Genomic DNA, 144,179 nt, shown 5'->3' on the forward strand with positions numbered 1-144,179 from the left:
TATACAAATCAGTTGGCTATACATTTGTTTGTGTTTCATTATTCATGCCCAACACATATCTGTGGTGGACTGGTCAGTCTATTCTGTTTACTATCATTTAAAAAGTCTATTTTACTGCCATACTGCTTGCATGTCTGATATATTTCCTTGCACAAGCTATTTTGCAAAACATATTTCCTGCTCAGATGTCTGTATAATCCAGATATTCCGCTAGGCCGTAACCAAGAGGAACCTCTTCATAGAAACAGACTTGTGCTAAGAAGGCCACATACGTTTGTGGTTATGCCACTCTGCACCTGTTTCCTGAAGACGACTGCTGAATTAAACCGCATAAGAGACTTTATACCTTGTTGTTTTCCATTTGAAGATATATAACCTAGACTTTCGTAGTCTGTAATTTTCCATTTGAAGCTATATAGCTTAACCGCAAGCTTAGGGGGGTGTCACACCCCCCACTCTGCCTTTATAATTTTTTATACCTTGTAATAAACTCAGAGTGAGAAACATTTGCATACTGAACAGACGTGTCAGTGTCCTTTTCTTTCTGCCAGTCGGCTGGATTTACTTATCATATAATTCGGAAGGGTCAGATACTCTTAGGACATACTTCTGTCCTTCACAATTGGCGCCCAACGTGGGGCACCAGGTTCTGGCTGACCAGTAGCCGATGCCACGGACGACAGACGCCCAGTAGAGGAAAGGACGGAGACTGATCACCTCCGGGGCACAGGTAAGACCTATGTTATTAGTTTCTTGCCTGTGTCATACCTATACCTACTGCTGATGGTGTTTGTTGTCAATATCGACTTATGGTAGTCAGCAAAGACAGGTAACATCTTGCCTGGTGCCATTTACCCGACCTGTATAAGAGTATCTGTGCCCGGTTTATGTTTTGTTGTCCGTTGACTCCTTACTGGTGGATGGGGGCATAAGTAACCAAAAGGGATCTGAGTAATAGGGAACCATCGGACGCACATAGGTTAATTTGTTTCAGTAGCACAAGCCGTTAGAGTCGGTAGTGCTTATCTCAGTAGCACAAGCCGTTAGAGTCGGTAGTGCTTATCTCAGTGGTGCAAGCCGTTCAAGTCGGTAGTACCTATCTCGGTGACACAAGCCGTTCTAGTCGGTAGTGTCGACCGATTCTATATATTGTGTACGTACGGTATCTCCCAGACGTGGGAATAAGATTCCCTGTTGACTAGTTTTGAGGGCAGTCAAGAGATCCACCAGTACTGAGGTTATCAGTGTCTTGGTGTGTTGGGTGTATGTAATTGTAATATCAACAGGAGGACCCATGTCATGTCCTAATTGTGTTTGTGGTTTACTGTTCGCAATCACTCCTGTGGGGTGGAGATTAACAAAGGTCACCTCAGGGGGTTATCCAGCTAGTGGACTTGGTCTGGGACCGATCCTTCCCGGGTTTACAGACCTTTTAGTATATCGTCTCAACGTCCATTTCCCTGTGAGTCCTACCGATTTGGGGGACAGTCTGTTCAACATAAGGGCGAGAATACTCTCCACGGGACTACACCCAGGTGTCTGTGACAGTCATCCAGCAGCTGGATTGGACGAGTGTGAAGCTGAGGAAATAGCCAGGGTCGAAAATTTTTTGTTATACCAACCCTGAATCCTCATGTCCTGTCCAGATTGTCTGTGTGGTCTTGTGTTTATAATAAGTGAAAAGGGTTACCGATTGATTAGTGTAAAGACGACAGGCTATACACAGGCTGAGTTAGGCAGACACCCCAACGTTCCAGAGGCAGATTCGCCCCTTGGAGGTCAAGAATCTTATGTGTATCGTCTTAATGTTCATTTCCCCGTTGATTTGGATAACAGTTGGGGTCATAGTCTATTTGATATAAGGAAATCTGCTTTCGACCACGGACTCAGTCCCATTGTCTGTAGTCAACACCCAGATACCGATTATTTAGAGTCCGAGATTCTGGATTTCATATGTGTACGAAGTGATAAGGCCAAATTGCTTCTACACAGCGCTGACGAATTTTGGGAAAATTTACTGAAGAAGTAATGGGGAACGAGCAGTCAAAAAGAGGGGGGGGGGACCAGAAAGGGATTTCAGCCTTTGAAATAGTCAAAAGCCAAGAAGGGAAGAAGTCAGCAAAAGATTACAAAAAATTGGCTAAATTGTGCGACCTAAACTTGAACGGACCACGACTACAGCCGAATTCTTGGCAAAAAGTAGTAAAGGAAAAAAGGGGCATCCTCCAGGATGAGGGTCTGTTATCCAGCGCACAAGCGTGGTTTAGGGTTGCCAAGGGTCTACAGAGGGAAGGGTGGTCAGAGCAAAGAGTTATTCAATCAGATGGGAACATCAAATATTTGTATCATAGAGAGTCCCCTTTCCCCTGTATGATAAATACTCCTGACCCCCCACCCTATAAACCTGGGTCAAATACTCTAGCCACCGCCCCGACCGAGGGTCAGGTTGATAAGAAGGATGTCAAACCTACAGATAGTTCCACTGGTGTTACCGATTCGGGGGATCAGTCCCACGTACCCAGTAACGAATTGGTTAAGAATGGGGTAACGCCATTATATCCAGTTTTAACCCCTGAGGGCGCATACTATGTACCGGTGTCACATTTGACTCACATTATGTTGTCGGGGGATGAAGCCGATGGGGCTGTGGGGGGAATCTGTACCAGTACAGATGACGGGGGGTCTCGGGTTACTTCAACCACTCCTGGATTTCCGGGAGCCATCCCCAAAATCATTGGGGCCCCTCAGAAACATAAGAGAATTACCCAATTACAAAGGGATGGGTTACAGGACAACTTACGGCAATTGCAGGATATATCTGAGGCATTCACCCGCATAAGTACTCCCCAACAGTTAGGTCGCAAACAGTCTCCACCCGACAACAGTCAGGGTCCACTTTCACCTTATGCCATGCCAGCTTTCGATCCTGGTGATGATGACTCTTTTGCTTCACGGAATTACCGAAGTTCCGCGATGCAAACCATGAGTGGCCCCCCATTATATGTAATGTTTAGTCCTTCCCAAGCGTCCACCCTCCTGGCCCAATTACCTGACCCCGATCACCATCCGATGCAATTTTATCGGAGACTGTCCCAAATACAGAAAAACTATTCTGCTACCTGGAAAGATTTAGAGAGTCTGTGTGAAATCAAAGCAGGGGATGCCTATTGGCCTGTTATGTTAACTGCTTTTGACCCCCGTCGAGTCAGGGACACTGTTAGTTACGAGTCAGGGATGGAATTCTGTGACCAAGTTAAATCCTGGGCGCAGAATAGGCTGGCTGATCAGGCCATTAGCATTCACGATATGGTCCAAGACAAATCCGAATCTGTTGAGAAGTACCAAGTCAGAATGTTACAAGTATTCATAGACTTAGGATTTAGCCGTCACAACAAGACCCATACTCAAATGTTATCCTCTGCTTTTGTGACCGGATTACAGGAACCTTTAAAAAGGGGGTTGATGACAGCAAGACCAGAATATCGTACCTTACCCATTGAGACATTAGCACTCGTTGCTAAGGGTTTGGAAGCTTCACAGCATGTGCCCCATAAATCCACTCCTTTAATGATAGCAGATAGTACTCCTAATCGAGACAATCAGACAACAGTATGTAATTATTGTAAGAAGTCAGGACATACTATAAGAGATTGCAGGATTTTGGCAAAAAGGAAAAATCCGGACCCTGGCAGGCACCCAGGTTTACCGGTACCTCAGAACTTGTCTCAAAACTGCTATAACTGTAACCAACCCGGCCATTTCCGCAGGGACTGTCCAGTTCTCAGACAACAGTATCAGGCACCAAATAATGACATCAATTGGCCCCCACCACCACCACCCCCTACTACTACCCCGCCCGGCCGTCCATAGGACGAGGGCAACCCTGTGTCCTCCACCCCTGTATTGACCAGTATGACCACACTTGAACCAGCCGGACCTTTAGCTAAATTAACCTTGCCAATACAGGGTACTCCTACTACCTTCCTGATTGACACAGGGGCAGCCAGAAGCGTTATCAGGACTCAGGATCTACCCAAACAAGTAACGCTATCTAACACCACTGTTTCTTGTGTAGGGGTGGATGGCAAGCCACGGGACAACCCAGTGACCTGTCCATTACAGGTTGGACCCTACTCTGGACTATTGGCTCGTTTTGTTGTCTCATCTACTTGTCCTTTAAATCTTTTAGGAATGGATTTACTCTACTGGCTGCAGGCTAAACTTGCCTTCTTACCAGATGGCTCCATAACTGTTTCCACCCCATTGGACCAGGCTGAAGCAACCTCTCTTTGTTCTGTACCACTTCTTCTCTCCACAGATATAACTGAGTTATCCGATTCCAGCATCCCGGCTCATGTACTGATCCGCATTCCTCCAACACTCTGGTCACAGGGTCCGGACGACATTGAACGTTTACGCGTCCCTCCAGTTGCGGTTTGTCTTAAGGAAAGCGCTGTGCTACCTAGGAAGCCTCAATATCCGCTTAAACCTGCCCAGTCCAAATCCATCAATAAGCAACTACAGACACTCTTGGAAAATGGAGCTATCAAGAGACAATCATCCCCCTGCAATACTCCACTTTTTCCTGTCAAGAAAAAAGGCAAGGTGGGAGAACCTGATAAATACCGGTTAGTGCAAGATTTACGTGCTGTCAATGAAGCGACGGTCCTGGAAACCCCTTTGGTGTCGAACCCTCATACCATACTGTCCGGCATTCCCCCTTCGGCCACTCACTTTACAGCGATCGACTTGGCCAATGCTTTCTATTCTATCGCACTGCAGGAGGACTGCCAATACCTTTTTGCGTTCACCCATGAACGACAGCAGTATGTTTGGACTGTCCTACCCCAGGGAGCACAAAATTCTCCTACCCATTTTTCACTTGCTCTAACCTCCATCCTGGACTCATGGATATCTTCCCACCCCGAAATTACGCTATTACAGTATGTGGACGACTTACTACTTTGTGCCCCTGACCTACCCACATGTGAAGAATCGTCCGCTGATCTCCTATGCTTTCTGGCCGACCAAGGGTGTAAGGCATCTAAAGAAAAACTGCAATGGTGCAAAACCACCGTGATATTCCTAGGACAATGCATCTCCCAAGGTAAAAGACATATCACTGACGGCCGGATACAGACTCTTCGGGACATCCCACTACCAAGAGGCCACAAACCATTACATGCCTTTCTTGGTCTCATTTCTTATTGCCGGTCCTGGATTCCTGAAGCTTCCCTTCTGATGCAACCTCTCTATGATGTGCTGAAGTCTGACCCTTTCACGATGACATCTGCTGCAGAGGAAAATTTCCACAAACTCAAGTCCATTCTGTCCACAGCCCCTGCTTTGGGCCTACCAGACTATTCAAAACCTTTCAAATTGTTTGTCTCTGAACGGCAAGGACATGCCCTCGGAGTATTGGCCCAATCATACGGCCAACGGATCCGGCCTATTGGATACTTCTCCGGACAACTCGATAATGTTGCAAAGGGCAGTCCTTCCTGTATGCGTGCCGTATACGCAGCACAACTTCTGCTAGACAAGACTGCTGATCTAATTTTGGGACATGAGTGTACCCTTCTAGCACCTCATGATATCGCCGCCATATTGAATCAGACTCAACCAAAACACATGTCTGCGGCTCGACACCTACGGCTGCAATGTGCAGTACTCCTGCCCGACAATGTGACTCTACAGCGGTGCACCATTCTGAACCCTTCAACACTGTTACCTATACCCGACCAGGAGGGGATTGAGGAACATCACACAGATCCTCACAATTGTTTTGAACTCATGCAGCAAGAAACAGCTCACCTTCCTACCGTAAGTGACGCCGCCCTGGAAAACCCAGATTTAACATTATTCGTGGATGGATCCCGTTTCTCTGATGAGTCTGGGAAATTCCATACTGGCTATGCCGTCACGACCACTGACTCTGTCCTTGACGCGCAACCCCTACCAGCCTCGTGTTCGGCCCAGGAAGCGGAACTAAAAGCCCTTACGGCCGCGTGTAAACTCGCAACAGGAAAACGGGCAAATATTTTCACTGACTCCAGATACGCTCAGGGAGTGGCTTTAGACTTTGGGACTATTTGGAAGACGAGGGGCTACCTCACCGCCACTGGTTCCCCTATCAAGAATGGCCAGTCTGTGGCTGATCTAATGGAAGCACTGACACTCCCTAAACAAGTAGCCGTGTTAAAAGTGAAAGCTCACGGCAGACTCACTTCTTCGGAAGCTATTGGAAACCATTTAGCTGATACCACTGCTAAGGAAATTGCTGTTGCATCTCTACCCGATACACCACCGCTTACGACGCCCGCTCCTTTACTTCAAGTTACATTCTTGGACAGCATCGATAAACTCAAAAGCTGCCAATCTTCGACCAGCACCGAAGAAATCAACGGCTGGATCAGCAAAGGAGCGACTTGTAAAGACGGCTTATATTCATGCAACAAAAAACCATGTATACCAAGAAGCCTCTATCCATCTTTAGTTCAATGGGCTCATGGACCTACACACGTTTCAAAGAACTTGATGAACAACCTCATCTCTAAACTTTACTTTGCTCCTGGAATCACCACCCTCACAAGAAACTATACCGCAGCCTGCACCATCTGTGCTCAGTGTAACCCAGGTCGCATGGTAAAACCACCAGCCTTACATTTGGCTAAACCTCTGTATCCTTTTCAGCGTATACAAATCGACCATATACAGATGCCCAGATGTGGTAGGTTTGAATATGTGCTGGTCGTCGTTGACATGTTCTCGGGGTGGCCGGAAGCGTTCCCAGTGGCTAATATGACCGCTAAAACCACCGCTAAAAAGCTACTTTCCGAAATAGTTTGCCGATACGGAGTCCCCGAGGTGATAGAAAGTGATCAGGGCCCCGCTTTCACGGCAACTGTTACTAAAGACATTTGGACTGCTCTGGGAGTGACCCTTCACTTCCATACACCCTACCACCCCCAAAGTAGTGGTAAAGTCGAACGTATGAATGGTACTCTAAAAACAAAAATGTTAAAAATGTCCCAGGACTCGGGTATGTTGTGGCCTGACAGTCTGCCTATTGCTCTGTTCAGCGTTAGGTATACACCGAGGGGGGTTAACAATCTTTCTCCCTTTGAGATCTTGTTTGGGTGTGCCCCTAGACTAGGTTGTTATTTCCCACAGACCCTACAGTTACAATTTGATGTTTTAAATGACTATGTATGTCAATTGTCTAATGAATTATCTAAAGTGCATGGTCAGGTGTTCTCCTCTATTCCAGATCCTGCCTCTGTGGAAGGTTCCCATTCATTGGTGCCAGGTGACTGGGTTCTAGTCAAGAAATTCATTCGCAAATCCCCTCTCGATCCCCGGTTTGACGGGCCCTTTCAAGTCCTGCTCACAACTGCCACCTCTGTGAAATTGGACGGCAAGAACACCTGGATCCACGCATCCCACTGTAAAAAGTCCGCTCCTCCTGCAACTCCTGATAGTGACTCTGATTCCGCTCCAGACTCCATCTCACCTGCATCATCATGAAGTTCCTATATATCCTTTTCATCATCTGTGGAGGGGGGGGACAATTGGTCATTCACAACAGCTCACCTGGCCAAGTGGCCATAACTAAAGACATGTCTGGTGACAGCACTTTTTGGTTCAATTCCTCCAATACTAGAGTGGCCACTTTCACTTTCTCCCCACTTAGCCTCGGGAATCAATTTGGGAATTTTTACACACCTAGTCTGACCCCCAGCCTCATTCGTACCTCAATTGGCTACATTTGTGTTACCGACACCTACTATGGGCGGGACTGTTATTACTGGGGTTCTGTTGGTTGGAATTCTGGGGACTCCAATTGGGGCTATTACCCAGAAAGCGCAAAACGTAAATGTACAAATAAACGCTCCCTTCTCACCCGCATGACCTTACGTCCTGGTCCAGGTAGTTCCCAATTCACTCTCTCCATTACAGACCCCAGTCCGATAGACTCAGATCTTTATGTTTTTGGTCTATACTGGCACAACATTCCTAATTTTCTAATACGATTTAAATTGCAAGACATATCTATCTATAAAGGCTCTAATGCTCCAGTGTTTCCAAAACCATCTAGTCCTCGTAAATTCTCTTCCAGTGTGCCAGGCATGCTTGCAATCTCTAATCCTACCTTTACTGACTCCCTAGCTGTTGAAACTGGGTTCAGCGACTCTAATGGCTGGAATGGATTCACTATTCGGCAGCCCAACATAACAAAAGCAACTGTTTTGTTTGTGGGGCTGCCAGACCCCATCTCGGCTCTGTCCCCCTGCACGTCCCAGTCGATGAGCTCGATTGCTTCCTCAGCCTATTTTCTAACAAATCTACAAATCATTCGGCCTGTGAAACATGGAAGCTTAATTATCCCATCCTCCCTTCAACTTCCCCTCCACCACCTGGTATTACTATATATCCTGGGAATTATACCTTTTTCTCTTCTCCTTATTCTTCCTCTGCTAAGCCTCTAGGTAACTTCACAACGGGGTATTGTTCAGATTACCAGAATACCACATCTCCAAGCTCCCTGCAAGCCCAAACCCAAGCGTTGAGTGATATTTTTTGGATATGTGGCGATATGAAGATCCGTAATCTTCTGCCTACAAATTGGTATGGTGAGTGTGCCTTAAGCAAAGCCATAATTCCTCTACACATAATCCCATGGACTCCCCTTGCCCCCGCAACCGCCACCTCTCCCCACCATTCTATCACAAAACGTGATGTCACTCCATTTGGCAGCCTTGACCCACATGTATACATTGATGCGATTGGTGTCCCTCGAGGAGTCCCAAATGAATTTAAAGCCAGAGATCAAGTTGCTGCTGGATTTGAATCCCTTTTCCTCTTTGTTACAGTCAATAAGAATGTAGATTGGATTAACTATATCTACTATAATCAACAGCGTTTTGTTAATTTCACCAAAGATGCCCTTCGGGGTATAGCAGATCAACTTAATTCTACCTCTCATATGACTTTTCAAAACCGCCTAGCCCTGGATATGTTGTTAGCTGAGAAAGGTGGGGTTTGCAAAGTCCTTGATAAATCTTCGACTTGCTGCACCTATATCCCTGACAACACTGGCCCAGATGGCTCGGTCACGATAGCCATTAAAAAATTAGAGGAACTATCTGAGGAACTTAAGCGTAACTCAGGTGTAACTGATCCGTGGGATCAGTACTTCACCTGGCTCACTGGTTGGAAGAAAGTGCTTGCTGAGATAGGTATAGTTTCCCTTATCCTTTTATCTCTCTGTGCTCTCATTTTTTGCTGTTTTATTCCCTGCATTCGCAAACTTTGTCTTGCCTCTGACCTGACTCCTACCTTTGTACTCTCCGCACCCAATATTTACGTCAACACACACAACGTCAGTTGTGTCTTTAAGAAGTTTTGCTATTCTTGTAAAAACCTTTGAAACACAGATATAAAAATAAAAAAAAGAAAACAATAAAATACAAATAGTTTCCTAGAAATACAGGCCTCTGTCAGTTCTGAATTTTCTCTTTAGTTGACAAATATCCTTTGGTGCTGACTTAGAAATACTCTTAAGCTATAATTTTATTGCAAATGTATTTGTTCAGTACAAAAATCTGTTTCCACTCTGGAAAAGAAATCCCTGCAGGGAAGTTTACCAAGTGAAACGAAAATTGCTTTGTCAGTCACTTTAACACTTTCAAGTGTCCCTCATTTTTTTCCAGTGTTTTAATAAAATATGTCACTTTTGATGTTTTAAATCAAATTCTTATCCTTTGATTACCACTGTTTATTTGTCTTTATCACTTGGATGCTTAAAATGATTTATATAAAACTTTAAAAAATGGAGGAGGAAATTAACCAATACTACACTCCATTGACTTCTGTAAATCCTAATGTATCATCATTTATTTACTCTACAATTTTGACAACTGTGCTTGATTCCAAAGTGTAGCTTTATGTAAATCATGCAAAATCTTTTGATTCATTAGATATGTGTTTTAAAACAAGTAGGTAAATATTAAGTAAGACAAATGGAAAGCTAGTTATTCAGGTGTACATTATTTATAAATGAAGATCAAATATGGGGCCTGTTTTCCAGAATGCTTGGGACCTGAGTTTCTTTGGATAAGGGGGTCTTTAAGTAATTTGAATCTCCATAACTTAAGTCTACTAAAAATGTATTTAAACATCAATTGAATTAAATAGGTTTCTTTTATCTTCAGTAAATATAATTAATCCTTACTGGAGGCAAAACAGTCGTATTGGACATAAGCAACATATATTGTTAAATCTGAAATGAAAAGAACAAAAAAATCTGACTCAACGATCAAAGTTGTAAGACTTGGCTAGATGGTATACAGTATAATCCTGATTTGATTGCTGAATTCTATACTACACTTTATAGTGGAACCCCTTTTCAGTTAGACAATTTTTTACAAAGAGCTGCTCTCGCTAAATTTCAGGATGAAGACCCAAAGCAGTGACCTAGCACAATAGTGCTGCATTGTAAATAATGAATGAATACAGACATGGTGCCATAAGTTGACAGGTTGACTGCTTATCCAAATTTTTAATTTCAACTTAAATAGTCAAATGCGTACACATTTCTTTGCTGTATCAGCAAACACAATAAACAATTAAACATTATTCTGAAATATTCTGCAAAGCCTACTCATACAAATCAATGTTTCCTCTGTTGTATAAAAGACATGATTTTTTTTTTAAAATGAGTATCATTTTGCATCCATAAAGCTCCAAATTATGGGATGGCCATCTCTCATAAATTCCATTTTAAGCAAATAATTCAAATTTTTTAAAATAATTTCCTTTATCTCTGTGATAATGAAACAGTATCTTTAACTTGATTACGAGGAAGGAGCAGATACGAGCGGGGCATCCCTGCAAATGAGACAGCGGGCGTCCCTGACACCTAGGTACCCTTACAGAGCCCTTTGCTACTTGGATGTCGCCAGGTCTTAAAGTGAGAAAACCAAGGCAAGGATTCTGGGCAGGCAAGGGAACCAGAATGAGTGAGAAGAAGAACAGGGAACAAGTAAGCTTAGTTGTGGATGAGGTTGGGATCAATAACCAAATAGTCATAGCAGTACAGTATCGGAATCCAGAAGAGCAGTCAGTAATGGCAATGGTTGGTTCAGGCAGCAGACAGAAATGGTCAAGGACAGGCAAGGCTCAAACATCAGTTAATCAAGCAAGAGTTACACCCAGGAACTATCTAGAATAGACATTGGGCAACCAGAAAAAGGGCAAGGTGTTTTTAAGTGGGTGCCTTTAAATATTTGTATTTTGCGCCAAGTGAGATGCCTTCAGAAGCGGCACTCCAAACAAAATTGCTGTGCATATATGGACACACACCTCAAGACCAATGGGACGTGTGTATGCACTAACTTAAGTGAAGAAGCTACAGGCATTGCCGCTGCCCCACTAGACCACCAGGTACCATTACACTATACCTTTATAACATTTAAATTGCTTTATATTTTTCTGCTGTCCCCATCCATATCTGCAAAGTCACTGGAATTTGATGTAAAATGTAGTTTATCAATGTGTATTATAGCTGTGAAGGGGCTTCAGCAGTTCTTATCCCAGCACCCAATATACCTATGAATACATACAACTACAGAAGGTACTGTTCTGACTAACTTTACATTGAGTGATGGAGAACAAGCAACAAAAAAATATATTTCAGTAACAATTTAGGCCATTCTTTAAGCCAACACAATCTGATAAACAGTGCAGAATAAGTGTAGTTGTTAGGGTCAATTTGCTATCTCTTCTAACATCTGCTTAGTGCAGATTTTGAAATGAATGTAGTGAGACCAAGAAGTTGGATCAGTTTGACTCAGATTAAACCCAGTCATTTATATGCAAATATGGAATAAAGTGCAACACTTAAAGATTATGCCAAACCCCATCAGTTGAGAATTGTGCTTTATAATAAAATTGACAACATGTTTAGCACCAAGCAATAAAAATATCTATGCTTGAAAAGTTTTAAATGTTAAACTAAACGCACGGCAATCCATCAAAGAAAGTTTTTTTTTTTTAAATCAAAGATAATAAGAATAAAAACAATCACAAAGCCATACTGATTAAATGTTGCAAGGAGAAATCATTTTCTCCTGGCTGTGATGTCTTCTCAAAATACCAGTCATTTCTTTTCTCTGTTGGACATGTTTACAAACAACTAAAAACAATTCAGTTTATGGAATCTCAATATCAAGAAAGTAAAGCACTTACGTGAAAAGTTCATACACGTGCTAAAACCAGAAAAAGAAAGGTCCTCAATTCCCCCAGGGTTTCCAATTGCTCAGATGTATTTCCAACTGAAGATACAACTGCTGGTATTTTGTAATGCGAGTCTTAAATATTATGTACTGTTATTTTCAATGCAAGGACATTTAATCATATTTGCATTTTACATCTTCAATGATTATTTATACATAATGCAAATGCTGTAACAATTTTATAGCAGATCATTGTAGTAAAGGTAACTCTGTATTGATAACAGACACAGTTTTAACATTTAACAGTAAGTAGCAGTTAAGCAGGAAAAGGGGCTGATAATGAATAATGGGTATGTTACTTAGTCATATGATAATGATGATATAAGACAATAATTCATATATAAATAGAGATAGATTAAGTTATATTGACTGTTTTGATTACATTTATATTTTTAGAAATAATCTGTGAGAAAAGAACTAATAAAAAGCTTCCAAGCTAATATTAGGAGTTAGATGAAAATGTGACATAGTAATAGCAATATTAGCTGATGTTATATATATTTTTGGCACTGACTGCAAAGACTTAAATGAAACAAGTCCCTGTAGTGTGCGGTAAGTAAGTATTAATATTTAACAATTCATTGCAACTATCAGTACAATCACATAAATGTAGTCATCTGTACTGGGCAAGTGAAGACAATAGTACCAAATAATGCCTTCTTATGTCACAGAAATACTTTTCCCAGTGGTGTGGTTATAATGCTGGTATATAACAAAACAAAAAGAAAGTATATCATTTCTGCTGAGTTTTTCCCCATCTTCCCAAGGCCCACACTAGAAGAAAAGATTTAAATATGTAGGGTAGCGTGTTCACATTGGTTACTTATCAAAATAAATTGTGTGGATACAATTTTCATATATATTGCATTGCTTGTCCTCTGTGTAGATTCATCCTGCCAGCTCTATTAGCAGTGGGTTTTAAGTGTTTCTTTTAGGCATGAAACTGAGCCAAAATTTTGTTTAGAAGCAATAACCACCACAGTGATTTAAGCCTGAAACCTCAGAAGAACCACTTAAGAGCTTACTGTACTTACATGACTGCGCCAAAAACTTAAATAAATGCATTAAATTGAAGCATTACTCTTTAGCAGGTAAAATGAGTTTGATCTCTCTATCTTGTGCTAAAAATAAAAAAATGATGTAATCTGTCCACTGAGATTCCATTTGTATCCTTTGCTCATGAATGTAAGTAAATTGCTGAAAAGTTAAACAGCTGAGAATTTCTACAGCAGCTTTCTGTGTTCAAATTACACAGCCGGAGTTCTCTGAACAGCAAATCTTCAGAGGGCTCTTTAAAGACAACAAACATTTTCGAATATATATTTTAATAATATCAATATGCACTCCTGCTGCTTTGGGCAAATTGCCTGTTATAAGCAGTTGTTATTAAAATCTTGAAGCATTACCATTAATTAAAAAAAAAAAAGAAAAAAAACTGGAACAAGTTGCTGTTAGAACTTCAACTATGAATAAAGCTGCCTTGGATAACATCCAAAAAGACACATTTGTTCTACGCTTGAGATATTTTGAGAATAACTAAATGCAGCCATTACTATTTGTATAAAATGGTAATTTTTGCTTGCAACTCTCTATTTATCAAAAACAATTTTAACTATTGTAACTACTTTTCACTTATTAAGAACTTGATCACTTTGTGTTATAAAGATTAATATTTGTCCTGTTACAGCATAAGAAAACAGTGGAGAGAAAAGAAAACTCTTGGGCAAAAAAAATGAAAAAAATGGAAACATCTGATCCCATTGAATATAACACCTAGAAATGCTGTATTTTGTATACTAAACATAAACATGAACTTACTGCACCAGAAGCCTAATCAAACAAATGATTTATGCTTTCAAAGTTGGCCACAGGGGGTCACCATCTTGTAACTTTGTTAAACATCTTTGCAAGACCAAGACTGTGCACATGCTCAGTGTGGTCTTGGCTGCTTAGGGATCGTCATAAATTATCAAAACAGCACAAGTCAAATAATATCTGCCAGAAGCCGATACAGCAAGACTGATTAATAATCAGAATAGGCAGACTGCACTGGGTCCTGTGTTGTCATGTAATCTAATGTGGATTTTATAGTTTTTGTATTGTTTAATACAAACTTAATCCAACTCTCCAGAACCAGTGGCTGCAGAAAAATAATCCTCCAAATAGAATCCCAGTTTATCTGTTTAAATCTGGCTCCATGATCTTTGTCCCTGCAGCTGAAGTTGGAAACAGTAAAGGGGATGTAAAGGCAAAAATAAAATCCAATACAAATCACAGTCACCGACTGCTCCACAGGGAAAAAAACAAAGCTGCTTCGGTTCTGCAGGGCTGCGAAGTAAGACAGGGGCTCCCCCTGCTGTTCATAAGTAGGATTGTTTCTCTGCCAAGCAGCTAGGGATCATCTGACAATTCCTATCCACTGCAGTAAATGAAGGGAGAATTTCACTGCATACAGTCAGGTTTCTTATAAAAACGGTACACATGTTTTTAATTAATGTATATTGGAGATATATCTATTTTTCATTAAAGAAAGTAAAAACAGGATTTTATTGTTTTGCCTTTACATGCTCTTTAAAGAAAAATAAGAAAATCTCAAATTTTTAGAGATTTGTGGAAAAAAAGAAATTTGATACACTGGGGATACAATGAATCATGGTTCTGTTCAGGATTAATGGGGGAATGTAATAAAAGTCAGTAACAGAAAAAATATTAACAATGCTAAAAGTTATGCTTTTGCGCAAATTTAATATAGCTGTTGCAAAACTGTTTAATGAATTCTCCATAGTGGAAGAAGGTTTGCGAATTTTCTAGTTTGCACCAATGCACAGTGTATGTAATTTCTTACTGAAAAAGTTATGTTTGCTCTAAAAGATCACGATAACTTCAATTAAAATTTGTAATGCAATAGCAGTTTAAGGAAGAAAATTACATTGTTAAAAATGTTTTACAGCAAGTTTGAATTTGGCTAAATCCAAGAGCCTTGTCTAACAAACCCAGAATCCTTAAAATCATGCAACTTTTTATTGCACAAACAAAGAAAATGTGATTAATATTTTTGTGTGCATGCAAATTAAGGTTTGGAAAAAAAATAAGAAAAGAATGAAGGCCGAGTGGTTAATTATTTTTACAAAGAATAATAAATGTTGTCAAACATACCCAAATCCTTAAAATCATGTGAATTTTTATTGCACAAACTAAGAAATTGTGATTTATATTTGTGCATGCATGCAAATTATAGTTCAGAATTGGCTCAGGATTGGGACAAATTATTAATTAAAGATTTGGGATTGGTCCTAGTTCAGGATTACAGAATGTTCATACTGTGTCTAAAAAGAAAAAAAGAAAAAAAACCAGAATGGTTAATTATTTTTACAACGAATAATAAATGAGTATGAAAAAGGAAACAAATATGACAATTACAGGAAGAAAGGCTCATAATTACAGTAACAGTTTTCTATGCTTGCCAAAATCCACTGCTTGCTTCTTGTACTATCGATCTTTGGGTCAGGTTTATGGAATGCAACAGGAAGAAGACAAAGCAAAAATCATCACCTATAGTGAAAATGTCATTTTCCTACAGTTTCTTTGGAATGTGACTATATTTAAACAAATATATATAATTAATAATCCAAATTGGGGTTAGGGTTAGGTGGATAGCTGGCTTATAATGAATATTTTGCATCTTCTAAATGTCTAATTTAAAGTGATTATGTGTGTGGATTTTTTTCTTGAGGGTTATTTTTCTTCCATATTTGCCTCTATGTAATAAACTAATAAAATTTATCAATGTCTTAATCATGTGACAAAATATTAAGAATGACATCTTGCAGTCCATTTCCTGTAATATCCCAGACATTTTGGTAGCTAAGGGAATGTTGCTTGTCATTTGTTTATTTTATAAAATGTGCATATTTTATGTATATGTTGTGTATTTCAGAATCTTATGAAATATAAATAATTTTTTTTTTCTAATGCATTAAAATCACTGGGCATTTTCTCTTATGGAGACTTTTTTGTCCAGATGCATTAAAGGCAATGTGCGTTTTTTATTACAAATAGGATACAACCGATGTAAGCTTCAAACACATACTATTTAGTACATATTTACTAAGTCCCCTCCCCTTTGAGAGCAGCTGAAAATACAGTCCTTCCTGTCACCACACTGCTTTCTCCACCTTTCATTGTCTTGCCACCTCTTGAATGGACTACCTCAGAAATCCATACCCAACTCCCCAAGAGTAACTTATTGGTTGCTGACCAATCAGAACCTGACACATGTGCCTATGATCAGTCTTTAGGTTGATGCAAGTCAAAGAGTTGCTTGTTCCTGCAGCGTGGACACACATGAAATGTGTTTCAACAACTCCTGCAGAGACATGCACAATAGGTCCCTGGATTTGGCAGTGGGCAGAAGTGACATCACATGTCATACGGTTCTTGGATTATGTCGCTACTGCATATAGGATGCCTAAGGTATTAATACTGTTTTGTGATAATGATTCTTTCTGCCACTTTTTCTACATTTCCCCCTGATGAAGACCATTTTGAAAGAAAAATTTGAAAGTATTTAAAGCCACAAAGCATTTCTACACATTGCCCGTTATAGGATCTTGTTCCTGGTGCTTCTGTGTTTTAGAGCTTATGACTATTCTGTATTTGATTACTGTTGTGACCCCTGTCGGGCTTTTGAATATTCTGACCTCTGGATCCTGACCCTTGCCTGAATACCAACTACCTCTTCTGCTCCTCACCACTCTGCTACAACGCTTGGAAGACCACGAGCTGAAGTGATGTTTGTAATGACCATATTACAGGGTGATCCCCAAATGGGCCCTTAGATTACCTCCCACTGATTCTGTCTGCTTTTCCCTAGAAACCTTCTTTTCCCTAGAAACCTTCTTTCACACCATGACGATACTTTATGATGGCCCGGATCGCGCATCATCTGCCGATTCCATGATTCGTATATTACGCCAGGGAAAACGGGATGCGGAGGTGTATTGCACTGAATTCCGCGGATGGGCAGTAGAAACTGGGTGGAACAACATGGATCTTCATAGCCAGTTCCGGATAGGGCTCTCAGATTCTGTCAAAGACAGCCTAGTTAATTATCCATTATCTTCTAACTTGGATGACCTCATGTCTCTTGCCATCCAAGTAGATAGAAGACAGAGGGAGAGAAGGGTGAGAAGGGTACTTCCTTTCATTCTGGGGTTACCAATGTTAAGTCTTTCTTTCCAAATATGGTTACCAATGTCAAACCTCCTAATCCCTCTGTGCCTTTACCTCAGGAAGAACCCATGCAACTGGGCATATCCCATCTAACTCCTGAGGAAAAGGTTGCAGGGAAAAAGGTAATTTTTTAAATCAATGTCCTAAGAGGCCGGGAAACTTCCAAGCCTAAATGGAGAAGGGGAGCTCCATTTAGGGAAAGAGGTTTCCTCTCCCCATTTTTCCTCTAGGATAATGTTACCAGTTAAGTTAACCTGGCCTAAGGGCTCTGTTAAGGTTTCCGCTTTTGTGGATTCTGGGGCGGAGGGGAATTTTTGGATGCTGCCTTTGCAGTAAAGTTTAATATTCCTTTAACCTCTCTAAATCCTCCTATGAGAATCTTAGCGTTGACAAAAAAACCCTTGGGGTCAGGTTTGGTAACCAAGAAGACTGCAGTCTTATCTATGTGTTCGAACAATTTGCACTGTTAGGAATTAGCCTTTTTTATTATTGAGGGTGCTTCCTCTCCTCTGATATTGGGGTTAACTTGGCTACAAACACATAACCCACATATCGACTGGGTAACTGGGAAGGTTTTACAATGGGGTTTAAAACGTGAGGGTTCTTGCATTCCTCAGGTAATGGTGGTAGCATCCCTTGAAGGTTTACCTGCGGCATATGCCGAATTTACTGATGTTTTCTCCAAGAAAGCCGCAGATACCTTACCCCCACATAGGCAGTATGACTGCCCAATTGACCTCTTCCTTGGGTCTTCTCCCCCTTGAGGGAGAACTTATCCTCTCTCATTGCCTGAAGCCCAAGCAATGAGAGAATATATCAGTGAAAACCTTGAAAGGGGTTTTATCAGATCCTCTAGTTCCCCTGCCGGTGCTGGATTCTTTTTTGTCGGCAAGAAAGATGGTGGTCTTCTCCCTTGTATAGACTACAGGGGTCTTAACAAGATCACCATAAAATCGTTACCCCCTTCCTCTAATTTCTGAATTATTAAAAAGGTTAAAAATGCCAAAATGTATTGCAAGCTTGATCTTAGAGATGCTTACAACCTCATCTGTATCAGAGAATAGGATGAGTGGAAGATGGCCTTCAACATCAGGGACTGCCACTATGAATATTTAGTAATGCCGTTTGGTCTATGTAACGCCCCAGCAGTGTTTCAGGAATTTGTCAATGACATCTTCCGGGACCTGCTGGGGTTATTCGTAGTGGTCTATCTAGACAATATCCTGATCTTTTCTATTATCGCCAATTTATTTAAAAATGTTCCTTGATTGTGGCCCCTATCACTGATTTAACAAAAAAAGGTGCAGATCCGAGTATGTGGCCCCCAATGAAGAGTTTGTGTCTGCCCCCATTCTTCGTCACCCTGACACCACACTTCCATTCATTGTTGAGGTTGATGCCTCAGAGGTTGGGGTGGGGGCAGTCCTTTCTCAAAGGCATCCAACAACTAACAAGGTACACCCTTGTGCCTTTTTCTCTAAAAAATTTTCCCCTGCCGAGGCTAATTATGATATTGGGAATAGAGAATTGTTGGTTGTTAAGTGGGCCTTTGAGGAATGGCGACATCTGTTGGAGGGGGCTAAGCGTCTTCACTGACCATAAAAATTTGTTGTACATCAAGTCTCCCAAGCGGCTGAATCCTAGGCAGGCCAGATGGGCTTTATTTTTCACCCGGTTTAATGTTTCCCTTACTACAGGCCTGGCTCCAAAAACACCAAGGCAGATGCACTCTCTAGAAGTTTCGAATCCAACTCATCTGATTCTATTGAGTGCATTCCTATCATTCCTGGTGAGTTAATTGTGGCAGCTCTGGGATCAGATTTTGCCACCCTATTATCCTCAGTTTAGTCTTCTGCCCCTGTAGAAACTCCCCCTTGAAGATTATTTGTTCCCGAAAATTTGAGGGAACAGGTGTTGGGCGAAGCCCATAATTCCAAAATGGCAGGACATCCTGGCATCACTAAAACGGTGTCCCTCTTATCTTACCTATCTTTTTCTACTGCATGCCACCCTCAAACTAATGGGCAAAACGAAAGGGTTAATTAGTCCCTTGAACAATTTCTAAGGTGTTATGTGTCTGACAACCAGTCCTTATGGGCTGAACTATTACCTTGGGCAGAATTTGCTTACAATAATGCAACTCATTCTTCAACTGGTGAATCTCCATTTTTTATTGTTAAAGGTTTACATCCCAAAGCATTTTCTTTTTCTGGTTCTTTGTCCTCTGTACCCTCTGTCAATTCTTCTATCAAACAGCCGCACAGAAAAGAGTAGCCAATAGGTCTCGTAGAGAGGCACCCAAATATCAGGTGGGAGATTCTGTATGGTTGTCTACAAGAAATATTAAGTTAAAGGTCCCTTCCCTCAAGTTGGGGCCCAGGTTTATTGGTCCATATCTCATCATTGAAATAATTAACCCCTCATCTGTTCGTATCAAACTCCCTGATAATTTCAAAATGTCTAATTCTTTTCATGTTTCCCTCCTGAAACCTGCCACACAGGTGCGCCAACAATCCTTTCCTCCCCCAGTTTTGGTTGAGGGTCAGCCAGAATTCATTGTTCAAGAGCTCCTCGATTCTCACTTAGTGTGGGGTAAGTTACAATATCTGATCAAATGGAAGGGCTATGGTCCTGAGGAGAACTCTTGGGTGCCTGTTGGTGATATTAGGGCTGATCATCTCAGGAACCAATTTTATCGTAAATTTCCTGAGAGACCTGGGGGTCCGGTGGCCCCTCCTTGAGGGGGGGGTAATGTGATAACTCACCCTGGTGGTCTAGTTAGAGGAGGTCTGCAGGGACGCCTGCAGCCTCCTTGGTGGGGACGCCCGCCACGCTGCTGCTCCTCTGGGCTGCAAAAGGGTAATAGTTAGGGCTCGCACGGCGCTTCCTGGTTTGTTTACGCATGCGCGCTGGCGTGTGACGTTTCTACACATTGCCCTTTATAGGATCTTGTTCCTGGTGCTTCTGTGCTTTATAACTTCTGACTATTCTGTATTTGATTCCTGTTGTGACCCCTGCCTGGCTTTTGACTATTCTGACCTCTGGATCGTGACCCTTGCCTGAAAACCGACTACCTCTTCTGTTTAACCCCTCTGACTGACTTCCTAGTTGACCCTTGCTTGCCTGACTACATTAATTCTATGCCTGCCCGACCCAGCCTGATCTTACTATTCTATTGCCTAACTTCTTGTACCACGACCTTCTGCCTAAAGACTTTATCTACAGTTGTAACCCTTCGCTTGTTTAGAACCTTTCACCTTGCACCTCTCATTTTAAGACCTGGCGTCATCTGAGTAGCTGAGGACTCCTCCGGAGGCCAAAGGCAGCTGCTACAGGCAGAAGCATGAGCCGAGACCAGGGTGCTTGGCATTGGTTCTAGATTCAGGGTGCCAACCGTTACAACCACCTTTTGAGGTGAGTCCACAGTTATCTCTGTAAAACTGCCCTCCCTCACCCAAATGTGTCTGGAATAGTGTTATTTTCTCAAAAAGGGGTCTTTTCTGACAGTAGAAACTACTATGGATATATATATATATATATTTAAATGATTATTACTTTATAGAAAAACATTCTTGGAACATATGAAGAAGCCAGAATGGTCCAATAGCTACAGTTTGTTAACAACAACCTGTATTAATATTTCTGTCCAAAGTTATTAAATGAATCCAAGTGACATCATTTTCAAGTTTCAAGGGTGTTGAAATATGCATGTGTGATAATTTTTTATGCATGTTTGACTTTTTGCTGCTTGGATTTTCCTCCAGGCAAATATAGTGAATAGTGGTCCTTTATCTTCAAAGCATTAATTATTTATACTGCAATAACCTTTAAACAAAGCATGATTAAATTATTGAAATGGCTTTACAAAATATTTTATTCTGAGAAAAATAATGTTAGTAGGAGGCAACATTTTCCAATCAAAATGGATATGCAAATAAGACTAATAAGGTTAGATTCACTGACCAATGCAATCAAGCATTTTCTGAAAATGATGAATTTGAGAGCATCTAGGAAACCAAGCAAAATAAAGTAATTATAATGAAGTGAAACAAAATCAAAATATTGCTTCCATCAGCAGCAAACTAAAAAGTGAATTTAAAGGAGACCTTTTTCTTTAACCAACATGTACAACAATTCTACTGCTTTCAGAATAGGTTGAATTTAATTCCCTGTTTGGGTTATAAATACTTCAAAGATTGGAAAACAAAAATATCTGATGCCAGCCTTGCATTTTGTATTGATTTGGTTTGTTCTCTTTCTACATTTCAAATATTGTTTTTTCCAAGGCTCTCTTATGAAGTGTAAAAAACTCAAGGCCATGTTTCTCCTTTGACACATTTAATAATGTCTGTCCTACTGACATCTATACATTCTGTAGGATTTAAAATACATCATATTGATTCCAGGGCTGGCCAACCATGAACCTGTTAAATGAAAGCAAGCTGTAATTTCAAATCAGTGTTTTAGTCTTGTTTTATCGAGCAACAATTTTCAATGGATAAAGGTCATGGAACTTTCATGTAAATAGATAGGTTGAGGCTAATTGGCAAGGACACTGTCAGGACCTGCAGTCTTTAAAACAACATGTTTACATGTTACTGTATGTTAACATGAACATGTATGGAAACCTTGCCCTTGAAAGAAAAAGTCCTAGGGAATGGGATGTGTCTAAACAACCAGTTACTATTCAACTCTACATTTTATGAAAACAGCTATAAACATCACTCTGTGATTTTAAAAGAGTCTTTGAGCTACAATCATTTGCTTCAAAACCATACTCATCATCATCACAGCATTTTGTTGAAATTGTGAAATACTGCTGTATTTTTTGTCTTCTATTCCTGTGTTATCTCTATGTTATGTCTCCTTTGCTGGGCATTTATATGCTCTTAGACTGCACACTACTACGAAGCAACTACAGTTGAGGTCAAGCAGAAATGGATGGTCCTTTCACCACTGCATCTGTCCCTGTTCCTGTTGAGAATTGTTTACAAGTGCTCAAATTTATGCTCAGAAAACCACCACCATCTCAAAGGCAGTGGTAGCTCCTGGAAATCAATAAACACAAATATTGAACCTAGGAAAAAATACCTGCAACAATAGCACCTTTATTCATCAGTCTCTGCAATATTATACAGTTTAAGTCTCTTACAACAAACAAATGAGAAGGGAAAACAAACATTTTTGTATAGTTGATTTATAGCTAATTGTACAAAGATGTCTCTTATTTTTACCTTTTTCAGATGTTTGACATTTATTACTTGACGCATCAAAATACAAAACATTGTTGTTAAGCTTACAGCACGACAGTTTACAGACCAACAAATACATGATGCAGGATTTGCTTATAAATGAGGCAACAGAGACCTCACCAGATCACTTAGAAATACTTATGTTCAAAAATATCAGTCACAAATAGTCTTTATTGAATAAAGATATACTGCTTTACTTGTATGTATGTGTATTTTTATTAAGATAGCACAATTGCATATGTAGCACTGTACTCAGTACAATAATACAAACATTGGGACAAACATTGCAATGAATAAAGATTAATATGCACAGTCAGAAAAATGTATATTATATAAACAGTAGCAAATAGTTGCACTTCAAGAAAAAAGGAGGAAGGAGGTCCCTGCTTCACTCTTTCCATGACAGATTTCCACCAAATATGATCCCACACTGATAATAAAGGAACACTCAATGATATGTCCTGACACTCTGCATTCTATGTAGACTCTAAAATCAACAGCAAGTAAGCAGTTACAAAACTGGTAAAATAAAACCAATGCCTATGCAATATAGCTTATGATTTAATGCCACATCAGCACAAAATGCGTTAGGCTGCCTTTGCCTTTATTTTAAATACTTTTTTACGTTTATACTTTTGGCCTAAACAGTGGAGCTTTTCTTCAAGGCCTTATATTATTACAGTAAAATAAAGCACTGCAATAAAATGATTGACAAAGAGTTACCAATTTGATTATATAAAGGCTAGGAAGACAAATGGTATTTACATTTTGAAGAACTTTACTTAGAGAACTGATTGATTCAGACAGAGTATACATAGAAGACTCACTAGTATGCCAATAAATGCATTGAGTCCTTTAAACATATTGTGAATTCTCTGGGACCCACAATATTTAGTTGTTTTTTATAAAAACAAATAAGTTGCAAATACAATGACCAGTCGATCTGATTATTGGTCCCTGGAACAATGTTAGTATCAGCTCAATTTGGCCCAGTGTGTGATTGCAGGAATTCAGATAGTATAATAACCATGCCTGTGTAATTAAATTTAAAAGAGGTCATTATAGAGCCAGCAGGCTCAAATGTCTTAAAGTTTTATTAGACATTCAACTCCACAAATGTTTCTTAAATTGCAGTATTTCTGTTTGTTATGTTTTCTGTACCTGGTAAAACTTTTAAAGGTACTTTGATTTTTAAGCTCAACAATACATATTGACACCAAAAATGAGATCTTACTTAGATTACAAAAATAAAAAGGAGAAGTATACCTTTTTGCTGCCTATTGTTTTACATGTAAAAGTTTTTTAATGTTTATTACTTCCTGGTAATTAGTCAGATCACTAATTCACAGCTTGACCCCCTGTATAATGAATGTCTGCTTATCTGTAAGTCAGAAAAGTCACAGTGGATAAGGGGTACAGTCAGGAGAGTTGTTTACATCTCAGGCTGCAACTCATTATTTCTAGTAATATAATCTTAGCTAATTATAATAGTGCTGTTACTGCTTTATAATAAAAAAAAATAAGTAAAACAATGTACGGTCTTGATTCAAAGAATTTAAATTTATTCATTATATACGCTATATTTAATTTACTTATGTTGGAAAAAAGGTGTTTTATAGGTGCATACTTGCTTTTTATGCCCAGAAACTCAAAAAGAAAATGGCAGCTAGGGGCCATAAATATTGGCACAGAGTAGCACATGGGGTAGAGAATGGGGAAAGGGTTAATAATTTCCAGTTGTTAGTGAAAAGAAAAAAAACACATACAAAACTGTAGCAAGGTCATTGTGTGAAAAAGTACTTTAGTATGACTCATGCTTAAGGCAGGCTATAAATAGGACTGGTCAGATGAGCCCACCTGCAGGAGAAAGGCTGTGAGGCAGGAGCCCCATGGCACACTTGGAGAGAGAAACTGTCAAGAAAGAAGACCAAATGGAATGGATGCTGAAAAAGGCAAGACCTCAAACAATAAAGAAGGCATTTCAGCTTATGCGAGACACAGAAAAGTTCAGTGTGGATTCGTCAGAAGAAGCAGCCAGTTCTGAACCCGCCTAAAAAAATGGCAAAAAAAAGAAAGGCAGCAAACCACAACAGGAAGAGCAGCGGCAACTATTGTCAGAAAGGCTATTAAGAAGACACAAACAGGTTGGTGTGGAGTTGCAAAAGGAATGCCTTCTCAATATAGCGCATGGCCTGTGACATTGTTGCTTGAGAAGAGTTCACTCTGACAAAATACCTGCTTCCTCTACTACTAACCCCAACGGCACACAAATAAACATGGTGCCACCTAAGTTGAACGCAGCTCCTCTGTCACCAATTGTTCACCCCCATACTTCTATCCACAGGTTCCCCACAAACGCAGGCAATGTAGCAGCAACCTGTCACAACACAGCCTGCACACACAGCATAACAACCTGGACAGCCATGCCCTGCACTCCCAAGTAAAAGAGGCAACACTGCACTGCCCACTCCTGCCAGCACAGAGTAGACAGTCACAGAGACTAGGAACAGCCATCTACTTCTAACTGCAGCAGGGACTCAGGAGATAGAACCACAAATGCACAAAGATCTGGTTAAGTTACTACAGCTGATACCTAACTTAAATGATGTAGCTTCTATTAACTTACCTGAAACGCCTGTGACTGTAAGGCATGTAAGTACAGGTTTAATGAAACTGCTTATTCTGAGCCTTTAATATGTAATACCACTCCATTAGGTTTGCATTTAACAGCAGCTGTAAAAGAAAAAAAAATGATAGAGGTGAATATGTAGATTTATTGTCCCTATTACCAGCACATAAAGACTTCTTAAAAACTGACAAAAAAGGCGATAGTGAAGAGGACCCTGGAGAAGACCTGTGGCTCACACATTTACAAATTGGTTGCAAGCCTTTTGTATTTATAGTAATATTATGTGTGCTGAACATTCACATTTAGCTCCTGGCCCTTTCAAGCACTTAGAAATTGTATTTGAAGCTTATAAAAGCTATGGAGGAATAGCACAGTATACATATCATTGGACACAAAAACCAGGTCAAGCTGCAGTAGGTCATGGCAAACCAACTTGCTGTTGGGCATATAATGAAAATATTTGCAAATTTTCTGGACCTCTGCAAATTTAAACATGAGTTAAGCATCTGCTCAGATCAACACCCAGCTTTTAGATTCATTAAACGTTTTATGCTAACAACAAAGGAGCTAAGAAAGAAAATAGTGGGAAAAGTGAGAACGCAATCAGCAGATGGCAATGTTAATATCTGAAGGATTTAGGGATGGTTTTACCAGTCCATCTGTGAATAATGGTAATGAGTTTTAGATTGTCTGACAAATTGAAGTCAGTATACAAAAACGCAGAGATAGTTACAGAAAAAAAAGAGTAACAATTGGATAGGATCAATGTCTCCTATAACAGGCCACCTTTTGAGAATTTAAGAATCTCCCCTTTAGGCTTAATTCCAAAAAAGGAACACAATGCATTTAGATTAATACATCACCTCTCATACCCAAAAGGTTGTTCTGTTAATGTTGGAATCAAACCTGAACTATGCTCAGTCTCTTATATGCTATTTGATTCAGCAGTAAGCTTCGTGAGGCAATGGCCCAGTTAGCTAAATCAGATTATCAATCAGCATTGAGATTGTTACCCATACATCCAAAATTCTATCATTTGTTGGGTTTTCATTTTAATGGGCAATATTATTTTGACAAATGTTTGCCCAAGGGATGTTCAATTCCATGTCACTACTTTCAAGCATTTGAGAGTTTTATTAAATGGGCGGTTTCTTGTATTACTAGTTTTAATTTAATTTTGCATTACTTTGATCATTTCTTATTCATCAGCCCAGAAGGAACTGTTATGTGGAACATGTTATTGAATACATTCATTTTGATATCAGAAAAGTTTGGGATCCCACTGGCAAAGGAAAAAATCAATTCCTCTGAACAGAAATTGATACAGTCATGATGCAATGTAGGTTGTCCAGCAACAAAGTGATAGTGGGAGCACTTACCAGTACACAGCCAAGCTCCTGCATGCTGCAACGTCCAGACCACTATCCCAAACGGCAATCCAGGGCAAAATCAATGTAGAGGAACTGAGCACCGCAGAGCCAGAATAATATGTTAAAAAAGTCAAAATTTATTATAAATCCATTAAAAATTACAGCAGCATCTCTCCTGTGGGGCTGTCCGCTTAACGCGTTTGGTGACTCACTTAATCAGAAGCTGCCGGGCAGCCCAGCCCCCATCCTGCTTATAAGTGTGTGACCCCACTTTCACATGCTTTAATTACCTTTAAGTGAATACATCCTTACACAAATCCCATCCTATAAAATAGATATACATCACAGCACCACTAGATGGCATCACATGGGTGTTGAAAAAACATATGTAAATAAATTGGACTTAATACTCTTATAAATATATTCTAATGGATATTCCAGTGGATCAAGCTAGCATAAAGAAAAACATCTATTTAAAACTGACATACCCAACATTAATGCTACATTAGTCCTCCAGATAACATAGTAACATAATAGAGTATGCCATATCCCATAGCAACCCATTACATAAACCTTCACTATACTATGGTATTATGTATCAACATAAGCTAGCCATATCCATTATTAGAAATAGGTAACTAATATCTTAGACCTATATATACCCAATATATCAAGTGAGTCAGTAATTTGATAATGAATAAACAATAAATAACCAAATCCAACCCAAAGCAACCCAATGTATAGGACCCGAAGGAATAGTACAGTGTGGACCCCCTATTTATACCCCCATATACTTCTGTAGTTCGCAACTGATGAATCCAGAACGCTTCTTTTAATAACATTTTATTCCTATCAAAATCCACTATGTCCATTTTCGGGCTATCTATAATTTGAAATTGTATGTCTATTGCCCCATCATGTTTCTCATATATATGTTTCACCACTGCTGATTTGAAATCCTTCCTACTTTAACAGTTGGCACCCTGAATCTAGAACCAATGCCAAGCACCCTGGTCTCGGTTCTTGCTTCTGCCTATAGCAGCTGCCTTTGGCCTCGGGAGGAGCCCTCAGCTACTCAGATGACGCCAGGTCTTAAAACGAGACGTGCAAGGCGAAAGGTTCTAAACAAGCGAAGGGGCACAACTGTAGGTAAAGTCTTAAGGCAGAAGCTCGTGGTACAAGACGTTAGGCAAATAGAGTAGTCAGATCAGGCCGGGTCGGGCAGGCAGAGAATAAAAGTAGTCAGGCAGGCAAGGGTCAAACCAGGAAGTCAATCAGAGGGGTTAAACAGAAGAGGTAGTCGGTATTCAGGCAAGGGTCAGGATCCAGAGGTCAGAATAGTCAAAAGTCAGGCAGGGGTCACAACAGGAATCAAACACAGGTTCAAACAGATTAGCAAAGCTCAAATAGCACTAGGAACAAACTCCTATAATGGGTAAGGTCTGGAAGCCCTATTAGGCTATTTATACTTTTTCAATTTCGCGCCCTTGCGCGCTGACGTCATCACGTCAGTGCGCCTGCGCCTTTAAATGAGTCATCAGCGCGCTGCACGCTCCCTAGTGAGCAGGCGCCTGCGGCTTACTGGCAGAGGCCGCACGGAGCGGCGGGCGTCCCCGTCGAGGGGGCGGCATGCCACCCTGCCATCCCCCCACTAGACCACCAGGTATGATCACTACACCTACCCAGGGCTGAAATATGTTCCAGGATACGTGTGCCCACCTTCCTAATCGTCTTTCCCACATACTGGGCACCACAGCCACATGTCACAAGGTAGACCACTCCCTTAGATGTACAATTAAAATATCTCTTAATAGTATAGGTCTTCCCCGTGCTCATGGCTATAAACTCCTTAGAGCCCCTCAAAAGTTGGCATGATTTGCATCTGGACCTACCACATTTAAAATTCCCTTAATATCTCAACCAAGTCCTAAAGGTGTCTTGGTCTTTGGAGCTATATAGACTTTTCGATATCCAACTCGCAAAATTCCTATTCTTTTTGAAAACAAAGGATGTTCTCACATCCAACACCTTAGCCAACACCGAATCCTGTAGTAACACCCGCCAATGTATTTTAATACTCTGTTGTATGGGCCACGCCTGTTTCCCATATGTCATGCAAAATCTCATGGAGGATTTTTTGGGGGTCAGTCTCACATTTTCCACAGCCCTTCCACTATGTCTCTTGCCCGCCAGCAGGGCATTCCTATCCATAGCTACGGCCCTTTCATAGGCTGTCCTAACATCGTTAATCTCATAACCCCTTTCAATTTAGGTTACCAGAAAAAAAAATCTTAGGGGCAGATTTATCAAAGGTCGAAGGGTGAATTTTTGAATGAAAAAAGTCAAATTGTGAGCTATTTTTTGTGTACTTCAACTAGGGAATACTCCAAATTTGATTTGAATTTGAAAAAATGCAAAAATTCGAATATTGAAATGTATCATGTACTGTCTCTTAGAAAATTTAATTTTTACCATTCGCCATCTAAAACCTGCCGATTTGCTGTTTTAGCCTATGGGGGACCTCCTAGAACCTATTTGGTGTCAATTGGTGGACTTTGAAAAATTTAAGTTTTTTTGGGGAACACTTTGAAACGAATTTGATCGAATGCGCTATTCCTTCGATTCATATGATTCGAATTCAGCCAAATATGGACCTATTCGATTGAAAACGGACCTATTCAACCAAAAAAAAAAAACTTAGACTTAATTTCGGTTGGTCTTTTTGAATTCAAATTTCGAAGTCTTTTAAATTCAAATTTGACCCTTGATTAATATGCCCCTTAAAGTTAAGATACTTAATTAAAATAGCCAGGTCTGCAAAAACGTTAACTTTAAAACAATTCCAGTCATTAATGGGTCATTTAAATTTTGCTACCTTGGGGAGGGTATTTAATAGACAATGAAAAGTGCTTGAGAAGTCAAAGAAGATTTATTAACATGGGATCAATTTTTAGAAGGGTTCAATGGTAGAAGCTGTATACAAGAACAATTTCTGGATAGAGTAGCACTTCAAGTCTCAACTTAGTGGGTTTTGGAGCATACTATTCAGGCCAATGATGTATTGGCAGTTGGGCATAAAACTGGAGTGAAAAGGGCTTTATTAAGAACTTGGTATTATTAGAAATGTTCCCAGTATTAGTGGCATTAGAAAATTGGGATAGACAGTTGGCCGACAAAAGGATATGATAATATGGAATCAGTACAAGATAAACAACCAAGCAGCATCATCACCACCAGTTATAACAATTTTATACCACATTGTCCTGATCTTATTTGATATTCGGTTGAGGGCAAGGCATTTTCCTGATTTTGGATCATTTGTGATTTTGCCCAGTTAAAACATATAGGGAATGCTAGCAAGTCTGAGGCGACATAGATGGGTCTCTATGCAGACATAGAAACGGTGAAAATTTGTCAAAATATCAGTTCACGAAAATAGTCAAGGTAGTCATAGCTAAGATGGGCCTAGACCAGGGTGATTATGGCAGTCACTCATTTACAATTGGGGCTGCATGCACTTGGCCATATTCGGTTATAGAGAATCAAAGATAATGAATGCAGGAAGATGAGGTCAGACAGGTTTAGAACCTACATCCGTCCGTCATAAATAGATGATCTTTAATTTTCTGTTCTTTAAACTTAAGAATTTGTACAGTCTTCATTTTTGGCCATTCATTTATACATGGACATTGCAGAGAGCAAAGAGCAGACCATATACAGAAAGTTTTGACTTCGACCAGGATTAAATAATCATAAGATGGTTAGGCATAAAGGGAGTCGCGTGGGCAGACCTTCACTGACACAAAATTATATTTAAAATGCCTGTGTGTTCCTGGCTATGTTGGGCAAACAAAAAGGGAGATAAAAAACAGGATCCAAGAACAAAGGGGTAAAAAAGAATACCCAAACAGATACACAGTTTTCCAGGCACTTTGCAGAATATAAACATAACCCCATGCAACTTAAATGGTGTGTCTTAGAAGAGGCAACATTAAAGAGAGGTGGTAATAGGTAGAAAAAGTTACTTCAACTTAAAGGTAAATGGATTAAAAAATTGAATACTTTAACCCCTGATGGATTAAATAACTTATTGGAGCCTGAAACCATATTTTGGGGGTTATTTATCAAGGTCCCAATTTATCTCAGAATTTCTAATATCCAACTTTGAGCAACTCTGAATTCCTGAATGGACCTTGTTTATGAAGAAAAGAGCCCAAAAAAATAGTGTCAGGCAAAACTCAGAGAAATTATGAGCTTTCCCCGAAAGCTACGAATTGTTTGAGTTTTCCGCAAAAACAAAATTTTTTTCAGAGTTTTCAAAGTTTTTTGCTCCGAATCCCCAAAATCATCGGATATCGGTACGGACATCAGCACAGACAATGAGACCTTCCCCATTGACTTATACAGGACCATGAGAGCTTTTAGATGCTGTGGTTTCAGAATTTGAATTTTGAAGTTTTTTTCAATTCTAGATTTGACCCTTGATAAATCTGCCCTTAAATGTAAATGTTAAAGAAAAATTGGAAATCTGCACCTTGTAATTAAGATTGATCATATTTCCAGTACAACTAGATTTTATAATTTTTACTCACAGTTTCCCATATAATCTTTTCAATCTCTATAAAAACATGAGATACATATGCATATTTTAGTATAATTGTATTGGTTTGGAGTTAATTTAAAATCAGAAATAAAACTCTGATTATTTTAGCATTAGTTTTGTAGAATCTACTTGGGTAATGTATAATTTTGAAATTTAGCCTCTTTACAGTATATACTGAGTTTTTGAAAATCACTTGGGTACATCCATCGAGTTGTTTGAGTTTAAAGAACTTTCTGTGTATTTCAATCTCTTGATGGGAACAGTCAAGTTGGTGGTTTCTTTTGAGATCTGCCAGTATTTGAGAGATATATCAGAATGCTCAGGGATTCCACTGAAGTATAAATTCAAACAGATTGGACAATTCTATATTGAGGAGATCTTGTGAATACAAGGCTGGAAAAGAACACTCTAGTTGAAGCAATACCTCCCCTGTGTTAATGCTGCTGGCTACTAAGAGGAATAAAGCTATTAATTGTACATGGCTTCTGTAACAATTTTTTCGTTGCAAGGAGTGTTCTGAAGGCAGATGCACTCTTTAGTTCGAAACCTGCAAACTCTGCATCTGGAAAGTAATCCATATTGTGAATTATATCAATACCAACTATTTCTATTAAATAATAATATGGAATAAGTGAAGCACAGCTAAAACAAAAATAAGCAATATCTAAAACCTTACCAGAAGGCTTTTTCCTTTTTTCTAAATATTGAAGTTGCTATTTCTGTTCCAGTGAACAGTGCTAGTAGGGCCTTTTAAGTAAAACTACACCTTCAGAATAAATAATTTACCTATCAGTAAATTTATATTATACCAAGTGCCCTATTAAAATACCTTTACCAAATAGGCATATCTATTAAAATATTGATCTTTTACATATTTCCTCATGAGCCAATATTTTTTTATTGTTCTGTGTGCTTCATCAGAGATTACCTGGGAGTAAATACTGCAGATTCTCACTGTAACATAAAGACATTTTTGAGTAAAAGCAAAGTTGTGTTTAATTGTTGGCTGATGCAACTTAGCATGTATGTGTATATTTGGTATATGCTTGAGTACAATGCCTCAATGAGCCAAAAGGTAGAGCTTAAAACATGAAAAGGAAAACATGAAAGATTGTGTAGATTCAAAATCTCACAAATGGAGCCCACCCTTTTTCCATTTTCTGGATGCATAAGGTAGAATGTGATATTTGCTGTACTAATAAAATCAAGATATATTGGGACAAATTTACTAAGCGGCGAAAATTCGCCAACGACGGCTCTGCAGGTAGCGCAACACTTCGCCAGGCGAAAATTCGCTCAGACAACGCTAATTCACTGACATGCAAAGTTACGTCCAGGGCGTCGAACGCTGGCGAAGTTGCACTAGTATTAATTCGGCAAGCAGAGCGAAGTTGCGCTAGCGTTGGCTTAATGGCATACGGTGGGAAGTTAAAGTTGAATGGACGTATATGTTGCAGCATATACATTATATTACACAAGTCCAGGGAAATTTAAAAGAAAACAAAGTTGTTATATTGCCCTACACATGAGCCCAGTGTATAGTTTATGTGCCATATGTTAGGAAATGTAGGGGGGAAGCCGGTTACCCCAAAAAAGATTTACGCTCTTTTGCAGCCTATAACTTTAGTCTACTCTATTGCACTTCGCCTGGTGTGAGGTGGCGAAGACAAGTCTGGTGCAAGAGGTAACGTTCAGTAAAATCTGCATCTTAGTGAATTTGCGCAGTTACGTCCCTTCGCCAGAGCGCAACTTCGCCTGGCGATTGAGTGCGAATGAGCACCAGCGTCAGTCTCTTTCGCTAGCAAAGTTACGCCTGCGCCTGTTAGTAAATCTGCGAAGTACCAAAATGACGTCACGCTGGTGCAATTCGCCAGCATTAGTCACTTCTCCCTTTATTAAATTTGCCCCATTGTATAACTGTGTAAGGTAGGGTTTCAATCAGTGCGACTATTGACATATCTATGCCCCTACTTGTGTAGAGGTGCTGATGTCAATGGGTGTCAATATGGGTGCAGTTTGTCTCCATGTTTGAAGCAGAACTGATATCAATGCAATTTCTACATCCTAGCCGCTTTTGCGTGCATTGTAGTTTTAGATTCATCTGAATGCTAGTTACCAACTCCTGGCATATTTTTTGACTATCCTGATCTCTCTCTCTTCTCTCTCTGCCCTGAGCTCAGACCTCGCCTGTGCCAAATACCTGTTTCTTCCTGAGTCACTACTATCTAGTCTTCATGGTCTTGTGGCCCTGATGGGTAAGTTTTGTAGAATTATCTTAAGGGCTGCTTTAGTTAGACTTAAAGCAGTGATTTGGGAGGCCCTTTATAACTGAAGGCAAATTATATAAAGATTTGAAGAGGATTCTTTTTTCCTAGATATGCCTGGAAACTCAGTTTGTAGGTTAGTAAGGGTAATATTTGAGGTGAATACTTGTCCTTCTGATATTCTTAGCACTATTGTTGAATGACTAATCTATTATATGGCACCTTGTTACAAGGTGGGCCCTAGATCAAGGTAGCAAAGGCTGAACTGGTTTTCCATTTCATAGAACATTTTCCCAAGTTGACATTTCTCTTACATTTATGAAGCCTGACATTCTATAACCTTTAACAATTGTGAAGCTGTTTCGTTTTAAGTGAATTTATTAAATTATTAAAGCTTTCTGCACTGGTCTATTCTCCATATCTTTTTTAATACCCAGTTCTTTTGACCACAATTTTTCAGTTGATCAATGTGTTGTCACAAAAGAAAACTGATTTGCTTACTAATAATACAATGCAAGTCCAGAGAACTTTTAATTAAAGAGTACAATTCTGTTTGCTTTGTGATTGTGGAAACTTCACATAGAATATTATGTGCAGGACAGCCAATATTTTATTCTGACGACTCCTAAAGGTCTGGTTAAACACAAATGTTCTTAGACATGAAGCAAGGGTCAATTTAATATGTAAGTGGGGGAAGAGTCAAATACAGTAAGTGTCCTACTTCCTGCACTATGCACATCCACAAGAGGTCCATTCTTACTGCCTGTTTGTCTTTAAAAATAATTATTACAGTAAATTAGGTGTTAGTATCACACTTTGGCTAAAATATGTAAGCTCACTTGCCACATCAAGGCCCCTCATTGCACAGTCATACACTATCCATTAGCATTATAAGTATGTAGTGCATTTAAAATCAAGTCCCCCAGCAACCAGTGTGACTGAGTAGTAAGACCAATGGTGCACTCAGAAGCTCTAGTGAGAAAGCAGGGAGCTTTTAAGCCCCAGACTACTAACATACACCTGTAAATTATTCAGTTTTAAAGACTGAATGGCAGCTATAGGAAATATTTGGCTACAATTTTACATGAAACACAGAAAGAAATTGCCAGCCCTCGGTCTAACTCATGCTATGGCGTTGACCAGCTGTTAGTAGCAACCTTGTGCCAGTGCTCTAACCCACATTCTGGAGTTGAACAGCTGCCACCATAGTAACTAACCAACAAAAGAAATATTTATGCATTGTAGTTTGATAAATACAAAAGGAAAAAAAAGTGTATCTTTAAATTTGAACTAGTCTTGGAATGGTATTATCATTCTATGCACACTATTACACATATAGTTATATAAAATTTCCCATAAGTTCCAAAATGTATTTTAAAAAATCAAAAGAAATAGTCCATTTTGCTTTTGTTTATCTATTTATTTTAGCTGTTATATACATTTAGAAATAAAGTCAGCTTTCAAACATTAATTACTTTTATGCAAATTGTATGTAAATGGATTAAATTGCAGAATAGTTGTCATATATTATATGCATATATACCATAACTGAATGTTTTTAAAAGAACAAACTGTAGTCGTATTCTCTATCATTGAAACAGAAGGATACACAAGAGGAAAGTATGGTAATGAAAGCAAACTAAATTAACTCTTGGTAAACTAATGAGATTAAAAACAGCAGATCAAATGGTAATCATTCTATATTCAGCAATCATGCTTCAAATCTCAAACCTCATATGACAGTTATTGAGAATTAATACAATATTTGCAAATAATTTACATATAAGCATGTGATAAGATTTGCACAATGCTATAGTGTTCAATATTACGAAAATATATAAGTGTTCATGAAGCAAAGACTAAACAATATATTCCCACAATGCACATATGCAAGGTAGATACATTTTATGAAAAAAGCTTGTGTTTTATTCCATTATTTGATATTAAACACTGCCAGAACTTTCAAATCCACATTGAGTGCACTTAATTTATTTTCATGTTAAACACTTGCAACAATGAATTAATATATTTTTGTTGTCATTGGCGTTCAGTATTACACTAGTATAAAGTAGCGGCAGCTTTTTATACAGCACTGCCATAGGCAGCTTTACTACTAGATTTAGCCACAAGTGTCTGATGGCAGCAGAGAACTTGATTTTTTTTGTATTGGCTTCTGTGGGTCTGTGGTTTGCCCCTTGAAGATGCCAATATATATATATATCTATATCTGTATCTATATGTATGTATGTATATATATATATATATATATATATATATATATATATATATATATATATATATATATATATATATATATATATATATATTTATACAGTAGGAAAAATGAGTACAGGTATGGGAACCGTTATCCGGAAACCCGTTTCCAGGAGTATGCAAATTATGGAAAGCCCATCTCCCATGGGGGCAGATTTACTAAAGGGTGACTAACGCTAGCAAAAATTCACCAGCGTGATGTCATTTAGTTACTTTACTAGCCAATTTACTAATGGTCGCTGGCGTAATTTCACTAGCGAAAGAGATAGCACACTGGTGAATGGACGTAGCTATGCAAATTCACTAAGATGCGTATTTTACTGAAAGTTACCTCTTGCGCCAGACTTGCCTTCACCACCTCAGACCAGACGAAGTGCAATAGAGTAGATAGGACTTCCTCAAAAAACAGATGAAAATATTTTTAAGTCCCAAAAAACACTGGCGACTTTTCATTTTTCAGGGTAATATGCTGCAAAAGATCATAAGTGGGGCAATATAACAACTCTATTTATTTTAATAAGGTTTCCCGGGCTTGTGAAGTGTAATGTATTTGCTGCAACATATACGTCCATTGAACTTTAACTTCCCGCCGTATGCAACTCTAGCGCAACTTTGCTTCACTTGCCACAGTAACGCTAGTGCTACTTCGCCAGCGTTTGGCACCCTGGACACAACTTCGGATTTTAGTGAATTAGCGTAATTGTTACGATGTGAGTGAAGCCATCGCTGGCGAATTTTCTGAGGTTAGTAAATTAGCCCCATAGTCTCCATTTTATCCAAATAATCCACATTTTTAAAAATTATTTAATTTTTCTCTGTAATAATAAAACAGTACCTTGTACTTGATCCCTGCTAAGATATAATTAATTCTTATTGGAAGCAAAACCAGCCTATTGGGTTTACTTAATGTTTACATGATTTTCTAGTAGACTTGAAAATGAAAATTGTTAACTGTTATTGTGAAAAAATCGGGAAAAAGATTTGTCCACAATAAAAGTTAACATTTTTCATCTTGAGACCTGTTAGTGCAATCTCTACAAATGATTTGCATTCAACCACAATGTGGATTGCACCCAGGTACTATTGGACAACTTTTCGTGAGTGTTTTATATATATATATATATATATATATATATATATATATATATATATATATATATATATATATATATATATATATATATATATATATATATATATATATATATATATATATATATATTATAACAAACAAGGGAAAGTTGTGCTCACCACTATTTTTTAAAACCATTAGGCGGGGGTGCAATGAGGCTGTGACCACAAAATACATATAGTCAAATACAAGAGTCCTCTGCACTCAACCCATTATCAATATATTTAAGACAGCGACATTTTGTGCATACTGCTACTAAAAAATGCCTTACCCTTTAAACAAAACAGGGATTGTTTGTCCATATATTGCAATATATTTAAGCTGGCCAACTACGTCAAAGTCATCCCATATCTGGCCAGTCCTATGCTCAATTTTATCTGATTCATTAAGAATTCTATTGCTTCATTTTACATTTTACAAAGGGACTAGGTATTACCTGCAACTTAACTTGCTGCTTTCAAAGTAAACCTCCATACTTGGCTGCCCTTTTATTAGACACCAGTGGGATCACCTGACTATAGCTGGGAAGGGTGGGAGCTACAACATGGAGCTGGTCACTGCTCCTGTATAAACTATAACAAACAAGGGAAAGTTGTGCTCACCACTATTTTTTAAAACCATTAGGCGGGGGTGCAATGAGGCTGTGACCACAAAATACATATAGTCAAATACAAGAGTCCTCTGCACTCAACCCATTATCAATATATTTAAGACAGCGACATTTTGTGCATACTGCTACTAAAAAATGCCTTACCCTTTAAACAAAACAGGGATTGTTTGTCCATATATTGCAATATATTTAAGCTGGCCAACTACGTCAAAGTCATCCCATATCTGGCCAGTCCTATGCTCAATTTTATCTGATTCATTAAGAATTCTATTGCTTCATTATACATTTTACAAAGGGACTAGGTATTACCTGCAACTTAACTTGCTGCTTTCAAAGTAAACCTCCATACTTGGCTGCCCTTTTATTAGACACCAGTGGGATCACCTGACTATAGCTGGGAAGGGTGGGAGCTACAACATAGAGCTGGTCACTGCTCCTGTATAAACTATAACAAACAAGGGAAAGTTGTGCTCACCACTATTTTTTAAAACCATTAGGCGGGGGTGCAATGAGGCTGTGACCACAAAATACATATAGTCAAATACAAGAGTCCTCTGCACTCAACCCATTATCAATATATTTAAGACAGCGACATTTTGTGCATACTGCTACTAAAAAATGCCTTACCCTTTAAACAAAACAGGGATTGTTTGTCCATATATTGCAATATATTTAAGCTGGCCAACTACGTCAAAGTCATCCCATATCTGGCCAGTCCTATGCTCAATTTTATCTGATTCATTAAGAATTCTATTGCTTCATTATACATTTTACAAAGGGACTAGGTATTACCTGCAACTCTTGTATTTGACTATATGTATTTGACTATATATATATATATATATATATATATATATATATATATATATATATATATATATATATAGTAAATAATGCACCCATCTCTGAGTTCCATGACCATATAAGAGCTTTTGTACAGGTTATCAAACTCCAAGGTGTAAGAAATCATCTTTCCCCATCTTTCCCCTATAAAATGTTTGATTTTAGACATCAAGGGGCAGATGTATCAATGGTCGAATTTCGAGGGGTTAAATCCCTCGAAATTCGACTGGGGAATAGAATCGAATAGGCAATTCGGGCGAATTTACACGCTGGCGAATAGTCGAATTGGCGAATATTCGCCAGGCGAAAAAGCGCCCGATCGAATATTCGCTCGAAGGATTTTCGTTCGATCGAATGCCTTTTTATTCGATCAAAAACTTGGAAAACAAGTCTATGGGACTTTCCCATAGGCTTTTAAAGCAATTCAGTAGGTTTTAGGTGCCGAAGTAGGCAGTCGAAGTATTTTTAAAAGAGACAGTACTTCGATTATCGAATGGGCGAATATTCGCAGCGTTTTTGCGCTCGATCCAGTACTTCGACTATCGAATGGCGAATAGTCGCAGCGTTTTTGCGCTCGATCTATTCGAATCATTCTACTCAGGCGAATTTACGCCAATACGATAGTCGAGGAGCACAAAAAACCACTCGAAATTCGAAGTTTTTTAATTCGAATCCTTCACTCGAGCTTGATGAATTGGCCCCCAAGAGTCAGGGCACAACTAACTTTCATCCTGTATTTACAAAGATTGAAAATGAACTGGCTCAAAGTGCTGAGCACAAGGCAGGGCTCTGCAGCATCTTGTGCTGTTGCACTCGCTGACTTGTGCATCTGAATGACACACAAGTAGTGCTGGAATCAGTTCCATTTCGCTTCGCCGGAAAAATTCATGAAATGGGGAAAATTTTGCTAAACGTGTTGAAATCAATGGACGTCAAAATAATTTTGATGCGCCGTAATTTTGACGTGATCGAAAATTTTTATATGCGCGACTATGTAGTCTAAATAAATTAAGTCAATGGGTGACAATTTTTATGCGCGTTATAATTTTGATGCAAAATACATATTTTTGGATGCGGAAGATTTTTCGCTAAAGTTTCACAAAAACATTCTCCGGCTGCAAAAGGTGGAAATTCGCATCAAATCCATGCTGATGAATTTCTTCGCCCATCACTACACACAAGTGTAGTAATAATAATAATTTTACCTTTTATGGTATGTCCCACCTTCTGAAATAATAGCACTTCACTAAAAGGCTTATTCAAAATTTGTTTATAAAATTCTTCAGAATAGAATAAAAAGAGAGAGAGAGAGAGCAAGAGAGAGAGAGAGAAAGAAAGAAATTTGATTTGGTCAGCAAAGGACTCATATTCCTAAATAGTAGTCCAGCCTCCTTCCATGCCATTCAAATGTATTCAAACTTGATTTGTAATAGTTGATTGGCTAGTTATTAAGGTTGAGATAATAAAAAGTAACAGACTGATTTTTCAACTTAAGATAGCCAGGCTCAGTGAGGGGAGGGGGTGATCAGAGTCAGTGAGGCGGATAGATAGCTCACCCAGTGCATATTAAAGAAGCATTCTCTAAACTATTTTGTCACGTTAAGTCAGAACAAATTCATTATTTTTCCAATAGGCCAACCCTAGGGAATGTAACATTGGGTCATTATAATTATTGTTCATAGTTACATAGTTATCAAGTGGTCTAGCAAGTTCATTACTTCAGTTTATCTCTCAGCAACACTAACTCTAATATATATTCATGCACAAAGCTAACTGCAGCCCTGGATATTTACATCATTTAGTAGAGCATTCCTGAAACACACCACCTTATGGTTTGCATTGAAAATATGAACATTTCCACTAACATATTTTAATACTAATCATGTACCCTTACAAGCACCATTTCTCCAGATCATTAATACCCCTCCTGTGCGCTGTGATCAACATCGAGGGCTTTTATGAATAAATTAAGAAGCAATGGTCCAAAAACAGATGCCTGAAGCATTCCGCTAACAACTTTTGTCCATTAAAAATAATTTGTTTTTATTACCACCCTTTGTAAATTGTTTTTCAGCTAGTTCTCTATCCCAATATAACCAGTATGTTTGAGGCCAATATGACATAAAGTATAAGTAAACTTTTAAAATAAGTGAATGTAAAATTGATGAGGGTGCTATTCTAAGAACTTTTGTAATATACATTCATTATTTATTTATTTTTTGATTCCAAGATATAAAGGGATACATCAAGGGGCCGATTCACAAAGGGTCGAATATCGAGGGTTAATTAACCCTCGATATTCGACTGGGAATTAAAATCCTTCGACTTCGAATATCGAAGTCGAAGGATTTTAGTGCAAATAGTGCGATCGAACGATCGAAGGATTATTCCTTCGATCGAACGATAAAATCCTTCGAATCGAACGTTTCGAAGGATTTTAATCCAACGATCGAAGGAGTATCCTTCGATCAAAAAAACTTAGGAAAGCCTATGGGGACCTTCCCCATAGGCTAACATTGAGTTCGGTAGCTTTTAGCTGCCGAACTAGGGGGTCGAAGTTTTTTCTTAAAGAGACAGTACTTCGACTATCGAATGGTCGAACGATTTTTAGTTCGATTCGAGGTCGTAGTCGTAGTCGAAGGTCGTAATAGCCCGTTCGATGGTCGAAGTAGCCCAAAAAACACTTCGAAATTCGACGTTTTTTTACTTCGAATCCTTCGCTCGAAGTTAGTGAATCGGCCCCGTACTGTTAGCATGAATGATTTTTTTTACAAAAGTGCCACCTGCTGATCAGTTTCCAACCATTCTGACCACCAAGTAGTCAAGGAAGTTGAGAAATAAAGAGGCTGCTCTTTCCTAAGCTTCTTCTGCTTAGGAAAAAAATTAGAAACCTTTCTCGCCACTTTCCTAAACATAAGAACATCAGAGCAGCCTCTTTCTTTCTCCTGACAACTTCCTTGACTACTTGGTGACAAGCCCCTAAAATGTATAAAAAAAAACAATTCTGCATTTCATCCCCTTACTGGGAAGTGAGGAGTTATGTTTTGGTAAGCAACTTGCAATTGGAGATAGCACTGCATATCTTCCTATATACTCTTTTGACTGTGTCTAAAACATGAATTATATTAACTAACACTTTGGTTTAATAGAATTGTCATAATCTTAGGAAGCACTTTGGGCACTGAAAACATTTTTTTTTTACTTAACAGCTGCCTATTGTAGTGACGTACTGTAAATACAACCATTGCCTTTCAAAGACAATCAGAAATAAAAACCCCAAAGGTATAATTCAAAAACCACTCAAGTCTTATAATGCCTATCAGATCACTTACATGGCACAAATATCTTACTGAAGCAAAGCTTAATGCAAGGAAATGCTGAAGCTCTTTTCCTGAAGGGAAATGACATTATTTATTGAGCACATTAGCAAAGTTTATACGTAACAGCCTTGATGTTTTTCTGTGCCCATTAGCAAGACAGTTTTATGATCATTTTACAGAGTTATGTTATTAATAGCAATATGCAGGCTCTATCAATGTATGATAAATATATACTTAATACAAAATACAATGTGGTATTAATATTGACAGAGGTATATTGCAATATATTTCTCTTTCATACACAAGAACTTATTCAAACAATACACAAGTATATGTTGAATAATGAACTATAGTACAATATAATCTCCTGTGCATATATACTGTATGTATATATATATATATATATTTATATATATATATATATATATATATTTATTTATATATTTATATATATATACACAAATATAAAATAGAATAGAAATATACATATATACATTGTATGTATATATATATATATATTTTATATATATATATATATATATATATATATATATATATATATATATATATATATATATATATATATATATATATAAATATATATATATATATATATATATATATATATATATATATATATATATATATATATATATATATATATATATATATATATATATATATATATATATAAAATTAGTGGTTAGCACAACTTTCCCTTGCTATTGTTTATACAGGAGCAGTGGCTATGAAATCAGCAAGTAAGTTGCAGGTAAAACTTAGTCCCTTTATAAAATGTATAATGAAGCAATAGAATTCTTAATGTATCAGATGCAAGTTGAGTGTAGGATTGGCCAGATATGAGATGACTTTGACGTAGTTGGCCATCTTAAATATATTGCAATATATGGACAGACAATCCCTGTGTTGTTTAAAGGGTAAGGATTTTAGTATCTTAAGGCACAAAATGTTTCAGTGTCCTTAATATATTGATAATGGTTTGAGTGCAGAGGACTCTTGTATTTGTCTATGTGAATTTTCTGGTCACAACCTCATTGCACCCCTACTAAATGTTTTTAAAAATTAGTGGTGAGCACAACTTTCCCTTGTTTATTATAATTTATACAGGAGCAGTGACCAGCTCCATGTTGTAGCTCCCACCCTTTCCAGCTTTAGTCAGGTGATCCCAGTGGTGTCTAATAAAAGGACAACCATGTTTCAGAGTTTTAACCTTGAAAGCAGCTAGTTAGTTGCGGGTAAAAGTTTGTCTCTTTATAAAATGTATAATGAAACAATAGAATTCTTATTGAATCAGATGCAAGTTGAGTGTAGGACTGGCCAGATATGGGATGACTTTGACGTAGTTGGCCATCTTAAATATATTGCAATATATGGACAAACAATCCCTGTTTTGTTTAAAGGGTAAGGCATTTTTTAGTAGCAGTATGCACAAAATGTTTCAATGTCCTTAATATATTAAGTCCAGAGGGTACCCACACTCTAACTCCAATATCCGTTTGTGGGTGCTGGGTCGATGGAAATTGTATAATTCTCCAGATTCTTGTGTTGAAAAAACGATTTTATTTATTCATGCACGAGGGATGCACAAGGGATCCCTCTATAAGAATTATAGATATAGTGAATAAAGTACCCCTCTTGTAAAATATAAGAATATCATAAGTTACCGAGGCGTTTCATGACCATATAAAAACACTCGGCCGAAGGCCGAGTGTTTTTATACAGGTCATGGAACTCTGATATCCTCATATTTTACAACTGGATGTACTTTATTTATTATAATACACAAATTTCAGTGAGTCATGTGACAGAAATGACATCAGAACTCACCGTTTATAACTGATGACATCAGAACTCACCGTTTATAAGGATATAATTGACAAGATATTCATGGCTTTTGTGTATTATATATATATATATATATATATATATATATATATATATATATATATATATATACACACTTTCCAATGAGTATCCACACTCCAAGGCTGTTGCTAATGGCGGGGTGCACGGTATCCTTGAAAAAGGTCCAAATGTGGACCGACCGAAACGTCGGGCATTTGATACTACGACAATAAAATTATTACGTTTTTAAAGAGAGTGCTGGTCTGCTGATAATTGATATATATATATATATATATATATATATATCAATTATATATTATATATATATGTTTTTCTTTGGCCACCTTTTGTACACTGTATTTGAATAGTGTCAACAGTCAAACATAAATATCCAGCAACCAGAGTGCCTTGCTAGAATCGACCACATTGAGTACTGCATTTCTATTTAAAACTTTAAATTGCACTCAATAGCTTTAAGAACTGATTGAAAAAGTGTTTAAATATGGCCTTTAGAATACTAGCTGCAGGATTATATACAGTATAAAGTATGTACCTTATTATGTGACCTGGTTAAATGGCTGCATTTTACATATGTTTTACACATGTTCTTTTTAACTGCTGGTAAACAGTTTATATAGAGGATTAATGTTTTTGTTAAAAAATGGCAGGACCACACTGTTAATCTCAGTCACCATGAATTTTTCTGCTCATATAACTAAATTTGCAGATTTCTGTGTGACTACTGTGTAATTAGGTAATTACCTCAAAGGGGATAAAATTTCCTCCCTGATTTTCGAGAGGACTATTTCTCAGACCATCAGACCAATTTTGTACTAACAGCTAATTTAATTCACTTTTAATTCTCTAATTTGATAATTATCTTAATTACGTGTATCTGCCTTGCACAAACCAAACACTGAGTTGCTTCAATCTCTCTGTCTAGGTCAACAATAACGAAAAAAAAAAAACGATTTTTCATGATTAAAACAATAGACAGAAAGTATGTTCAGCACAACCCCTCTTCATTTAACTCATATTAAACAAACGTGTATATGGTCCCTTTTGGTCTGTCTTGATTTATTTATTATTGCAGTTGCAGATTTATTGCTGAATCATTTTTTGTAAATACACGTATGAGATTTATTATCTGGGAGCCTGTAATCCAGAAAGCTCCAAATTACAGGATGACAAATAACTCCATTTTTAAATTAATTAAAACATTTTTTTAAATGATTTCCTTTTTCTCTGTACAGGTATGGGATCCGTTATCCTGAAACCCATTATCCAGAATGCTCCAAAATATGGAAAGGCTGTCTCTCATAAACCCCATTATAATGAAATAATCCGAATTTTAAAAATGATTTGATTTTTCTCTGTAATAATAAAATAGTACCTTGTAATTGACCCCAACTAAGATATAATTGATTTGTATTGGAATCAAAACCAATTTATTGGGGTTATTTAATGTTTACATAATTTTCTAGTAGAGTTAAGCTATGAAGATCCAAATTATGGAAAGATCCAAGCATTCTGGATAACAGGTCCCATACCTGTAATAATAAAACAATATCTTGTCCTTGATGGTAACTAAGATATAATGAATATGTATTAGAAGCAAAACAATCATATTGAGTTTAATTCATGTTTAAATTATTTTATTAGCAGACTTTGTTAGCAGACAAGGTATTGCATCTAAATTACAGAAATACTGTATCCCTTATCCAGGAAAAACCCAGGGCCCAATCATTCTGGATAACAGGTCCCAAACCTGTAACAAATGACAGAAGCATACAACAGACTATGTTATTTACAAAGATATATTTTTTAATGCAATATAGCAGTACAAATTCAAATATTGAACATCAGAGATATTAGAAGCCAGTATCCTTTCCTGAATTTGACTGACATTTTTCCAGTCAGGTAATGGGAGCCTTCATTTCCTTATCTGAACACTCATTCTCAATAATTAATCTCCATTTTACTTTTCTATAACCTGACATTAGGCATTGATCCATGTTTGTACTGATTTACTTCATGTGCAAGGCAATGTCATTTTATAATGTCATACTTTCAGACAAAACGGAAAAATGTTTTTTTGAGTTGCCAATTGTTTGGCATAGTAAAACATAATCTCTCAGAAATTAAAAAAACAAGAGTACCCTTCTGCCAGAAATGCAAGACACATGTGGGGGAATGTAATAAAAGTTGGTCCCAGAAAAAATATTCACAATGCGAAAAGTTATGCCTCTGTGCGAACAAATTTGCCGTTGTGTGAATTTAATATAGCTTTTGCGAACCCGGAAACTGTTTAGCGACCACTTCCGACAGTGGAAGAAGGTTTGGGAATTTTATAGTTAGCGCCAGTGCGCAGTCAATGTAATAAAACTTCTTACTGAAAAAGTTATGTTTGCTCCATAAGATTACGACACCTTCAAGCACCTTCTTAAAAATGGTCAATGCGCGATTAAAATTCACAATGTAATAACAGTTTAAGGAAGAGTATTACATTGCAAAATTAGACTTTTTATTCTTATTTGCGCTAATTGTTTTGCTCTTTGAGACTTTTATTACATTCCCCCAATGGTGATATATAAATCATAAATAATAACTTAGCAGTATAATGATCCTTTAAGTTTTTATAAGTTGAATATTGCTAGTGGAACCAACATGCAATATACAGTGCATGAAAAATAATATATTTTACTTTAAGATTTTTTTTTTTTAATTATTTGTTTTAAAATGCAATAATCATTGTTTTATACAAGGCTATGCAGAAAGAAGATGGAAAGTCTGGTAGCACTCTCAAACCTTTTAGCTTTGCCTCTTTCCAGATTACAATTTAATATGCTGCCTGGCCCTAACAGTGAAAATGTTATTGCTCTGTGTATTGCTCTTGTTACCTTTTATTACTTATCATTCTGTGTACACTATGGGGCACATTTATCAAGGGTCGAATATCGAGGGTTAATTAACCCTCTAATTCGACCCTCAAAGCTAAATCCTTCTAAATCGAATTCGAAGGATTTAGCGCAAATACTTCGATTTTTCTTCGATCAAAAAAAGCTTAGGAAACTGACGGGGAAGGTCCCCATAGGCTAACATTGTACCTAGGTAGGTTTAAACTACCAAAGTATGTAGTCAAAGTTTTTTTAAAGAGACAGTACTTCGACTATCGAATGGTCGAATAGTCGAACGATTTTTTATTCGAATTGTTCGAGTCAAAGTCGAAGTTTGTAGTAGCCTATTCGATGGTTGAAGTACCCAAAAAAACTGACGGGGAAGGTCCCCATAGGCTAACATTGTACCTCGGTAGGTTTAAACTACCAAAGTATGTAGTCAAAGTTTTTTTTAAAGAGACAGTACTTGGTCTTGATGGTTGAAGTACCCAAAAAAATTGTAACTTTTTTATATTCGAACCCTTCACTTGAGCTTAGTAAATGTGCCCTTATCTGTTGACCGAGGATATATTTATGTAGAAATGTTTATGTATTCTTACACGTGTACATAAGAATTTCCAATAACATCCTGTCAGCACAGGAACTAATAGGAACAAGACTATGCAGTTCTTTTTCTGACTTGCCGCCATCACAGGAACATCCTTCACCAGCACCTATTTTCAACCTCGCAAGTCAAAGAGGCGCACACACAGGAAGCAGAAGAACAAAGGGCCGCCCACCACTCAGCCAATACTGTTATCATCTTAAATCTCTCACATGATACACTAACCAATGGTGAGTTTTCTCTGCTATTAAAAGGTGCTAGCTTTGTCAATACTGTGAAATATGATGATTATAAATGGTCCATAGAGCAATGCAAATTCTGTTTACTTTAGGAATTTGGCGACTCCAATGTAAATGAAACATCAAATAAGTGGAAACTTAAACGTAATTATGATCCTAAATTCTAACAACATTAGTATTAAATCTTTTTTACAAACAGCTATGTTTGAAATCAACAAGAAACTGGGTAAAAGCATCGAGAGACATGTTATTCTAACCAAGGACGAACGTTTGGCAATTTCCACCCTTAAGCAAGATCATTCTATAATCATTATTCTATAATCATTATACCCATAGATAAGGGTGGGGGTATTGTTCTTTTGTAAATGAATTTGGAGCAGGCACTCAAATAAAGGCAATCTTCCATCTGAAGTGAACTAAAAAGATGTATTGTGTCCTCTACCGTACGCGTTTTATGTGTTAAACACTTAATCGTAGGTATCGTTCTTTTGGACTATAAGGATTATCACAATGAGGTAAGACAACAATTGAGTGACACTAAAAATGGTGCATTGTCCGGCAAGAGCCGAGGTGGCGGTTTGTGCATCTATATCAACAAACTCTGCCGCACAAACTCTGCTGAAATGACTCACCACTGCTCAGCACAAGTAGAGTTTTTAATTGTTAAATGTCGGCCTTTCTATCTGCCGAGGGAATTTACCACAGTACTAGTGGTAGCTGTGTATTTGCCACCTATCTCAAATGTTAACCTGGCACTAGGAGAGCTGTACAAGGTTTTCAACAAGCTTCAAACAACACACCCTGACGGATTTATCGTTGCTGCTGGCGATTTCAAACACGCGAACCTGAAGTCAGTTCTTCCCAAATTCTTTCAACATGTGAACTTTGCTACAAGGGGAGAGAACTGTTTGGACAAAGTCTACACGAAAGTGCGCGGCGCCTACAAAGCCTTCGTGCGCGCCCACATAGGTTCCTCCGACCACAGGACAGTGATGTTATCACCCACATACACATCGCTGCTCAAATGCACAAAACCAGCCAGAAAAACCATCACAGTCTGGCCGAGTGGAGCTGTGGAAGCACTTCAGGACTGTTTCGAGTGTAGAGATTGGAACATGTTTGAGGGGGCTGCTACCCACAATGGCTCCATCAACTTGGAGGAGTACACAGACTCCGTGACCTGTTACATCAACAAATGCATAGAGGATGTTACCGTCTCCAAAACTGTCACCATGAGAGCCAACAAAAAACCCTGGTTTACAGCAAAGGTTCGTGCATGGCTAAGAGAGAGAGAGAGAGAGATGCCACTTTCTGATCAGGGGACAGAGTCACTCTTAAAATAGCCAGGGCCGACCTCTCTCGAACCATCCGCCAAGCAAAGCAGGAGCACACACTGAAGATTCAAAATCATTTCGACAACTCAAAAGACTCATGCAACTTATGGCATGGCATTCAGGCTGTTACACAGTATAAGCCTGTGCGGAGCAGCAGCGCGAAGACGCCACACTCCCAGAGGAACTGAACAAGTTCTACGCACGGTTTGACGTGCTAAACAAGGAGCCTGTGAGGAAAGCCACGCCTCCTCTCACCGACCACATCATCTGTCTACCCACGGCTGACGTGAGGTGAACTTTAACCAAGGTCAATCCACGAAAGGCTGCCGGACCAGACAACATTCCTGGTTGTGTGCTCAGAGACTGTGCTGATCAGCTGGCTGACGTCTTCACTGACATTTTCAACACATCGCTAAGCCAGATGAAGATCCCCACATGCTTCAAGTCCACCACCATCATTCCAGTGCCAAAGAAATCTTCAGTAACCTGCCTGAATGACTACCGACCTGTTGCACTAACCCCGTTCATTATGAAATGCATCGAGAGACTTGTGATGGCACACATCAAGAGCACCCTCCCCCGCTCACTGGACCCACTACAATTTGCATATCGGCCAAACAGGTCAACTGAGGATGCCATATCTTCTGTACTCCACCTCTCACTAACTCATCTGGACAAGAAAGACAGTTATGTGAGAATGCTGTTTATAGACTTTAGCTCAGCATTCAATACCATCATCCCTCAAAAGCTGAGTGGGAAACTAAGAGAGCTGGGATTAAGTACCACTTTGTGCAATTGGATCTCAGACTTTCTGTCAGAGAGGCCTCAGTCTGTTTCCAGCACCATCAGATTGAGCACAGGAGCTCCTCAAGGATGTGTTCTCAGCCCATTGTTGTACACATTGCTGACACATGACTGCATAGCTAGACACAGCTCAAGCCACATCATCAAGTTCGCCGATGACACAACTGTGGTAGGGCTCATCAGCCACAACGACGAGTCGGCATACAGAGATGAGGTTCAGCAGCTGGCGGTCTGGTGCAGTGAGAACAACCTGTCACTGAATGTGGATAAAACGAAAGAGATGATCGACTTCAGAAGAACTCTCCCTGCTCACATACCACTCAACATCAACAGCTCCACGGTAGAGACAGTAAAGAACACCAAATTCCTGGGAGTCCACATCTCTGATGACCTCACCTGGACCACCAACACCGCCTCCATTACCAAAAAGGCTCAGCAGCGTCTTCACTTCCTAAGACGACTGAAACGGGCCAGCCTTCTGCCTCCCACCCTCACAGTGTTCTACAGGGGCACCATAGAGAGCGTCCTGACGAGCTGCATCTCCATCTGGTACAGTAGTGCCAGCTCTGCTGACTGGAAAAGTCTACAGCGGACATAGCAGCTGGCAACATCATTGGAGCTGCTCTTCCATCACTGCAGGACATCTTCCACAAGCGCTGTGTAAGAAAGGCCTCCTGCATTGTACTGGACTCCACACACCCCTCACATGGACTGTTCGCGCTGCTCCCATCCGGCTGACGCTTTCGCAGTATTAAAGCCAGAACATCCAGGCTGCGTGAAAGCTTTTTTCCACAAGTGATCAGACTCCTCAACTCACTGCCTTCCCTCCCACTACATTCCAGACCCACCTGAACTGTGAACTGAACTTTGTGAACTGTTAATTTATTTGCACAACTCTAAAGGTTTACACATGTATGTATCCAATTTCTGCCAATATTTTGAGGAAGCCATGGAATGGATTGAATCTAGACCCAGACAAAACCCTCGTGTTTAATTCAGAGACAATACTCAAAAAGGGGACGGAACCTCGGGATGGTTCACGTATTACTCCTATCATAAAGCAACGAGTGGTGCTAGGCCGCTACTGGTGCCATAAAGGGTAATAAAAACCCTATCTGTTCATACACACTGGTTATATCCTACATAGTCAGGGTTAACTAAGACACTATCCAAAAGCATCGTAATGTATAATGTTAGAATAAGAACTGTCAGGAGAGATAACACCAGGAAATGTGGATGTAATTCAACAACATTACTTTATGATGTCCAATAACAATATCTGGAATGTTAGAACTTTCTTGCAAGTTTATTCTGACGTGTAATACCCCCTTATCTCCCCTATACTCTCTTTCCTGGGGAGCTCTCCCATAGTTTACCTCCCTTTTTCTTTATTATGTCACTGAGCAATGCTCTACCACGAAAGTTTACTACAGACTTCCTAGTTAGTGGCAACTACAATTCCCTGTTAAATCAGTTATGGGAACAAGGCCCACCCGGTTGGGGAGGGTTGGGCAGGGTGGGACGGGGACTTGGGCTTTGCACTATTTTGTATTACTAATCGTTTCTTCTTCTACCACTCTTTCTTTTCTTCTTTCTAAGATTTTTCTTCCTAGACATGATGCTGATGGAGATATGTCACTACAAACAATCGGGGGCGTCTGGATGTCACTCGGCGACTACCCATTTGGTAAGACAATACTAACTTATCCTCCAAATGGCTGACATCAAAATCATTTTGTGGAATGTCAGAGGATTAAATGATAAGATCAAAAGAGCCTTAGTCTTTAACTACCTGAAATCCTATAATCCACATATCTTATTACTACAAGAAACACATCTGACAGGACAAAAAGTCCTTGCTTTAAAAAAACCATGTGTCGGACATGCATATTACTCTACTTACTCCACATACAGCAGAGGTACCTCAATACTCATTAGGAAAGGCCTTGCATTTCATCTGAAGGTGCTGCGCACTGACAGGTCTGGCAGGTTTCAAATAATCCACGGCTTGATAACGGGATTTCCCATCACAATAGTTAATCTGTATATCCCACCTCCATTTTCTGAAACCATTTTACACAATGTCTCTTCGGAACTTGCACAGATTCCCCCATCCCCCATATGCATAGCGGGAGATTTTAACACCTATCTAGACCCTTCCATAGACAAGCTTTCCCCATCGCTTACCTCCCCCTCGAAACTGACAGATTGGCCACGGGCCTTTAATCTAACTGATATTTGGCGCTGGAATCATCCAAACGTCAAAGAATTTTCTTGTTACTCGGCCACGCACCACACACTGTCCCGCATAGATCTAATACTAGCCTCGTCTGATCTTCTCAGAAAAGTAAGGGAAATTAAATTTCTTCCTCGTGCAATATCAGATCATGCACCCGTCTATTTATCAATACAGATACACCCAACAACTCAGAGCAAACAATGGAGACTTTCTCCAATATGGCTTAAAAACCAAACAATTATGATGGACTCTACTGTAGCTTTGCAGAACTACTGGACAGACAACTCAGGCTCTGCAAACCCAAGTACCACCTGGGAGGCCAGCAAAGCAGTATTACGAGGGGCTTTAATAACATCTATTACTAAAGTACGAAACGTTACTAAATATCAATTATCTACTAAATATGTAGGCAACCAAATTTCGCACTTAGAAATAGCTGAGGCGATAATGGCTATGTCTACAGGGAAATCCCCATGTCCAGATGGATATGGAATTGAATGGTACAGACTTCACATATAACCGTTAGTCCCCAAACTCCTAGACACATTCATGTACGCATATGAAAATTTCTCACTTCCTCCCTCATTCTCAGAAGTAACCATCATAGTGCTACCCAAACCAGCTAAAGATACCACTAGTTGTGCATCCTATAGACCAATATCCCTGTTGAATTCGGAAATTAAAATATTAGCAAAGATCTTAGCAAGAAGACTAATTAAAATAATCACCTCACTAGTACATGAAGACCAATCTGGTTTCATCCCCTCTAAATAAACAGCAATTAACATATGCAGGCTATATTTCAACCTACAAGCGCCGTATGAGAACGGGGACACAGGGTAGTGGTATCCCTAGACATGGCCAAGGTGTTCGATTCCATTGAATGGCCATATCTATGGGAAGTACTAACAAGACTAGGAATTGCTTCAGGTTTTATTAAATGGGTTTGCCTAATGTACAGTAAACCTACAGCCAGACTTAAAGTAAATGATGTCCTATCACTCCCTTTAACCTATCCAGAGGAACCAGACAGGGCTGCCCTCTTTCCCCCTCATTATTTGCTTTGGCAAAAGAGCCCATGGCTACTATAATTAGACAAAATCCACAGATTCAGGGCCTACTATTACGAGAATATAAAATCTCTCTCTTCTATACTTAACAAACCCAGCAGACTCATTAAGAGTTACTCTAGACACAATCTCCACTTTTGGGAAATTTTCTGGCCTACAAATTAATTGGGATAAATCTCAAGTATTTCCTCTAACCGCACAAGCGCTACAGACAATAAACCCTACAATTAACCTTAAAACAGTTGATACATTTAAATATTTAGGAATTTTAATACATAAAGATCCAACCAAATTTATTCCTCTCAATATACAACCTCTTATACAACTTATGAGAAGTACATTTGCAAAATGGTCCCCCCTATCTTTAACCCAAATTAGCAGGATAAATATTTGTAAGATGGTATTCCTCCCTAAGTTTTTATACTTCTTTACCAACTCTCCCTGTTACCAACCAAAATCAATTTTGCAAATAATAGACCGCACACAAGCGGAATTTGTGTGGGCCCACAAAACACCAACAGTAGCTAGAACGACACTGCATGCCCCTATAACACAACTAGGCTTAGCGATGCCCAATTATGAATCATATTACCTAGCAACGCAAGCAATTCAAGCCTCCAACAGGAAAACATTTGACACCGAAAACCCAGCTTCCCTGTTGGAAGCCCTATACTTCGGCTCCATTGAATCGCTACATCATACTCTATACAGGCCCAAAAAATCCTTACCAAGCTTAATTCCTTTACTGGAGGCCACTAAAAGATCATGGGACATTCTGTACAAATCTACTAATAAGTATAACTCCCTCTCACCAGACATGCCCTTGTGGCATAATGCTTTATTAAGTAAATTTAACAAATTTGAGGGGGGGACTTCTGGGCAAGAGCGGGAGTCCAGCAACTTCAACATATAACGCAAGAGAGGAACCTCAAGACTCTAGAACAATTTCAACAATCCCCGGAGCTGTCAGACCTGTCAGTGTTTAGCTATATACAAATGCAACATTTATTCCACTCTCAATTTCATAATGCTTCACCCCAAATACAACAAACAGAAGAAACTATAATTCACTCACAAGGGAAGCACAAGCTAGTATCTAAAAAGATATGACCCCAGACCCAGGGTCAAACTTAAGTGGGAAGGTAGTGCAGTTCACTTAGAACCCGATGATTGGGAAGAAATAGAGGGCAGCCTCTATCTCCCTCTAATCAGCACAAGAGACAGGCTCATTCAATTTAAAATTGTACATCAAACATACTTGACACCAACAAAAAGTAATGCAATTTCTAGCAGACAAATTTACTCTACCACATGTACTGAATCCAGCTACCTGCCTATTATTATTATATTATTATTGATGAGAGCACTTTTGTTCTACGCCAGGAAAACGGTGGCCCTACACTGGATGGGACCAACACCTCCTACGCTTAAGAAATTGATTAAAATCATAAATTCCCAGCTGGAACTTTACAAGCTAACTTATATTGCCAGAGGCCGCCCACAGAAATTCGAAGAAATTTGGACTCATTGGCTGGACTTGTTGGCTGTCCAGTAAATCTGTCTAGGAAAAGTCTACTATATCTATCTTCTCCATGTCTAATTTTCTTCTTCTTGCTATACTTCCTTCTATGCTGTTTATTAATGGAAATTCAACAAAAAGTTACTATTAAAAAAAAAAGTTACCACCATCTACATATGGGGAAATGTATTGAGATAAAACATAGAATACCCTGTACCACCACACATGTGGTTTATATAATAGCATGTCCCTGTGGGTTGACCTACGTAGGTAAAACCCAGAATTCCATACTGGAACGTATGGGAAATCACAGATCAGCATCACATGCTGCATTTGAAAAAAAGCAAATAGATATCACCTTATATAAACATTACTTGGAAAATGGCCATGATCCACCCACTTTTCAGTTTATGGGGATAAACACTATCCCAAATCCTTGGATAGGCAGAGACCATTGTTGCTTGTTACTGCAAATGGAGACTTTGTGGATCCAAAAATTTAATGCTTTATTTCCAAAAGAGTCTAAAACAATTCTGTTCATACTTGTCTTACTTAGATGGACGTTAGCATTTGTTTTTAATATACTGTATAAGGTTATTGCACTTATACATTTTTATCCATTTATTTTGGTTGTTTTTGTGTTTTACCATTGGCAGGTGGCAGTGTTTGCTAATATCTTCACATGAAAAGTGGGACTATTTGGTGCGATGTTGGACACTTTGGGGCATATTTATCAATGGTCGAATTTAGAATTGAAAAAACTTGAAATTCGAATTCAAAAGGACCAACCAAAAATAAGTTGAAGTTTTTTTTGGTTGAATAGGTCAGTTTTTGATCGAATAGGTCCGTATAGTGCATTTGCTCAAATTCAATTACACCGAAGTCCACCAATTGACTCCAAATGGGTTCTAGGAGGTCCCCCATAGGCTAAAACAGCAATTCGGCAGGTTTAAGATGGCGAATGGTCGAAGTCAAATTTTTAATGAGACAGTACATTATAAAAATCTAATAAAATAATTTGGACTATTCCCTAGTGGAAGTACACAAAAATTAGCTCGAAATTTAAATTATTTTCTTTAGAAAATTCACCTCAACTTTTGATAAATCTGCGCCTTTATGTTAGATCAAGGGTGTCCAAAAGGTAGATCAGGATCTACCAGTAGACCTTTAGCTGGGGATGAGTAGATCTCAAGACACTGTCAAAAATCAGCTTGTCTATATCAACCTCCTGTTTCATGATTTTCATTCAGATATTCATTATGTTAATATTACATCCTCAGATACAAATCGCAAATGTAAATGTAGGGATGTGTAAAATAGCCACCCCTAGTATTTTGTGCAGGCAGTCCCTCAATGTTATGGACACCTATTTGGGTCCTAAAATACAGTTGGGAGGGGTACTGTTTGCTCTTTCTGCTCTAAGCTAGGCCCCCTGATACTTCTCACAGTGACCAGCAGATGGCACTGTGATAGGATATAAAAGGCTCTGAAGCCATGCTTTCAGTGTCTATTTTGTGCTGGCTCTGACCTGAACAGGCAGGTAGAGCCCTGTGGAACCTAGACAGGTCAGGTCTAGTAAGAATAGGCTACTCACCATTATAGGTTACTCTAGGAGTAACAGACAGACAGGTTATTTAGCTGAGCAGCTCAAGGCTCAGACGAGGAGAGTCAGAGGGATTAAGATCCCGGGTACTAATAGCCCAGAAGTAGGGACTAAGTGTATACGAACAGGGTAGATAGATTCCCCTCAGGTTCCACTTAGGGAAAAGGCTGAAAGCTGGTTGTACCTTTATTGCTGCTGAGCACGTCCTCTTGCCTGTGGGGACTAATACTGATCATATGGTGCTGTGAGTATTGCCTATTCAATGTGATGCTAAATCCTGTTATGCTCTATTGTATACTCCACTGAGGATTGTGTATGTTCAATAAATCAGTTCATGTTTAAGTTATAAGAACCACTGGCGCCCAATTATTATACCCTGAATACAGTTACAGTTGCACTACACCCTGCCTCCACACCGTTGCGAGGGCTCACTCCCTAGGATTATAGGTCTCATGCGGAGCATATTTATTGGAGTGGAGCTCAATATTGGTGTAAATAACACATAATTTACTATAGCGCTACATATATATAAAATATACACATGTATATATCGAAAGGAGATATAACTTAAATCTCCTTGAGGTAACACCCTTTCTTATTCATCTTATATTTTCAGTGTAAGTTGTACCCTAATAACCAGCTACTTGAATGCCAAGCTGGAGAGCTGTTGGACAAAAGGTTGAAATAATTACAAATATCAGACAAATGTCTTTAAAGGGACACCAAATATGATTGCAGTGTTATAAATTACAAATAAATATCATTTTAGCTGAAGGGTCAGCTTTGACTTGTAATTATCTCAGAATCTGTCTTGTAATAACAATACACAATCTCCTTCATCATGCTGAGCAAGGAAAATTAAATAGGATTAAATGGATTTTAGCCATGCTTTATTAACAAAGCTCCTTGATAGTTTCTTCCAGACCTTCTTAACACGTATCACAGGATTTTGAGGTCAACTTACACTTTTGCCATACAGTGCCAGTTATTAAAAATGCTGCAAGGCTTTTCCCAAAGTAGGAAGGATCAATGACATGTCTGATGCTGTGAGAAAGATCTGCAAAAAAACAGTTACTTTAGCAGAATTTATATAACTAAACAATGTCATAAAAGCTGTATGTTAAAGCAAGGAGTGACATAGGGTCATATATCTAGGATATACTGTATATATAACAATGCAAAGCAGTAAAATTATGTTTCAATAATTATTTGTTTGGCAAGAAATTAGCTGCATATATTTAAATCTGTGTACAGTATTTTTATGCCTAAAGAGGAAAGCAATGCAATCAAATACAGGGCATGTTTAAGAAGATCTGTGTACTGTGTATATTTATTGTGTTTAATGCTTACTTTTATTTAATATATATATATATATATATTAAATATTGTACTTTTATGCTTTGTACAGCATTGCGTTCTCTTAACAGTGATTTACTGTACATACTATACATACGTACATACAGTACATGGTGATGAGCAAATCCATCCCATTTCACTTCACAGAAAAATCTGCACCTGGCACAAAATTTCATCAGAAAAATGTGTGGTTTAACAAATAGGCCCTGAATGTTAGAGATTTATTAATGTAAAATTTTATAAAAAAAGGAAAGAGGTACATGTAACCAAGTCAGATAACTCACTAAGTGGAGTCAGTGGTCCAGGTGCATGAGCCCAAGTGCACCAAGTTTCGCTGCAAAAATGGCACCCATAGAATCTAATGGGTAAAAAAAATGTCAAGCAATTTGATGTTTGTCAAAAAAATTATGTCGCCCTAGACTACAATGCATTTTGGTGAATTTCCCCCATGTCGTGAATTTTCTGAGAAGCAAACCGGGACAGATTCACCTATCACTAGTATCGACTTTATAAATCTACTATTAAGCTTCCACTGTTCCCCATATTTAAAGGGGAACTAGCGCGAAAATTAAAATTTAATATATTAAAAATTTTAATTTAATATAAGCTTCCAATACTGAAAAATAAACTTTCCAAATACAATCAATTAAATATTCTGCATCGTTTCTGAAATAATCAAGTTTCCCTTTATTATCTCACTCTCAGCATCTGTTTCTCTTCATTCTGTCTTCCTGCAGAAGTTGGGAGTCAGATAGTCATTGACAGGTAGATCCAATATATCGAATAGGAGGGGCTCCCTTTCCTAGCAGATTAATTAGAGCTCATTCAAATAACTGATTCTAGTACAAACAAAATCTAATAAAATAGCTGCCTGTTGCACAAATCCTGCATGAAGAGAGACATGATGTCTGGTGAGTTTAATAGAGTGAGCTCTAATACATCTTCTAGGCAAAATGAGATAAACTTGATTATTTCAGAAACAGTACAGAATATTTAATTGATTGTATTTAGAACGTTTCTTATTTCAAGATGCTGAAGCTTATGTTTATATATAAGACAACGTTCTAATTATAAGTGACAGAATTATTACTTACAATGCATTTAGACGATGTTACCTACCTGAGAAATACTTGAAAATGATAAAAAATACAATGTTTTTAATGCTCAGAAGATAATTTATAAATGCATACAATTTGTTGTAATATATTGTTAGCTTTTAAGCAGATGAGCTCTTGCCAGCTACTATAAAATATTTTTCAATGTCACTTTGAAACATGATTATTATGGTGTTTAATTTTGCCTAGTGATACCTTGAATTGTTGCATGCACTCTTACTCTATATCTTTTGGCACAGCAATGCCCAGTTTTCTTTTGACATATTTATAACTGGAATATTAACTTAATAAGAAAATGACCTGAATGAGTAGTCTTTTTGAACTTTATTAATCATAAGAACACATGATATATCGAGATCAGTTTTAAACTTTGAAAGAAGGATACCAATCGAGCATGACAGTGAAGAATGTCTCTTTTATTCAAGTGTATTTCATGAAACTGTAATACCGATGTACAGCATACATAAAGGCATTCCTCATATAAAATTTAATTTAGCTTTATTTTGTGCATGAATCTTTATAACATAGCATTCAGAGCACAGTGGTCTGAGATTCTTCCCTTATATCTCTGCAGGAATTTGAACTAACTGAATAAATTAGTAGCGACTGAAATAAGAAAGTTTTCAAATGATTATCAATATATGTAATTGTAAGAATAATTATCCATCGAATTTCAGACATATGCCTGCTACTACTTAGAAGTGCATAAAACAAAAAAGAAATATTAGTGTTCTATAATTTTTTATTGTAATATGACATAGTATACTGCAATGTGTATAATAAAATGTGTGTAGGCACCCTGGCGTAACTATTCTGACATTCACAAGATGGCATCAGATAGAGAACAAGGATATCCAATAAATACTCCCCCATTTTCCAATGCACATAACCACTTTTTAAAAACTATTAGAATTTGCATCATCTACCTTAGCCTAAAGGTAAGTTCTAGTGATATGTCCCATTTCTCTTCAAATGTATTGTGTAATGTGCATTTTTCAAGGCATAAACTCTTTGAATTTGTACAGAATACATTGACATCAATAGGTGTTTTTTGCTGAGACTTTTTCTGTGCAAAATACATTGGAGCCAATGGGTGTTTTTTTTCACTACTTTTTTTTTTTTTTTACACAAAATACATTGAAGTCAATGGCCACCATGTTTTTTACTGTGAAGTTTTGCCACAGTTTCACAGTTCATGGCTGATGAAATGTGGAATTGAATTTTGACGTGAACATTTTTCATCACTAGTTCTCATTGTTACAGTACATCATTTATATATTTGCATATTTAACTGCTGAGGTATACTAGCTATACATTTCTATTTTCTTATAGTTAATTTCAGAAAGTATTCCCATAAGCTACTTTTCACTTTACTTTCAGAAGCAGCAGTAACATTTGATTATGTTATTATCCATTTAATTTATTTAGCAAATTTATTATAATGTATTTATTATAATTGCAATATGGTACTTTCATTATTCATTTATAATTCATTATTGAAACTCCTAATTAGTGTTAAGTCTGGTTTTGATGGCACATTTATGGCACTGGAGGATAATTTTTAGGTTGCATTTATTTGTTTTATTGTGTTTTATGCAGTATATTTAATACAAAAGGTTGTGGGAGCACTCACATTGCTAAGTAAAAATATATAGAAGTATAAGGGAAGTGCTACTGGCATATCCAAATGGGTCAGTGCACATTCCCTGGGCCCCTGTCTAAGTAATTCAGTAGATATGCAAATGCATGTATTCACAAAGACAGGGGTTTTTAGTTACAAAGTTATGATCATAAAGTTGAAAAGCCACCATACCACGTCAAGGTGAACCCCATATGGCCCAGGGAATGTGCACTGACCCATTTGGTTATGTCAGAAGCACTTCCCTTATACTTATATACATTTCTACTTAGCAATGCGGGTGCTCCCACAACCCCCTTTTGTATTTGCTATGGTAGCCTGAAAACTTTGGCTAAGCTTCATGTGGTTTGTAGCACCCTCCATACCCACCCCGATCAACTAATGGTGGCCCTATGTTTTTAACTGCACAAAATCACATTTCTGACACCCATTTACATTCACTATACCTATTACTACACTTATTTAACTTGTCCTTTACTTATTTTAGTTCACATTTTTTTTTCTTATTTATACCTGTATTAACACATATACATATATGTATATATATATATATATATATACACACTTTTTAAGTATGCACTTATATATTTAATTTTACTTTGTCTTTACCATTTTCATAATATACTTTTTTTAAAAAAAATGGGTGTTGGTTTGGGCAATCACTCTCTCTTAAAAGCTGCAAGTCAGCAGCGGGGGAGGATTTAGCCCTCAGACAGAAACCAAGGTTCAGCAGACTTCTACTTCAACTAATGCTATTATTCAGGGAGGCACAGGATCCTCAATACTATGACTGGAGGTAAATAAGTTAGGGACCGCCATATGGGGTTTACCTTGACGTGGTATGGTGGCTTTTCAACTTTATGATCATAACTTTGTAACTAAAAACCCCTGTCTTTGTGAATACATGCATTTGCATATATACTGAATTACTTAGACAGGGGCCCAGGGAATGTGCACTGACCCATTTAGTTATGTCAGTAGCACTTCCCTTATATACATTTCTACTTAGCAATATGAGTGCTCCCACAAACCCCTTTTGTATTTGTTATGCAGTATATTTTTTTTAATTCAAAAGTTTTTTATTGTTTCAAACATTTTCATAAACAACAAAAGAGTGTAGAGAGAAGTAAGAGGGAGAAGAGGGATGAAGAGGGGGGGAAGAGTGGGGGAGGGACATAGGTTGGGGTCCTTCATATTAAGTTGAGTCAGAAGGTTATTGTTCCTTTCTTCTTTCTTTTCGGGTTATGGGTCAGTGTCCATCTTTTTACTGTGTTGTTGGATGAGTTAGTCTCATGACTTTCTAGGTAAGTAGAATTCTTCTTTCCACATCTTCCACAGTTGCATAGAGATTGAGCTGATTTTTATTTGTTGAATGGATCCAAGTGCCATTTGTTCGTGGGTGAGGTTTGAGTCTATTAATGTTATGAGTTCTCTTTTGCTGGGGACTTCAGTTGTTTTCCAGTATCTTGGAATTAGAAGCCTGGTTGCCGTTAGCACATGAAAGATGAGATGCTGTACTTGTTTCGGGTATCTATTGAGTTCATAGTTTAGTAGTGCGAGCAGTGGTGTCAACTTTATTCGTAAATGTGTAGTTTGTTCCAGAATTTGTTCTGTGGTTAGCCATAGTTCTTTGATTTTTGGGCAGTGCCACCATATATGTAAAAGGTTACCATCTTCCTTGCATTCTCTCCAGCAGGTTTTGGGTACATTTGGATAATATTTGTTAAGTATGGTTGGAGTCTTATACCATCTATAAAATAGTTTTCTTGCGTTTTCGACATGATTAGTGCATTTTGAGAGTTTGTATGCAGTATTAGCCATTTTTGTCCATTGTGGTGTGGGTATTGTGATATGGAGATCTTGTTCCCATTTTTCGAAATGCTGTGGTTTGATGTCTATGCCTTCCTCTGTAAGAAGTTTGTAAATCCGTGCTATTCCTTTGGGGCTGCGTGGGTTGTGAGCCAATAATGTTTCAAATGGCGTGGGTTTTATACTGCTTGTTGTTCTGGTGGTTCCCAAAAGATGTTTTATCTGGAGGTACTTGTAAAAGTCCTGCACGGGTAAATTATATTCCTCGGATAGCTGTTCATATGTTTTTATGAGCGTGTTGTCGTAGAGTTGGCCTATTGTGAGTAAGTTTGCGCTCCTCCAGTTCTGTAGATTGAGGTTTGGGATGCTTGCTTCTAGCATTTCCACTCCTGCCTGGTGTGCTGGGTAGTTTAGAAGTGGTTCTTTTTTACTGATCTTTGTCCAGATATTCATTGAAGTTCGGGTGGTATGGTTAGCTGTATGACGTAGTGCTGCAACCTCCATTCGTTTAGACCATATGAGCCCCTTAAGTTTGAAGGGAATTAAAGAGTGTTGTTCCAGCTGGAGCCAATGGAGCTCTTTAGTTGCAAGATTCCATGCTCTCATTTGGTCCAATACTGTGGTTTGGTAATATTTTTCTAGAGAAGGTACTCCAAAACCTCCCTCTTGTATTCCTTGTTGCATGTATTTTTGTTTAATCCTTGGTTTTCGTTTGGCCCAGATAAAGTCTTGGATAGTTCTTTGGGCTTTCCAGAAATAGGTTTGTGGGACGGCTATCGGCAGAGTTCTGTATAGATAGAGAAATTTAGGCAGTATCATCATCTTGACCGTTGCGATTCTACCTAGCCATGAGGTGTATAGGGGGGACCACTTCTGTAGGAGTTGCTGTACTTCTGTTAGTAGTTTGGGATAATTTGCTTCATATGTTTTGGTGATATTACTGGCTAGTTCTACTCCCAGATAGTTTATGGAATGGGGTTGCAATTGGAACGTGTATTGGGTTTGCAGCTTCTGTATGGCTTCTTTTGTCATTCCTATTGGTAGGATCTGTGATTTTGTTTCATTTAGTTTATAATAGGATATTGTGCTGAAAGTTTTGAGAATCTGTGTAACAGCTTCCAGAGATGTTTCTGGTTTTGTTAGTGTTAATATGATGTCATCTGCAAACATCGCAAGTTTGTGCTGTTTATTTGCCACCTGTATACCCTTGATAGTCTCTAAGTTCCTTATTGTCCTGGCAAGGGGCTCCAAAGTGAGGTTGAAGATGAGAGGTGATAGCGGACAGCCTTGTCTTGTTCCGTTGGTTATTTGGAATGGTTTAGAGAGGAATCCCATATTATTTACTCTTGCAGAGGGTTTGGTGTAAAGGGATAGTATGGCATGTCTGATTGGTCCTTGGAATCCATAGTGCTGTAGTGCTGAGTCCAGGTAGGTCCATTCGACTCTATCGAAAGCCTTTTCGGCGTCTAAGCTAACTAGTATTGTTGGGTCTTTTCTTTTTTCTGTGATTTCAATGAGTGCCAACATCTTCCTGGTATTATCTGGACCTTGCCTGCCTTTTGTGAATCCTGTTTGATCTAAGTGAAGTAAAGAGGGTAATATTTTCGCTAATCTGTTAGCTATAACCTTAGCATATAATTTCAAATCCGTGTTTAATAAGGAAATCGGCCTGTAGTTTCCACATGATGTTGGGTTCTTCCCTGGTTTGGGGATTGTGGTTATTGTAGCTGCTAACATTTCATCCGGGAAGGAGCCTCCTTGGAACACATAATTGAATAGGTTTGTGAGGTGTGGTAAGAGTAATTCTTGGAAGGTTTTATAATATGCACTTGTGAAGCCATCTGGTCCTGGTGCTTTCCCTATGGGGGTGGTGTTTATGGCTCTTTTAACTTCTTCTGTTGTAATGCTGTCATTCATCTGACTGAGCTGTTGTGTTTGTATTTGAGGTAGGTTGGCTGCCTTTAGGAATTTTTGTATTGCTTCTTTGGTGGGTTGTGCGGTGGTTTTGTCTTGCTTTAGGTTGTATAAGGAGGAGTAGTAGTCCGCAAATTGGTCTGCTATTTCCTTAGGATTTGTTATAGATTTGCCGTCTGGGGTGGTTATTTGTGCTATCGATTGATTGACTTGTCTCTGTTTGAGTTGGGTAGCTAGCAGTTTTGTTGCTTTATTTCCTTTTGTATATCTGTGTAGTTTCAATCTTTGTAATTGCCATTCCACTTTGTTATTTTCTATTCCTTGTATTTGATGTCTCAAATCTGTTATCTCTTTTGTTTTGGCCTGACTTGGTTGTTGTTTGTTTTGGGCTTCTAGGTCTGAGATTTGTTTCCTTAACTTATGTAGGGTATTTTCCCTGTTCTTTTTGGTTATTGAGGCTATTTTTATAAGCTGCCCTCTGATTACTGCTTTGTGTGCGCACCATAGTGTGGTTTGGTCTATTTGTTGGTTATCGTTTGTGAGAAAGTAGTTCCTCAATGTTGTTTTACAGTCCTCTATGTTTATTTTATTGTGAAGTAGTGAATCATTGAGTCGCCAATTGTACTGTTGTCTAAGCTGCTGGTTAGTGTCTACTAATATTTCGATTGGAGAATGGTCCGACCAGGTGCTGGATCCTATGTCTGATTTTTGTATAGCTTGGAGAAGATGTTTGTCTGTAAAAAAGTAGTCAATTCTGGAGTACTTTAAGTGGGGATGAGAGAAAAATGTGTAGTCTCTTTCTGTCCCATGTTGAATTCTCCATACATCGTATAGCATTTCCTGTGTTAAATGCTTTTGTAGGGCTTTGGCTTGTTTTAGTGATTCCTGTGGTTGAGTGGACTTTTTTGAGGTTGTTGTATCTAATTCGTATTGTAGAGGGATGTTGAAATCACCTCCTAGAATTATGTGGCCCTTTTTTTCTCTGTTTATTTTTTTGAAGAGTGTGTTATAAAATCTTGATTGGTGTCTGTTGGGACTGTATACACTTATGATGGTGTAGACCTCCTCGTATATCCTAATGTTGAGGATTACGTACCGGCCCAATGGGTCAGTGTATTGATTCATCAATCTATGTGGCAACCTCTTATTTATCCAGATAGCCACTCCATTTTTTTTAACTGAATTTGAAGCGTATATTTGAGTGGGAAATTGTTTTAGGTTAATAGTTGTTTGTTTCTGGCTTGTGAGATGTGTCTCTTGTAGCAGTAGTATGTCAATGTTGTGTTGCCTGCTCCATTGTGCTAACTTAGATCTCTTCTGTGGGCTATTGAGGCCATTAACATTTTGTGAAATTATCTTTATCCCCATTTTGATAAATACATATGTTGTTGGATTAAACTGGACTCACCCATAGTCTTACTTGCATGTTCCTTGGTTGTCTGGTCTCGCAAGGTATTGGAGGTTAGTCTTCTTATGATCTTCTGCTGGCGTGTCAGGCTGGGATTGTTCACTTTTTCTCGGCCCCTGGGGGATGGGGAAGTTGGGGTGGGAGAGAATGTGGAGAAAGAGCATAGAGAAAGAGAGAGAATATAGACATAATATAAAAGCATTGGCATTACATATGCAACATATTTACAACAATACTGCAGTGGTATTGGTTCCAGGTGGGGGGGAAGCTCAATGGCCTCTGGTGGCCTACTGTTGTTGGTCAGGTGTTGCCATAGTAGTCTTGTGTTCTTTCGAGCTTCTGGGGGTCGGTAGGTGAGTTTGGAAATGTTTTTGGTTATAGTTGAGCTTATTAGCTCACGGCATAGAATGCTGTCATTTTCATTGGGGATTCTTTCTTTTTATGTTTGCCCATATCTGTTGGAGCTTGAGCTTCAGTGTTTATTTTGAATAAATGAGGTTTCGCCAGTCAGTTTTAAATAATCAGCCTTCCGTGAGCGTCAGCTCTTAGTTCATGTGTCCATTCTGGGGAGTGGTTTGTCTGCTTCCACTGTCTTATCCCTGTGCTGCTTCCCCATATTCAGTGGCTGTTGCAGGGATTGTCTGCTTCAGATATTGGCCTTGGGGGGTTTGCTTCTGAGGGGTAGCAAGGGGGACCTCCTCTATCAAGTGCTGGAATATCCCTTTTTCCTTATATTACTTTGCCTGCACCTTTAAGGGCAGTAGCTGCAGTGGGCCCAGTCAGCTTGCAGGGTTTTGAGAAGGCTGAATGTCTTGTGTGGCCTCAGCGTTGCTATGCTGAATAGATGGGCTTTATATAGGAGCCCCCTGGGTTAACCAGTCACTCACCCCTCTCTGTGTGTTTTTGCTGTCTCCCACAGGCTTCTGAAACGGTTCGTTCTGGAACCGCGCCGATGGTGAGCCGCGCCTGGGGAGAATTGCCTACTCAAGCCCGCGGCTTCTCTAGCTCGACTAGGCCGCGTCGTCCCTGCGGCTGCTGAGGGCACTGGAGGCCTCGTTCTTCGGACGGGTTACTGTCGATCAGCTCCCCTACCTCCTAGGTAGCCCCTGTGGAGCCTGTGGTGGCGTTATGTTGGGGCAAAGTATTAATGTTTAGTAACAGCCCCAGGAGCTCAAAGAATTTGCGGCCGCACTGTGGCTCGCCTAGCCACGCCCCCTATGCAGTATATTTAACACTCATTTTGTATGGTTAAGTGAACAAGCCCATATGAAAGAATCTTTGAAAATATACCATAGAAGAGGATGGCATTTATGGACAAGCCAGGCACACAGGTTTAGCAACTGAGCAAGGCCATACATATATTTATGCTTTAAGCATGGGCTTTGTTTGATGCACTGTTGGTGTATGTTCATCTATGCTATTTAATCTCCAATAAATTGTAACATTTTAACTTCTGACCTGGTCTAGTGCTCCGTGGATCAAAGACTTTTACAGATAGCAATTGCTACGCTTTATCCGGAGGCGTCTCTGCGTTGTTAGCACAGCCTGTTTTGGTCGGCTCCTGACTCGCATGTGTGGGTGAGTGCTCTCCAATTGTGTCTTCATGCTGAAAACTGGCAATGTTTTTAAAAACTGTGAAATAAAAGTGTTAGAGACTATTCCAATAGACTTCCACATAAACTCACCAGCTTTCAATTTAGTTTATAGTTTTTTGCTGCCAACCTTTCAAAGTTTTTATTTCTTTAATAAATCCCATCTATTCGAGGTTTTACAAAACTATATAAAAAGTGTGGGTTTTGGCACCAAAATCTGCCACATGAGCCCACTCATGCTTGCAGCATAGGGGTTGATTCTCAGCCTGCATTTTTCAGCATTGGCATAAGACTAAGAATGTAGTCAAGAAATGAAACCCAGATTTATCACTGGATGGACTGAAACTAAAGCTTTTTTTTTTTTTTTGGCACAGAACATGAAGCTGCTGGAAAAGAGTGAAGGCAATAGAGGAGGATGACAGAAGGTAAAATAAGATAATTATATTAGTGAATTAATAAACATGCTTAGAGTAGCAGCTGCTGACAGTTAAGCCTGGTGCACTATACTTGAGATATGAGGTCCAAAAGAGTCATATTTAAACAACAAATAATTATTTACATATTCATCCTTGTTTATATCAGCAGGAACACCCATGAATGCTGTTATTCTGATGGCTAGGTGCTAAATCAAAATGATAGAATATAATCTACTGCATCAATGATTAGTGTAGTGTCCAACTGAATAACTATTTAAATAAATGAAAGATAATCCTTCATTACATCATTATACAAATAAAATGTCTATTTTAGTGTACTCTGTTCAATATTTGATTGTGCCCAATGTATATGCATAGAAGAGTAATATAAAAAACCTCATAATTACTCTTACTAAATTCTACAAGTTTTTAACTACAAACAAAATGTTTCAGACCTAGACATTTTATTGGAGTCGTAATGTTGGTCCGTAGCATTTCATGAAAAGTATTGATGTTCTCATTTTTGTCTCCAGTGGCCAGCTGTCCATGTTCCAAAATATCGCCAACTATTAAGTAGTGTTAAAAAAAGGTCAGGATTACATTGTCAGAATTTTCTTTGTCTACTCCAAAAGATGATGATTAAGGTTAAGATAAAGTATATTGCCATTTTACAGATGCTGGCCAGTGCAAGACTGTTCAGTGCTTTAATGGATGTCTTTTATATCCAAAGCTTTACCTCTGGCAGTGTGTATATGTGTTTTAATACTTGAAAAAGAAAAAAGGAGAGTTTTGTTACTGCAAAATAAAACACAAAAATACATGTATTTTTAGCACATGCAGCATATTTATTCTTGTAACATGTAAACCTGCTATATTGTCTTTTTTAAAATTATTAGGTTAATAATGCATAAGATATATAAAGATAATAGGGGCAATTCTATTCAAAACATTGTAAACACATGTCTCCAGAGCTGTTATTGTGAAAATCCAGAGTTTATACTCAGATCTTCCTTTTCTATTCTGGTTGATGTTGTACTACATGTCTCTTAGGGGGTCTATTTATTAAAACTAGATTTTTCCCCATGATAGACCTAACGCTTAACCACAATCTGGCTTAATTTACTTCGGAATTAAAATTGTCCATGCGGGAAAAGTCTTGACAAAATTGTGCAACAATTTAAATCCTACAACTTTTCCAAATTGTCGCCCCTAAACTTTGAATCATTTGGATTATCGAACGAAAAACCAATAATTTTTCATATTATTGAATGAAAACCAGCCCAAAACTCTTGACAATCATGAAGGCAAAAAAATGTTTGTAAAATCGATAATCTAACACTGATTTTTACATGACTTTGACATGTTTTAGCTGGAGGATTTTCAAATTTGGATTTTCAGCAGCTTCTGAGTATAATAAATCTAAAAATTTTAGTTATTCCCTTTAAAAACTGAACCAGAAAAATTTGAGGTTTAATAAACAGGATCTAAGTTTTGATAGATCTCTCCCCCAAGTAGGCTAACTAATATTGGTAATATCAGGCTTATCTGATCACAACAATGGTAATAGTAGCCATCTGTATCAAACCTGCACAATAAAAAAAATATTAAGAAAATGTGTAGGCTATTCATTCTTAACATAAAATGCGGTTCCTTATTGTTTCAATAACCAAACACTTTTGCAAAATATTAAGTCTGTGTTTCTCGTTATTGTGTTCACCCCTGGCACTTCTATGCAATAAGGTTTCACAGATAACCTTTCACAGATAAACTTTCTGTAAAGTTTTTGGTCTGTGGAGAGGAGAGTTTCTATACAGAAATACCAAATAAATTATGGCTGGATGTACAATAGCAAATTTTATTTGATGGAATGTGGTATCAAATTAGAATTTCAGACAGAGTTGCTTCTAGGAAATTTAGCATTTCACTTACTAATTTTAAACTTAATTATTTCACTGTATTCCCCATATTATTAATTACTGACACATTTTTAGCATTATGTGCTTAAAAAAATGTTCCCATGAAATTTCTTAAGCTCTTTAAAAAAACTGAAAATATGCACAATTATGTGCACCAAGCAACATACAAAAAAACCTAGAGATTCGAGACAAAATTAATAAATTAACTTTCAGTACTTGCTTGTGTATACCATAGCTGTACATATAAGCAAAATTGTGTACACTGTTCTTAATCAAGGAAAAAATTTTTTATAGTGTATTGTTCTGAAAGCAAGGGATTTATTCCATAATGAAAAAATAATAATGTTGTGCTTTTAATATATTAGTAATTCTAAGCAATAATTATAATTGAATATGCATGATTTTTCAAAATCTTAGCCTAAACTCAACTACCTTTAAATCATACAATTGATAAGTTTGAAAGTATGTACTGTATATCTATTAAAGTACACTTCTGAGTATGTTTGTAAAGTATCATATTTAAATTCATCCATAGTGTACATCGACCCATACTGTATAATTAAGAAATGAGATTTAAAAAAAAATAAAATTGATTTATAAAGCAGTTTTTATGGCCTAATGAGGTTACCTTGATAGCATAATAACCTTATTTCTGCTAAAATGTATCCAGCATTTGTTTCACACATAAAACCCCAAATATTATATTTGAATATTTCAATATCACATCACTGAAAATTTGGTTTTCAAGTTATATAAGTAAATGTAATTTGTTGTGCTATCTTTAGCTTTTCAGACAATATGATATGCTTTTTTCACATTAGAATAGAAATAAATATGACTGAAACATGCTTAAAATGTTACATTTTATAGAAAATAAATTCTTTGTTTATAAAAAATAGAGGGTTAACCAAAAATGTTATCAGAGAACCAACCAAATTTGTTGTGAAATATAAGAAATAGCTAATGCATTCAAATGTGCACTTATCATGGAGATTATGTCATGCATTTTTTATGGTGTTGGATTTTTTTTACCTAGTTTGCTGCATTTAAAATAGGCTTTGTATTGACTAGGTTGTGGAATTATGGGTCTATTTGACAAAAGCATGAATGCAATTTTATGCTTGCCTTTGTGAGAGCAAATAGAAAATCCTTTATTAAAACAAACTCAAATAGATTTAAGGTGAATGCATTTTTAATGTTGTTACTCAAATTTGTTTTCTTACAGATAAGAATATGCAGATCCAGCTTTACATATATATTGAGTTGTTAAGTTGTCATTAGTAACTAACTCAGAAATAAATGTATTCTATCACAAACATTGTTCCCAGAACATTATGTTTTAAGACAACAAAAATGATAGTTGATTCTGTGTTTGTGATGAACTGGTTTTAACTATTGATGAGCAAATTTTTTCACAGCCGATAAAAAGTTTTGCAAAACAGTGCCAAACACGTACCATGCTGTAAGTTTCTTATGGGACAATAAATATTGTGCGTAAGTCAAAAATGTTGCGAGGTAGACAAAAAGTTGCCAATAGATAATGTATTTTGTGACAAAATATCGCCTTTAGACTTTAATGTGTTTTGCAACAGATTTGCTCATTACCATGTTTAACTTTTCAGAGCACTTAAAATGCAATTAGCTATAACCATGGCAATGTTAGCAAGTCAAATGTCTGACACTGAAAACCCTTTTAATAGTGATTTCGCAAAACAGCTCCGGCATCTTCATTTTTGGCAAAATTTTTGCAGTGGTTTCGTGAATCGCGGGAATTTGCCGCAAATTTGTCCATCACTACCTTTTAATGGCAAATGCAATGCAAACAAATTTTTGCCATTAAATTCCTAAGCAATCTTAATAAAACTAAGAATATGCATGATTAAATGTGATACCTGAGCACATTTAATAGCAAATTGATGGCAAATGGGTTGAAAACAAGGTTGGAAAAGTGAAAAATGAATCTGATATTCAGAATGCTGCACTTACAGCATCAATTTATTAGGGGCCTGTGATGAGTAAGAAATAAAAATACACACAAAAACTGAATTGGTAAATGCACTAGTATTTAATTCTATACTTGTGTATAATATTGTGTATGATATTTTGGAAATAGGGAATATTACTCACAAATTTTACAAACATAAGCCACCAAGTCAAGATACATTTTAGAGGCATGTTTATCAAAATTATGAGTTCAAGAAAACAAAGTGAGAGGATAAAAAAATAACAACCCACATGACTTTCTTGATAAACCCTGAACCGAATAGTCCGGCTCGTAATTAATTGCAGAAAAGTGTTGCACGCTAGTGAGATTGGTGTTGTCCCATTAATTCCATTTTCAATGAAGCTGAAAAAAACATTTTAATAAACTACAAAATAAATAAATAAAGTTAAATAAGAGTTTTTTTTATATATTTCATAAATTTTGACTATTCGGTGTTTCTTAAAGTAGCCAGTATTTGCTTCTTTTTTTTTTTGTAGCATTTTTTCTCAAATACAAAAAAAAATTCAAAATCAATTTGTGATAACTAGCACTTTTGATTTCCTCTGTATCGGGTTGTATTGTCTTAGTAAAAATTTCTGCTGACCAATGCATTGATCCTTCAGCCTGATTCTCCCCCTCTGTGGCTTTTTTGTGGGAATTAAGACAAGCACATTTTAGGCATGAGGCAATCTGTTGATTTTTCAAAATGTACTCTGTGATAATATACATTATAATTGCACATTCATCTATGAATGATGTTTGGATCAGACTCTTAGTGGCCCATTTACTAACAATCAAATTTTTATTTTTTCCAGGAATCTTGAAAAATGTGTGGTTTTCCTATATTTCTTAAAAGCTCTAAAAATTTGATATATATTAAGGGGCACATTTTCTATGGGTCGAAGTTAAATCCTTCGACTTCGATTATCTTCCTTGGCCACATGGTAAAAGTGAGCCTGATAAAAGGAATAGCAGGAGAAGCAATTGGTTGGCAGAGAGCGCAGGCTATAAAAATAAAATACCTTTCCAAACGGCATTGTTTAATAACTGGTATTTGATATATTCTGACCTGAGTGTGACAATTTATTAGCTGATGTGTCTCAACAAAGTAGGATATAAATTGGGCAATAAGATTTTTTGCCATTTTTGTCAGATCTCCTTCCATTTTCTGTTCTTATATAAACACTCCATTTCACAGTATATTAAAAGAAAAATAGCTAAAATTATATAAAAAGTACATCCAACAAAACTGCAGATTTTCAGCCTTTTAAAACAGATCAATAAATATGCCAGCAATAATAAGCCCTTACTGAAAGAGTGAAAACACATTTAGAATACTTTTAGATCGACCCTTAATAACAATAAATAAAATCTCTTGATTTCCTTTTATGAACTGTGTGTCACATAGTCACTGATGTGCAACATTTTCTTTATCACAGCCTAGACCCTTTCATCTAAATTTGCACCTGTTCTGGTAAACTTGATAGGATGTTTTACATGACTCATAAATTCCTCATTTTCATCAAGGCAATGCAATGAGGTGAGTTGTCTTTTGTCACTATAAGAAATATTGCCTGTACAAGTAGCACTGTGCTTTGATATACACATAAAGAGTTAGACATTTTTTTTTTGCCCAGTAGAATATAAAATATAGTGCAATGCAGCTGTGATGCTTTCACAGCATTTATAACAAAAAGATCCTGTGATTTTATAAAAAGCCAGCCACTTCACAATGTAATTGCTTTCAGATAAGCATAACATACTAACATTGTTTTTCCTACTCAAGCTAACTGGAGGAGCCATTGCCAGACTTTGATGTTTTACTATTGAGTGCTACTCCCATATCTACCGCTAGGTGGGTCATGGGAGCAATTTTAGAAATGCTGGTGTCAAGCTTCTATCTTATTACAACCCCAGGTCACTCCAACTTGCAGTGCAGCAGTAAAAAACTGACTGAAGTTTATCAAAGTGGATAATAGAACTGGATGGCACTCTGGTTAAAAAACTGAATAATTGCAGCAGGCTGCAGATACACCTAATGCATTTCGGGAGTCACTTCCTTAATCATAGGCTTGTAAAACAAGAATATAAAAAGTAACAGCAGCCCCTACTGGGCTTCCAATAGAAGAATGCTAAAAAGGTTCAGGTTACAGAAGCTTACAGAAATGCAAAAAGTTACTGGGCTTCCCAAAAAAAAAAAGGTTCAGTATATTTTTATCAATAAAAACAATATATTTAAAATAAAACCTCAATACAATTAAAATATTTGTTGTCTAAAGGAACTCAATAGACTTGTATTACTTGCATGCAACTTATAAGGTAGGAGGATTCATTTGAACCATATCCTCCACAGGGAAAAACAGGATGACATGTTCAATATATAACATATCCATAGTATATCATAAACTTGCTTTTGACGCCGGCGAAAAGGGGTCATCCCATCCATAGACATGGAACTGCTCCCACCAACCCATATAAAGGGTAGCATAGGAGGGGGGGGGAATTAAGCCCCCATAGCAGTCCCCCATCTCTGAAGTAAAAATAAGAATAAACAAATATGTTAACAAAAACTCTAAAACCAGTAAAGTGCAGTGAGTGAAATCATCCGTATTTTGTTGTGATAACTTGTAAACCCAAACCGTATGTGGTATCTTATAATATAAGTAGTGATGGGCAAATTTATTCGCCAGGCGCGATTCGCCGCCAGCGATTAAATTCGCAAAATGCCCGCGAAAATTTGGCCGAAAAAATTCACCCATCAAAAAACGGGCGCCGGCGCTGTTTCGCAAATTTTTCGCAGAGTTTTCCGGTGAAACGAAACGGCGCAAATTCGCCAATCACTAAATATAAGGATTTAACATCCATTGAAATCCAATAATGTGTCCAACCATTTTAGTGTAGATAACTTGTTTATCAGGTGTCCTGAATCTCTAATATATGAACCCAACTGTGGGACCAAAAGGTCCACCCAGTCCGAAAGGCCCTCATTTGGTGACCCAATATTCACCACAATAGGTTTTCCTTCAGGGTAGGACAAGGATTTATGTATCTTAGGGAGGTGGTAGAAAATCAGAGCAATCGGCATCTGTCTCACCAGTCTCTATCCCGAGAAACCACCCCAGAGAAATACCATAAGAGACCAATTTCTCAATAGCAGTTATAAACAGGGATGGGCGAATTTGAGCCGTTTCGTTTCACCAAAAATTCGCCACTGGCGAATTGTCGCTGACGCCCATTAAAGTCAAAACAATTTTGTCGCGCGGTGAATTTATTTTGATGCGCGTCTTTTTTTTTTACGCACGCTGCCTTTCAAGTCTATGGGCGTCGTTTCCACAGCGAAACAAGGCGAAAAAATTCGCCCATCCCTAACCTCACTTTGTGGATTAGATGGGAGGCTCAGATATGATTCAGTGTCATTCAATTGTGACTTCGCCTGAGCTATATAATCTGTGATGTTCATAACCACCACACCACCTATATCAGCTTGCCGGATGGTTATAGCTGTACAGCTTCCTGTTCTTCCCTGGACATATTATCAAAAGACCTCCCAAATCCTTTAGAACTTAATTTCCTCAAATCATTCTCCACCAGGTCCTGGAACATATCTCATATCCACTGAAGAACAACTTGACTGCAAAGGGTAAAAGTCAACGGTCACTTTCTTAGACAAAGTTACCTTACTTGTTCACCATGAACACAATCATCAATTACATTCTCACAATACAATGCTTTCAAGTCTGGTAAGCAGAGGTATTCCCTAAAATAGGCTAAGGGTCCATTTCCTTCTTCCTTATTTACTTTAATTTGAATCTCGTAGCCCCCAGACTCATCACCATGTTCTATACCAGACACACCAGTCCCAAAATGCCTTTGAAGGGTTAATTTGCATAGAAACTTATTTACATCCAATAAAGTGTTAAACAAGCTAAAATGATGTATAGGTGCAAACAACAAACCATTACTAAGAACTTTTTCCTGAGGTAAATTCAGCATGACAGAGGAAAAGTTTACCACATTTAAAGAATCCTGTTCTTCAACTTGTTCTCTTTCCCCAGAATTGATTTCCTCCTCTTTTGATCTTCTTTTGGATCTGCAGTTCTTTCTGGACCATTCCGTCTTCTCCTGTTTTTTACATTTTGGATATAATTCCTGGCCATAATGGTCTTTTTACCTCTTTGTGCTCTCCATGACTTCCAAGTCATTAAGGTCCACCTGCTGGTTCTACCTAGGGACATTGCTTCCATGTCATCTATACAGAAGGAAGTTTAAAGTTTAAAGCATTTTTTAGTGGCTTAAGGCACAAAATGTCTTAATGTCCTAAATATTAGGGATGTCGCGGACTGTTCGCCCGCAAACTAATTCGCGCGAACATCGACCGTTCGCGTCCGCCGAATGTTCGCGAACGTTGCGCAACATTCGCCAATTTGGGTTCGCCTTAGCTGGCACTTTTTTTTGCCATTTCTCCCCCAGACCAGCAGATACATGGCAGCCAATCAGGAAGCTCTCCCTCCTGGACCACCCCCACACCCCCTGGACCACTCCCCTTCCATATATAAACTGAAGCCCTGCAGCATTTTTTCATTCTGCCTGTGTGTGCTTGGAAGAGCTAGTGTAGGGAGAGAGCTGTTAGTGATTTGAGGGACAGTTGATAGTAACTTTGCTGGCTAGTAATCTACTTGATACTGCTCTGTATTGTAGGGACAGAAGTCTACAGGGATTTGAGGGACATTTTAGGTTAGGTAGCTTTGCTGGCTAGTAATGCCACCTAGCTGTGTGAGCTTGTTCACATTCTGTCTAAATAATAACAATAATAATTCCGTGTCCGTAAACACCACCTGAGTGACGTTTTTCAAGCAGCAATAATATATTCCGTATCCACTACTGTATACGTTGACCTTGCAGGCATTGTTTGCCCAGTCTTTAACCAAGTGCCACCTAGCTGTGTGAGCTTTTTCACATTCCGTGTCCAGAAACACCACCTGAGTGACGTAGTGTGATTTCTGCCCTTTACAGCACAAAACGCAGCGCTGTGTCAACAATGTATTTTTCAGAAACATTTTTGCCCTTGATCCCCCTCTGGCATGCCACTGTCCAGGTCGTTGCACCCTTTAAACAACTTTAAAATCATTTTTCTGGCCAGAAATGTCTTTTCTAGCTTTTAAAATTCGCCTTCCCATTGAAGTCTATGGGGTTCGCAACGTTCGCGAACCGTTCGCATTTTTGTCCGGACGTTCGCGAACATGTTCGCGAACATTTTTTCTGACGTTCGCTACATCCCTACTAAATATATTGATAATGGGTTGAGTGCAGAGGACTCTTGTATTTGTCTATATGTATTTTGTGGTCACAGCCTCATTGCACCCCCATCTAATGGTTTTAAAAATTAATGGTGAGTACAACCTTCCCTTGTCTGCCCTGGAGAAATTACAGCTGATGGTCTGAAGACAAGGGAAAATGGCACCTTTGCACTCCAATGTACAACTCTGCAGATTTATGGCATTCGCGAAACGGCGAAAAATTTGCAAAACACATTAAAGTCAATGGGCGTCCAAATAATTTTGACGCTCAACAATTTTTATGTGCGCGACTATTCTGACGCGCACCCAAATTTTTTTGATGTGCCGGAATGATGTGCGTGAATTTATTCGCTGCCCGCGAAATGTGGAGATTCGCCACATTTTGCTCCTGCCAAATTTATTCACCCTTCACTACAGGTCAGCACACTGGGGAAATTTTAAACAAAAAAAGAAGGGAGCTTGGAGGGTGGCATAGGAGGGTAGTAAAAATGGGTGACTAATGTTTTGCCTGGGTCCCTGGCAGCTAACAAAATCTGGGGATCCATCAAAATCATTAGTATTCCAAATATATATGTTTAAAATGTATATGCTCTATTAGTGCAACACAAGATAAAGTATATTTATTGACTGCAATTCAGCTGTTTGTTCTACACCTGAGTTTTAGAGATATTGATTAATTTCAAAGATGTTAACAAATTTTATATTCATAAGAGGGAATTTTGTCATACAACCATTGTAATTTTTTCAAGTTTTTGGAGTGTTGGAGGCAATCCAAAAACAACTTAAAGGTAGTGCTCTGGCAAAATTAGGATGCCAGAGCTGCAAGGCTGAGTCACTGTGCTGCTCAACCTACATATATAAAGCCAGATTAATATATGTACTGTGGTAAGGTCTATCCTCACTGTTACACCACTGTAACACTGTTACAGTTCGCTAAACATATGCCATTTTTTCCAAAAACTAACATTATGTAAGGAAGAAAATAACTGTAGTTACACTTTTAGCCTCTAGATAACGAAGGACCCAATGAAAATGAGGCTTAGGCACATGACCAAGGAATGGAATAAAATAGTCCGTAGGATTTATTGGTGGAGAAACTTGAAACTTCCTATAGAAGTGATGATGGGAAATTGTTTTTCCACTACCGTATATAGTGAAATTGTTTATCAGTGTTACAAAATGTTATATGTTAACATTTTAAATTGAAAAAATGATAAGGAATGTATTAAATAAATACTATACAATTCAATCCCATACCTTGTCTAACGTGAGTTATTGCCGCAACAAATGCTTGTATTTACTCCTTCCATGTGTTATCACAATATTCAAACTGTAAGCAACTCTGCTCACTCTGAGATGTATTATAACAACAGCTACCAATTACAAAAAAAATCAATAGTTTTGCATATTCAGAAACATTATTTTATAAACTATGCCAAGAAGCAGAGACGTTGTCCTTGTTGACCTTGCAGTCTACCCTTTTCACTGCATGAATAGCTCTCAGGACTATTCACTCACACATTATATCAGATGTTCTACAAAAGGCATAGCCATCGCCATTTGTACTCTACAGTGTACATATTTTGCAAGCATTCATTTTTTTCTCCATGAGGGAGACATTGATGTATCCCTTTGACAATAAGCTAAAAACTACAGCTTGCAGTTCTGGGTGACTTGCCAGCTATCCTTTAACAATAATATTTCATCTATTTAGTACATTCAAACAAAAATATTCTTTCATCCACTTGATAATATTTTGTAAAGTAAAGCTTCAGTCCTCGCAGCTTAACAATAATTGTCTGAGAAGTACTGATTTAGTCCTTTCAGACTTCCAACAACAAAGGTGACAAAGATGTTATATCATCCACTCTATAATACTCCATAAAACACAAAGTAAATTGTCTGCAAAAAGCCTAACCATTACAATAAACGAGAATTTAAAACCAACAGAATTAAATGGAGATGTAGATCACAAAAAATAGGCTGCCTTTTAACAAATGGGAAAATAAACAGTCATTGGTATTATTATATTTAGTATAATATCATGATATATTTCTGAGGCAAGTAGTGGTTCACAAAACAGTGAAACTTTGCAAAACGCATTGGAGTCAATGGGCACTTTTTTTACAAAGACTTTTTGAGTTGAAACCTGGAGAAAAATTTCACTCGAGGCAACCTCTAAAATATACTTAGATGGTTATGTCTGTCTTCCGCTGTGTCAGCTAATGGCTAAGTAATACTTTGTTTGTCCTCTTGCTTTATCTTTTTTTCTTCATCCCAATATTGTAGCCAATGCACACAGATTTGATTCAGCAACTAAAGGTGGCCATAGACGCAAAGATCTATCATACAAATCGAGGATTCGTACGCTTTCCGGACCATGTGTGGAGAGTGCCGACATTTTTTGTCCGGTGGAGATCAGTCGTTTCGTCAATCGGACAAGTTTGATTTTGTCTCGACCGATCCCGCCGGAGCCCATTGCGCATCGTAATCGGATCGTTCGGCCATAGGGTCGAACGTTCAGATTACCCCCAATATAGCCATGCCTGTTAGTGGCATATCGGGGAAAGATCCGCTCGTTTGGCAATGTCGCCAAACGAGCGGATCTTTGCGTCTATGGCCACCTTAACTGTTGTAATTTGTCACACTGTCATGCTAGTTAGGAGAGGTCAGTGGAAGATATTGGTGTTCTCAGTTGCCTGTAATTGAAGCACTACCAGGCATGCACAATGAAACACATGCACAAACACTGCTTACACCAATGCATGCACCTGAGACAACACATATTCCAAAAAGGGTACAAAAGCATTGACATTTTCAGAGGGCATCATCAGCTGGCATTCTAGTGTGAATATTTGCCTCCAATGCTGGAGGGGTGGACTATGGAATAAACATTACATATTTTTAACACACATAAAACCAACCCTTAGATCCAGACTTGAGGTCTTTATTATGAAACTACGTTCTCAGCAATTCACAACTCCTTACTTTTGTTATTTCATATACCTAGATTAACTAATTTGGCACCCCTGACCTACACTACAATTTTCTGCACACCCACTGGCAGTGTTTAGAGCTATGTTTCCCATAAGAAAAAAGAAAGGCTCCAGTGCTGTTTTTTTTTCTATATCTAAAAAGTTTGTGATTATTTTTTCAAGAAACTATGAGCCAGATTTATCGCAATAAGAACATTTTATTTTATGGTGTATCACTTAAAAACGTATGGGTCTGATTTAATTTGAGGAGGAAAAATCTTTCTCCTTATTTTAGACTTCAAAAGGGTTTTCATATGATACAACGAGATGTTTTTCTCATTAAATTGCATCTGGCTTTATGGGAAAATATGAAATTGAATTAGGAGATAAGCTCTTCAAATCAGATTAGTGATGGGCAAATCTGTGCAGTTTTGCTTTGCTGAAAAATGTGCGAAATACATTGAAGTCAATGGGCGTCAAAATAATTGTGACACGTGTCAATTTTAACGCGAGCGTCAATTTTTATAAGCACAACTATTTGGTCCAAATGCATTAAAGTCAATGGGCGTTTGAATAATTTTGATGTGTGAATTGTCGCCGCAGTTTCATGATTGTATTCGCTTGTAGCGAAACACGGAAATTCACCACAAATTCGTGTCTGCCAAATGTATTCACCCATTACTACATCAGATTAAATCTGGCCCAATATATGAACTGCTTTCTCTTTTGACATGTGTTTAACATCCATTTTATGGTGAAATATTTCCCCTTGTCTATAAAGCAGCTGCGGAGTAATTTTGAAAATGGTCCACCTTTTTCTCAGTGAATTCTAATCAATTGAAGATCAATGGTGAAACATATTCAGCATAACTATTTTTTTCTAAATGTCTTAATAGTATCTATTTGCTTTGATAGAAATTTTAAAGTTGAAGCACATTTCTCTTCTTAAGTTAACAATACGTACACAATGTAGGACATTTTCTGTAGCAATGGCGGGTACCTTAGACCGTAATAAAGCCAGGAACAAATTAAATTGTAACAATTTCTAATGACTACCAAAGAATGAGATCATATTCCTTATTCTTTACACATCAATGATCTCATGTCTTTAAAAGAAGGATGTTTGATCCTTATATTTGTGATCTTGCGATTTGTGATTGTTATATTAAAAATTAAATCCACCATTTGCAAGAGCAAACCCCTTCTTTGAACACCATGTTTTCTGCTACAGTTAACTTGTTGCCCCTATTAACTCTTTTTGCCTTTCAAGTCACTACATTTTGTGTAAAAAAAAAAAAATTAACAGCACATGAAAATGCACTAGGATAGTCTTCAAAACCTCTAACAAAATTAGAGAGAGAACTAATAATTTACTGACAGTAAAATTTCATTTCATTTGCAAGTCACATGAGTATGTATTTTGTTCTGAAAACAAATAGTGTGGTATTCACTGTCAACAAATTTCCCTGTTAACTACAGTATAATTATAAAGCCAGAAATACACAGACAAGTAAACAGAGTCTTAAAAATTAAAGGCAAATAAAATGATTGTGATCCACAGCAGCCTTTTCTTTAAAGGAGAACAAAACCTCAGTTCCCCTGCAACACCTCTCTTCTACCCACCATCGGTTACTGTCAAAAGTGTCCCTACTGTATATTTGTATCTACAATAAAATTGCAGACTTGCCCAGAAATGTCACACTGCTTTGGATACTTATCTGTCATACTGCAAGCATACTCAATTAAAGCCAATTTGGGCCTAGTTTTATCTTGCATGCTCCAGATGAGTTTTGACAGAAGAGAACACAAAGTGGTAAGAGATGGCACTTGTTAACACTGTTGTGCAACTCTATATTTTTATAGAAGGTACAAAGATACAGACACTTTTGACAATAACAGGTGATACAAGCAGTGGGGGGGGGATTGATAGAGAAGCCCCAGGGATAAGGGGATGGTTTTATTCTCCTTCAAAACAAGAAAAAGGGGAGGAACACAGAGAAAACATTTTGAATCAGGGTAAGCATTTTGTCAGTGTCCCCTTTTCATCAAGCACTGTGATATGACTTTTTAAATCTTGATTATGGCTCCCTGTTAAGCACCTCACTATGCACCTCATTACATCTTTTCACATTTGTCTCCCCATCTACCTGGTCACCTACTCCATTCCTCCATGCACAGATACATATGTGAATTTTATGTTGATGTTTTGTACTAATGATGCAGCACTCCTGACCATTCAATTACAATAATTATCCACAGTGCAAAGCAATTCAATGTAACCTTTAACAGAATCTATGTGAACAATGCACTAGGAACTCACCCAACCTGGTCTCCAACCCTTACCACTGAGTTCACTACTGTACTACAGACTGGCTAAACCTAGGTAAGAATTAAGAGAAGATTACCATTGGGTATTACACATTTTCCTTAATGAGAAGTTTCCTTAAATGAGAAGGATCTAGGGGTTTTTGTAGATAACAAGTTGTCTAATTCTTGGCAGTGTCATTCTGTGGCTACTAAAGCAAATAAAGTTCTGTCTTGCATAAAAAAGGGCATTAACTCAAGGGATGAAAACATAATTATGCCTCTTTATAGGTCCCTGGTAAGGCCTCATCTGGAGTATGCAGTGCAGTTTTGGACTCCAGTCCAGGGATATAAATGAGCTGGAGAAGTTGCAACTAAACTGGTAAGGGGAATGGAAGACTTAAATTATGAGGGTAGACTGTCAAGGTTGGGGTTGTTTTCTCTGAAAAAAAGGCGCTTGCGTGGGGACATGATTACACTTTACAAGTACATTAGAGGACATTATAGACAAAGCAGGGGACCTTTTTACCCATAAAGTGGATCACCGTACCAGAGGCCAACCCTTTAGACTAGAAGAAAAGAACTTTCATTTGAAGTAACGTAGGTGGTTCTTCACAGTGAGGTCAATGAGGTTGTTGAATGCACTGCCGGGTGATGTTGTGATGGCTGATTCAGTTAATGCCTTTAAGAATGGCTTGGATGATTTTTGGACAGACATAATATCAAAGGCTATTGTGATACTAAACTCTATAGTTAGTATAGATATGGGTATATATAATTTATGTGAAAGTAGGGAGGGGTGTGTGTTGATACTGGTTTTTCATTTGGAGGGATTGAACTTGATGGACTTTGTCTTTTTTTTAACCTGATTTAACTATGTAACTATGTAACACATTCAACATAATATATCATTTGGGTCTTGGTGGCCTTTCTTTCAAAGCCTTGAATGTTATTATTCTTTTGACAGAGGATGTCAGCATTACTATCTTTGCATAGATAATGGAGTTTTAGACAGAAAAACCAAGGATACAGTGACACCAGTGCTGGAATTGAGGAGGATTTGTTTAGGGTGAAGTTCTCCAGTGCAAAGGCTCTTGGTAAAAAGGCTTAGCCCTATAAATGAAAGAAACATATCACAGCTGTACTTTAATCGTTCTTTCTTTACAAATGCATCTCATATATTACTTTGTACTGCCAGAGCTCAAAATGGTTTATGCTCTTCCTTCATCTAAAGTTTTATCTTACTGCAAAGCAAGTCAACCTTGTTGTTGACAGTACTGCATTGCAAGTCACTGATTCATGCTGGAATCAGGAATTAGAGCAGATGAGAGAAGAAAATGTTTGGGTTGAGAAATAATTGTATAAAGAATTCTAAGAACAGATAATGGACTTTTTGTGAAAAAGGTATTAAAGTACACTACAGTTCGTGTGAATCCTATTATCTTGATTAGAATTAGAAACATTTACTGTTCCATGGGCATGCATGCATTGTAATGGCTTTTTATTCCTTTTGTTTCTACACATCAATCTGCTAGTATGGATTTGTGTCAGCCTTTTCTTCCAAAGCTGTGTGCAGTCTGTGGTTATTCATATTGTAAAATCCACTTACATTGAACTGAATCCCTGAGCAGCACTCTTTCTTGGCATTTTGATAGCGTTACTGCAGGGGAGGCACTTTATCTCATGGTGATCCAGTATTTACCATGACAGGAACTTAACAAATGGAACAGCAGTTCTGCTATATCAGCGGAAAAATGTATAATTGAATCAAACCAAAACTGATTGATAAATCATCATAAATGAAAAAACATAATTTGGATTTTTTTGGTGGACAATCCATACTGTGAAAAAATTAAAATACAGATGGAAAAGGCTTTACTGGTTCTCTAGATCAAAATGGTATACCCTGAAAGGGAACTGCAGCCCTGGATTTTTTAAAGCAACACTGCACAATTAACTCATGCAAAAAGGTGAGTATTCTGCATACTGTGTTTACAATGAAAAATATCACTGTACATTGGGGTTAGGTTTTCCTTGCTCTTCACTTCAGAATTTGGGGCATGTTTACCAACTAGTAATTATTCCATTCCCCAACAAGTCCAGAGTCATTTGTAATACATTTAAACAGACTAGGGCTTATTTATGCATTCACAGTAGGTACCTTGTGCTTTTCCCCGCAGTTACGTCTAAAACCACTAACAGTAAAAGTGCTTGCGTCCAAATGTAGTCTTTGTATTTATTATATATATTGTATATATTGTACTCATATAGTTGTGCTCAGTGCCAATCAGTCCATCTTGCCTTCTATTCCTAACTGATTGCTGCTGTTAGTGATGGTCAAATTTATTCGCCATGTGCTAATTTGCGTCAAATTTCTGCGTTTCGCCGTCGGTAAATCGAAATGGGAGAAATTCGTCCATCACTGGCTGCTGCTATTTATGCAGGGGAACCCTGGGGCCTCCTCCTGACCAGGTTTAGCTCCAGGGTTCCCTCAGTGCCCTGAAGTAGAGACATAATTCACATGATGAACAATGTAACAAACACCAAACAGACTGTGCAACTACATCAAATTTGCGATGAAGCACACCTGTAGTTGCACCCATTTTAATGAATCCAATGCAGATAAGCCAGACAAAGTGCAGTGGAGTCAGACAGAGCATACATTTAGCCGATTCAATGCCTGTATTGATCCCGCATTGTTGCTACAATTCTGGAAATAATGGTGCAATGTGGGAAAAAAACTATGGGATTGCTCTAAAAATGGTGGTAAGTATATGTGCTTTTACATGACAGAGGATAGATTACCAGCCTACAGCATGTTTGGATTGCATGTAAGTGGAAAATTCAGTGCAATAACTGTAGATAAAAGAGTATACAGCAGTTTTTGTAAGTTTAATTCACTTTATATACAGCATATCTATCAGACTGAAAAAAAAATCATGAACAGGTGGGCATAAAACGAGCAATAACTTACCTTATACTTTCATCCCAAGTCTTTTTAACAACCTTCACAAATGTCATATGAGATCATCAAGTTTAAAGCTGTCATATCAGCATTTCTTCCCATCAAGTACTTATTAGCAGTATGGTAATTCTAAGATGGCATTTCACTGGCTCCTAAAAGGGATTGCAGCACTGAAACTCTTAACTCATGCAAACTCTTGAAAATGTAAGTGAGACGAGTGAAGAGGTTTATTCAAATCTTGATTCATATGAAATTTTTGGTGTCAGTACATTTGCTACAAATTTGACCATGCATATTCTGAAATGCATGCGATTTTATGTTTTAAAAACAAAAGTGTGATCCTTTTTTTTAAATTGAACACATTTTAAATTGACATGATTATTATTATCATCCCCTGTTATTATAGTCATGCTATGTAAGCTGTTTTGCAAGGTTTACTAAAGTCCAATGCTAGGGATTAATACGCTGACGCCACTTTCTATTGGACAGTTGCACTGTGAAACTAGAGTTAATTAAAAATGGCCCCATGAAACTTGATAGAAATAAATGCTGTCATTATATCTTACACTATCACTGATGTCAGCTATCACAAGACAAATTAGGAGCCATGCAATGTAAACCTGATGCTTTACATTATTAAGTAATAATGGATGAATTTTAGGTAATTTTAATGACCTTTGGAAAACAGACACCAAAGTGTGATAATACATACACAGGTATGGGACCTATTATCTAGAATGCTCAGGACCTGGGGTCTTCCAGATAATGGATCTTTCTGTAATTTGGATGTTCATACTTTGCCTACTAAAAAATCATGTAAACATTAAATAAACCCAATAAGCTGTTTTGTCTTCTAATAAGGATTAATTATATCTTAGTTTGAATCAAGTACAAGGTAATGTTTTATTATTACAGAGAAATGAGAGACGGCCTTTCTGTAATTCGAAGCTTTCTGGATAATGGGTTCCCGGATAACGGATCCCAAACCACTAACATATCTAGTTAGTTAAAAAGATTTGTTTCATTGATTTTATTAAATTGTAACACATTAGACTTACAATAAAGTAATTTGTGAAATAGCATTTTGTAGTTATTTGAGCAACTGCCCTGTTTCTCTTTGCCAAAAAACAAATTAGTAAAATGACAACATTTTGCCAAAAGCATTGGAGTAAATGGACATGTTTTGCTGCATTTTTCATTTTTTTTCTTGTGCCAAATGCAGTTTGGAAAAATTGAATTTTTAAAATATTCAAATAATGTGGCATAATTGTCCCCATGATTTGCCCACTGTATAGGAGTGAACTGTAATGTTTCAATGGATAATGGTCAGTGGATGGTTGGAAGTACTTGAGCAACTCAAATAGTGAAGCAGTTCCAGTAGTTGCTCAATGTGGCTGGGGAACTAAGACTTTTGCAACATTATTTACAACCAGGAGTTAAGCAAATGCTGCTTTCAACAGCAAATTATTTTACAAATAACTTTTAAATCACTGAACATTTTTATTAAATGTATATTGAAAAGTTGCTTGGAATTGTTTTCTTGTATTATGCACATTTTTATTTAAGGTTGACTTGCCTTTTAAGTGCAGAATAACATTACCAGCAAAGTATTTTTGCTTATTGTGCTGCCTGATGGGATGTGTAATTTCCTACAGGCAACTAATGCATCATTAGCCATTGCCATTATGTGATTTACCCAGCAATATTTCCTGTATCACATACACTTTGCCAGTAAAGTTAAATACAGGTTTCACACATGCCTGCCTACAACAGCTAAAACAAACTGTCTCATATACCTACACAGCTCTGCTTTTTAACCTACACTGTTTGTCCCTACTTTACCTCTTCTGCTCTTTTAAATATTAAATTTCCTTGAATTACACTAGATCACTTCGACATCTTCTCCTTGTTCTTTGTGACACATGATATATTACAGATAGACAAGCCAGCTCATCACTGCACATCTATAATGAATGCAGTGATAGGTTAATTCAAAAATAAAATAAAGATGTAGCCTTAAAGTATGAAAAATGAATAAAGACCCAGAGTGAAAACAGGTCCTCCTAATGAAATACACTATCTTCTATCTGTCATCTACATAGGTTCTAATGTTGCCAGCCTCATTGTATCCTGTAATGACACAGATTATCCTTTTCACAAAGTCAAACTTATTCTTTTAATGCATAACCGTACTGCAACTCCAGGACTACACAATTACCCTCAAATGTATAATAAAATACAGGGTGCACTAAGAAAAAAAGTTGAAACTGAAACATCAAAAAGGTATAACGTTTAAAATATTACTTCTAATGGTTTTATTAAGGCATTAAAAATGTTAACATTATCCATAAATTTACATGACAAGGGGACTTCTCAGTTTGACCCTTTTACCTTCAGCCATCCCACTGATACATACCTTAAAGGAGAACTAAACCTCCCCCCAATAATAAAAAACTCCTTCCCACTACCCTACATAGCACTCCTGCTGCTTCCCCCTGCATAGGTGATTACCCCTAAAAATTCCCCTAATTCATTACTCATGTATAGCTGCAGAGTAAGCACAGTGGAGCTCATGGGCGCCATCTTCCAGCTCTTCTGTATTCTTCAGGTCCTCTTCCCTTCATCAATTTCCGGCACTTTTGTCATATGTGCAATTGCTATGAACCGGAAGCCTGCTCCAGCTGCACATGCGCCAATGCGGCGTTCACTTCCCAAAGTATACAGAAGTGCAGGAAAATGTCGACCATGAGTCACCCACAGTCTGCCCAGTCCTACACTTAACTTGCATCCGATTCATTAAGCATTCTACTGCTTCATTATACATTTTAAATGTATGTATAATGTATAATGAAGCAGTAGAATTCTTAATGAATCAGATGCAAGTTGAGTGTAGGACTAGCCAGACCGGGGATGATTTTGACATAGTTGACCATCTCGTATATATTGCAATATATGGACAAACAATACCTGTTTTGTTTAAAGGATAATGAATTTTTAGTAGTTTAAGGCACAAAATGTTTCAATGTCCTTAAAGGACCTCTTGTATTTGTCTATTGTCTAAATCTGCTAGCGTTGCCTTCGCCAAACTTCACCAGGCGTAGATTCGTCAAGGCTGCGCAAATTCACGAAGATCTGAAGTTGCGCACAGGTTACCGAACGCTTGCAAAGTTGCACAAGCAATAGTACGATCAACTGTTCGAAGATACGCTAGCAAAGGCTAATTTGCATATGCCGCCAAATTTATAAATGAATGGACGTGTATGCTGCAGCGCACATTACACTACACAATCCCAGGGAACGTTAATAAAAGTATATAGGGGTGTACCCTACACATATGCCCACAGTATAGTTTAGGTGCCATAAGTTATAAAATGTAGGGGGGAAGGTGGGCAAACTAAAAAAAAAAAATTCTATCTTTTTTAGCCTATCACCCTATAAAAAGTAAAACACACCAGCGTTTTGTTGGGAATTTCCATTTTTTTTTTTTTCAAACTCCTATCTCCTCCATTGCAATTCGCCTGGTCTAACCTGGCAAAGTCAACTCTGGCGTAATAGGTAACGTTCATAAAAAAATACTTAGTACATTTGTATAATTTCGCCCCTTCGCCAGAGTGCAACTTCACCAGGCGTTTGGCTGTGAAGTTGCGCTACTCTAATTCGCTGGTGAATTTTTGCCAGGGCCACTGTTAGTAAATTGTTAGTAAATTGGCGAAGTGGCAAAATGATGTCATGCTGGCTAATTTTTGCCACTTCGCCGTTTAGTAAATTTGCCCCATATGTGAATTTTGTGGTCACAAGCTCATTGCACCCCTTGCTCAATGTTTTTAAAAAATAGTGGTGAGCACAAATTTCCCTTGTTTGTTATAGTTATTAGGGATGTAGCGAACCGCCGATAATGTGTTCTCGAACGCCGTTCGCGAACACCGGCAAAAATTGCGAACAGTTCGCGAACAGTTCGCGAACTTCGAACATCCGAAAATCGTTCGATTCGAACGATCGAAGGATTTTAATATATCAAGACATTCCTTCCACAAGAAACCAATGGATTCTTTACTTGCAAAACTTGTAAAGCTAGTAGAACTTGCAAAAACAATAAAAAAAAGATTTTTAAATTCAGATCAAATGTAACGAATGAAATATTTGACATTAAGCATTTCATTAATTGCAACAGTATAAATGTTATATATCTACTTGAGTGCCCATGCAAATTACAATACATAGGAAGGACCGGCAGAAACCTTAAAACAAGAATAAGGGAACACATCAATAATATCAAAAAAGGTGTTCTAACACACAGTGTATCCACTCATTTCAAATCCCACCACAACTCAGACCCTTCATTGCTAACCTTTGCAGGAATAACCCAAAAAAAGACTCATTGGCGTGGTAGCAATATAATTAATCTAATATCTAAGGAAGAAACATTTTGGATCCACAAATTAAAAACCCTAACACCAAAAGGACTGAACATAGAAATTGATCTTAAATGCTTTTTAAATGATTAATTTGTTTTTATAAATGAGCAACTCTGTTCTTATATGTGGATTCGTGGATCCACTCTTTCGATTGGTGCAGCTTAAACCCCCAGTTACCCAGCAAATGCGGACTCTTACCCCCTTTTTTTAAATTCCCTAATTATATAATTTGCACATAGGGAAAACCATAGCCATATAAAATTAACAAATTCCCACAATCACAAGCCCGGATTTGTGGCAAGGCCACAAAGGATTGGGCCTAGGGCAGCAAGTTGGTAGGGGCGGCATGCTGCCTAGCCACTTGCTGAGGAGCACTGGGAATGCGCAGATCCCCAGTGCTTCGGTGCACCTGCTATAGCCAGTGGCGGGCAATCGGACCATGCGGTCCGGCACTAGGACCGCGCAGCCTAGGGGCACCCGATGCTGAAATCCAGCCCTGCACAATCATTACGCTTCTTCTTTAAATGGATGAATTGACTAGTTCTACTAAATGTAATTGAACTGTCAAGTCTATATACTGTTTCCCATAGACTCCATTTTATCCAAATAATCCATATTTTTTAAAATAATTTCCTTTTTCTCTGTAATAATAAAAGAGAATATTGTACTTGATCCAAACTAAGATAAAAGTAATCCATATTGGAGGCACAACCAGCATATTGGGTTTATTTAGTAGACTTAAGGTATGAAGATCCAAATTATGGATAGATCCACTATCTAGAAACCCCCAGTTCCTGAGCATTCTGGATAAAAGGTCCCATGCCTGTACTAATAAAAAAGAATATATCAAGTTAGCAAGTGTTTTTTATTCGTGTTTGTCAGTCACAGGCATAATTTTTGAAGTTGTCTCACAATAGTGTCAGGACTCTCGGGGATTCTAACACTACATGTGTTTTCCTGGGACAATGCATCTTCCAGTTGAGACACTGGAAGCTCTCGTGGCTGCATCTGACCAGTCCTCCTACCTATACATATATTCGTTGTGTTTACTGTCTCTTCTCTGGTCTCCTCCCATCTAGTGACCCTCATGTGTTTCCCATTTCTAATTATGTACCCTTTATAAACCTGTCCCCGACCAGTGTTCCTTGCTTGATCATCTGATCTCCTGAGTCAGATCTAGCCTTTGATTTGCGTGACTTCTGTAACTCCTGATTCCTGGGTCCCTGCCTGGGTCCATGTCCGCGATGCCCATAAGCAACAGTAGCAGGGTAAACAAGATTTTGAGCTGTATTAATCCGGGTATAGATTCCGGGGAGGAGTAGGTAATCCTTTGCCTTTATATGCCTAAATATGCAGTGTGCAGTTTTGGTCTCCAGCATGCAAAATGATATTACTGACATATAAAACTGAAAAGTTCAAAGAACAGTTACTATACTAATAAAGGATATTGAATGTCTTAATCAATACAGTTTTGGAATTCTCTCCCTGAATCAGTTGTTCTGGCTGATAAGGAAGTTGCAATAGAGGGAAGTATGGCTTTTTGGCAATACAGAAAGCATAGGGTTATTGAAAATGGCTTTTAGCTCAATGTTGATCCAAGAACTGCTCTTTTGACTCTTGGGTCATACAATCATACTTTCCACTGATTTAATTGGCAGAAAGATCATCCAAAGACAGATGGTCAAAATGGTGGTCTTAATGTACTTGATTTTTTAAATCTAATCAAGCTTCTATTACAAGATATAGAAGAAAAAAAATATATATATATATATATACTGTATATATATATATTTTTTTTTTATTTCTACAAAAGTAAGCAACTTCCTTTATTGAACTATGGCTGATACTCATAAGTCAATTTTTTTTAATTGGATCAAACAAACTACTTTGTTAGATAATATATTAACACACTTGAAGAGTATTTGCTTACAAGAAGCAATTAGATATAGAACTGGAGATTAGAAAATTAAAGCAACCTTTTCAAAAAATGGGTCTGTTTATTTAGACTTCTTACATGATAAAGAGAGTCTACTAGTGCAGTATATAAATTCTTGAAACATTCCATTTAACATTCTTTTTAAAGAACTATTTTCTTAAAGAAGGTGAGGTTGTAACCATTCACATTTTATTTTGTTTCAGTCTGAATTGTCCTTTATATTTACCACTATTGTTTTGAGAAAAGAGATACATTCTATTTTTTTGGTTTTTGTTATGATTTCTAATATTTCCAAGGCCATATGGTTGTTTTCTTGTATGAAATCATATTAATGTCCATACTGATATTCTGCTATTCATACAGCTTGTTTATATGAACATGCAATTAACATAAATTGAAACACATCATTTTCACTTTATAGTTTTTAATTCAAGCATTGATAAACTTGTAGTGATAAAAAAGATACAAATTCCAGGCCATTTAAAAAACACTTGCAGTAGTGTATATCAGCACAAAGTATAAGGTGCAGCACTGCAGTAACCCTATACATACAGTCCACCAAAGGAGGGCTTCACAGCATCATGCATCATTGGATCTCTGTAACTTATGCAAGTTAAGGACCGTTAAAGGGCATCATAGGGAACATTAAAATACCCCTTGCAGCACCTAAAAAGCCAATAAAATGTTTTGTAAAACATTATCAGTATAAATGTATGTTTATAAACATTATCAGTATCCATTTCTGTTGTTGATGGACTATAGCTCCTAGCAGGGCCACCATCAGGGGGGGACATGGGGGACAAGTGTCCCGGGCTTGAAGGGGGGCCCGGAAGTTCTGCACTTTTCGAACAGCCAGGCCCCCTTGGCAGCTCTGAATCGGTGCTGCTCGATCGAAGTCCCGAACAGCCGAATGCGGAAGTGCCGAACAGACAAAGTCCTGAAGCTGTGGAAAGACCCGAAGTCACGAGAGGAGCCGACACTGAAGTCCTCAAGCGGCGAAAAGACCCGATGTTACGAAAACAGCTATAATTTCTACTGGCTTTTTTTGTGGGGTTTTTTTTTTTTTTTTTTTATCCCCTGGCCACAAATGTTTTATTATAATACTCTATAGGCCCCTGCCAATTTTTTTAAAAAAATATTCTTGGGGCCCCAATTTTTTTAAATTGTAAGGGGGCCCTGGCGCCAAGGTTTTTTTAAAAAAATATTCTTTGGGGCCTCAAATTTTTTAACTTGTAAGGTGGGCTCTGGCACCAATGTTTTTGTAAAAAAAAACTTTTATGGGAGACCTGGCGCCAATGTTTTTTTACTTATAAGGGGGCCCTGACCATCAATAGCTTTTTATAACTTGTGTGTGGGGGGGGGTTACCTTTTTTAGCGCTGATGACTGTGTGGAGTGGGCGGGATCTGGGGTGGGGCCTGGGTGGGCGGGGCCCAGGGGCCCCCAAAGGGTGGGCGGGGCCCAGGGGCCCCCAAAAATGTTGTTGTACGGGGCCCCTTGATTTCTAATGGTGGCCCTGGCTCCTAGCATGGTTCAGACCTTGAGAATACACTGCTGTGTGCTGTTATGAAATGTTTACATCCCAATTAAACCAATGATCAGTGTATTATGCGGAACCAAGGCTAAGCAACAACTGGACAATGCTTGAGGCTTGCTCACATCCAATGCACAGTGTTTATACATTAGACTAACATGTTTTGCATAATTATATATCAGGACTAAATTTATGTTATTATTTAGAATCCATTTACTTACAAAAAGGTGGACAAGAAATAATAAAGAAATGTTAAATAAATACTGTAAATAAATCAGCAAATTAATGTTTTCTCCTCAAACTGAGTAAAACATATTGTAATTGTGAGAAAAAAAACAGCTGGGAATTTACACTAAAAGCAAGTTATAACTTTTCCCTTGCTATTAAAAATCAAAGACAGAGTTGTGCTTTTGTTTAGAAAGCCTTGTATATGGTAATCAAATGAAGATTTACATTTTTAGATCATTAGAAAATCAACTTCTATTTAATAAGAATGTATAATTTCGTTCATCATTCACCTTGACATGCAGGTGATATGAATTGATGTAAAGTAATTAGTTGTAATGGGAATTGTTATACAAAATGGGTGTCAGTTATAATTCTGTTGGAGCTTTTAACAAAATCCAATTAAAGATGCAGCATGTGTATTGATGACAAATGAGAACTTCATTAATCGTTAATGGGCTAATGACAATAAAAATCTTTTTGTACAAGTAGAATATAAGATAAATTCTGGCTGTATTCATGCATGGATGGATAAAGTAGAAGATGTTCTTTTTGAAGGTAGGAATTATGGAAGCTGTGTGCCAAATGACCTTTATAAAAAAACAAATTATACAGTAGAGATGTTATGCTCTACAGATACTGCTATAATCTGTTGTGGAATTATGCCTAAATGTTTGTATTATGTAGCTTCTACTTTACTGATAAATCATAAATTTACAGTTATCAAACCCTTTCCAAATCAGAAATAAAATGCTACATGCAAGTGAATTAATTGAATTTTAAATACATTTTCTAAAAAGGGTGATTGTGGGACAACTGCAAGGGTAAGTAATATATATCAGTACAATGGAAATGCAACTGATCTGGCCAGACTGGCAACAACCATACAAACACCAGGGGATTGAGCAATGCACAGTCCCTGGTCCCCTGTTTTATTTGTAATTTAGTATCTGTGCAAAATATAGTTCAAAACCTGGTTTTAGTTACAAATTTAGGATCATAGATTTAAGTAGGTAGTTTCAATTAGGTAGTGATAAGAGAAACTCACCCATTTCACTCAGCTGAAAAATTAGCTGAATTTTGACCAAATGCATTAGGATACTTTTTCGCCATGTTCTAGCACTAAATGCAGAGATGGAACTAGGTGGGGACGGGCCCTGGTGCGGGCTTGTGCAGCCGGGCCCCGGCCCCCACCCTCTTCCGTGCGGCGCTGCAGCTGCGGGGGTACGGACCCTGGCCCAATTGCACCCCCTGCTCCCCCGGTAGTTACGCCACTGACTAAATGCATTCGAGTCAGTAGATGTTTTTCCCAGTTTATTGCGCACATGCACTGGAGTACAAAAAATCATTTTTTCTCCATGTTTTTTGTGCCAAATGCATTGGAGTCAATTGCCATTTTTTATTGCTTTTTGGGATTTTTTTCTGGCGAATAAAATGAAAATGTTTGTGTTGTACTATTTAAAAGCAATCATCTGTCTAAATCAATGATCTCATCAGAATCCCCAGATTTTTTTCTATCATCTGACTCGAAGCTGCATTTAACACATAATCCTCATAGATAAATAAAAGTTAAAGGGGCTGTTCACCTTTAAGTTAACTTTAATATGTCATAGAATGGCCAATTCTAAGCATTCTAGTTTTTGAATTATTTGCCTTGTTCTTCTGACACTTTCTAGCTTTCAAATTGAGGGTCACTGACCCCAGCAGTGAAACATAATTGCTCTGTGGGGCTACAATTTGATTAATTTTTCTTACTTATTCTTCTATTTAGGTTCTCACCTATTCATATACTAGTCTCTCAGTCAAACCACACCCTGGTTGCTAAGGTCATTTGTACCCAAGCAACCAGGTTGCTGCTGAACATAAAGTGAAATCATTGAAAAAAATAAAAAATGAAGACCAATTGCAAACTGTCTCAGAATAAAACTATCTACATCATACTAAAGTTAACTCTGGATAACCTCATGAAAACCTTGTTAATACCTCGTTAAAACCTCTTTAAAACACTGTTGCACATACAGTAAGTAGGGTAATCAAGTTCCTTATACATATGGGACCTGTTATCCACAATATGGGACTTGTTATCCACAATGCTCGGGACCTGGCGTTTTCCAGATAACGGATCTTTCTGTAATTTGGCTCTTCATAGCTTAAGTCTACTAGAAAATCATGTAAACATTAGATAAACCCAATAGGCTGGTTTTGCTTCCAATAAGGATTAATTATATCTTAGTTGGGATCAAGTACAAGTTACTGTTTTATTTATTAAAGTGAAAAAGGGAATCCTTTTTAAAAATTTGGGAAATGTTCATTACATAATTCGGAAATTTCTGGATAACGGGTTTCTGGATAACAGATCCCATACCTGTATGTGCAGTTTCCTGGAGAAACCAGTAACTTAATAGACTAATTATCCTGTGGCCCTTTTATGTCACAATATAAATTAGCTTGCTATTATAAAAGCTTTTTATTATACACAATTCTTTGCCCCCCTGCTTAGCTGTCTTTTCACAGCACCTGCAATGCCCTCTGTTTTGTCCTTTTAACTCTGACATTTGGGAGGTTATTTACTAAACTCCGAATGCAAAAATCATCAAAAATCATCAAAATTTTTTGATTTTTTTTATAAAATCAGATTTTTAAAAAAAAATCACAGTTTTTTTGGGATTTATTAAACCCCAAGGATGGAAAAGTCTGAATCTGGAAATCTGGCATCTCAGACCTGTCGAGGTTGCATATAAGTCAATGGAAGAAGTCCCAATGTTTTTTTGATGTGCGCTGGTTTTTTGGCAATACCCCGAATTTTTCTGCGTTTTCGGGAAAAATTCGGAGTTTTCAGGTGAAAATTCAGCTAAAATCGTGAAAATTGGATGAAAAATCAGAAAAAAACATGAAAAACTGATTTTTTTACGATTTTTTCAGGAAACTGTATTAATAAATAAGCCCAAAAAACACGCACGGATTTGGTCGGAGTTTTTTTCAGAAAATTTTGAGATAAGTTCGGACTGATAAATAACCCCCTTATAGTGTCCTATAGGGATGGGTGAATTTGACCCTTTTCATAAAAATGATATACAATAGCAACAAGCAATATGCGTACAATGTAAAGTTTCAATTTGGAGATTCCGCTATCATGATTCTTGTCAGATTACTCAATACTGATTATATTTGTTGGATAGCCTTGACCCATGTTTTTCTGTCTCTTATTATTTTGTCCAGCTTCTTGAGCTTTCTTGCACTTAGGGGCAACATGTCAATCAGTTGAAATCAGTCATGGAAAAAATAATTTTTTTTGTAATCGGGTTTTCTAAATTTGAGGTTTATCAATAAAAAAAATCTAGAAAATGAAAAAAATTAGGCAAGTAAGCCGTAAAACCTGCTGTGCTTTTAATCAGAAATCAAAGGGAGGTGTAGTTTCAACATTCAATATTCTAAATGTGTTGGTTTTTTTTTTTTGAACAGTTGAATTTATAAAAATGTATACAGTTTTACAAATTAAAACAATGTGATTTTTTTGCAATTGCAATTTTTTCTTGACCAATATCATATTTAGGAAAATCTCAAACTTGAGCACATTAAATTATGCAATCATGCATTGATTGAAAGATCGATAAAATCTAAGTTGGAAACATCTAATTCAGAGAAATTTGTGTTCCCTGTGTAATTAATGTGTACAACGGGATTTGCTTCTGACTTTAAAGTCTTTATCAAGATCATTAAAATATAATAAATGACTAATACTGTGCATCATCTCTCAGTAATGTTCAGATATCTGGATCAGCCAGACTTGTAGCATCTTAACTGGACTGCCTGATCATAGTCACCAGACATAGACAACACTGAATATGTTCAATACACCACTGTGTTAAGTTATAACAAAAGCAAATTAGGCCTCCACATCTACTAATATGCATGACTCTATTCTGTCTGAAATAAGTTTACCTGTGTCCACTCTTAAAACACAGGCACTTAAATCAAAATGTAAAATTTTCTTTAATATATAAAACGCAGCAACACGGCACGAAGGGGCAGATTTACATATGGTCGAATATCGAGGGTTAATTAACCCTTGATATTTGACTGCCGAATGTAAATCCTTCGACTTCGAATATCGAAGTCGAAGGATTTACTGCAAATAGTTCGATCGAACGAAAAATCGTTCACGAACGATTAAATCCTTCGAATCATTCTATTCGAAGGTTTTTAATCCATCGATTGAACGATTTTTTTTCGACCAAAAAAACATAGGAAAGCTTATGGGGACCTTCCCCATAGGCTAACATTGCACCTCGGTAGGTTTTAGGTGGCGAAGTAGGGGGTCGAATTTTTTTTTAAAGAGACAGTACTTCGACTATCGAATGGTCGAATATTCGAACGATTTTTAGTTCGAATCGTTCGATTCGAAGTCGTAGTCAAAGGTCGAAGTAGCCAATTCGATGGTCGAAGTAGCAAAAAAAAAACATTCAAAATTCAAAGTTTTTTTTATTCTATTCCTTCACTCGAACTGAGTAAATGTGCCCCTAATGTTTTCATCATTATATCTTACCATATTAATGCATTTTAAAGCTTATCAAGGGCTACGGGCCTTAAAAGAACAAAAAGCCTATCAACAGATCACCTCTTATATAATTGGTGCCCCTTATAATCCACCCATCCAAGTTGCTAGTCCTCCACCAAGTTCATTTTAATTTATGAGAGTTGTTTACTGATTGCAAAGTACACCAGAGGCCTAATTATCAAATTTAAAATGTGTGTAATTGTAGAAACTCTTTTTATTTTTATTTATTAGAAAAATCTTAACATAAAAACCCTCAAATATCTTGAATTTTACAAGCTTTTTATTTAGCTTAATAAATATTGATTTAAAGTTAGTTTGCAAGTTTAAGCACAAAAATCACTGTAAAAAACTGAATACTGCTAAATCAGTCACTGTAATACAGTAATTGGCTGCAATAAACAAAAAGAATTTGAAGAAAAGAATATGTATTTAAAAAAAAATCATGTAACACTCATTTGTATGAGCTTTGCTTTAAATGCATGGGCTTTTTTTTACTTTTTTTACATACAAAATGTATAAAGATAGGTAATTTCAAGGAAACCATTAAAGTAATTTTAATTTTGAATTCAAGCTGTACAAAAATAATAACTTCGAAATCAGAACACACTGTTTAATTAGAGAAACTCATATTTCCCCAACAAGTTAGTAATTAAAGATAGATTTGCATATTAACAACCCAGCAGCTGCTACTTTTATTTTTCCCTCTTCACTTATCAGGTTTTATATACCAATCTATAATGATAAAAGTAGAACTGTGCTTGCTTGATTAGACGAGAGGATATTTTCTTCGGATTATGAATGAAGACTGAGAGTAATTTACCATTTGGTTCCATTAGTAACTTCCCTGTTAGCTAACCATTTTCCACATGCTTAACCAGTTAACTGGAAGATTACAGGGAATGAGGCATCAAATCAGAGCAGCAGAGGAGACATTTTGAAGCATATGTCTGACAATATACAGTCTATATATAAGTTGTTTCCTAAGGTATTGGAAATATTCAGTGTCGGACTGGGATGCCAGGGGCCCACCAGAAAACCTTAGGCTGAGGGCCTACTTTCCAAACTATTATACCTCCTCTCCTCACTCAACCTCTTTATTCTGTTAGTCTCATTCCTCTCCATACTAAACTCTATTCTTCTATTATTAAGCCTCTTTAGGGGAATAGGGAATGACCATGAAATAGGCCAAATGGTTAGAAGAAAGAGGCCCACTGACACCTGGGCCCACCGGGAGTTTTCCTGGTATCCCTGTGGGTCAGTCCGACACTGGAAATATTGGCATTTATAGATAAGTAATTACAATGCAACAAATGTTGGAAATGTTTTTTTGGAATCAATTGTTGCATGTTTGGTCTGACAACGAGTAGGAGTTTGTGAAGTGCACACCATAATTGTGTTCTTTGACTGACTATGAGTAGGGCTTATTTACCAGCACATGTGCTAAAGTCCAGCAATTAGCAATGAACAGCCAAATATAGGTTAGAGAATAAAGCAAAGCTCTCATTGGTTCCACTGGCTAAGCGCAATGGTTTAATTAGCACCTCTGTTGTCAAATCAGCCCAAATGAATTGATACAACTGCAAGTGGCACATTTTTTTATGCTTTGCACAAAATGCTATTAGGCAGGCTGGGACTAGGGTGGCGGGGACCCCCGGGAAAACACCCAGGGGTAGCGGGGACCCCGGGAAAACACCCAGGCCCAATCCTGCCCCACTGGCTGCCCTTTACACACCTACTTCTGCGCTGCGTTCATGCATGAGCGCATGTGCACTGCATGCACCAGGGCTAGAATTTGTAGGTCGGAATGGAGCCCCCAGGGACTGCCAGGAGGGCCCTTTGTTTTGCAGCCCTGGTGGGCCCACAAGGCTCCAGTACAACCCTGCTATTAGGAATATTACTGTTTTGCTTAACCAGCGACATCAAGTTCAACATGTAGAACTTCACAGTACTCTGGCTTTCTGTTTAGTGATAATCAAACTTGTGATGTTTTGCTTTGTGTAAAAGTTTGCCAATTGCAGATATTTAACAAAACAATATTGTAGTCAATGGAGAGGTGAATTTACATTGCAGTTAAGGTGCTTCTAGCTCTACAACAGAATATACCAGTGGCGTAACTAGACCCCTAAGGGCCCTGGTACAGAAATTTACAACTGGGCCCTCCCTAAAGGGATTGTTCACTTATGATTTTACCTATGAGTATGAGCTAGAGAGTGATATTCTGAGACTATTTGCAATTGGTTTTCATTTTATTTTATTTGTTATTTTTGAGTTATTTAGCTTTTTATTCAGCAGCTCTCCAGTTTGCAATTTCAGCAATCTAGTTGCTATGTTCCAAAGTCCCCTAGCAACCGTGCATTGATTTGATTAAGAGACTGGAATATGAATAGGAGAGGCCTGAATAGAAAGATGAGTAATAAAAAGTAGCAATAACAATAAATGTGTAGCCTTACAGAGCATTTGTTATTTAGATGGGGTCAGTGACCCCCATTTGAAACCTGGAAAGAGTCAGAAGAATAAGGCAAATAATTCAAAAACTATAAAAAAATTAACAAGGAAGACCAATTGAGAAGTTGCTTATAATTAGCTATTCTATAACATACTAAAAGTTAACTTAAAGGTGAACCACCCATTTAATTATAAAAACAGTTTTGGCTGTAAGAAAATGAATTCTCTTTTGACTGACAAATGTATTCAACCCATTACATTATTTTTTGCATGCTGCTTTTTCAGAGCAAAAGAGAGATGGTGTCCATAGTAGCATTGGGATAATAGTCTCTGGGAAGGGAGTGTGACTGTGGGATGGTAAGTATAGTAGGGAGAGATGGTGTCTATAGTAACAGTGGGGATAATAGTCTGTGGAAAGGGAGTGTGACTGAGGGATAGCAGATATAGTAGATGGTGTAGAGGGATAACAGCTGGAGCGAAGGGGGCCCAGAGGGAGCTTCTTGGCAGGAGGCCGGAGGCAGCCAAACTCTGTTTAAACATGATGCATGGGTATATATCTCCTCGGCCCGGTCCATTTAAAAAAAAAAAAAAAAAAAGGGGGTGTTGGTTTGTGCAGTGTCCGCTCAAGAAGGGTTCCTTTCAGCCAGGGTGTGTGGGGCCCAATTGCACTCAATCAGCCTAAGGCCGTCCCTGGATGTAATTCATTTGGCGGGCCCCAAAAATGGTGCAGGGGTGCGGATCCTGGTGCAGCTGCAACTTTGCACCCCTGGTAGTTCCGCCACCTACCTTGTTATGGAAACTCCTTTCCACTATGCTACAACTGTTCTTCATATAAAAAAAAGGCTTCCATGTTGCCAATTTCTTCACAACATGATACCCATACAGTTCCTTATGTAGATGGGATGGAATCCCATCCCATTGGTTGATGTGGATAGCTAGGGAGGAATAGTAATTAAGTCTTTTTTCCAGTGCAAGTCATTTCTTTCTGTGAAACTATCACAAGGTGAAACGTACAGCTTGTAAAAAAGGGAATTTCACCACAGAACTATACTGGGCAAAATAATTCACTTATCCCTGAATGCATTTGCAAAATTGATGCAATGGGCAATGTGCTAATTGTTGATGTGTGTTTTACACACAATACAGTGGTTGATCTACAAGTTGAACAAGTGCAGTTGCCAATAGCAAACATCCATCAATAAGAGGTAAACAATCTACTACCTGTTAAAAAACAAAAGTAAAATCCTCATTTGGGTTCTGTTGGCAACTGCACTTATGCAAGTTAATACTTATGTTAGCAAATGAATCCCACAAAATACCAGCAAAATTGTGAGCCTTCACAATTTGTGCATTACTTAGCAAATGTTTTTTCACGTATAATTTGTGTATCAGTACCAGAGTAGGATGTCAATAATAGCACTAGGTGCAAGTGAGTTGGGTGTGCATGTACAACACAGTAAAGGAACCCTGGAAGTACCAGCTCCTCAAGACTCCTTAACTCTTTTTATATGTATGGAATGTACCTTGCACTGGCACACAATTCCTCAGAGGACAATTAAATGAAATATTGGTGCTATGTGTAAGTGGTAAGTCAAATTGCTAAGGAATCAATTAAAATCTTGCCTTCTTAGAAGTAAAATAAAACTTTTTCCCAGGGTCAAAGAACAGTCAGGTTAAGTGTTATGTATAATTGATACTGCATTTAGTAATCTCACAACATTTGTGTTTTAGATAAAAACTGAAATAGTTACAAAAGAAACAGAAAATACACTTATTACGGCACAGTTGCCCAAAAAGAAAGATAATGATAATGAGAAATAAAGGTATCATGCAATGAATATTTAATCTTTGAAGAAAGAACACATATCAGTCACAATGGGGTTTCAAATGCTTGGCTTCATTGTTAAATTAATAAATGTGGCAATCAATCTAAAAATGTTTTAGTTCCCGAGACTTCATGCTGATCAGGAAAATGAATGTAGACTTCCAGATTGAGTACCTGCTTTAAGAAAAAAAACATTTAGTAGGACATTAGTAGAAAACACATAAAAAATATTTGTTTTATGTAAATATTGTATTATTCAAGTATTTAAAGGAACCATGAATAACCATGAATTGGTGGCAATTTGACTTGATTTAGTTCTAAGCTTGGCCACAGTTTTATGGAGATTTCTGACTTCTATATAGATCAAAAGCATCCAGCAGTAAATTACCAAATGTTCAAAGCACTACATTGAATACAGTGTACTTTAGAGCCAAAAAATCCTGGAATAGTAGGTTAACCCAGGAAACCATATATTTTTAAAAAATGTACACATTCTGTCAAATCTAAAATGAGTAACCGTGTCTTTCCACTCCTAACAACCAAACATCAAAGCTATTTCTATAAAAATGTATGAAATTTCTGAGAATCACCTGAAAACTTTAATTTGGCAAGTTCATATCTCCCACACAGCATTAGGTACAAAGAGAAAATATGAATTATTATTATTAGTATTATAAAAAAAATTAAATATGAATGCCAGGGGTCCTCCACACAGTTTGGTGCCCATTGTGCCAAAATGAAGTTAGCACATTTGTCCACAAAGTCACTTCAGCTACTGAATAATAAACACATTTACTGCATTTGTTTCAGTGTAAAAACAACATACATTGATACCCTCAAAACATACATTGATACCCTCAAAACCATATATTTTTGGAAAGTACACATTCTGGTAAATTCAAACTGGGTAAACATGTCTTTCTACTCCAAACTACTGAGTTGCAATACTTTCCCCAAACTGTTGCTTTTGATGAAATACCTGCCTTAAAGCTTCCACTTTATAGCAGCTTATCTCCCACATAGAATAAGGTATAAAGAGAAAACATCCTAAATATGAATGCCAGTGGTTCACTGAACAGTTTAATGCCCATAGTGCATAGAAATACCAAAGTATCTGGCATTAAGTGAACCCAGAATGTAGTTAGCACATGCAAGATGCCCAGGATTATGCAGGGTAAACACATAAAACCTTACTTTAGCAACACAACCATATATTTTTGAAAGTACACATTCAGTGAAATCTAAAATGGGTAACCCTGCCTAGACCCTAGAAAACCATATCTTTTCTGAAAGTACACATTATGTTGAATCCAAAATGGTCACTGGAAAGAGAATCTGAGGATTCAGAAAGCGAGGGAGAAGGAGGGGAGAACGCTGATCTTTATGCACACCTAGCAAAACTACCCTCAAAATTGGAAATAAAAGAAATGTTACAAGAAGTAACAACATCTATAAGAGAAGACATTCAAGGTTTAAAAAAAGAGTTTGCAGATATGGTGGTTCGAACGGAGGAAGTGGAGCGACAAACAATTAATCTACAACAAAATCAAAAAGTTCTGCATGGGAAGTTGCAGCAACAGGAAAATATGATCTCAGATTTAAGGAGGCAGATGGAGGATCAAGAGAATCGCAGCAGAAGGAAAAATATAAGAATTAGAGGAGTCCCAGAGACTATACTAAAAGAAGATATAAATACTTTCCTGCAACAAATATTTAATAATATTCTAAATAAAGAAAAAGGGAAAGAGAAGATGATTGATATACAAATTGAAAGAGCACATAGGCTACAGAAGCCAAAGATGGTACCCCCAGAGGCACCCAGAGATATTTTGTGTCGACTACAAAGCTATGCTGTTAAAGAGGAGATACTGCAAAAAGCTAAAGAAGTGGACAACATAATATATGAGGATAATACACTAGTCTTCTTTCAGGACTTGTCAAGATCCACTCTGAGGAAAAGGAAAGCACTGAGACCAGTGACGGACATGCTGAGAGAGAAGAAGATTCTATATAGATGGGGCTTTCCATTTTCATTATCTGTACATAAAGAAGGAACATCTGCAATATTCCGAACTGAGAAAGACCTAGAAAACTTCTTAAAGAAGCTACACTTACCAATGATAGAGATACCAGATTGGCCAGAAGAGTATCGAACAAATGCGGATTCAATGTTGGAGCCAGAACAAGAGTGGATAGAGAGTGGAGCTACAAAAAACGCCATGGCGAAGAAAGGGAAAGCAAAGGCGAACTAAAGAAAGGAATTGAGCCACTAGGAAGATATAGGAGGCAAGAAGGACTAATAGCCAGATAAGAGTTTTTGGGGACATTTGTTGACAGAAGCATGGAAAAGGGGACATTAACCCAAGGATGGGTAACGTATAAATATGATGTATGGCTTAAGTAAAGCTTTTTGTATAATCAAAAGTTTTTTGTTTTTTTTTTTCTTGATAAAATTAAGAAAATATATATCTAATATTAGAGAATATAGGAGGAGAACGGGAAAAAGGTTAAAAAAAAAAAAAAAAAAAGGGATCGAGTTTAATTTAAGGGTTGGGAGGCCCCAGAAGTAGCTCAAAAGAAGACCTGAGAAACCCATCCTGCCCACACTGACTTCATACCCCCAAAACAGTGGCATGACCACTATAGCCGTATTAAACACCTCACAGCCCCTGGGGGGACCCCATAAGAGGCTGGGACGGCTGTTATCTCTTTGTATTTTTTCTTTTTTGTTGATGTTATTTGTCTTTGACACGGAGTGTGTATTATATGCAGTCTGTGTTACCTTGTTGTTTTTTCTTTTTTTTAATATTTATTGTTTAAGTTTATCTGTTCAAGATAAGGGTGAAATTAAAGAATGGACTATACAAGGGGTCCACGTATATATATATTGTATTAATGCGGAAGCCAAAGTCAACAGAATGCTACTAAGGGAAATAGATATAAAATAAATATGGAGTGTAATATACTATCATTTAATGTAAACGGGATCAATGAGCCAGTTAAAAGTATTTTATGAATGTAAGAAAGATAAAGCGCAAATAGTTATGCTACAAGAGACACACTTTAAACAAAATCACGTTCCTAGCCTAAAGGTTAAAGACTACTCTCAAGTATTTATGAGTAACAACCCAGTTAAGAAAGCAACAGGAGTAATGACTTTAATCCATAAAGACTTACCATTTGATTTGGTGGATTGTAAGCTAGACAAAGAGGGACGATATTTACTAGTGAAAGGTAAAATAGCCAACCAGGTATGCACAATTTTGAACGTATATGCCCCCAATATAAATCAGAATAAATTTATCCAACAATTTTTAAACGAGTTAGAATTATACAGCGAAGGCTTAACAATAGTGGGCGGAGACTTCAATGTTACATTAAATCCATTAATAGATTCATCTACAGGGAGAACATATGTGTCTTATAGGAATCTGAAAGGCATAAAAAGAAACTTGGCAGAAGCCCATATGGTAGATATTTGGAGGGCCCTGAACCCAGAGAAAAAAGATTTCACACACTTTTCTGAACAATATCAGGTTTATTCAAGAATAGATTACATAATGATTTCACAACAGTGGGCACATGTATTTCAACAGGCAAACATAGGCACAATAACTGTATCAGACCACGCACCAGTAACGAAATATTTAATTCCAGGAGTAAGCAAAATGCAATTCAATTGGCGGTTGAATGAATACTTGTTACACAGGGGGGAAAATAAAGATATGATAAGGGAGTGGATAATACAAATAATAAAGGAGAACAACACGACAGATATTGCACCGAAAACACTCTGGGAGACGCTTAAATGTGTATTGAGAGGAAGGCTAGTAGCTCTGGGTTCGAGTCTAAAAAAAAGGAGAGAAAAGGAAATTAACAATTTATTGAAAGATATTGCACATTTAGAACAGACACATAAAGAAACATTGGCTATAGAAACTTTTCAAGTACTGGAAAATAAGAGGGAACAGCTAAAGAAAGTATTAGATCATAAAATACACAAAGCATATCTTAGAACTAAACAGAATGCTTACGAACTAGGGGATAAGGGAAATAAATATTTTGCGAGGTTACTAAAAAAGATCCAAGGTCAAAATAATGTCACTGCAATTAAAAACGGCCAAAATGAAATTCATTATGACACCAAAGGCATAGCTGAAGTTTTTAAAGATTATTATCAATCGCTATATAAAATACAAAAAGATAAACCATCGCATCAAAAAGAAGCATTAATGGAGCAATTTATAAAAGAGGCCAAAGTGAACCCATTTACCGAAGAACAAGCACAAGAGATGGAATTAGCATTCTCAGTAAAAGAAATAGAGGAAGGGATAGAGGATCTCAAACTGGGGAAAAGCCCAGGTCCAGATGGATACACAGCTGCATTTTATAAAACATTTAAAGCTGAACTAGTCCCGATTTTGCTTATGTACTATAACAATATATCAGATAAAGATGGATTCTATAAGCAGGCACAAGAAGCACATATCACTATAATTCCAAAAGCAGATAAGGACCCAACCTTATGTGCAAGCTATAGACCAATATCACTAATAAATATCGATGTGAAAATATATGCAAATATATTAGGGAAAAGAATTAAGAAATACATACCTTACCTTATTCATGAAGACCAAACAGGGTTTGTCCCTAAAAGAGAAGCAAAAGATAATATCGCTAAAACAATCTCAGTAATACAATATGCACATAAACTACAATACCCTACCTGTTTGATAACGACGGATGCTGAAAAAGCATTCGATAGAATTTCATGGCCCTTTCTAGACAAGACATTAACAAACTTTGGGATGAAAGATAAAATGAAGGCGAGGATACTCGCTCTGTATACCACACCGACGGCGAAAATTAAAATCAATGGCACACTCTCACAAAGCGTTCAGATATCTAATGGGACTAGACAGGGGTGCCCACTGTCCCCAACGCTATTCTTGTTAGTTATGGAAATATTACTCTCACATATAAGAAATAATCTGGATATAAATGGGATAAAAATAATGGGTAATGAATATAAATGCGCGGCTTTTGCTGATGATATTTTAATGTATGTAACAAACCCACTAATTACACTCCCAAATCTGATGAAACTATTAAAAATATTTGGGGAACTTTCAAATTTTAAGATAAACTATACAAAATCTGAGATACTTAATATTAATTTAGATGAAAAAACAACACAACAGATTAAGCATAATTTCCCTTTTAAGTGGGCCAGATCAACAATTAAATATTTGGGAGTCAATTTAAGTGGCGAGGTACATAGAGCATATGCAGATAATTATATACCCTTATTAACAACTCTACAAAAAACAATAGATAATTGGAAAAAAACTAAAATCTCCTGGTTTGGTAGAATACAAGCAATAAAAATGGTGTTAATGCCGAAGGCTCTTTACTTGCTGCAGGTATTACCGGTAGAAACCCCAACTTCCTTTTTTAGATCAATTAAGTCAATGTTCTCTAAGTTTATTTGGAATGGCAAGAACCCGAGGATAAAATATAACTCACTAATGGCCCCGAAAGAAAAAGGAGGGTTGAGAGTACCAGACCCATACCTGTATTATGTAGCGGTACATTTGGTGAGGATACTATGCTGGGTAAGGAAAGGTAGAAAAAAAGACTGGTGCAACCTAGAAGAGGGATGGGGCAAGTATCCATTAGAACAGAGGTCCCCAACCTTTCTTACCCGTGAGCCACATTCAAATGTAAAAAGAGTTGGGGAGCAACACAAACATGAAAAAGTCCCTTGTGGTGCCAAATAAGGGCTGTGATTGCTGTTTGTTAGCCCCTATGTGGACTGGCAGCCTACAGGAGACTCTACTAGGCAGTATACTTAGTTTTTATGCAATTAAAACTTTCTTCCAAGCTGGTATTCAAAAATAATCACCTGCTTTGAGGCCACTGAGAGCAACATCCAAGCGGTTGGAGAGCAACATGTTGCTCACGAGCTACTGGTTGGGGATCACTGCATTAGAATGTGCACTTTGGGAAGAAAAAGGGGCAAGGAAGCAGAAAGAACAGGATTCACATATATTAATTACACCCACTCTTAAAACATGGTACAAAAATAAAAATTTTATGAAGATGACAGAAACACCATACGTTCTACAACCACTTTTATATAATCAGAACTTCCCTCCTAGTATGGAAAGAGGAGCCTTTGAGAGGTGGGGTAGGAGTGACAACAAAATGACTAGAATGAGGGAATTTACTATTGCGGGTAAAATGATCCCTCTGGCAGAGATCCAAGAAAGGTGGGGAACTCATAGTGGAGACCAATGGAGATATAATCAACTGTCACATTATTTAAGTAGGTCAGACAAGAATAACTGGGAAAGACCTTTAACTCAATGGGAACAGGTTATGGAGATGGAAGGGGGGATTGAAAACCCTCTCTCAAAAATTTACAACATGTTAATAACCAGAGAAGAACATACATTCTCTCCCTTTGGGCGTGAATGGGAGAAGGAATTGGGTATAAATTTTTCCGATCAGGGAAAAATGGGCTAAGATATTTAAATATAACAACAAGATGACCAAGGTTTCAAAAACGAAAGAAGCCATGTATAAACTGATAACGAAATGGCATTATACCCCAAGTAAACTTAAGAGAATGTTCCCACAAACACCAAATAAATGTTGGAGATGTAAAACAGGGGAGGGGAATCATACACATATTTGGATATCATGTCCGCTCTTAGATTGTTATTGGAGCCAGATATTAGAGTGTATACATAAAATCTCCGGGATAAGAATTCAGAGGGAGGATTTCGCTTTGATACTATTTAATATCAACAAAGATAAACAAAGTATGCTTGAAGATCCCCTTACCTTTCAGTTAATACAGACAGCGAAATCTTTAATACCGAGGAATTGGAAATCCGAAAAACCTCAGACTTATGGGGAATGGATTAAGGCTGTGAAGGAAATAAACTTATTAGAAGAGCTAACTCATTTATATCATAGTACTAGTAATAAATATTGGAGAATTTGGCTTCCTTGGCATAAATACTTGGAGGACCTTTTAAGGAAAGATTAAAAGGCAAACAAAAGGAGGGGAATTAATTTTGGCAATATATATAATACATGCGTGGATATGTGTAAATGTAAAGCATTTCACCCTTGTACTTTCCCTTGTACTTTCCCTTTTTACTTTTTGTACCCTTGTCGAAAAACTGAAAATAAAGAAATTTAAAAAAAAAAAATGAATCCAAAATAGTTAAATACCCATTATGGGTAAAGGCCAAAAAAATTGTGTAAGTGTGCATATGTAAGTGTGTGTTAGTGTAAAAATTGTATGTTTGAGAGTGTGTAGTGTCACTTACATGTGCAAGCAGGCAGAAATGCTAGAGATGCAGGAGGACCACTGCAGCTTCAGGAAGTGCGCTGTCATGGAGAATTCAGTCGAGGAAGGGGGCGATCCTGTAGATTCTGCATGTCTGCTGCTCTTTAGGGGTGGGGAAATGAACAGGGATGAAGCAAGTGGCTTCAAAAGCACATTACATTTATTATATTTTCCCTATAGGTACTTTTATCCACAGATTGTAGATTCTATGATCTGTGGCATTTAAAGGTTTAAGATTTTCTTATATGTAGCATATTTTTGGCACAAACATAATAACTTTTCTGCAATTAGTATGATTACATATATATCCGTACCAGTGTACAAGATGACCCTTTAGCAGAGAAGCAAATATGTCCCCTGTAGCACCCCATCTTCTTTTCTGCTGATTCACACACATGCTTTGTGCTGTTGTCAGTCACTGAGCTTAGGGACCAACTCCTAATATACTAAATATATAGAATAAATGTCACAATACAACACTGATTATTTCAGATTCTTACTACATGGCAGCACAGACACCAATGCAATTTGCATTAGTCCTGTAGGATCTGCATCAGAACCTCATTTTCTGCTGATGATGATTTGCACTGACAGCTTCTCAACAGCTGCCCAGAGCACCTAAAATCACTTGGGCCCAGGACGACAGTCACCCCTGTGCCCCCCTGATTCAATGAGTGAATACAGCCCGCCTCAAGCAGCAAGAGGCAAAGAATCCCCCCTGACTGCAGCAAATAAAATTATAATACAGAGAGAGCTCTCTCCCGTTTTTTACCTACTCGGAAGATAAGGGAGTGAACTGCTTCTTCTCTTGACATCACATCCCACTCTTTCTGTACCACCAGCCCAGATTTCCCCTGCCTTAACTCATTCCTCTCACCCAATCACATCAACATCTGATTCTGACAATTATTTACATAATCTGGCAGTTGATCAATCTGATCTATTGTCATGCAGTTTATAGCTCCAGGGCTTTCCTTTACCATTAATTATGCTGCAATTGTAGGCAAAGAAAGGTGAACTGAAATGATTTTAAGCACTTTGTGCCAATAATGATCCTCATAGTGCAGTGATCACCTTACAGCCCAGTCATTCATTGTTCCAAACATATCTATAACAGCAAATAAATCACCACAATTCTTACCATAATTGATCTTGAAACTGGGATTTCAATATAGATAGATTATTTATTATATTTCCCTGGTAATTTTTGTATTTATTTCAAACAATATATAAAACTCTAGGCATATGTGTGTTTACACATTCCCCTACTGAGAAAAAAATAAAATAGGAATGGTTGAGCCCTATAAATATATAATACCATTTTGATGCAATATTTAGTGATATATTGCATTAGTTGTCAGCTAATGTGTCAAAATGATTCTAAAGGATACGTTGATAAATGAGCGTGGGCATGGCAGGGTGAAAGTGTTTAAAAAGACAACATTTATATCTTTAGAAAAGCATATAAAAATCTGAACAATGCAGGTACATATAAAAAGTATCCTGGTAATCTGCAAATGACAATTTCCATTCACTGGGGAACGGATATAGCAGATTTCAGCTCTGAACACTCTGAGATTGATGAAGTAACAAAGTCACCTTGTTTGAGTGCTGCTGTTTACTAAAATACAGGCACAAGAGAAACCGCACACTTGTTAGTATTGTTAAGATATATGTTGCAATCATTATCTTGTACGGAAGAGATTTGGTGCTTGTTACTGTTAGTTTGTCAAGACTGAAGGATGGGGATATTTTAGGTGCATTTGTAGTTTCATGAGAAATGCCTGTTTTCAAAAGCAAATCTTATAACTGGAAACTTTATCCACCAAAGGACATGAAAAATTATTTATTGCATTGCTAAATAAAGAATTGCTTGTCACACCCCATCAATGGGAACACTGCACACTCCATTATAAAAGCTTTGAACAGAGCAAAACTATGGAAATTGAAATGCTCATTTCTTTGCCAAAAACTTCACAGAATCATCTTGGACAAAAACAGTTTGTTTTAGGGAAAACAAGTAGAAGCAATGAATGATTTCAGCAACACATTTTATGCAAAAAGTGCTCCCACTGAGAAAGTTCTTCCTCCTTTTAGTTTATTAGCAGTTGTGAATAAGAACCTCCAATTCCAAGAAGTAAATCTTACAAACCCCCATTTCACCGTTACAAATTATTTTCTTGAACTCATAGTAAGCTGAAACCACTTTGATTAATTACTGTATGTTAAACAATGGGAAAGCTATGACTTCAGTGAACCCTTGAAGTTCTGAATCTGATTGACTGAGCAGTCCCAAGTGGTCCCTGTCTGTCATGGGCCAAATAATGACGTCTGCTATTTCCAGTCCAACTTAAGTGTTCTTTTTTTCTAATATGTATTGATGATTTTATAATATTTCCAAATAGGTTTTAATGCTAAAGACAATTATTCTAGAGAGGGGGCCAAACTTTAATACTTAGAGAACTTCCTTTGGGCACTGTCGGAGAAGAAATTTGGAAAATCAATACAATGTTATCAAATAATAGGATTTCAGTAGATGTTAATATTTTGACTAAATATCCAAAGTTGCTGTAAATCATCAATTATGTGGCTCACATGTCTCCCCATGCCACTTCAAATAAATATATCATGTTCACACCATTTTATATTTAATCATATAATGTGATATGTTGTACCTATAAGTGCTCCATATGTGCCACAAGAATGCCCAAATTAAATTTGCTCCACCTGTCCATTGACAGCTGTTTTAACATCAAAAACATGTTGGAAAATGCACCAAAAGAGTAAATATTATTAATGCATTGCTATTATAAATAGACATGTACTACCAACAAGATGCAATACATTGATTTGTTTGCAAAATATTGAGCAAACATTATTTAGGTTAACTGTCTAATTCCATTTAATATTCAAATACAGTTAGTAAAACTGAGCAGGTTTCAGTTTCTGTGCAAAATCTTTGAATATCCCCACACTGAAATTCTTCTTTTCATTCTGCATTGGTAAAAAAAACTTAATGACTCTGGGTCACCAAAATTCAGTGATCACCTTAATAACACTTTGACCTCACTTTGTTATGTGCTGCAGCATAAAACGTTTATTCAATTAACCATACAAATGGACTCCAAAATATTCAATAAAGATGCTACATCCAGCTGCTTCTATCACTGATTCATTAACACCTGCATGAAATATGAACCACTGACTTGTTTATATTAGATGATATCAAAGACACAATACCTTTATAATGTTCAATTAGAATACCACACATAAATATAACCTTGTGAAGATTGTTTTATATAGCTGCAATAATGAATATGTGTGCCAATTTCAATCATAAGAAACTGCACAATAAGATTGTATATGCCCAGTTCATTACTATAACATTTATAACCTACAAAAGAGCTATCAAGGTAAAATCTCATATTTTTTAAAAAATGCTACTGTAATTAAACCTTTGATGAATCTTTTGGGCTAAGACTACCAAATACAGCCTTGATGAATGCTAATTATAAATATACAGTATGGTAACATTTACAAGTTTGTTTTTGTTAATCCTAGTTTGTGCTTCATTTTAGATAAATATAATTCCCAAGAACTGGGAAAAAACGGTGTCTTTATTCTTAGTCCTCATTAAATTAGTTTGATAACCTGCCTTAATTTGAACCAGGTACCTGGTGTTTCTTTGCTGGCTGCGTTACCACTGCGCTATGCAAGCAGACAGCTAAGACCTTGGTTCAGTCATATGGTTATGCTTGGTAATTGCTAGTAAGCATGGCTTGTCTCACCTGTTGCCAATCTGGCCACAGGTGATCTGTGTAAGCCAATTGACTGGCTATAAAACCTCCTACTCTGCTCTCACTCATTGCCCAGTATTGGTCTATGTTCCATAGTTCCTGGTTGTGTTATATCCTCTGATACTGTTTACTGACCACTGCCTGACCTTGACCCTTGCTGTTCTGCTGCCTGTACCAACCTCTGCCTGTTCTTTGACCATTTTTCTAAATCTTGTTACTGTACTGCGAATCTGTTTGGTTTGACCTTGGCCTGCGATGTCGAATATGCTTCTGCTTCCTGATCTGGCACCCTATTGTCTGTTTGTTATTGACCTGGCTAGTGATGAGCGAATCTGAAAATGCGCAAAACTAGTTGAATTCAATGGGCGTCAAAATAAATTTGCCTTGAGCAACAATTTTTATATGCGAGCCACAATTTTTATACGCAAGACTATTTTGTCCAAATGTGTTAAAGTCAATGGGAGTCCGAATAATTTCAATACGCGTGGCAATGTTGACGTGCAACCATTTTTTTTGACGCAGCAGATTTTTCACTGGCAAATTTTCAACGCAAATCCATGCCTGCCGAATTTATCACTAGACACAGTCTGTCCCTTGTCCACACTTCTTTTTCCCCATCCTTTCTGTATATGTTATGGTTCCCTTGTTTCCTTGCCTGTTCAGAGCTCCCCCCTTGGTCCTCTCACGTTGAGTCCTGTAAGCATCTGAGTAGCAGAGGGCTCCTCCCGAGGCCAAGGGTGGCTGCTGTGGGCAGAAGAATGAGCCGAGACCAGGACCTTGTCGTTTACTCTTTATGGGATACCATAAGTTATATTTAGACTTGAAGAGGAGCTGAGTTGGCCTTAAAAATATGCAGTTGGTGATTGCCATAAAGAATATATAGTATATAATGTTGTGCACTGCCTTCAGCTGATTTCTTAGGGCTTATCTACGTTCACAAGTTCAGTGGGCAACATGTCCTTTTGCCTGCAGTGAGCTGTGCCTAAAACATCTTTCGTTAAAGGTACTTGCATCAAAATGCACTCCCAATAGTTGCACTCAACTCTGTTTAGTTCTGAAATGGGTGCAGCGGAATCTATTGATGCAGTAAAACCTTGGTGCTACATCTACCTCCTAACCAGGAAGTACAGTAGCTCCAGTGTCCCTCAATGCCCTGAATCAATAGGAATAGCACACTTGTACCTAAGGAATTAGGCACAGGCATCCCTAATTTTTCCATAAGGCAACAAAATACAAGAAACCTACATTTATTGATATACAGTAAGTATATATCATCAACATATATGTATAAAGTGCCAGCATATTCTGAAGCACAGTACAATAAATGAGTTTATAAACTTAACATATAAAAATAAAGGTAATGACTGATACAAGAGGTATACCTGGCCCTGCTTAAAAGAGATTACAATATAAAATGCATAAAAACCAAACCACTCTATGGTGGGTAGGATTATACTGTAGGTTAAAAAGAAAATCTTTTTATTTACAAACCACACAAATGGCATACAGTAAAACATTGTATTTAAGGAAAAGTAAAGATGAACACTTTAAAATTAATACCATCAGATAAGATTTGTCTGCCTTGCAATGTGAACTGCTAACCTAATTTTGTCCCACAAATTATGATTCTCTTATATTTGCAATTTAAAAATGTCTCCCTATAACCATGATCTTTGTCATACTAATGATTGTAATGTGTGAGATCTTGGAGATCATGATTAGAACAGCTGAGAGTAGACTGAGCAACAACATCTTGGGAGTCAATTCACATTGTGAATGTCACAACTGGTGACCACATCCAGGAGCTGACAATCTCCTGACAGCTCTGCATGTAACAGAAATGGGTTACCTTGAAGCTATGTATCATGCACCCTATAGTAAAGTTAGTGATTTGCCAGGTATACTCTCTGTTCTCAGCTGTCCACATCCACATACTGTATACATGGATGAATCTCGTAAAACTTGTGCTTTTCCTATATTTCTAAAAAGCTCTAAAAAATCGAGATTTATTAAGTATAAAAACTATGAAAACCTCTAAGGCAAATAATAATGTATAGGTCCTATAAAATATAAACAAAAAAGAGAGGATCGTAAACGTAAAATTGACTCACCAAGTAATGGAAGCGGCCCAGGAGCACTGTCCTGAGCCTTTAGCAGGGAAGTCATAGGCTAAGTGTATATACAACGAAACACGTAAGGCTAATGACATCATAAAATATTTTTACTGAATTCTACTGCAGTAGAATTCTAGTAATAGGCTAAGTGTGTATAACACAAAACGCGTAAGGCTAATAATGACATAATAAAATATTTTTACTAAATTCTATTTCTAATTCTACAAATTCTACAAATTCCTGGTTAAGGTCCTATAAAAGTCAATAGAACCTGCGCTGACCCTATTGGACCGCTTTAAATTAATTCAGACTTTTGGATTGTTTTTTCACTAGAAATTGCCCAAAAAACTCACATTTTTACAGGTTTCTGATGTATTCATTCTTTTTATATTCAGATCTTTTATTGAATTCAATGACAATTGTGAGTTTAGTTGTGGTTAGGGATGGGCGAATTTGTTCATCTCGTTTCGCCGAAAAAATGACACCCATAGACTTGTATGGCGGCGTGCGTCAAAAAAAAAAAAAGACGCCCGGCAAAAAAATTATGACGCCCATAGACTGCGACATTTCGCTGGCGGCGAATATTTGGCGAAACAAAACGGGTCAAATTCGACCCATCCCTAGTTGTGGTTTCAAAGACCTCTAAAACCACTAAAATTCCACCTTTAATAAATGAGCCTCCTAGATATTGATATATATAGTTGACGTGAGTGTAAAGCTAAGTCAGTATGAATATAAATGTGTGTATGCATGTGTACTGGGTTTCATTTGGAGGGGTTGACCTTGATGGGCTTTGGTCATTTTTCAGCCCAACTTAGCTGTATAGATATATACTACACAACACATTTACAGTATATGCAATTGACAATCACTGTTAGCACCTGTGCATTGTCAAGCATCATAATACATTATATGAGTGCTAATGTATTAAAATTATTAAATAAATTCTGTTTCTAACTTTTAGTTTAAAATACAACCAAATGTTATAGATTCAACTCAATATAAGGACAATATGCTGTCATATTTTTGATTTAATAAGAAAAATGCACATAGGAAAAAAAAATAGTCTTCTTATCCCATAATCTTTTTTCCAGAGAGAAAGAAACAAAATAGTTGTAGGGTACTCATAGCTTTAAATACACCTGAATTCCCAAAGGAATGTTGGAGCACAGAGGAAGAATCCCTTTTCCCCAATCCACATTCTGTAATAATGTCACCATTTTCCCAGGTGTCCTTAGGTTAACAGTTATCAGTTAAATATATACAGCTTTGTGCTTCTGATATCCCAGTAGTATATCAGTCATACAAATGGGACTGGATATTTCTTCGGAAGCACATAGCTATTCAAAGTACCCTGACACAACGTCAGGCTTCAGCATATCAAATATATAAAAAAAACTTAACTCTAACACATACAAAATACTAAGAAATAAATTCACAGCCTATGGTTTAGGATATTAAAGTATGAAACTTTAATTTTATGGCACAAGTTATTGAGGAGCCAACCAGAAAAAATGCTTTACTGGGTCTAGTGATCTCTACTGACGCAGAACGTATAGCAAATGTGCAAGTTATTGAAACCCTGGGTAATAGAGACCACAATATGATCTCATTTAATGTCTGGTGCAAAAAACAAATATATACTGGGGCAACCCTGAATTTCAGAAAAGCTAATTTTAGTTCCTTGAGGGCATAGATTGGGGCATTATGTTTTCAACTAAAAACACAGAACATAAATGGTTGTGATAATGTTGTTTAATTAAAAGTAGGGAGGGGTGTGTGTATGGATGCTGGGTTTTCATTTGGAGGGGTTGAACTTGATGGACTTTGTCTTTTTTCAACCCAATTTAACTATGTAACTATGTAACTATGTGATTTAAAAATTATATTACATTGTTACTGTTCTCAATTTATTCCCTTAAGGAGTAACTATAGAAACACTAAGACCCATCCTATATGGCTTAATATAAAAGGAAAGAAGTTAATAGGAAAGAAGAGAAATATGTTTAAAAACTACAAGTGGGGCAGCTGCATTTAATGAATATAAACACTATAATAAATGTTGTACAACAGCAATCTGGAACACAAAGATAGGAAATAAGAAGTGACTTGTGGCAGAGGCTAAGACTAACTCACAAAAGTTTTTAAGTATATTAATAGTAAAAAGATGCAGGTTCAGAGTGTTGCTCCTTTAAATAATGCAGAAAAGGCAAATGTGCTAAATCAGTTATTTTCTTTAGTGTCTATAATGAAGGAGTCCGAGTTCCCAGGCTCACTCCATAGCAGCACTGTTGGCTCAGCTCAATCCAGTCAGTGGCTGACTCAGGATATGGTTCATAAATCTTTAATATAAATTAACGTAAACAAGTCACAGGGCCAGATGGCATACACCCCCGGGTTCTAAGGGAGATTAGTTCAGTTTTAGATGGGCCCCTATTTTCTCAGATTCACTTTCAACTGGTATAGTAACTATGCAATGGAGGAAAGCCAATGTCATTCCAATATTTAAAATGGGATTAAGATCTCAGCCTGGCAATTATAGGGCAGTAAGTTTGAGATCTGTGTTGAGCAAATTATTTGAAGGCTTGTTAAGGGATCACATTCAAAATTTTGTCCTAGTGAATGGTATTATGGACAGCAATCATCATGGCTTTATGACCTATAGGTCATGTCAGATAAATTTGTTTGCTTTTTATTATGAGGTAAGTAAGATGCTTTATAAACTAAGCCTGCTTTATAAATTAAGGTCTGTTGGGCTTAATGAAGTCGTTTGCACATAGATAGGAAACTGGCTACAGGATCGGGTATAGAGGGTGTTTGTAAATGGTGCATTCTCTCCTTGGAGTAAGGTTTTTAGTGGGGTCCCTCAGGGCTCAGTATTGGGTCCACTTTTATTTAACTTGTTCATTAATGACTTAGGGGAGGGTATTGTAAGTAATGTATTAGTGTTTGCAGATGACACACAACTATGCAGCACAATTAATTCCATCCAAGATGCAGCATCCTCAAAACAGGATCTTGACAATCTGGCAATCTGGACAGCTAAGTGGCAAATGAAATTCTGTGTTGATAAATGTAAAGCCAAGGTACAGGGAAGGGCAATTAAGCTGGTAAAATTTATGGAAAAGCTTGGCTATGAGGAAAGACTGGCCAAGTTGAAGTTGAACTCAGGAAGGAATTTTCCCCCCTCTGAGGCAAATTGGAGAGGCTTCAAATTGGGGTTTTTTGGCTTCCTCTGGATCAACTAGCAGTTAGGCAGGTTATATATGGAGTTAAAAGGTTGACCTTGATGGACATGTCTTTTTTCAACCTAACTTACTATTTTACTATGTAGATTTGAATTTTTGAATAAATTAGCAAACATCTGAATTTTGTAAAGTTTCAAGTAAATCTGGATTATGATAAATAAGCTTCCTCTGAGTACTTACAAATATAATCAAGAAAATAAAATAATAGAATTAAGTGTAGCAACAATGCCAAAGGGTGCATAGACGCACATAACAAGAGAATTGTGCTGCCTTGTTATAGAGTGTTATAAAGAATACACAGCACAGTTGTGTAATCCAATACAAAGAAAAAACAACATCAAGAAACTAGGCAGGGTCAAAAGAAGTGCAACTAGATTAATAAATAAAACAGACACTCTGAGTTGTATAAATATATATGTACATACAGTGAACTCCCTGCCCAGAGTACACAAGGGCATCCCTTGGGATAAAAAATTAAGTTTAAGCTTCATGTCCAGAAACTACACAGTACATCTGCAAAATGGTTCTCCTAAAGAAGTTGTGCTGGATCGCTGATCCAGGAACTGGTACAGTATATTTACCATAAGAAAGGATTTCCTCTTACCTTCAGAGGGATTTTGAGATGGATTAAAATATTTCTTCTATTAAAAAAACTGTTACGAAGTCCCAAAACATTCATACCATAGCAGACCTTGAATGTCAAATTTTAACCTAAAACAAGGATACCTTTGCAAACCACTTTAACAGTGCATTATTTAAAGCATACATGGAGCATAAGGGAAAACCCAATGCTGTGTCCCCTGATAAATTATCTGCTACCTGTTGCCTGATATTTCACCCACCATTTCTAAAAATAGCATTATATACCCTTTGCAACATGAGTTAAATAGGACTTTTTACCTACTGTTATACTCACAAATAATCTATGGTCTTTGTTATTTCTTTGGCTAAATTGTAGCTTCTTCATGTTTGGTTCTTGTGAGACAGATACAGCAAAACCTCAATTTTACATGCCATAATTTCAAGTTTTCCTGCATTTTACAATGTTTTTTCTGTGGTCCCACCGTATATAATGCATAATACATTTCTCTGATTTAACATTTTCCTGGAACTTTTTTTCTGGTCCCCTGATAAACGAAAAATGGGGGTTTTACTGTGATTAGACAACTAGTGCACAGATAAGCTCCCTTCATAATTGACTTTTGCTTATCTGTTTTTTGGTAATCTAATTATCTAGTAATCTTAAGAAAAAAAACCCCAAAAAACATAGATCTTTTTTGTGATTAAAACAATACAAATAGCAAAAAGTATGCTTAGCACAAGTCGTATCTTATTTATTGAACTTATGTTCAAAAGGGCATGTGTTCAATGAACAAACAATAATAGGATTAGATACATTTATCAAAAAGTGAGATTAGATTTTACTGCAGAAAAACTCACTCACTTTCTAGTTTTAGAAGTGTTTTATCTCTGGCTGAAATTTAGAGTTTACCACTTGATAAATATGCTTCTAAAAATTCCATAGGAATGAATTGAAAGTGAGTAACTCAGTGGATGAGTTAAACATTAATTAAACACAATAGAATTGTTTGCCTCCTAAAAGGATTAATGCATACAATTAAGATCAAGTACAAGATACTATTTTATTTACAGAGAAAAAAATTTTTTGAATTATATAATTAAAATGGAGTCTATGGGAGACAGCCTTCCTGTAATTCGGAGTTTTCTGGATAATGGATCCCATACCTGTACTGGTAAAAAAAGCATAAGTTATATTAAGGTCTAAAATACATTTTCACCAATATAGCTTCCAAACAACCCAATACAAAGTTCTTGTTTCTCACTGCCATTATTTTTGTTCTTTTTTGTTTGCTTCACTAACTCTAACTCTGCAAACTGAAGCTTGAAACTAGAGGCACCCATGTGATAAGACAGTAATGACTAGCGCTTTAGCACAGGAAGAAGTAAAGCAGAAGAGCCATGAAGAGAAGATAACATGTGAAACAATAGTTAATTGTGGTGATCTAAGATACTAAGGATATATTTAACAGTTTATGTGAAGAAGAGTTTTCGCCTTTAGCTATATGCAACGTAGTCATTAAGGTTATCTTAAAAAAAATATGCTTGGCTGAATGTTCTGGAGAAATCACCCCAGCATGGTTTGCTACTTAGAGAAAAAACACGAGTAAAACATAGTTACCTAGTCACAGAAAAATAATTATTTACTTTAGTAATATCAGTGCTATACATTTCCTTAGGTCATGCTATCCCTTCATAATATATGTAGAGAACTGACAATTTAAATTACAGTTATGGAACCGGTTATCCAGAATGGATCTTTATACTTTAAGTCAAATAGAAAATCATGTAAACATTAAACAAACCAAATAGGCTGGTTCTCTCCAATAATGATTAATTATATCTTAGTTTGTATCAAGTACAAGGTACTGTTTTATTATTACAGAGAAAATTTTTTAAATTTTTAAAAATGTGGATTATTTGGATAAAATGGAGTCTAAGGGAGACTGCCTTTCCGTAATATGGAGCTTTCTGGATAACGGGAGTCTGGGTAACAGATCCCATACCTGTATTCATGCAGAGAGCCACTTTGAGCTGTTAGGTGTTACTATTAGGTGCAGCTATTTATAAAAATAACTGCAGGACAACAGCTACAGGCTGCGACTAAAATACTGGGTCTGGAAATTACCACTTCTATGTGGAAAGCAATAAAATAATTTGGGAAATAAAAAAAACATTGTAGTTTTCTTCATCGTGAACAATAATTGTCTACCTTATGACCAGTAACTTCTAAACCCTTGCAAGTGAACCTTAGATATATTTTTTATGCCAAAAAGTTGAATTGTTGTACTAAAAGGAAAAAAAAAACCCGCTTCAGTCTCTAAAAAAAGAAAATGTAAGTTTTTCCACAGGGTATGGAATTGCTCTCATGCTAGGCATGGAAGCCAGGGGACATGTTCTATACTAGGAAAATTATTTCTCCACTGATTTCCTATCCAGGCGCACCTTTAATTTACTTTCTCAGAGAAAGCTTTGAGAACTATAATTACATATACATGGCATTCAATACCTATGGGTAAAAATCCCATTTTGTAAAATGCCTACCCAGTGATAAACTCATGACAGACTGATTTATAATTAACTATGCCTAAGTTATATAACATGGTTTCTTGGGACTTGCAAAATATCTAGTTAAACATAGTTGTGAAGCTTGATCCTACCTCTGTTCCACTCTTTCCTCCCTCTGTCCCTTAATTGTCAAGTGGCCTAAATAAAAGTTTTTTTGAGATATGTTCAGAGATAGTTTAAATAATTCTACATAACCATTAATACAAATATTGTCTTAGCTTTATGCACGATAGACATATGAAAGTTATATGCATAAAGCTCAGACAATATTTTTATTAATGGTTATTATGTAGAATTATTCAAACTATCTCTGAACATATCTCAAATAAACTTTTATTTAGGCCACTTAATTTCCTGTTGCAGAAGTATCAGTAGAAAGCAGAATCTGTGCAAGTGACATGAATGCAAATGAGAAGATCTATTTCACTCTAAATCATATGTTCTGCTGGATGAGGTTCATAATTTATAAGCTCAGCAAAATATTCTCATACCTTTATGCCTGTCTTTAGACATAATTCATTTAACACAAGCTATATTTGATGGATAAGCAAATTTACAGATGGTGCAACAAAGGCAATATTTTTTGAAGTCAGTATTGCAACACTTCACCAGTGCAATACAACTGATAGTAGACGAAGCCTTAGATGTACATAAGGTAAAGTCATTTACAGTGATCCACATTTAATAGTTCACGCAAATTGTATTAAAAGTCAAGACATTTATTTCACATGCAGAGCATTTATGAGAACTATATGAGATATATGCACCACAAATGACATAGAAGGAAATTGATTGTTCCTACTGATCAGTTTTTTTAATGAAAGGTCATATAAAAAAACAAGAGTGTCATGAACGCCTGCCGGTGGGTCTGTCCTCCTCTGCAACAAAGCCAAGATGGTGGCTCCCATAGCTACCACGTGGGTAGCGATGGCGCTGCGACGTCACGGAAACCGGCACTAAATTCAAAATAAAAGGATGCTCAGGATGCTGGTTCAATGCCCGATCATAGGAATGGTTTAATACTGTTTATTGGACTGAACCTTGACTTCGCTTCTGCCTGCCTATTGCACTTTTGCCTGGATTTGGACAATGATTTTGCCTGACCCCTATTTGTACCACGAACTTGGACTTTGACCCCTGGGCTTCCTCCTTGGTCCAGACTACTCCTGCTGGGAGCCGATAGGCCCCCTGACATTACGATTGGGCCATGGACCCCACTGAGGTAGCTACGCCTGATGTCGGATTAACTCTCCGGGGTTTGGCGTCCCGCATGGAAGAGTATGAAGCTCAACAGATCCATATTGAGCAAGTACTGGATACTCTTCTTTCTCGTATGCCTTCTGTGTCCCCGGTCATCAGTAATCCTACCGTGGCCATTAATCCTCCCGATGTGGCTTCTTCGGATGGTGAACCCCGCATTCCTCCTCCCCTTCTTGCTATAATGGGGATCCGCATGCCTGCAGAGGTTTCGCTAGTCAGTGTCTGATTCAGTTCGAGTTCCAGCCCCACAGTACTCCAGAGAGCGAGCCAAGGTAGTATGTGATGTCTCGTTTAGAGGGGAAACTGCTTGAATGGGCAACACCACTTGGGAGAAGAATTCTCCGCTGACCCTCGATGCCAAGGCCTTCCTTCATGCCTTCCGTACTTTCTTTGATGCCCCTGGTCAGGTCGTCAACGCCTCATCCCAACTTCTACAGATTCGACAAGGCAACCCCAGCATCAGTGAGTACGCTATTGACTTCAGAACCTTGATAGCTGAAACTGCCTAGAACAACAAGGCATACACAGCTGTATTCGATCAAGGCTTGTCTTCCAGACTCAAAGATGACTTGGTCTCCAGGGATCGGCCTGAATTATTGGAATTGTCCTCACCATCTAGGTGGATACATGGCTCAGGGAACACCAATCTGACAGGGAGCGCGGCAAGAGACTCCAGCTAACTTTGGCTCCACGCTTCCAAATACCCCTGTTGCCTCCGCCATCCCAGCAGCCTTCTGTTATTCCTCCGGAGGAACCCATGCAGGTCGGAAGGGCACGTCTCTCCAAGCAGGAGAAACTTCTGAGGCATTTAGCAGGTTTGTGTCAGTACTGTGGCGGCCATACTCATTTTGCCAACTCCTGCCCTTTGAAGCCAAAGGGTTCTCTTCTTTAAGGTAAACCTGGGATGACACATGTGGGTGGCATTATGCCTAAAGTCCAAGAGAACTCTCACAGGTTTCTTCTGCCATTACAGATTCATCTGGCTACTAAGACAATCGTTGGCTCTGCCTTCCTAGATTCCGGGACTACTGGGAATTACATGGACACTCTTTTTGCCAAATATATGGATGTTCCCCTGTCTGTGGTATCCTCCTTCCACATCGTCACTATGATTGCCCTGTCGATCTTCTTCTTGGAACCATGCCCCCTAGAGGATGCACTTGTCCCCTGTCTCCAGTGGAAACCTCCACCAGGAAGGACTATATCCAGGAAAACCTCCTGCAGGGTTTTATTCGTCCCTCTACCTCTCCTGCAGGGGCAGGCTTTTTTTTCATGGAGAAGAAGGATGGTGGTTTGCTTCCCTGCATGGACTACCGAGCACAAGATTACAGTTAAAAACTGATACCCCTTGCCTCTTATCACTGAACTGTTTGACCAACTGAAAGGGGCTAAATTTTTCACCAAGTTGAATCTACGCGGGGCATACAATCTCATCCTCATATGTGAAGGAGATGAATGGAAGACAGCATTCAACACCCGGGATGGGCATTACGAATACCTTGTGACGCACTTTTGTCTCTGCAATGCCCCCACCATCTTCCAAGAGTCTGTGAACAACATCTTCTGGGATCTCTTGGGGAAATCCGTGGTCGTGTACCTAGATGACATCTTAATCTTCTCCAAAGACTTGGAAAGTCATCGCTCCCAAGTGGAGGAGGTACTCTCTCATCTGAGGAAGAACTCTTTCTTTGCCAAGTTGGAGAAATGTCTCTTCAAGGTGTCCAGGATCCCTTTTCTCGGCTACATCATCTCCCCAGAAGGTTTTGATATGGACTTCACCAAAGTTTCTGTGATCCAGAAGTGGCCCCTTCCATTGAGCACCAAGGCCATACGAAGATTCATCAGGCTTGTGAACTACTACCGACAGTTCATCAAGGGGTTCTCCTCCCGCATTGCCCCCATTCTTGCTCTTATCCGAAAAGGGGAAAACCTAACTCATGGCCTCCTCCAGCCATAGAAGCATTCCAATCCCTGAAGGATGCTTTCTCCATTGCGACATCCTGATCCTCTGTTACCCTTCTTCATTGAGATAGACGCTTCCGATGTTGGGGCCGGTGCTATTCTTTCCCAAAGACACTCTGCTAAGGCATACTTTTCCAAGAAATTCTCTCCTATGAAGCAGAACTATGATGTTGGGAACCGTGAACTCTTGACAGTAAAACTTGCCCTCTAAAAGTGGCGCCACCGATTCGAGGGGGCCTCGAATCCAGTCACTATCTATACCGACCATAAAAACCTAGAATTCATAAATCTCTCAAGAGACTGAACCCCTGACAGGCAAGGTGGGCCCTCTTCTTTTCCCGCTTTAACTTCGTCTTGACCTATCACCCTGGCTCCAAGAATCAGAAACCAGATGCACTATCCCGAAGCTTCACTCTGGTGGATCGTCTCCCTGAAAGGCAAGATCCTATTATTTGTCCCACCAGTATTATTGCATCTCTTTTCCCTCGATTTGCAGAGCAAATTCTGACTGGTCAGTCTTTCACTCCTACTGATACACCTATGGGGATGGCGTTTGTACCCTCTGAGCTTCGCCTGCCCATCTTACTACAGACTAAGCAGGCTGGACATCCTGGTCCTGAAAAGACTCTCGAGCTTCTATAATGCCTAGTCTGGTGGCCGACTATCCGCAAAGACGTCAAAGACTTTGTCGCTGCCTGTACTATTTGTGCCACTTCCAAGGCTAGCCACACTCGTCCCAGCGGCCTATTACAACCTCTACCCACTCCCTCTCGTTCTTGGACTCACTTAGCATCACTGTCATCTGGGTAGTTATAGACGGCTTCAGTAAGATTGCACACTTCATACCTCTGCGAAAACTTCCCTCTGCGGTGGAACTGTCCCAGCTGTTCATCCAATTTATCTTTCAGCTGCATGGCTTCCCAGCAGAGATAGTCTCTGACAGAGGATCTCAATTCACAGCTAGGTTCTGGCGATCCTTATGTAAAGATTTGGGTATCACTCTCCCTTTGGTGCATCCGTCCTCCTCTGCGACGAAGCCAAGATGGTGTCGCCCACAGCTACCACGTGGGTAGCGGTGGCACTGGCGCTGCGATGCTGGCGTCAGGACACCGGCACAATGACGTCAAGGAAATCGGTGCCAAATTCAAAATAAAAGGATGCTCCGGATGCCGGTTCAATGCCTGATAGTAGGGATTGTTTTGGGAGTTCCTGGATGCTTGATAATTTGTGCTATACTGTTTATTGGATTTTTGACCCTGCCTGAACCTTGACTTCGCTTCTAATCTGCCTGCCTATTGGACTTTTGCCTGGCTTTGGACCACTAGTTTGCCTGACCCTATTTGTACCACGAACTTGAACTTTGACCCATGGGCTTCCTACTTGGTCCGGACTACTCCCGCTGGGAGCCGATAGGCCCCCTGACAAAGAGTAAATAAAGAATGCAAAATTGTTTATGGTGTAGCCTAAATAGTACAAAACACACCTGCAATGTGAGGAGGTATTATTTTCAGACAGGGCTGTGTTTTCTATATAGGCAGCCAAGGGGTGCCTCAAAATTTCCAAGAATGAGGAGAGCACTCATAGATAGCAATTTATGCTGTGATGTGTTTATTCAGGCTATTACACGACATGTTTCGGATCCATGTTGATCCTTTATCAAGTGTAACTAATACAGAACAAATCAGGCTTATATAAGCCCTCCCATAAAGTGATTAATTAGCCCACAGGCGTGTCATAAGTTAATAATACAAAGCTAAAAAACGACATTTAACCATTGAAACCATATTTGACATCAAGTGAATGAAAAATCCATATTGTCCATAACATAGTGCTTAATATTTTTCGGTATTCTGAAAGTGCTGTAAAACAACATATAAAAATATGAAAGTCTATTTAAAAATATGCAACATACAATTAAAACATTTTTTTAAAACACCAAATCTTGACAGGATACTTTCATTATTTGTCTGGTGAATACTAGTAAACTGATACTTTCCTTTCAAATTACATTGTAGTCTATTTGCTCTCAAAAAGTATCTAAAATGTGCTGCAACATAGTATTCAAAATATCACTAACTTACTATGGATCAAAACGTTACATTTAATCTGCTGACATATATTTGCACTAGTGTTAACTCTTACCACATAACTTTACTCATCTATGCTGATGAAAATTCAGGGCCTGCAAATTCAAAGAAGAAAGAAAGGTATGAAAAGATTATAAAAATGGTTTCAAACTCCAACTATCATTTAGCCCATTAGGGGTTAATGTATTCAGCCTTCTAATCCACTTCCCTTCTGCTTGAAGTAATTTCTTCTGTCTATCTCCACCTCTGATATCCATCCCAATCTCATCTAGTACACACCATCTAAGTTGCATTGGGTTATGATTACATTCAAAAAAATGTCTAGAAACCTGCGTATCTGTTTGTGTTTTAAAGTTCCTAATATAACCTCTATGTTCCTGAATCCTCTTTTTCACTTCTCTTTTCGTTTGACCGACATACCCCATGCCACACGGACATTTTAACAAGTACACTACAAATGTAGAATTACATGTGGTGTGACATTTTATATTTATTTCATATCCCTTTGTCGGATGATTAATCTTGTTGCCCTTAATTATTGAAGAGCAACAATTACATCCTAGACATGGGTATGTACCAAATCTTGGTTTACCAAGAAATTTGGTCTTTTTGGGTCTGGTGTCTGAGTTAGAAGGCTGAATACATTAACCCCTAATGGGCTAAATGATAGTTGGAGTTTGAAACCATTTTTATAATATTTTCATACCTTTCTTTCTTCTTTGAATTTTCATCAGCATAGATGAGTAAAGTTATGTGGTAAGAGTTAACACTAGTGCAAATATATGTCAGCAGATAAAAATGTAACGTTTTGATCCATAGTAAGTTAGTGATATTTTGAATACTATGTTGCTGCACATTTTAGATACTTTTTGAGAGCAAATAGACTACAATGTAATTTGAAAGGAAAGTATCAGTTTACTAGTATTCACCAGACAAATAATGAAAGTATCCTGTCAAGATTTGGTGTTTTAAAAAAATGTTTTAATTGTATGTTGCATATTTTTAAATAGACTTTCATATTTTTATATGTTGTTTTACAGCACTTTCAGAATACCGAAAAATATTAAGCACTATGTTATGGACAATATGGATTTTTCATTCACTTGATGTCAAATATGGTTTCAATGGTTAAATGTCGTTTTTTAGCTTTGTATTATTAACTTATGACACGCCTGTGGGCTAATTAATCACTTTATGGGAGGGCTTATATAAGCCTGATTTGTTCTGTATTAGTTACACTTGATAAAGGATCAACATGGATCCGAAACATGTCGTGTAATAGCCTGAATAAACACATCACAGCATAAATTGCTATCTATGAGTGCTCTCCTCATTCTTGGAAATTTTGAAGTACATATCGGGATAGCGGTGTACCCGTGGAGGATTGGATGCATTCTATTATCAAGCTGAGGCAGTGCGGGCAACGTTCCTAGAAATACAAGCCAAGGGGTGCCTTTGGGATTGAAAGATAGGTGCATATATACAAAAAAAAAATCCTTAAAAAATACCCCCAGACTGCTGCCAGACATTTCTGTGATTGGTGCACACCCAGAACAGGTCTGGTGCTTACGGACAGATTTCATCATTGTTCAAGAGTTCTTCTCAGTCTCTAACATTTGCATCATTGTCAGATAAGTCACAATGCTTTAGGTGATATCCTTGCAGCGTTGTATAAATGCGTATTTGCTCTCAAACAGGGTGTCTGACTCCGTCCAGTCATAGAATCTCAAAGATCAATGAATAAAGCTTACCCTGGAGAACCTTAAAACCATTGTCTTGTTTATTTCAATACACACAACATGTTTCGAGTCAAAGGACTCTTCATCAGGTGCTTATTGATATCAATAAGCACCTGATGAAGAGTCCTTTGACTCGAAACATGTTGTGTGTATTGAAATAAACAAGACAATGGTTTTAAGGTTCTCCAGGGTAAGCTTTATTCATTGATCTTTGAGCATCATTGTCAGATTCCTACAACCCAAAATTGTGCCAGATATCTGCCATCTTAGCTTGTGCTGAATATTCTCTGCATTCTCAACTGTGACTAAGGCTACCCCAGTCTTCTTTTTTTTATCCCACAAGGATGTTATATATCATGATGTATTTAAAGGTGTATCTGATTCCACTTCAACACAGCTGTCACAGACCCCAGTCCATGATCAGTACATGGAATAATTCATTACAATTTTGAAGTTGCAGTATTTAATCTATAACTGCACCCTCTAGTACCCCTGAACAAATATTGGGTGCTCCAGTTCAATGATAGATATTTTCCTTAATTAAATTCTGTTACCCTTTTCCCTGTAAACATATTTCTCTAATAGAGACCCAGCTACTTCCAATGGCAATGTCATTTGCCTGTTTTATTTGCTGGGTCATGAGAAAGTTGATGAGGAGACCTTTGTTCTTTATATTATTACTAATTTGATTCTTTCTCATTTAGGTTGTACTTTACTATCAACATTTAAAGAAAATTGGAAGATAGGAATTGCAAGTTAATGGTATCTGAAACCTAATGCACTTATTTATGCCCTTTGACATAGTGAGCAGTATAGCACATTTTGCATAGGTTGCCATGACTTTTCTTTTTTTAATTCATAGAGACTATTGATGAGCGAAACTGTGAAAAACTCTCAAGAAACAGAAAACAATTTTTAATTGTTTATTTACATGCAACAATTTTTCCTCACTCCAAATGCATTAAAGTCAGTGGGCATTTTTCTTATGGGAACTTTTTTGTCTTGGTGAAATTTTTTCATGCTGGATTTTTGCCACAGTTTCTCAAATAACTTGGCAAATGGCAAATGGCAAATTTCACCGCAAATCCATGCCTGACAAAAAAAAAATGCTCTTCACACTAATAGACACATAGGGACTGAAAAATCGGCAAATGCAATGCCTGAATTAGTCCTAGTCTTATTTATTATAGGTCATTTTGTGGTTTTAGAGTTTTTTGAAACCACAACTAAACTCTATGTCACTGAATTTATTAAAAGTTCAGATAAAAAAAGTATGATCTGATAAAATATCCGAATAACATTAAAACCTCTAGTTTTTTGAACAATTCATAACTAAATAAATGGAAAACATCTAACATTTTGATTCTGGTTTAAAAATGGTCCAATATCAGTCCTCCTGTTGACTTCTACAGCACCTCAACAACTTTTACTTTTTTTAAGGCTTTTGTGTTTTTTTCACTTGATAACTCTTTAATTTTTGAAAACCAGGAAAACATAAATTTTTTTTGTGATTCATGGAAAAAATTGCAATTCAATTTTTAGAATCACCTTAAAACACAATCTAAATATAGCAGTAAGGGAAATCTGCAGCCAACAACATCATATGGTATGGAAACAGTTAAACATCTATATATGTACTTCCCTAACAAAAATCATTTTAAGCTTTTCTGTTCCCTAAAGAAAGCATACTAGATTTTTAATTGTTCACTGCAGCATATTACCTCATTTTATACACCAACTATTAACTCAATATGTAGGTGTTTTACAATGTGAACATTGAACAAAATGATGCATAATCACAATAATTCCAGAGATTGAAAATGAAGCTATTACTGAACCAAAAATCTTCCATCTTTTGTATGGGTGCCACATGGCTAAATGCAAAGTTATGACTGTATAATTTAAGTGATTATACGTTTTTCTCTTGTGTTCTGTTAACTTACAGGATATTATTAAAGAACATTGCTTTTAAATAAGAACACTTACATTCACCTTTTCTTTTTTTTTAAAAAAAGTATAGAGAGTAAATTGCACAAAATTTTATTTGAATCTCTTAAACAACTGAACACCTAAATAAAAGGAAAAATAGATATTATATATCATCATGAGAATATAAGAGGGCATTGAGAAAAATATAAAAGGCTAGAAACGTAAATGTTAGCAATGTAACCTCACCACTAAATAGTTAGGCTAATTTTTCTTAGAATTAAATGTGCTTTCATTAAGCAAAATGTTATATTTGGGTTAACAATCCCTAAGCAATAAGGTCTTTATAATTATACAAATTAAAAAGTACTGTACTTTTTGAGCGTCCAGAGAAAAATTTCTTGGGGGGGGAGGAAGAAAACATATTACACCCATTACTCATAGATTGAAAATGTCTTTATTGTTTACCAGGTTAAACAAACAGGTTTTTTAACAAAAGATCAAAGCAGAACAATGAAACACACCAATACAACTTGGACAATGAAGAGTAAATATGATTGGTGAAGCCATCTAAGTTGTTCAACAGATTAAAATAAATAAATTAATCATATAACCAAGCTAACAAACCACCAAACAGCGCTCAGCGAATGTTACTACATTTTAAAATTTTACCAGCATAAAGCAAGGGCTATATACAAAGACAATATATAAACAAATCCATTGAGGCAGCAAAGATTAGCTTATAAATGTAACATGCCCACCGTGCGTGTTTTGAAGCTAGAGTCAATTTGATCCCAGAATAATGGCCAAGTTTCAGTAAATGACTGCCAGCAGAGTTGGTTTAGGAGAGGCAGGATGTCTGCAAGTGAAGGAATGGACTCGGACAGCCAATTTAAAAACAGAAGTTTCTTAGTAGCAGCTGTAAACATCAAAAGTAGACTTAACAATGTGTCTCTCTGGGATTTGGGTACACAAATTACTTGTACCAATATTTTGGTTTCCACACAAACCTAACAACAACTTTTCTATAAATATATAAAGTAGTAACTGTTGCACTTGTATAGCATTGACATTCTATTAGTGAGTCCTTGTTTGCCAGGACAGCACTTGGTATTTTCTACTTTCTTTGCACAATTACTAGCCAGCAGTTTGCAGAATATTATTCCCTCTAGAGTCCTAGTTACAGCTGGATACATACAATGAAGCCTCCATTTTATATACCCTAATTTTAAGTTCTTAAGTATTTTATGTAATTTTTGTGGTCCCACCAAATATAATGCATAATACTTTTTCCTTACATCATTTTTTCTGGTCACCTAAAAAATATAAAATGGGGATTCTGCGGTACATAAAGTAGAGTAACAAGAGCAGGAAGAGGTTGTGCACAACAAACAACATGTCACTAGCATAAAATATATATTTATACATTCTATTTCAATCTAGGGAAAAGCTGCATTTCCAAAGTGCCAGAAGGGTTAAAAGATAAGAGTCAACCAAAAAATAAACAATGAGGTAGATACAGGACAGGAGCAGAAGAGGGGAGTGAGGTGCAAAAATATATATTGTAATATTATAGATATTTATTTCTATACAGATATATAGATTGAGGCAGTTAGAGACAAGTGTGAGTGAGTGTGGGAGGGAAAGCGTAAAAGAGGACAGTGAATAGTGTGAGGCCATGGATAGGTGGGCAATTTAATGGAGTAGTGGGGCAAGGAAATGTAGGGGTTAATGTGCTATGTGGCAAATGCACTGGCATGACAGAGAATGGCTGTAGCCACATGCAACCTGTACCTATAAGATTCAATAACGAATGTAGTCACACAGCTATAAACAGGTTCATTTATAATCTCTCCAATACCTTAGTATGCTGCAATAGGGGTGATCCCAATTTATTCCATGGTGCTACCAGACACTGCAGTTGCAATCAAACGTTTCGGGAACACCTGTCCCTTCCTCAGTGAAATTACACTGCTATGCAGATTTATAGGAAATAAAACAGTGACCTCTATTGGTGAAAATTTATAATGATCCAAAAGTCTCTTAACAACATCAACTAGCTATAAAAAAGTCCATTTGTTTGCAATAAATATCCATATAAAAAGTTCATGGTGAGTTCTTCCATTTTGTGCATTATAATTTATATAAATTTATACAATATTAGAAAAAATATTAGAAAAAATAGAAAAGTAGAAAATTCATAACAAGAACTATCAAAAGATTTTATACCGAAAACCTATATGCAAAAATATATTTGTCACAAATACTGCAACAGACATACATATGTTTTTAGCCATTAATTAAATCTCTCATTCCTTACACAGTTGAGGAGTAGGAAGCGTCTCGCAGAATGAAAGGGCAGAGTTAAATCCGTACTGCTGCTCTGTTCATATTAAAAAAGAACAAAACAATAGATGTATACATTTGATAAAAGAAAATCCTTTAATATTACCCCATCTGTGGACATGCATGGACGGCAGTATAAATGTATATGAGGTATTGACTTAGAGACACACAGTGGGTAAGGGACATTTATAGCGGATGCTGATAACTAAGATAATGTACTGTATTTCTAGAACACAATTTTCTTTTTTCTAGATTTTCCACTGCAACACCTCAAATTATCTGTACATTGCATTTTTTAAAGGACTGGGGTGCACTCCTAAGCCAGTTGTCACCAGCAATGGGACAGTGTATATAGTGTTTCACCAACAGGTTTGTGAAGACATTAGGACAGGTTAACTGCTCTCTATTAGTTCATAAAATGACCTATACCCACACTGAGAATGTATAAATGTCATGCCACGTCTTTGGTCCAGTAATTTGGACGGGGTAAATTTATAAAAGAGTGAAGTTCCGCCACTAGAGTGAAATTCCGCAGCTCTCAATTCATTTCTATGGGATTTTGAAAGGTGTATTTATCAATGGGTGAAAGTGAAATTTCACCCTTTGATGAATACGCCCTTAAAAATCCCATAGAAATGAATGAGGAGTGGCGGAATTTCACTATTAACTTCACTCTTTGATAAATGTATATGGTTACATGGTTACAATCAGTCTCAGGTGAGAAACATTAGAAAAGTAATTCCCTTCAGTAATATTGTGCTAAAAACATTGGTATGATGTACACATTATTATTTCCCAGGTCCTGAGTATTCCAGATAACAGGTTCCATACCTATATTATAATTGTTCTTCTCACTATGACTTTTCAATAAATCTGTTCTTTAAACCTTTCCCTTTAAGTGCAAGACATGTCTGTAGCTTGTGTTTTTATATCAAAAAGAGAAAGGTCAGTTTATGTCTCTGCAGTCAGGTCACATAGGTTCATGCAATAGCTTGTAGAGAGAGTTTGAAATAATACCCTGCCTTGAATTCTAATCTGACTATTTCACAATGTGATGCTTTTTTAAAATGACAAACAGAACAGAACAAAAGAACGAAAGCAAATAAAATAAACCTGTTTACCTTTTATTAGCTTCAAACTGAAATGCTTCTTAATTTTTTTACAATTCTTTCCGGCTTTGTGAAGGTTGATGATTACAAAGTTTCATATATATATATATACAATTTACCATTAAAGATTCTTTGTTCATTCCTGAAAGCTGGGGTATTTCATAAAATACATTCAGGGATATGTGATTATAGGCACTATGGGGCAGATTTATCAATGGCCGTATTTCGACTTTATGGGGGTTTCTAAAAACTCCCATAAACTCGAAATTCTGGGAAAAAACAACCAATTGAAATCTATTTTAAAAAATTTAAATTTTTTTAAATTCGGGTGAATCGGATCGACCGGTAAACTCACATCGAATTTGAATCGAATTTTATTTGAGTTTTTTCACAAAAAAAAATGTATTTTTAAAAAGTCCACCAAAACTATAGGCCAGTTAGTCTGACGTCATTGGTAGGAAAGCTTTTCGAAGGGTTAATAAAGGATAAGATACTGGACTTCATAGCAAATCATAATACTATGAGTTTGTGCCAGCATGGTTTTATGCGTAATAGATCTTGCCAGACTAACTTAATTTCATTTTATGAGAAGGTAAGTAGAGACCTCGATTCTGGGATGGCAGTGGATGTGATTTACTTAGACTTTGCTAAAGCATTTGATACAGTGCCACACAAAAGGTTACTGGTTAAATTAAGGAATGTTGGCCTAGAACATAGTATTTGTACCTGGATAGAGAACTGGCTAAAAGATAGACTACAAAGAATGGTGGTAAACGGAACATTTTCTAATTGGACCAGTGTAGTGGAGTACCGCAGGGCTCTGTACTAGGTCCCTTGCTTTTCAACTTGTTTATTAATGACCTGGAGGTGGGCATTGAAAGTACTGTTTCTATTTTTGCAGATGATACTAAATTGTGCAGAACTATAGGTTCCATGCAGGATGCTGCCACTTTGCAGAGTGATTTGTCTAAATTGAAAACTGGGCAGCAAACTGGAAAATGAGGTTCAATATTGATAAATGCAGGGTTATGCACTTTGGCAAAAATAATATAAATGCAAGTTATACACTAAATGGCAGTGTGTTGGGAGTTTCCTTAAATGAGAAGGATCTAGGGGTCTTTGTAGATAACAAGTTGTCTAATTCTGGGCAGTGTCATTCTGTGGCTACTAAAGCAAATAAAGTTCTGTCTTGCATAAAAAAGGGCATTAACTCAAGGGATGAAAATATAATTATGCCTCTTTATAGGTCCCTGGTGAGGCCTCATCTGGAGTATGCAGTGCAGTTTTGGACTCCAGTCCTTAAGAGGGATATAAATGAGCTGGAGAGAGTGCAGAGACGTGCAACTAAATTGGTTAGAGGGACGGAAGACTTAAATTATGTGGGTAGACTGTCAAGGTCGGGGTTGTTTTCTCCGGAAAAAAGGCGCTTGCGAGGGGACATGATTACACTTTACAAGTACATTAGAGGACATTTTAGACAAATAGCAGGGGACCTTTTTACCTATAAAGTGGATCACCGTACCAGAGGCCACCCCTTTAGACTAGAAGAAAATAACTTTCATTTGAAGAAATGTAGAGGGTTCTTCACAGTCAGGACAGTGAGGTTGTGGAATGCACTGCCGGGTGATGTTGTGATGGCTGATTCAGTTAATGCCTTTAAGAATGGCTTGGATGATTTTTTGGACAGACATAATATCAAAGGCTATTGTGATACTAAGCTCTATAGTTAGTATAGGTATGGGTATATAGAATTTAATTAAAAGTAGGGAGGGGTGTGTGTATGGATGCTGGGTTTTCATTTGGAGGGGTTGAACTTGATGGTCTTTTTTCAACCCAATTTAACTATGTAACTATGTAAATGACTCCAAATTGATTGTAGGAGGTCCCCCATATGCTAAAACACCAATCCGGCAAGTTTTAGATGACAAATAGTCGACTTAAAAAAATTAAAGGGACAGTACATGCAGGGTGATCCTGGCCCCTCTGCCGCCTGAGGCAGTAGCAGTTGCTGCTGCCCCCCCCTCTCCTGGAAATTCGCTCTTAAAGTACCAGGAGCAGCATTTTTGCTGCCCCTTGGTACCTAGTGGGGCGCACCCCTGTTGATAAATTTAGAAATTCAAATTTAGATATTTTTTTTTAAAACTTGAATCGAATTTGGACTATTCCCTAGTCGAATTGCACTAAAATGAATTTGAAAATTCGAATTTTCAATTGGATCCTTGATAAATCTGACCCTAAGTTTGTCCAGGGGCAGTAACCGATAGCAACCAATCAGCAGGTAGCATGTAATGGTCTCCTGTTTAAAAGCAAGCTTTCCTGCAACTTGGCAAACTTAGTGCTTGTTATAACATATGGGGGATTGTCTGCTTGGTAGTGTAGATATTAACCACATTCCTACATCTGTACAAATAAAATGTTTTCCCTGACCCAGTTTGTGCATGACCTGCAAGCTTGGTATTAAACAAATAGGAAAACGAATCGGTAACTCAAGCAAAATCAATGAACGCAAAGCAGCAGGAGAAAGGGAACGATGTTGTTAAATTACACTTTTTCATGAGGTGAGTCAAATGTAATGGGTTAGAATTTCATCCTGCTAGTTCAGATATTGCAAATTATGTCCACTGAAATAAAGTACAGCGTTACTGGGTCTCATATGGCTTAACGCTTTTAAGGGTAAGGCCAGACGAGGAGATTCGGGGAGATTTTGTCGCTTAGCGACTTATCGCCACGTCTTTTGCGCGACTATCTCCCCGAACTGCCTCAGCGATTTTTCCCCATAGGCTACAGCGCAAAATCGCCTGCGCTAAGGCACAATGCACACGCGGCGATGCGTTTTCAATAGTCGCCCAAAGTTGCCTCACTGAGGCAACTTTGGGCGACTATTGAAAATGCATCGCCACTTGATCCCAGACTGGGGGCCTGCCCTCCAATGCAATGGTCCCATACAGTATACAGAAGTCTGAATATCACTTAAGATGATATTTGGGGTGGATGCAAATTTACTGTTCTTTATATTTTGGGACACTATTGTACCAGTATATTATGTATCCTTGCATTTTTATGAAATATCATGCACAGTCATTGACCTTCCTATAATAGCACTTCACTTTCAGAATTTTCATAGGACTGTATAAAGCTTTATCTAGTACATCTGTTTTCATACATTTAATGTAAAAATCTGGATAGTCTAAGTATCCCTACCTGCATGTCATTATAAAAAAAGGGTTAAATGCTAAATACAGACCTACAAAGAAGCTACCACTTGTGCAATTATCACTGCTGATGCTATTGTTACCTTTGCCAAATAGCTTTTTAACAAATTCAAAGCATAATTAAAGCCCTGCTATGTTTTTAATGGGTTTATGCTATTTCAGTCTACTAACGCCTGCATTCTCTGTCCTTATACTGTTTTTATACATAACCAAAATAATTTGCCATCTGCAGTTCGTGAACTTGATTTACGCATTTATTAGAAAATGCTGCAGGGAGTGATTGTGTCAACGTATTCACCAGTTAAACAAAGAAAAATAGGTATAATTGTCACTAGGAAACCAGATTTGATCATAAATGGAGAAATCGTTAATTTTTTCCTTTTTTTTTGTTTAAAACATTTCTGTCATATTAATTCATTTTTGGTAGACAGAGAGTCACTGGGGACCTTCCCCATAGGCTAACTTGATGCTCGTTAGGTTTTAGGTGGCGAAGTAGGAGGGCGAAGTTTTTTTTAAAGAATTTTTTATTCTATTCCTTTACTCGAGCTAAGTAAATGTGCCCCTAAACATTCAAGAACTGGTTTAGTTCTGCAAGAGCAGTGAGCAAAGTGTTTTTTCCCAGAATTTAAGTATTAGGTCACAAGAGTTTGTTACATAATTGTGGCCAATGTATTTATATTAGTGCAATAAGCGTGTGTACTTCAACACAAATTGAACAAATATTTTTCAAGTCTGGTTGGAGTTATTTCTGGTGTTTGCCATGCAAGCAATGCAAGTGTCAGACTTGGGCTGCGGGACACTGGGAAAAAACCTGGTGAGTCCTGCCACCCAGACCTGATCTTCACCTGCAAAATTGTCGTTCCAACTCTGCCCTCCCTCCCCTGATCATTTTGAAGTAAGTATAAGGCAGAGGAAGGGGCTGGTGTGAGTGGGTGAGTTAGTGAGCAGTGGGGGCTACAGGGGCCCCTGGTATAGTAGCCCCAATGGGCATCGCACACGCTAGTCTGACGAAATCCTTTAAATGCAAGTGTGCTGCACCATTGATGTAGAGTGTTAAGGGAATCCCTGAAGCTACTGCCTGGTGGCAGTAGTTCCAGGGTTCTTCTACATCAATAGGAACAGAAAGGTGCATTTTAAAGCAGTGCCTTTAATGAATGGGGTTTTTCATGCAACTGACTGCTGGGAAATTAGCCCAAACGTTTGCAGTGTAATCAGCATTAAAACATTACTGAAGACTTAATATTGCTGTCCTCTGTTAAGACACTGATATTGGTCACACATAAGCAAATCTTCCTTCAGTATACGTGTATAAAATAAGATAATTGCTATACATTAGAAAAACATCCATAAACATAAGGCAGTCTCTCACTACCCACAACAATGTTGCTGCTTTGAGGAGAACTGAGATGCTAAAAGCTATCTGCTCTCTACTACAATTACCTGAACTGCAGCCTCAAAGTGAAATGATACTTTATTGTGAATATGTTTCATAAAACCACACTTAAATCAATACAGGACATAGTAAGAGCCTGTGGGTACATTAAAGAAAATTGAATTTGAAGAGGCTTGAATGAAAAAATCCAGCCTCAAAAAGACCCTTACTTGTAGCACTCAGCACTTAATTCATACATTAAAAAAATGGATTGTTGTCTCTGCAGTGTCCCTAGTTAAAAATAGCTGAATACAAATTAATTGTAATTAATTAATCAGTTTTTCTGCAAATTGTCCCAGGTGCCAAAAGCTACAGAACATTTTACTTTGCTGTGGTTTCAGAACACTTTAAAAGCCTTAAAAAGCCCTGCCCTATGTGAGGGGTAAAATGTGTGTTGGAAGCAGAACAAATATCTGTGGGGAATTTGCTTTTGTTTTTACAGTATAAATAAAATAATTTATGTTAACACTGAAAAGGCAATTATACATATCATATTATTATAAATATATCTAATCTTTAACATATTCCCTTTTATCTGCAATAATACAATTGTACCTTGTCTTGATGGTAAAAGCTGCACATATTCATACCGGTGACAAAACAATCCTGTTGGGTTTACTTTTTTTTTTTTAAAGTTTTATAGCAGACTTAAAGGAGAAGTAACACTTAACTAAAGAAGTAGGTTAGACATGTTGTACATTATGTTTTGGGCATTCTATACCAGCCCAAAGAACCAACAGCCCTTTAGTAATAAAGATCTGCGCCTCCAAAGATGCCCCAGTAGCTCCACATCTTCCTTTCTGCTGATTCACTGCACATGCTCTGTGTTGCTGTCACTTACTGAAATTAGGAAGCAATGTACAATATACAGAATACATAAAATATAAATGTTACAGTATAAGGCTAATTAGTAATTAATCCAGATAATGGTATCAAAGAAACCAGTGTAACCAGCATCAGAATTTAATAATCAGCCCTGTAGCTTTTATTACAGACCAACCTCATTTTCTGCTTGATAATTAGTGACGACCCCTAAGCTTAGCTTCTCAACAGCTGCTCAGAGCCCACTGACCATGTGAGTGTTGTAGACACTTTCCAAGATGGTGACCCCCTGTGACAAGTTTGAAGTCCTGAATCATTGCTACTATGACAAGCAGAAGGTTTAGCTGGTGCAATAAGTTTAGTATATTAAATAAGGCATTTTTATTCACACTCATTTTTAGGGTTAGTTCTCCTTAAAGGTATGATGATCCAAAGTAAAGAAAGATCTCGGAGATCACTTGTTATGGAATGATCTATTATGTTTTTGTGTATTATTTTATTTGTTTATTATGCCCATATACTGTAACTTTTCAATAATATTTTCCAATTTAAACATGAACGTTAAAACATTTAAAATAACCTTTCAAAGAAAGTAATAATTTACTAAAATTCTTATTATAGCTAAACTTGAAAGGCTGTGCTTGTGGAATCATTGCATGAAATGATCTTTATGTGTTTTGTTAAAAATGGGCCTTACTACAGTAATAATAAATTGTACAAGACTTTTCATTTTCATTTTGTTTAAAATATTGTACATTCTTATTATAACCATAATAGCAGAAATTAAGGAAATAGGAATGCTGCGCAATGCGTGTAAAATGATAAAAAAAATGGAAATAACGGATAATAAAGTTGTTTTCTTTCAGAAGGTAAAAACAAGTAGGATTTTTTTTTTTTTAAATAAAATTTGTTGTGCCATTTGGATTTAAGTGCACTCTAAAACTAAACTTGTGTTTATATCTGGAACTTGCACAGATTTGTATTTCTCAGGCATAACCTCATAAATAGCTTTTTATTACTGGATCTCACTGAGTGGTTTGCATTCCATTACCTAGAATATTAGGTTGCCGTAAAACACTTTAAAGTGTTCAGAGATGGTTGCCAATCATTGTTCTAGTTCATGTATATCTTTTTAATGTATTGATAATGTATATATTTGTTTTTCAAAATATTTAGTTCCTACAAATGTACCCTAAAAAATGCTGGTTATATATTAGCGGAAAGAGAATATACAGCATACAGCCAGAGAGTTCACAATATCTAGGTTAAAGTGTTACAAATCCTGAGTGATCTTCAGATTTGAAAGTCTGTGTTTTTTTAGCCACAACTTTTTTCATTATGGCTTTTTCTGCCCAGAATATATTGTAGTCTACGGTTGTTTTTTCATGGCACAGTTTTAAAAAAAAATATTTGCCGAAGGCAAAACACAGAAATTCATGTGAATCCATAACTGGTGAAAAATTGCACTCATCAATGATGCTATACCATATTGTTCCACATAACCAACTTAAAGGCTGTAATTCCTCAAAACTTTGGTCACACCTACTTTGGGGTTCAATTTATTGAAAGTTACAAAATAGGCGATTGGTTACTATTAGTGATGAGCGAATTGGTCCCATTTCCCTTCACTGAAAAATTGAAGAAAGGGGAAAAATTTTGACGTGAGCGACAATTTTTATACTGACGACTATTTTGTCCAAATTCATTAAAGTCAATGGGTGTCCAAATAATTTAGACGTGCGCCAATTTTTTTTTGTTGCAGCGTATTTGTCACCAGTGAATTTTCTCCAAATGTATTCACGGGCGGCGAAACATGGAAATTCCAATGTCATGCCTGGTGAATTTATTCGCCCATCACTAGATACTATATGTTACTAGACATGGGTCAAACGTTGCAATTTTCTGTTACTTTAACCCTTCTGGTCAATCTAAAAATATTACCTTTATGTTTTGGGTCCTTATAACCAACTTCTATAAAAGTTTCAAAGATTGCAGAAAGTCTAGTAAACCACAGCAACCAATCAGCAAGAAGCTTTTATTGGTGACTCGCTTAAAATAAAGCATCTGGTTGCAATGGATACTAAAGCCTGTACCAACTGTGAATTTATTATATGGCAGGTAGAAATGAGAGAGAGGTCTAATGATTCCCTTTAAATACCACAGCTATTAACCTATAGAACATGGTTACACTGCCACTCACAATGGAGGAATGGAGATGTGAGCTGACCTATACTCTCAAGGTATCCTGAGAAATGATCAGCTATACGTAATCATAAAAAGAATTTATTAGATATGGCAACTGCACTTCCCTAAGTACAACAAATGGCAACATAATATAGAATGAGTGGTATAACGTATAGTTAAAAGATTACAGAGGGTCAATCACTAATACAGTAGAAATTGTAAAGAGTTAAATGGTTGTTAAAGGTCGATGACTTTTAGAGGGGGAGGGCTGATAATATCAGGGATGGTGCTACAACATGGCAGCCTTTGACTGAGTTTTGCAGTCAGGGATAGTTGGACAACCCATGTTAAAACTGGACAGGTGGCAACCCTAGTTACTTCCCTTGTGCTTCAGTCTCCAATCACATCCATTCCTGGAAACAGGTGAAGAACACAGGAAAAGTGATGTGTTCTCCTATTAAACGGGATGTATAGTAATAATATTAAGATATAGGATTCTGTAAGGCTCACTAAGGCCATGTGTATTTTTGCAGGCTGAAAGAAACAGAACTGCTCCGTGTCCCTGCTCCATTGATTTGAATCCGAGCAGCCTGTGCGCACCTGCACACGGATAATATGCAGTAGGAGACCTATCAGATTACTTCAGAATCAAAGCCAGGACAGACTACAACTGCCTGCTGAAACAGAGGAAAATGAATTGTAAATATCTTTACAATAAAATGAAAAAGAATGCATACATACTGGAAATGTATTTGTCTTTAGGGATTCTAACAAAATCCTTTAACTTAATAGGATAACTATACATACCCTTTAAATAAACTAAGGACAAGGGGAACATCCTCCCATGGGGAGAGAAAAGCAGGACCTTCTGAGGCAGTAAAAAAATAAACCTATAGGGTTCCTAAATTTATATTACTCATTAGCGTAAAAGTGCTATACTAGTGTGTCTTGTTCTTAATAGATATTCCAATTACAGGTCATCCAGAAAGCACTAATTCTGGTGTATTAAAATGATTTCCCCCTTTTTCTGTAATAATAAAGCAGTGCCTTATACTCAACTCTAATTAAGCTGCATGAATCCATATTTCATGGCAAAGCAATCCTATTGGGTTTATTTAATGTTTTGATTGGTTTTTTTTTTTAGTAGACTTAAGGTATGGTGATCCATATTACAGAAAGTTCCCATATCCAGAATACTCCAGGTCCTAAGCATTCTGTATGATCGATCCTGTACCTATACACAGAATGAAGCATCATTTCTGTAACATGGGTTGCAATGCAGCTTATTCTGATATAGTTAAAAACTTCATTTAATAAGCTAGTAGAACATACCCTCTTATTGTGGCTATTTAAAACATAAAAGCACTGAAGTCATTATTATCTGTAATTTTTGGTGTAATTTTCTTTTAGTTAATTAGTTGCTGAAATCTGCTTAGGGAAATACTGATTTACTGTTTGTAAAAGAAAAAGTCGGCATGCATTATTTTATAATAGATGACTAAAACTTGTATTGCAGGGTGGATGCAAAAAAAATAAATTAGAATATCTTGGATGCCAGCAAATTAACAAGAAGATGCTAAATAATAAATGATGGTGACATCAGTTCTTCGCTGAATTTTACTGACAAAAGTGTCCCTAAAATCCATATAAAATTTATTACAAAGATTTAACTATCCACAAATTTAGATCAGGATTTAAAGTATGCCATATAAATCAACCATATGTGCTATGTTCCTTCTGTTTAAAATGAACCGAATAGTAACATTAATATTCATCCTCCCACAGTGGGTAACATGGGAATTACTGTGAATGATTTAGGGTGGCGATAGCTTTAGGGTTCCCCTGCATCAATAGGCACATTTGTATGCAATTCATCAAAACTGATAGTACAGACACGAGGGGACACATTTACTAAGCTCGAGTGAAGGATTAGAATGAAAAAAACTTCAAATTTCGAAGGTTATTTTTGGCTACTTCGACCGTCGACTATGACTTCGAATCGAACGATTCGAACTAAAAATCGTTCTACTATTCGACCATTCGATAGTCGAAGTACTGTCTCTTTAAAAAAAACTTCGACTACCTACTTCGCCACCTAAAACCTACCGAGCACCAATGTTAGCCTATGGGGACCTTCGCCATAAGCTTTCTAAGCAATTTCCGATCGAAGGAAAATCGTTCAATCGATAGATTAAAATCCTTCTAATCGATTTTTCCTCCGATTGTTTGATCGAAGTAAATGCGGTAAATCCTTCGACTTCGGTATTCGAAGTAGAAGGATTTTACTTCGACCCTTAGTAAATGTGCCCCAAGGTATTGAACACAACTACACAGTGTGTGGATACAAATGCTAATGCATAGTGGCAATACGTGGAATGGTAGTGTGACTAAATTTGCAGCTGTGTTCTTAAATGAGCCCCAAGATCTTGACTCTAAAAAAATCAGGTCATCTGGTTATTACAAATATGATACAATTTGATCAGTTTACTACCAAACAAATTTTAGCTGTTGACTGGAGGAATATTTTTATATGTGAACATACATTATTTTACATATACTAAAGTCATAATAGGTACAATGGCGGCTAGTGACTCAACAAGTGACTAAGTACATAATAAAAAATGGTAAACAACCATTCCTCATTTTTATCAAATATTGTGCAGTCTTGAATTTGACACTGACGGAATATGCCACAGGCAAAGAGCACATGGGGTGTTTTGATTGCCGTAGTCCCTTGAGGTCAACCACAGAGATCAAAATACCATTTCTTGCCTGCAGGCTCTTCCTATTTATATAAATTGAAAA

Source organism: Xenopus laevis, chromosome 1S (genome assembly GCF_017654675.1).
Source record: "Xenopus laevis strain J_2021 chromosome 1S, Xenopus_laevis_v10.1, whole genome shotgun sequence".
In the NCBI taxonomy this organism is placed as follows: domain Eukaryota; kingdom Metazoa; phylum Chordata; class Amphibia; order Anura; family Pipidae; genus Xenopus; species Xenopus laevis.